This window comes from Onychomys torridus, chromosome 16 (assembly GCF_903995425.1).
Source record: "Onychomys torridus chromosome 16, mOncTor1.1, whole genome shotgun sequence".
Lineage (NCBI taxonomy): Eukaryota > Metazoa > Chordata > Mammalia > Rodentia > Cricetidae > Onychomys > Onychomys torridus.
In genome coordinates, this window is record NC_050458.1 from 53,454,373 (window position 1) to 53,574,855 (window position 120,483).

At 46.3% G+C, this 120,483-nt stretch overlaps 1 protein-coding gene and 1 non-coding gene across 5 annotated transcripts; one reads left to right on the forward strand and one right to left on the reverse strand.

Moving 5' to 3' along the window:
* Positions 1 to 52,721: 52,721 nt before the first annotated feature.
* On the reverse strand, positions 52,722 to 96,886 carry Brd1 (bromodomain containing 1). 4 transcript variants are annotated; one of them, XR_004946771.1, is made up of 13 exons: positions 91,948 to 93,322; positions 82,884 to 83,040; positions 78,051 to 78,182; positions 77,561 to 77,689; positions 76,599 to 76,911; positions 73,473 to 73,733; positions 67,009 to 67,322; positions 66,822 to 66,926; positions 57,292 to 57,427; positions 56,534 to 56,661; positions 55,274 to 55,383; positions 54,918 to 55,072; positions 52,722 to 53,897 (listed from the first exon to the last, which is right to left on the reverse strand). XR_004946771.1 is itself a non-coding variant. In XM_036208148.1 (13 exons), the coding sequence occupies exons 2-13, from the start codon at positions 93,312 to 93,314 to the stop codon at positions 53,714 to 53,716; spliced, it is 3,573 nt and encodes a 1,190-aa protein (XP_036064041.1). In that variant the 5' UTR covers positions 93,315 to 93,328; positions 96,600 to 96,886; the 3' UTR covers positions 52,722 to 53,713. The 4 variants fall into 4 exon arrangements, 3 of the variants coding, with proteins under 3 accessions (XP_036064041.1, XP_036064042.1, XP_036064043.1); XM_036208148.1 differs by adding an exon at positions 96,600 to 96,886 and having other exon boundaries at positions 66,822 to 67,322; positions 91,948 to 93,328; XM_036208149.1 differs by lacking the exon at positions 67,009 to 67,322 and adding an exon at positions 96,600 to 96,641 and having other exon boundaries at positions 91,948 to 93,328.
* An 18,248-nt stretch (positions 96,887 to 115,134) lies between these two features.
* On the forward strand, positions 115,135 to 115,238 carry LOC118597574. Its single transcript, XR_004946866.1, has one exon. It is a non-coding gene; the product is annotated as a U6 spliceosomal RNA (small nuclear RNA).
* The last annotated feature ends 5,245 nt before the right edge of the window (positions 115,239 to 120,483 follow it).

Here is a 120,483-nt window from a genome sequence, read left to right on the forward strand (position 1 = left end):
TGCCTCCCTGTGAGCCGGTGCTATCAGGGTTTTCAATTGCAAAGTCCATGCTGGAGACCAGGAGCCATGCAGACAGTCTGAGCTGTGAGGCATGGTGGTACAGAATGCCCAGTGTTATTAAGAATCATCAATGCCACAGTTGGGGGACTGAGTGTCCACACATGTCTACTCTCATGCTGGGAATCTGTCTTCAAAGAGAAATATTCCATTGTTCAGATGCAGAGTCCTCTGGGATGTGAGATGGGGCTCCCAAATGAATGTTCTGCTAGCCACAGAATGACAAATAAGAGCCCCACACACTCAAAGACACTTGGGGACTAGAGAACATGACTGGCTATATTTTGAAGTTTGGGTTTTGTAGGTTGATTGGTCAGGGGAGAAAAGGGGAAAGGCCTCCTGAATACCATGGAGAGTTCCCTGGAAAAGAGGCTCTGACCCTCCATGGACCCATCCTGTACCCTCCAACCTCAGCATGGTTAGACTCCATGCTCCCTGGGCTTCTACCACACGGTGACTTTTGCCAAAACATTCCCTGATGAGTCCATCCAGGGAAAGACCTCTCTCACACCACCCAGTGGAGGCTGAAAGAAAAATACCATCTCAAAATTCCACCCACAACCAAGACTCCAGGTGGGAGAGCAAGGAAACTGAGTCAGACAGGGTCTCTGGTACCTTGTTCCCACGGGTGCCACCTGGCACTGAAGGAGACAAGGAATATCTCATGACACTCAGGGAGCCAGCTCTCCAGGAGGTCACAACAAACCCAGGCAGCTGTGTTCTTCGCAGTAGAGCTGTATATCCAAACAGACACAGCTATAATTTTGCATTACAGTGTATACATTTCAACATACCTCACGTTAACCGAGTGGATAAGAGACCTAAAAGTCAGTAAATCTAGAGCTGGGGAGATGGTTCAATGAGTAAGAAGATCACTTGTTCTGTAAGCATGAGAACCTGAGTTCTAATTCCCAGCATCCACATAAAAAACTGGGTATGATTGCACATGCCTGTGGTCCTAACATTGGGAGGGTAAAGATAGGCAGATATTGACCAGGTAAAACAAGTTCCTGGTTCAGAGAGAGAGCCTGTATAAAACAAGCAAGGCAGCAGAGAACCACAGAAAGCACTTGACATCCTGTTCTGGTCTCCACATACACATAGGAAAACACACACACACACACACACACACACACACATATATATACAATATAGATAATGTGTACATGTATATTCAGATTTTAAAATGGGTAAAACTATCAAACGTTTGGCCAACTCTGCCAAACAACTTGACCCAAATAAGAGCTTGAGAACACAATGCACATGTACAGAATACAAATTCTCCCTGGTGACTGTATATGTCTCCAAGACAGACAATGTAGAGGCCTAATCGACAGCTGTTGGGGGTGGTGAGAGGCCACCCATGCTCCAGTAGATGGTCCCACACCCATGCACATACAGGCAGCACCAAGTGGACAGACACGGTTTAACAACAGAGCACAGAAGTTGGGAGGGAAAATGATGGAGTAATAAGAGGAGGGGGTTGGGGATTTAGCTCAGTGGTAGAGCGCTTGCCTAGCAAGTGTAAGGTCCTGGGTTCGATCCTCAGCTCAAAAACAAAAAAAAAAAAAAAGGAGGAATTGGAGAGGGGGGTGAAGAGTAGATTCCATCAAAACATACTATAGGCATGCACAGAATTATGTAACAATAAAAGTGTAATTTTAAAATATAAATAGTTGGGCGTAGTGACACACACCTTTAATCCCAGAACTCCGGAGGCAGAGGCAGGCAGATCTCTGTGAGTTCGAGGTCAGTCTGGTCTACAAATCGAGTTCCAGAACAACCAGGACTGTTTAAAAACAAAAACAAAAAACAAAACCAAAAAAAGAGAAAAAAAACTGTCTTCAAAAAACAAGAAAAACAAAACAAAACGTCTTAAGTTGGCTGGGCTGTGGTGGTGCACGCCTTTAGTCCCAGCACTCAGGAAGCAGAGACAGGTGGATTTCTGTGAGTTCCAGGCCAGCCTGGAGAGAGAGTTCCAGGAAAGGCTCCTAAGCTACATAAAAACCTTGTCTTGAAAAAAAAGTCATAAGTTGTAGTAACTTTAAAAATACATTGGTGATTACAACACAGTGGTGGTTCTAACAAGCTGGAGGAGCTTTTCTATAGACCTAAGACCATTATCTGATGACATTTTTAGCTTCTGGGTTGGTAAAAGCTAGTGGTCAGCTAAGTTCATAGATTCCAAAGGTTTGCATCTGTTAGTCACAGGATGTTAGTTCTAACACAGAGGTGAGCAAGGAATGGCTGCTCCAGGAGCTAGAACTAGCCTAAAATAAGGTAATTAACCTCTGGATCTGCAACATTCCAACCTCTACATCACTACAGAGTCAGCCAGTTAGTCTTTGAAGACACAGCTTCTTTCCAGGAATTCTCACTCACAGAACTTGGGTGTCAAAGGTGAGTATTTTTAACTAACAACAACAAAAAAAAATGGAACTACAGCATAGCAAACTCTGTGTGATGCAATTCAGGTAAGAGAGGAATTGTCACAGCACTGAGTGCTGACAGTCAGCATGACATCTGGGTTCCACATCAGCAGATCTGGCAGCTATCCATCAGTTTTCTCTTTTTAATCTTGTCTGTACTAAACACACACACACAGACTTTTTTCTCTCTTCACTGTTTCCTAAACAACAGCTAGTGTTTAACCAGCTATCTGGGTATCGTTTACACTGCATCCCTTGTTACCAACAATTGTGGGAGGATTTAAAGCATGTGAGAGCATGAGGCTCATCCTATGGAGACAAACACTGCCTCTACCAGGAACTGAGTAACGACAATCTGCTGTCTGCAGGGCATCTAGGAAACAAGCCCCCACAGACATATTCATGTAAATGTGTAGCCATGTTAAGACATATAAAAGGCCTCAGATCAGTGACCTCAGCTTTCACCTTAAAAAACAGGAAGGGGTTGTGGAAGCAAGCATACTGAACTAAACATGTGTAGTAGAACAAGAAAGGATGAAGATCAAAAAGAACAGAAGGTGGTCACTCGTGCTCATAATCCAAGCACTCAGGAAGCGTGAGGATCGCTGTGAGAGCAAAGCCAACCTGAGGCTATATAGAGACTTGCAGGCTAGTCTGAGCTACAGAGCAGGCCCTTTCTCACAAAACCAAGGGTGGGGGGTCAAAGAGGCAATCATCAATAAAGCAGAAAAAAATAAAAGCATAAAAAAGGTCAATAAAACCATGATCTGGTTCTCAGGGATGAGTAAAACTCAAAACCTCTAACCAAACTAATGAAGAAATTAAATAAGAAACAACTAATATCAGAAGAGAGGTGAGACTTAAGATCCCACAGGGAATCCTAAGACAATAAAGAAATATAATGAACAATTTTACTCGTATAAGCTTGACCCAAAGATACATGAAATGGCCAATTCCTAAAATGAAAATAAACCAGCTCCCAAAATTCACCCAGGGAAAAAAATCTGAATAGGTGTGTGTGTGTGTGTGTGTGTGTGTATGTGTGTGTGTATGTGTGTGTATGTGTGGTGTGTGTATGTGTGTGTATGTGTGTGTATGTGTGTGTGTATGTGTGTATGTGTGTGTGTATGTGTGTGTATGTGTTTGTATGTATGTGTATATGTGTGTGTGTGTGTGTGTGTGTGTGTGTGTAGTGTTAGATTCAATTTGTATTAGCTATCCCAAGGAAAACTTCTAAGTTGTTTTGAATTTATGAATTTATTAGTGAATTCAGACCAAACAGTGAAGGCAGAAGTAATACTGATTTTTACCCAAATAATTCTGGGAAATTGATGAATAAGTAGTTAATTCACCAACATCCCAAGAGGCCAACACTGCTCTAATGGAAAAATTGGAAAAAGACACGTCAAGAAAACTTCTGACAAATATTCTTGTGAACATAAATTCAACAGTTTTTAACAAAAACGTTAAAAATTATTTCCAACAATATCTGAAGAGGGTAATAATGCATAAGCTAATGGAGCTAGTCCCAACAGGGTAAGGCTTTTAACATTTGAAAATCAGTCACTGCAATTCATTGTGTTAGTAGATTGAAAAAATAAAAATCACCTCAAAGACACGGAAAACTGCCTGACACATGACAACCTCTGTGACCTGTACTAACATCGAGGAGTACTGGTAATTGTTTCTTACTCTGATACCAAGGGCTATAAGCTAAGCTGTGCCCTTATTTCCAAATTAATACTGAATTCTGTGCAGTGGTGGTGGCGCATGTCTTTAATCCCAGAACTCTGGAGTTAGAGGCCAGGCTGGTCCACAGATCGAGTTCCAGGATAGCCAAGGCTATATAGAGAAACCCTGTTTTGAAAAACAAATGCAAAGAGAAAGAAGATCAGAATAAAGAAATGGGAGACAGGAAGGGAAAGGGGGAGTGAGAAAGAGAGAGAAAATGAATGAATGAATGAATGAATGAATGAATGAATGAATGAATATGAACCCTATGAGCACATAAGTAGCAAATAGCACCTGCAAGCTAAGAAGAGATGCCTTGGAAGGAGCCAACCCTACCAATACCTTGATCTTCAGCTTGAAGTCTCTTAACACCCCAGTCCTTCACATTTCTGCATGTGGTATAGCATCCAATCAGGGCAGGTGTACATATAAGTACACATACACACACAGCTTACACATGCATGCATGTACCCATGAAGACATATCAGTATACCCACCTATGCCACACGGATAGACATGCACATGTGTATGAACACAGTCACAGGATTGACATATGCACAAGCATAGCACATACAATGTGTCCACACACCTGGGGACACATAGGCTCCAGCCCTGAGTATTTAGCTGCACCCAGGGATGGAAGCCTCCTGCTGACAGACAGTCTCCATGTGGCCACTGCCCCTCTTATCATCACACGTGACCATGGGAATGGCTTATCGAAGCACTAATAAAGCACCTGCTGCACCTTAGAAGAAACAGCCAAGATACCCTGAGGAGCTGAGGACAGCCATCACCCTGGGGCCACGGCTGCTTCACCATAATTTATAGCTGTATTTACATCTTGATTTCCTTCCTGATCAGAGGCCGCCAGCATTTGCATAGCTCCCTACCCAGTGTAGTGCGGCTGCCCCTCCTCAGCAGGCCCAGCTGGCCAGGACTCGCCAGATTGCCAATTTGATTAGAAGATGGAATAATGCCGCCGTGATAGAGTATGTAATTTATTTAAATGGAACAGAATGTGACATGCTACTGCCGGAGCCGAGACTGTACCTGTAGGAGCTTATTTGACACAAATTGAGATTTCAAGGTTTACAGGTATTGCAAATGAAAACTCCCTGTAGGGTGTCAATACAAGTTCATGGGTTCCTTTTATTTGGTTTGAATTAATCACAAGATAGAGGGGGGGAAATAGGCTCTATATTTTGAGGGCTTTTTAAATAAAATTATTCTAAGAAGCATACATTTCTTCGGCAACTATAATTAAATTTCCAAATTGCCATTTCTGACTCTCTCCTCTTCAGGCAAAAGGTGGAAACAGTAAGGAGGTTCCTTCTCGCCTCTTTCCCTTAGTGGGTGTGCCCACAAGGGCTGGAGTGCCCCCTGGAGAGAGCCACGGGTGGTACAGAGGTGGGAGCCTGTGGGGGACTGGACTCACCCCAGGGCCTTCCCTTCCCTTCAGCTTCTCAGGTTCCCCCTTTCTATCCCTGGTGCACCACAAGCCAGCTCTGGACCTCACTCCTGTCAGTCAGCCATTCCTGCAGGACAAATATCCTAAGCCCAGCAACGGAAAATGATGACCCTGGAATCAGCTCACAAACATGGGGTCCGTTGTGCTCGCTCAGGTGCCTGAGCCAGAAGACTGCTCTAATGACCCCATGGTGAGCTAGAATCGGGCTCGTTTAGGGCAACCTGGACAAGAATGATGGACAGCCCTTTTTTGTCCTTTCCACCATAAGCTGACCTTCGTCAGCCTCCAGCAGCCGGCACGAGGGCAGAATTCCACAAGACCTCAGCCAGCACCTTGCTGTTGCTACCACATCTAGGGACCAAAGTAACTCTCAGACAAAAGGGGAGATGGGACCCGTGCGGCCACAGCAAATAGGGATAGAAACGGTACAGGTCTCAGGAGATTGCACCATCCCCCACAGAGCTCATTCGGAGCTCACAAAATCAGAGTGGCCACCACTGCCCCTCCTACCTGTCCCCTGGCTCCTGCTCCCCAGACCTCATGTACCTGACCTGCAGTCTTGAGGCTGGTGGACGGCTCTCCAACCTGAGGGGAACCACAGAGTAAGATGGTCCAAGACTAGTACAGAAGAACAGCCTAGTGGGGAACGAACACAGTCTCCTCTGCTCTCTTTCTAAATATTGCACTTGCCTGGATCAAGGCCTCCACATTCGTAACTAATTGGTCTGCAGATCACGTCTGCCAAAAAACAGGGATGGCCGCTTTGGGCTCAGATCCATCCACAGTGGTACCTTCAAAGCCTCCCGACAGTGTAAATCGGGACAGTCTCAGTATTACAGGGAACAGGTGAGCCCCTCCTTCTGACAGGTGATCAGAAACCCTGCGCTTCAATTTAATTTCAAGCTCAGATCCAATCAGCAGGTATTAGAACGGCTTTCAGCAGCAGCACTCAGCTAGACAGCAGTAGGAGCCGCGCCTTCCAGCAAACGAACGTTTCCGCCAACACTGAGCCACTGGGAGGACCATGTGCTAAATTAACCCACAAATTCACTTCGGCTGCACAGTTAAGGGCTCTCCTATTAAAAGCCAATAAATATTTTTAATGTGTGTTTAGCATCAGGGGTCTTAAGCACAAGAGCAAAGGGAAGGTGTTTACATGGAAACAGGGAAGCAGTCTTCACATTCCGGTCACGGACTTTGAGAATGTAGAGGCGTAAACCTGCAGGGCTTCTCGTGCTGGAGGGCAGGACGGCCTTGAGGAACGCTGGGACAGTTATGGGGAGGCTTGGTCTGGCTGACAGGATGCTGTGGCATTTTTCTGGAGCTGGTACAGCTTCTGAGAGAATCATGGTGACGGATCACCACTTCAGTGTCAGTCTAGAAGGAACTTCCATCTCCAGATATCCCAGAAACTTTAACCCCCAGGATCATAGGCACCTTGCTAACCCAGGCATCAGCCAAAACTGCCAGGTCACCACAGCCCCAAGTCTGACCCAGCAAATCACAGGCCCTGTGACGGTTGTCACATTTGGTTTTGCTGTAATTTTGATCTGGCTTGTTACAGAGCAAACGCTAACGGCCCTCACTTGCTTTCGGCTGCATGATAAACACCACAGCCAAAAGCAACTTAAAAAGGATTTATTTCACATAGCAGCTTACAAGTTCACAGTGATTGGAATTCAGGGCAGGAAGAAGTCAGGAACCTAGAGGCAGGAACTGAAGCAGAGGCTATGGGGGAAATGCTGCAAAGTAGCTTGCTCAGCCTGCTTTCTTATAGCACCCAGGCCACATGCTGAGGGGTGGCACCATGAACAGTGGCCTGGGCCCACTCACATCAATCAGCATTCAAGAAAATGCCTGACAGATATGTCCACAGGAGACAATTCCTCAAGTAAGATTCTTTCTTCCCAGGTAGGTCTAGCTTTGTGTTAAGTTGACTACACACACACACACACACACACACACACACACACACACACACAACACACACACACATACATCATGGACAAACATGTCAGCAATTCACCAGATCTCAGTGTCTATTAAAGAAAGTGAATTTTCTACTTAAAACTTTCTCCATGAGACTCTCCAGGCCACACGTTTCCATTGTTTCAGAGGTATAAGCTGTAAGCCCAGTGTCGATGTAATGCCAGAATACCATGGGGTCTACACATCACAGGAAGATATCACAAATACATTAGCAAGCAGATCCAATGGTACCTCAAACACACAACACAGTTGTTTATTTCTTACTGATTTTTCAACATTAGAATGCAAATTCCCTTCAGACAACACTAATCCCACTTAACCCAATTACTGAACTATAATTCTAATTACTGTGTTATTTTTAATGTCTCCATTTTGTTCCGCGTCTAGACAAATGCTTCCTAATACACAGTTCTTTTGAAGGTGGTAGTTTTTCTCTCACAGTCATACCCAGACCATAATTGACTGAATGTCTGAGTACTTACTTGCCAATTCAAGAGGACATAAACTGACTATCCCCAATGAAGGCACAGCTCCCAGTGGGAATGGATTCCTTCCCAACCTGAGCTCTGACATGTCTACCAGACAACCTGCCTCTACATCCCAGAGTCAGGTAACTAGGAATCTACCTCACTCTTGCTCTACACCACAGGGGCCTGTCTGCCTCTGCTCTAGCATCCGTTGAGATAAGGGAATGTTGACTCTGGATGGGAAGTGTGAGAGTTCATGCAGCCCCAGGTACCCCAGTCCTATCCATTCCAGTCAGTCTCGTCAGACAGCCACAGCAAGCCACATGGATAACAGACATAATCCTTCTCAGAGGCCAGAAAGATTTTGGTCCCCCATTTCATAGCCACTAACATTTTCCCCAAGAGTAGGAACCCCTTTTCATCTACCACCTCCCCAAGAGATGGTCTTCTTGTGTCCTCCAGTGTCCCTACTGGTCCTCGCTGATTCCTCAACACAGGTTGCCCTGTCATTGGCTGGCACTGAGTTAACCTTCACTCTGATGGTGTGACTATGGAGTCTGACTCTACTCAGGGTGAGGACATCAACTCTACCAGTTGTCACCTGAAGTGTTATAACCGATCTGATTATGCATCCTCATAGGATATATGACAAATGGGGCATGTATGGAGCCCTCTTCCCATGCTAGGGGGTAGCAGCATCCTAAGGAAATATGTGCTTTTCCTCACCACCAGCAGCTGGCCACTTCTCAGGGCATCATCTCTCTGGACAGACATAACCAATTCTACAGCTCAGGTGTCTGGCAGACATTTTCCCAAGGGTGGTCACAATGTTTCCCAAGGAAAACACTGATGGGTTGTCACTAAGGACAAAATTTAAATCTTTAAGAAAAAGTAAACATCTTTGAAGATTTGCATCAAAACTTGTTAGCCTCTGAGAGCTAAAAACCCTTACGATGACCTGTGCAGACACAGAGTGGGTTTCAACACTGTTTAGTGAAGTGTGTTGACATTTGGAAGCTCCACAAGCTTCTTTGGTGAATGTTTTCAAAATAACCAAGGCAGGGTGCTCCAAGGTCTCAGCCAGGCTCAATATCACATGTGTAGAAGGTCCTTCCAGTCCCCAAATGCAACTGTGGGCCTGGGTGTAACCAATGAGCTTCAGAGCCCAGACTATGGTGACCTGCTCACCAAAGCTCAGTCTCAGCTGTGTATCCGTAATCATCTGGAAAGCCAACATAAATGGTCCCATCTTCTTTGACTGAAGATCCTATGTGAGAGCAGGTTATCTTCATGAGCACCTGTCCTCCAACCTGTCATGGTAGAATGTAGATGTATCCGGCTTGTTAAATAAGAAACACAGAACCGATTGCAGAGTTAAACCACGAGGTCAGAGCAAGAGCGGAAAACCTTACCCTTCACTGCTTCTGTGGTTCTTCCTCTCCGCCTGAGACCTACTTCTGTCCGTCCTGTCTATTTAAAGACTTTCTGTTCTGTTTTCTCATTGGTTGTAAACCCAGCCACATGACCTCCTTGTCACTGCCTGTTTGTACAGACCTCCAGGTCGTCTATGGTTGGTATTGAGATTAAAGGCGTGTGTCTGCCCTGCTGGCTGTGTCCTTGAACACACAGAGATCCACCTAGCTCTGCCTCCCAAGTGCTGGGATTAAAGGCGTGCCCCACTACTGCTCGGCTTCTGCTCTGGCTTGCTCTGACCTCAAGGCAACTTTATTGACATACAAATAAAATCACATTTCAATACAAATAGAATATCACTATAGTAGAAGCCAGTGTAGGATGCCAGATGTAGTGAGGACCAAGGCACATGCCACATTGCCCCTGGCAGCCACCTGGGGAGTTCTTTGCAGAGACCTCCACTCAGGCAAAAGCCTGGGGAGTTCTTTGCAGAGACCTCCACTCAGGCAAAACCGTGACTTTTTTTTAAAGAAATTTCAGGATGAGTCAGTGTAAAGCAGAGTTGGAGTTTATTAAAAACAGAAAAAAAGACATTCAAAGAACAACAAACCATGCCTGGGAGTACAGATGTGGGTTTCTCAAAGAAGATTTGCACTTCAACTCTCCTAGTCATGACTATGTAGAGGATTATGGAAGACTTTGGAATTTCATTCAGTGGGTTTCTGGAGACCCTCCTCTCCTCTCACATAATGAATGAACACACACAAAAACAAATCCTCAACAAAATAAATAGCAAACCTAACTCATCAACCTATCTGTGGTGGTTTGAAAGAAAATGGTCCCCAAAGGGAATGACATTATTAGGAGGTGTGGCCTTGTTGGAGGAAGTGCGTCACTGTGGGGGTGGGCTTTGAGGTCTCCTATGCTCAAGCCACGCCTAGTTCAGTTCACTTCCTGTTACATACAGATCAAGATGTAGGACTCTCAGCTCCTTCTCCAGTATCATGTCTGCCTGCATGCTACCATGTCCTGCCATGACGATAACTAACTAAAACTCTGAAACTGTAAGCCAGTCCAATGAATTGTTTTCCTTTATAAGAGTTTTCATAGCCATAGTGTCTCTTCACAGCAATAGAAACCCCACCTAAGACAACATCCAAAAACTCACTCACCATGATCAAATTGGCTTCATTCCAGGAATGCAAGGATGGTTCACCGTATGCAACACATCACACATCACAAATGGACCTTAGGACAGAAATCACGTGACAGAAAAAGGCCTTTAACAAAGTCCTGCTTCCCTTCATGATAAAAAATCTCTGAAGAAACTCAAAATAATCATGGCTATACACAACAAATTTTTATCCAACATTTGTAATAAATGGTAGAAAACTCAAAGCACACCCACTAAATTTAGGAACAAGATAAGGACACCCAGTTTCTCCACTCCTTTTCAGTATAGTATTTGAAGTCTTAATTAGAGCAATAAGACAAAGAAAGAAAGAGAGAGAAAAAAAAGGAAGGAAGGAAGAGAGATAAGGAAGGAAGGAAGGAAGGGAGGGAGGGAGGGAGGGAGGAAGGAAGGAAGGAAGGAAGGAAGGAAGGGAGGGAAGGAGGGAGGGAGGAAGGAGATACAAAAACAAAAAGAAGAAGTTACATAATTACCATTTGAATATGACGTGATCCTATACACAAGAGACCCTGTGGGTGGACAGATGATGACTCAGTAATTAAGAGCACTGGTTACTCTTGCAAAGGATCTGGGTTCAGTTCCTAGCACCCACATGGAGGCCGCAACCATCCATAACTCCCAGTTCCAGAGAATTCAATGCTGTCTTCTGTCCTCCACCGACACTATGCATGCACATGGTGCAAAGACATATATGCAGCAAGACACCCATGAAATATACATGAAATAAAATAAATAAAACTAAAAGAATTTAAGAAAGAGAGAGACCCTGAGATGCCACCCAGGAAGCTCTGAGAGCTGATAAACACCTTCAGCAAAGTGGCAGGACACAAAATCAACACACAAAAATTAGTTCCCTTCCCATATGCCAATAATAAACATGGGGGGGGGGTGAAATATCAGGAAAAAAATCCTTTCAGACTAAAGTAAAAAAAAAAAAAAAAAACTAGTACCTTGGAATAAACCTAACCAGGGAGATGAAAGACCTTACAATAAAAATTTTGAATGATGAAAAATGAAGCTGAAGATGACCTCCCAGGCTTGTAGATAGACAAAATTAAAATTAAATATCCTAAGAATGACTATGTTACCAAAAGCAATCTCCAGATTCAATGTAATCACCATCAAAATTCCAATGACATTCAGCACAGAGGTAGAAAAAAATTCTAAAGCTCATACAGAAGCAGAAAAAACTCAGAATAGAAAGCAATACTGGGGAGCTGGAGAGATGGCTCCAAGGTTAAGAGCACAGGCTGCTCTTCCAGAGGACCTGAGTTCAATTCCCAGCAAAGGTCCTGAATTCAATCCCCAGCAACCACATGGTGGCTCACAACCATCTATAATGAGATCTGGTGCCCTCTTCTGGCATGCAGGGATATATGCAAACAGAACACTGTATACATAATAAATAAATAAATCTTTAAAATAAAAAAGAAAGAAAGCAATACATGACCATGCGAAATCTCAAGTTATCCTATAGAACCAATAAAAATGGCATGGCGCTGGCATGTGGGCCAATGGCACAGAAGACCCAGAAATAAGCCCACACAGCCAATTCAGACCCTTATGCTGTGTAGCAAGACACTGGAGAAAAGCCCACCTCCCTCACAAATGGTGCTGGAGAGACTGGATATCCACATGGAGAAGAACAAAACCAGATCCCTACCCCTCATCTTTGTACAAAAAAGCAATTCAAAATGGATCAAAGTCCTTCATGTAAGACCTGACACTCTAAAAGTGTTAAGTAAAAACATTAAGAAAAAAATACTTCAAGAAATATGTGTAGCAAGGACTGCTTGAAAAGTACAATAACTCAGAGACTAAAAGCAAGGATTGGCAAATGTGACTACATAAATTAAAAAGCTTCTGCAAAGGAAGCAATCAAATAAAGAGACAGTCTGAAGAAAAGGCAAAAAAAAAGTGTCTGTTCACTGTACATCTGACAGAGGATTAATATCCAGAATACATAAAGAATTCACAAGACAATTATGGCTGGAGAGATGGCTCAGCCCTTAAGAGCACTTGCTGCTCTTCCAGAGGATCTGGGGTCCATCCCAGCACCCACCTTGTAGCTCACAACCATCTGTAACTCCAGTTCCAGGGGATCCGATGCCCTCTTCTAGCCCCCCCCCCACACCGTGGATACCAAACACACGTAGTGAACACACACCTATGCAGGCAAAACACTCACACATATAAAATTTAAATTAAAAATTAAAAGGCAAAGCTCACGGTCAACAAACATGTAAAAATGTTCGACATCTTTAACCACCAGAGAAATGCAATTTAAACTACGTTGAAATATTGAGATCCCATTTCGCTCCGATCAGAACTGGTGCCATTAAGGAAACAGCCACTAACACTGGCGGTGGTTTGGGAGCTACACATGGCTCTGGGGATGTAAATGAGTGCAGCCACTGTGGAAATCAGTGTAGAGGTCCCTCCAAAACAACCTAAAAATAGGGCTAAAATGTCCCAGCAAGTTAAAGGTCTTGCTGCCACGCCCAATGACCTGAGTCCCATCATAGGGACCCACATTGTGGAAGGAGAGAACTGACTCCTAAAAGTAGCCCTCTGGTCTTTACATGTGCACTGTGGTACACACACACACACACACGCACACACACACACACACGCACACACGCACACACGCACACACACACACACACACACACGCACGCACGCACGCACACACGCACACACGCACACACGCACGCACACACACACACACACGCACACACGCACACACGCACACACGCACGCACGCACACACGCACACACGCATATAGTGGTGGGCAGGTAAGAGGGAGGGAGGAAGGAAGGAAGGAAGGAAGGAAGGAAGGAAGGAAGGAAGGGAGAGAGGGAGGGAAGCAGGGAGGGAGAGAGGAGGAGGAGGAAGGAGGAAGGAGGAGAATCTAACAGGGACTGGGAGATGGTTCAGTACATAATGTTCAGATGCCTAGCACCCACATAAAAGATGAGTATGGTGGTTAATGTCTATAGCCCTAGTGCTGGAGAGGCAGAGACAGGAAGAACCTGAGATTTTCCGGCCAGCCACTGAAGAGCAATCACTGAGTTTCAGGTTCATAGGAGAGAACTTATCTCAAAAAATAAGGTGGAGAGCAACAGGGGAAGATATTCAAGGTGGTCCTTATATGACATGAAGTAGAAATGGAAATCGGTGAGTAAAGGGGACTGGAGAGGGGAGACGAAGGGGAGAGCAGGTTGGTGAATATAGTCAAGGCGTACGATATTCCTGTGTGAAAATGTCTTTATGAAACTTGTCACCATGAACAATGAATATTTACCAACTTAGGTTTGTTTTGTTTTGTTTTGTTTGTTTTTGTTTTTTTCAGCATTGGAGGCAGAGACAGGTGGATCCCTAGGAGTTTAAGGCCAGTCTGGTATATAAAGCAAGTCCTAGGCCAGCCATGGCAACATAGTGAGACTTTGTCTCAAAAAATAAATAAGTAAATAATTCTTTTAAAAGTAGAGTTACCTCAAAAAAAAAAAAAAAAAGTAGAGTTACTGGGCTGGAGAGATGGTGCAGGGGTTAAGAGCACTGACTGCTCTTCCAGAAGTCCTGAATTCAATTCCCAGCAACCACATGGTGGCTCATAACCATCTGTAATGACATCTGGCGCCCTCTTCTGGCCTGCAGGCATACATGCAGACAGAGCACTGTATACATAATAAATAAATCTTAAAAAAAAAAAAATTTTAGTAGAGGTATAAGAGGAAGTCTAAGCAACCAAAAGCTGCTGCTATTCTAGCAGAGGACCAAGGTTTGGTTCCTGACACCCACACAGGGGGCTCACCACCATCTGTAACTCCAGGGCCAGGGAGGGTATCCGACACCCTCCTCTAGACTCTGTTCACTCCATGCAAGGCAGCAGCAAGACATCTTACAATCCTCATCACTCTTTGCTTTTGTTTGCAACTCTTGGGGAGGCAAAAGGGAGGTAGGATCATGAGAAAGCATGCTAAACAGACCGTCACCATTGTCTTCAGTTATATTCTCCATGGACTAGACTTTTAAAGTGTCAGGGGAAAATAAAACACTTCTGTCCCATTCTGCTGATTTTTCTCTTGAATTTTATTTCATCCGATACTAATATCAGAAAGCTTCCTTTTTTTCGCTGGCAAAAAACAGGTGTGTATAAACACGGCTGCTCTATGATGTGATGATTGTTCACGCTATGGAAGGATTAAGCTAACTCATGTTTCCGTCCCTGTGGCTGTTTTAAAATATTCACTGCAGCAGCGTAAACAACTGCCGCCTTTAGAACTTGTTTCTCCTCCTGTCCCCCGAGGGACTCCCCCTCTGCGAGGACACAGCCACATTGACCCACAGAGAGCAGGAGAGGACAGGAGCATGGGCTGTGTTGTTAATGAAAGCTGTTTCACTCTGTATTTCACATCTCTCCTTGTAAATCCTGACAGAGAAGCTGAAGAAAAAATGGCTTAGCAGTGAAAAGCACTTGCTGCTCTTGCAAAGGATCTGAGTTCAGTTCCTAGTACCATGTCAGATGGCTTTCAACCTCCTATAACTCAATCTCCAGAGGGCATGACGCCCCCTTCTGGCCTCTGCTGGCACTGCACACACATGGGCATACACACAGAGACAGACAGACAGACAGACACAGACACACACACATAAATGAAAACTAAAAATAAATCTTTAAAATAAAAAAGTAAAACACACTGCTAGAGCTACAGCAATGTCAATGATTAGCTTCAAGCCCACTCAGTTCTAACCTGCTTCCATTTATGACAGCAGTAGATACCCTGAGGCTACTTCAGCTCTTCTCCGTTTGCCCTATTTTCTATGCCTGCCTGACTTTTTTCCTGACTTTTTCCTGCCAGTTGTGAGTTGAGCTTTGTTTTTTTTTTTCCATTTTGAAAGTTATAAATCCAATTTCTAGTAGTTACCCTAATTCTTAAAAATAGGTTACCTAAATTTTTAAAATAGTACATTGCTCATTATCAAAATCTTAAGGCAATATGGGAGAAAAGAAATAAATACTAAAGTCTTACTGAGCAAAAACAAAGAAAAAAATAATTCAATATTTGCTCACATCTGTTGAACACTATTCCAGATTCTTCCTAAGAAGAGAAAAGAATAAATAAATGCAACTCTTACATGCTGCATCCTCATGGGCTTTGGGGAAGTTGATTGGACTGCTTACCTAACACAGCAGTGCCCTCCTGTGATTCCAGCACTCAAGAGGTGGAGACAGAAAGACCAGAAGTTCAAAATCATCTTCAACTATACGATGAGTTCAAGGTCGGCAATGGGCACATGTGACTCTGTTTCCAAAAATAAATAAACAAAAAAGTTGCATCACGCATTATGTAAGTTGCCTTTTAGAATTTTAGAGGTGCTGGAGAATTGGCTCAGTTTTTAAGAGCACATCCTATTCCTGGGGAGGACCCAACTCCAGTTCCCAGCATCAGGCGGCTGATGATCACTTATGACTCCAGCTCCAGGGAAATCTGGTATTACTGGTCTACATGAGCACTGGGGCACAGTGCACATATCCATATCACACACACACACACACACACACACACACACACACACACACACACACACACACCAGCCTTGTCTTTCTCTCTCCACACAAACACACAGCAGCTCTTTTAAAGTCCCAGCAGGGCCTCAGGAGATAGCTAAGTTAGTTAAGTGCTTGAGGACCTGAATTTGGTTCCCTCACCCACATTTTTTAAATGCCTGCCATAGAGGCTCCTAATTTGTCATCCCAATGCTAGGGTGGTGGATCCCTGGGGTTAATGCCAGTCAATCGAATCTGCTTCATCAAGTTCCTGGCCACTTAGAGACTCCATCTCAAACTAAAGGTGGGCAGCACCTGAGGGACAACACCAGAGGTTGACCTCTGACCCCACACACATGTGCAAGATATGTGCCTCTCTGTGAGCATTTATACACACCGCCATCACCACCAGTAATTTAGAATAGGGAAGCAGAAACTTAAAAGACTAAAAGATTAAAGCATTTTCAATTGGGCTTTTTACCTCTTAAGTAGCTATTTACTCATGAGCTCTGAACTATGTGATATTTAGTACTACCCCACCACTCCTGGAATTGTGTGGTGGCCACTACTGAGTACCTGGCTTCCAATGTTCATCTCATCCTATAGAAACTGACCTGTAAACACCTCAACATGCTAGGCCACCACCCTCTTCCTCACCCCAGCTCCTGCTGGCCCAGCAACCACTGAGATGCTGCTGCCCTGAGCCCAGTGGTTATTATCATCTTCAAAGCTAAAACTCTGTCCCTGTTGAACCATATACTCTAGCCTGAGAAGTCCCCATCCCACTTTCTATCCTTAAGCTTGATGACACTAGGGACCCTCAGACTTGGAGCTATGTTGTACATCTTCCTTTGTGTCTGCTTATTTCACTTGACACATTGTGGTGATACATTGTGTACCCCAATAAGGCTTGTCAGAGGATCAGAAGACAGAGCCAGCCACTAGATTAGACATAGAGGCCAGACAGCAGTGGCACACATACCCTTAGTCCTATCACTTGGGGGGGGGGGGACAGAAATTCATCTGGATCTCTGTGAGTTCAAGGCCACACTGGGAACAGAGTCAGGCAGTGGTGGCACACACCTTTAATCCCAGTACTGGGAAGCACACATGCCTTTAATCCCAGGAAGTGATGGTAGGGTGGAGAAAAGTACATAAGGCATAAGGAAACAGGAACTCACTCTCTAGAGGCTGAAGATTTAGTAGAGGTAAGATTGTGGCTAACTTGTTCGGTTTCTCTTTCAGCTTTCACCCCAATATCTGACTCAGGTTTGTTTTTTTGTTTGTTTGTTTTGTTTTTTGTTTTTGTTTTTATTAATAGGACCTTTTAAGATTCATGTTACAACACATCTTCAAGGTCCATCCATGTTACAGTGTGTGTCTGACTTCTTTCCCTTCTGAGACTGTATGATGCTCTGTCATACGGTGCCTGTCATTTTCTCCACTCACTCAATGGGCTGTGAATGCTGCTCCTCTGAGTGTGAGTGGGAAGACTGTTTAAGTCTCTGCTTCCGATTATTTCAAGAATAGTGTGAACCCAGAAATGGGCTTGTTAGTGATCCTGATGATGTTAGTGACTGCCATGCAGTTCTTCCACACCAGCTGGGCAATATGTGTTGGTGAAATGCACAGGGCCTACCATCATCTCCTCACCACCACTAGACCCATTCTGGGTTTTATTTCCATTTCCCTAGTGATTAATAATGTTGAGCATCCCCTGTGTTATTGGACACTTGTTTATCCCCTCCAAGGAAATGCTTGGTCAACTCCTTTGCCTGTACTTTAATTGTGTGGGTTTTTCTGTTGCCGAGTCGTAGTTCTTTGGATATTCAGAACATTAATCTCCCATCAGCTCTCTCACAGCACATACATTACCCTTCCCACTCATTTAATAGTGTTCCTTGATACATAGAAGTTTGTTTGTTTCAGTGACATCCAACTTGCCTGTTTTTCCTTCCTCTGCCTTTTGTGCCCTATCTAGGAACTCATTGTCCTAATAAACCACATGGCTTTTCGATTCTGTTTCCTTCCAGAAGTCTTGGTTCTCATGTTTGGTCTTTGATTCATGTTGGTTAATTTTTACATAGGGTTCTATGTGAGGGCTTGGTTTCATTCTTTTATATGTGGATGGCTAGTGTCTCAGTAGACTGTTGAACAGACCATCCTTTCATCACTCAGAGGTCTATACCGCTCTGTCCAGAGCCATTTGATCATGTATGTGAAGCTGTCTTCTGGGGCCATCTCTTCTAGTCCTTTGGCCACTTTGTTTAGCATGTGTTCCGTCAGCTTTTTTAACGTCACAACATACCTGAGATAGGGTTTGTGTTGGGTAACCGTTTGAGGGTTCCGTCCATGCTTCCTGGACATCACTGCTCTTGCGTCTGTGATAAAACAACCCATCAAGGCAGGAACACCGGAGGAAGGAAGCTCCTTGAGGCAGCTGAGAAGCAAAGCAGGAGCAAGAGAGGCCAAGGACGCCTTCAAGGGACCCCGATGGCCTGAAGTCTTCCCAACAGGTGCCACCTCTTCACAGGCTCTACCACCCCATTAGTGCCAATCTGGGAGCCAAGCCTTTCAAGATATTCCAGATACAGCAAAGCTGCACTAGTGTGATTACAGTACAGTGTGACACCCTTGTGGTCAGAAAGTGCAAGTCATCCAACTCTCCTCATCATTGGGTGGTTCAGCTATTCAGAGTCCCTTGAGATTCTAAATTTTCAGAATGGGTTTTTCTTTTTTCTAGTTTGGTTAGATTTGTTTGGTGTTCGGTTTGGTTTGGTTTGGTTTTTTGGTTGGTTGGTTGGTTTGGATTTGGGTTTTGGTTTTTCAGTAAAATAATAATAATAATAATAATAATAATAATAATAATAATAATAACAATAATCCATTGAGATTTTAAGAGGAATGGTACTGAATCTGCAGACTGCCTTGGATAATACAGATGTCTTAACTAACAGAACCCATTATAAGGTGGGATATCTTTCTGCTTATTTTTTTAAAGTGCTTTGTATTTCTCACCGCACAAGTCTTTCATTTCTTGGTATAGTTAAAATCTACGGATTTTATCTTTTATCATGTTACTGCAAAAAGTTTTTTTCTAAACTATTTTCTATTGTCTGCGGCCAGTGTACAGGAAGCAGCTGACTTTGTATTGTGCAATTGTGCTGCGTTCACTTATTAGTTCTAGCAGATTTTTTGTAGAGTTTTAGGGATTTTTCTACATACTATTGGACCTCAAGGGGAAACTTTCCATCCTCCACCACTGAGCATGTTCACTGCAGGCTTTTCATTCATATACGGCTTTGACTGTGCTGAGGTCGTTTCATTCTGATCCTAGTTTGTGGGCTTTTTTGGTTTTTTTTTATCAGGTTTTGTATTGGATCAAAGGCTTCTCCTCTATCATCTGGCTTCTTTCCTTCACTCTGTTAATGGTGCCTCTCCCATTGACCCAAGTTCATTTGTGAAACCATCCTTTCATTCAAGCATAAATTCCCACAGGGTCCTAATCTCTGGCATTCTTTGAACACACTGCTGGATTTTCTGTACAAGCCTCCCACTTGTAATTTTTTTAAACTTTCCTCTATATAATTTATGCATTTTAGCTATTCAGAAACCTGAATAACTGCAAGTGGAATTTCCATTTTGCAGCTTCTGTATATCGGAAAGAGCTATCTCAAGGACCTGGGACTTAAACCCATGTGTGATCCGATGGAGACATTAGGGGTGGGTTCTACATGTGAGAAACATGACAGTGAAGCCATTGTGTGCTAGTCAGGAGGGTTTAGTATGGCAGCAACAGGCCAGCAGGTCCCCAACCCTACTTTCCCTCATACCTGGACACAGATGCACAGCATCCCCTAGAGCATCCTATGGTATAGAGATGCCTAGGGTTCTGATAGAAGGACCTCATGGGTGTTGGGAGGTCCACTTCTACCCTGGTCCTTGAACTCTCTATAGTCTCCTGGACTCTTTTCCTCTCTATCTGGACAGAGGAGATCTCAGCACAAATTTAGAACCCCATAGAAGACGGTGGGGGGGGTGGGATCACAGACAGAAGAACCAGGTTCCCAATTCCTGATGGGCAGAAGAACTATCAGGCCCTGTGCTGTGCTCAGGCAGCTTGCACACCCGGAATTTGGATGGGAAGAGGTCTCTAGTAATGGTCACTGAAGTTACTAAGCAATGCATTCAGAGTCATCTATCTCCAGAACTTGATACACACTAATCCCTCCTTCAGAAGCCATATGTCCTGATCCCTCTGCACATGACAAACTTGGCTCTTACGTTTGAAGCCTCAGTTTAGGATGTGTTCCTCTCAGAGCTGTCAGACTGAGCTGCTGTCCTCCTCCTCCTCCTCCTGGACCCTCATCACACCTCACTCAGCAATGCAGTCCTTGTCTCGCAGGACCGGGATTACACATCTGCTCCCCTATCCTCTCAGCCAGACTGTGAGCCCTGTGTGAGCAGGGAGAAGCCATTTCCTTCCCAGCTGGACTCTTGTTCCCAGGAGGGCTGAAATCTCATGAGTGATGCTGCCTCAGATGCCAACTCTTCTAAATCAAGAGCTCAAGAGGTCAGTGAGTTCTGTTCTCAAAGACCCACTCAGTCTCAGTGTTACCATCACGGCCACACACAAAGGACAGTATTGTAAGACTGTCATCTTTTTTTTCCCCAAAAAGTGAATGTTTTTGCACACTGCCTATGTGCCTGAGTGACAGTCTCAGAGAGAAGAGAGAAGAAAAGTTATCAGCACTGAGAGGTGGGCTGGGAAATGACAGGGCAGAAGTCAGTCCAGATGCCTGGGCAGCAGCTCTGTGGAAAGGACCAGTACAGGCCTTCTGTTCTATTCCTTTGGTGGCTGTTACTTTGTTTAGCATGTGTTCATCAGCTTTGTTATTGCCACAACATACCTGAGACAGGATTTGTGTTGGCTAACAGTTTGAGGGTTCTGCCCATGCTTCCTGGACACCACTGCTCTTGAGCCAGTGATAAAACAACCCATCATGACAGAAACACGGGAGGTGAAACAGAACCCCAGACAGCTCTGAAGCAGGTAGGCTTCCTGATGACCCTGCCACACACACGCTCTCCATCCAAATATGGCCCTGAGCTCTGCTGAACACCTCCAGGAACTCACTAGCCCCTTAGCCAACCAAGTTGCATACCAGTCACCTGAAACTGCTCAGTCAATCTAAGCAAAGCTAGTTGTTGACTTTGAGCCAGGCACAAGAGAGTTTAGATGTTTCTTTTTTTTTTTTTTTCAGAGCTGAGGACCAAACCCAGGGCCTTGCACTGCTAGGCAAGTGCTCTACCACTGAGCTAAATCCCCAGCCCCGAGTTTAGATGTTTCTGAAGCCCCCAGACCTCAAAAGAGAAATCTATCTGGAGCAGAGATCATCAGACAGGGTGAGTGGACACATTTGTCAGGAAAGAATGGACCCTGCAACCTACCCAAGGAGAAGGGCAACAGGGGGAGAGAAATTTGCATCTGAGAAGGAACAAGAGTGATGGGCACTCATTTCCAAATGTGTGGTCCCCACTGCAGGCCTGGCGCCACCCTCCTGCCTACTGCGAATGACTGTGTGGGTGCACACCTGCTGCAGCAGAAAGTCCAGCATCTGCTTCCCCACAGAGACAGCTCTTCACGATGGGCAGCTGTACTGTAGAGGAGGGTCTGTTATGAGAAGGAGCTCGCAGAGCTGGCTAAGGAGAAGCAAGGACTTCCGTCATTGCTCCACCTCAGAAGCAACTCTCACAACTGATATCTTTACTGTCGGAGTGACATAAAGAATCTACGGGTCCCCTCGTACACCTTGCTCTGCCTTACAACACCCACACAGCCTTCCCTCCATGACGATTCCCAAAGTCCCAGCTGCGGGCCTTCAGGTGCACATGCTCATTTGCAGTCCTCAGAAGCTGTGGCCACATTTGAGAAATGCAGCTCATTGCTGAGAAAAGTCTGCCCTCTGCTGGTCCGTGTGCATCTCAGGCAAGAGAAAAACCAAGCTTCTCCCTGTAGAGACCTCAGAGTGATCCCTGAGGCCTGGCAGACACAGCTTCTTGGAGGATGGACATCCACACAACACTCAGGCCTAGGCAAGGAAGAACAGGTGCGTGTGAGTGCAGAGGTGTGTCCTCTGCAGGACCATCACCACCATGATTCCAGAGACACCACTGAGATCTGGTGCTACATCCCTAGCCCTCCTTCGAGGGAGTCCCCTTTCTGCTACCAGTTATGAAAATGTGAATCTTGACCTTTGCCCACCCCCCAACCCAACTCACCCCTGACGACTTCATTGTAAAATACATATAAGTGCAATCAGTGCAATACATGAAGACAGGCTCAGTGCCTGGGACAGAGCAGGCCTCCAGAGAGCAGATCTAGGTGAAGAGTGTTCAAGGAGGGAGAGAAGGCAGGGGACAACACCTGTAAGAATCAAGTGACCAATTCTGGAATCAGAAAGTAAAATCTACGCACTCCAGGGAGGGGCGCTGTCCGTGGTGCTGACCGGCCCTGCTCAGGTGTGACTAGGCACTTGCTCAACACTGTAGTGTAGTATTGGGGCATCTCACACTGGACTTGGATGTGAAGGACATGGCCAGGCTGGAAGCAGAGGGTTCTGAAAAGGCCAAGGTTGGCCTTACAGCACCATCCATCACACAAACTTCAGGTTCCCGACCATTCTGGTGACCAAAGGCCAAAAGGGTCAGAGTGGGTTGAGGGACTCCATCCTGTCTGGGGTCTGATGGTCTCTAGGATATCGCCACTAAGTGATAACACACTTCCTGGCTACTGGGTGCTTTCCTGCTTGGGCCCCATGCTCCAGATAGCAGCAACACAGACTGGAGAGAACCTGAGAAGAGGAGCCTATAGTTCTAAGGGATCGAATCCCGGCTTGTCAGAGGGTGTGGAAGGATGTGAGGTAGACATCTCAGAATGGTGGCAGGGAAGGAGCATGACAGCTGCCTAAGGTCAGAATGCTGCAGGCCTGACTCCCATTAAAGAAAGTATTTCCTGGACCCAAGAATTGCCACTAAGAGCAGGCATCCCTCTGAAGTAGATTCAGACACAGTTATCCATGTCCTCAAACACAATGAAAATGAAGACCGTGTCCCTGGGCCCTGCAGAGCAACCCTGGTCCCTCCTGGGCTGCTACTTCTGCAGCCTCAAGGTCATACATCCTGATCCCAAAGCCAGACCTGGCATCTGGGGGCTGCTGCTGATTCCGCTGGGAATAGTTCACAGCTGTGTATCTATATCAGCAAGCAGCTTCTACCAAGCCTGGTTATTCATATCCTCTTCCCAAACAGAGATATAAGGAAATGTGTTGGCAAATTTGACTTTATTTCATAAAACACAGGATGAGGCCTCATGGGGGGGGGGGTTTCTGAATAGGCTCAGATTACATATCTGAAAAGTTGAGTTCTCTTTCAGCTGCAAATATCACTTAGAGCAAATGCCTTGTTTTGTCAAAAGACACCGTATGTTGATAAATCTTTTCACCTCAAACTCTTGGTGGGTTCCCCACCTGCAGGAAGCACTTGCCTCTCACTGGAACATCCTGTGATCCTGAGGCTTCATGCATGCAGGTGGGTCCCCAGGTCACAATAAGTAGGCACCAGGCATCACTCTGAGAAGCCACCATTGGAGTGTGTGGAGTGAGGTTCATGGTGTGGGGCTCCCACAGCAAGCCTTGTCCTCTCTTGGGCACCTGAAAAACCAGCAGCCTCCAACCCTAAAGAAGTGCACCTTTGCCACACAGCTTATCCACCTCTGTTTAAGCCTCAAGCCATCCTTAAGAGGCTAAGAGAATGGGCTGAGAGATGGCTCAGAGGTTAAGAACACTGACTGCTCTTCCAGAAGTCCTGAGTTCAATTCCCAGCAACTACATGGTGGCTCACAACCATCTGTAATGAGATCTGGTGCCCTCTCCTGGCCTGCTGTATACATAATAAATAAATAAATCTTTAAAAAAAAAAAAAAAAAGCTAAGAGAATACTTCTCTGCTGTCCAGTGACCCAACTGCCTCTACCCTCACCAGGAGATCACAACCTTCCAGGCTCCTTCCTCATTGGGACCCTGGGACCCTGAGATTCACATACATAAACTTCAGCCTTACAAGACATCGCAGGAACCCAGGACCTATGCTTCTGCCAGGAGCACCTTCTTCTCCAACCTTGAGAAGTTGTTTGGTTTTGTGTTAGTGACCTCCATGAAGCCTTCTTTGGTCATCCTGATCACTTCAGTCACCCTACAGGCCCCCCTCACCTGTTTCCACCTGAGGATCCATGTCTTGCTGTCACACTATTCCGAGCTATAGATGCCATGCAAGCTCCATGCCCAACAGTGTCCAGAAAGCCCTGTCGAGGGCAGCAGCCCAAGGAAGACCTCCCAGAGGCAAGGACCCTCAGAACCAGGGGGGTTGCCACACCAAATGTGAACACATGAGTGGCCACTCATCGCCATTGGATAGATAGAATCGATGTTCAAGGTGACCAAGGTTCCTTCCCAGGGCCATGGAGCCATCAGTATCCAGGTCAGGGTCCACACCCTCTAACCAGCTCTGAGAGACTTTGGTCATCCCCACCCAGATCCATTCCAGATTCTAGGTCCCCACCCCTGCTGGTCCATGGCTGAGTTCTGTATGGTGTTCTGACTGTTGTTATCACCCACTTTTTAGTTCTAAAGCATGCAGGGGCTGAGGCCTCTCTCCCTCCCCTCCCAGGTCAGAACAGAGCATTCCTGCCCTTGATTCCTCCTCCTGGGCTTCCCCATCATGTAAGGCTAGTAATGATTGTCAGTGTCAGAATCACCCAGGAGACAAACTTCCAGGCATGTCTATGAGGTAGTGTTTAGACGAGATTAACTGAGGTGGGAAAACCAACCCTAAAATGAGACAGTACCATCCCATTGCTGAAGTCCTGGGCTGAATAAAAAGGATGGGAAAGAAAGGATGGGGAATTATATAAACACAGTACTCATATAGGAAATTTTCAAACACTCACAATTTTTTAAATCATTATATACACACATGAAATTCTCGTAGGAAGAAAAATTAAGCCAAACAAGGCTTTGCATGCTTATAACCCCAGCAATAGGGTGAACAGAGCTCATTGGCTAGCCTCTCTCTAACAGTGAGTTTCTGGTTCAGTAAGAGATCCTTTCTCAAGACAATACAGCAGATAGCAATGAAGAAAGACATCCATCCTCCTCTGGCCTCCAAATGTGCATTCACAAGTACACATGTACTCTCAAGTCCACAGCATGCACACACACACACACACACACACACACACACACACAAAGAGAGAAAGAGAGAAAGAATGATAGATAGGTAGATAGATAGATAGATAGATAGATAGATAGATAGATAGATAGATAGATAGATAGAGATAGATAGATAGAGAGAGAGATAGAAAAATTGGGGCCAGGTGGTGGTGGCGCACGCCTTTAATCCCAGCACTCGGGAGGCAGAGCCAGGCGGATCTCTGTGAGTTCGAGGAGCCTGGTCTACAGAGCAAGATCCAGGAAAGGTGCAAAGCTACACAGAGAAATCTTGTCTCAAAAAAAACAAAAAGAGAAAAGAAAAGAAAAGAAATAAAGATTGGGGCTAGAGAGATGGTTATTCTTACAGAGGACCTGGGTTCAATTCCCAGCACCCACATAATGGCTCACAACTGTCTGTAACTCCATTTCCAAGGGACCAATGACCTCTTCTGGCCTCAGCAGGTACTTTCACACATGTGGTACACAGGCACACATGCAGGCAAAACACCCACACACATAACATTTAAGTACATCTTTAGAAATAAAAAACTAGGGCTGGAGAGATGGCTCAGAGGTTAAGAGCACTGGCTGCTCTTCCAAAGGTCCTGAGTTCAATTTCCAGCAACCACATGGTGGCTCACAACCACCTGTAATGAGATCTGGTGTCCTCTTCTGGCCTGCAGTCATACATGCTGTATACATAACAAATAAATAAATCTTTTTTAAAAATAGAAATAAAAAACTAACCATCACATCTAGTAATCCTGCCTTTGACCGTTCAGGATCTTCTAGAATTTCCTAAAGCTGGTAGCACCATTTGACGTTCTCCACATTCTTAGAGCAGTTGTTCCTGTCTGCCTCCTAGAGTATAGCCATCCTCAGGAGTTGAAAGGGTTACTCTTTGTGGTTTTCATTTGCCCACCTTGGTGGGTAGCCATGTTGACAATATCTTCATGTCCTTATTTGCCATTTACATGCTGTGTTTAGAGAGAACTCTTTTCAGATCCTTTGCTCATTGTTAAATCAATCTTTCTCATTCAATTTATTGAATGAGGAGGACTTTATAAAATGCTCATGTTTTGAAGATTTGCATGCAAATGTATGCACATGTGTGTGTGCACAGATGTATTCAGCCTTGCATGCACACAGAGGCCAGAAGAGGATGTGAAATTTTCTCCTCTATCACTCTCCACATAGTCTTTAGAAGCAAGGACTTTCCCTGAACCTGAAGCTCATATTTTCTTGGTTAGGCTATAAGCCAGCAAACCCCAGAGATCCTCCTGCCTCCACCACCCTCAGAGCTAGAATTACAGACAAGTGCTAGATGCCAAGCTTCCTACATGAGTGCTGAGATCTGAACTCAAATACTCATGGCTATGTAGCAAGCACTCTTAATCCCTGAACCATCTTCTCTCTAGCCCATGGTTTTGTTCTCGTTTTTTTTTTTTTTTACTTTTATTGATTCTTTGAAGATTTCACATCATGTATTCCATTCCCACTTATCTCCCTGTCCCCATGAATCCACCCTCTACCCTTGCAACCTCCCCCCCCAAAAAAAAAACTTAAAAGAAAAACCATAGCCCTTGCTTTTAAATAAACTTGTTATCAGATATATAATGTGCAAACACATTCTCCTGTTATATGGATTGTGTTCACTTCCTTGAAAACATCTTCTTTTCAAGAGGTTTTACTTTTAAATGAGTCCATGTTCTCTTTTCCACTTGTTGCTTGTGATTTAGGTATTGTGTTTAAGAAAACATTACCACCAAGGCAGTGGTGGTCCTTGCCTTTAATCCCAGCACTTGGGAGGCAGAGACAGGCAGATCTCTGTGAGTTCAAGGCCAGCCTGGTCTACAGAGTGAGTTCCAGGACAGCCAAGGCTACACAGAGAAACCCTGTCTCAGAGAGATACACATGAAACCATTACCGAATCCAAGGTTGGGAAAATATATGTTTCCTTCTGTGATTTTTTAGAGTTTTACTTCTTTCAGTCAGATCTTTGATCTGCCTTGATTTAGTTTTTATATGATGTGAGATAAAGATGGAGATTTAATCTTTTGTGTGTGAATATCTAGTTGTCTCAATAGTATTTGGTGAAAAGTAATTCTTTTCCCCCAATAATGGTCTTTGTACCTCTGTCAAAAAGCAACTGAGGATCTAGGCTCATCTCTAGGGAGATGGCTCCACGGGTAAGAACACTTCCTACGGGAGCATGAGAACCTGAGTTTGGATCCCCACACCCATGTAAAAAAGTGTGCTGTGGCCACTTATACCTGTAACCCCAGAGATGAGTGAAGTGGAGACAGGAGGATTGTTAGGACTTGCTGGATGTAAGCCTAGCCAAAAAGAAATCAGTAAGCTCCAGATTCATGAAAGGCTGTCTTAAGGGAATAGATGGAGATAGATAGATAGATAGATAGATAGATAGATAGATAGATAGATCGATACATACATACATACATACATACATACATACATACATACATAGATGGAGATAGACAGATAAATAATAGATAGATAGATAGAAAGAAAGAAAGAAAGAAAGAAAGAAAGAAAGAAAGAAAGAAAGACAGCAGGACACTGAATGTCATCCTTTGGCCTCAAGTGCATGCACGGGCATGTACTTCCACATACTGCATTACAGAATAAGGAAGTGTGAGCCCTTCAACTCTGCTCTTTTTCAAGATCACCTTGGCTCTCAAGTTGAAGTTCTTATTAATCTTTTACTTTTCCTTTGTGTGTGTGGGTGTGTGTGTGTGTGTGTGGGTGTGTATGTGTGTGTGTGGTATAGACATGCGTATGCAAGTTTTCCCATGTGCATGAGTGCACATGTGTCTATGGGGGTGCAAGTGCAGGTCTCTGTGTATGCACTCGGAAGACTGAGGCTGACGTCAGGAATCTTTCTCGGTTGCTCTTCCATCTTCCTCACAGAGGCCGTCTCTCAGCCAAACCCAGAGCTCACTGATATGGCTGGTCTCTTCAGCCAGCTCACTGTGAAAGCCCCTTGTCTCCATTTTCCCCAAGGTGGAATGCAGGTATGCCGCCTGCCATGCCCATCTTGCACTGACGTGGATCCCCAGGGATCAGAATTTCAGTCCTTTGTACTTGGATGGCAAGTGATGTAACCACTGAGCCATCTCTCCAGCCCAGGTATTGATTTTAGAATGGATTTTTTTTTCTATGCCTGCAAAGCAAAGCTTTGGTTTTGATAGGGACTGCGCTGACTGTGCAGGCCAACCAGGAGAGTATTAAACAATATTGACAACATTAAAGTCTGTGATCCATGACCTTAGGGCGTCTTTCCATCTACTTAGAAGGAATTTAATTTCTTTCAATGCTGTTTTGAAGTTTTGGGGGTAATAACTTCCCATTTCTTTTGCTGAACTTATACCTAACGAGACTGTCTTTCATTCCTCATCATGGGAATCTGAGCCCTCTCTTCGGCTAGCTAAAGGCTTGTTGAGTCTCTGAGCCTTGTGAAAAGCTAATATCTGACGGCTGATTTTTTGAATTGCTCCCTGTTTTCTTCCCCTCTCCTCCCTCCCATCCTTACTTTTCCTTCTGTTTGTTTTGGTTCAATCTGGGCTTCCTCTTTCATCCTCTTTAGCTGAAGTACTACTGTGGCTGCATGCTGCACGTCTGGGCATTCTGTCTCCATCCTTCCTCGTCTCAGATGCCCCCCTCTTGATGTCCTCTCCTGAATTCTAGAAGAGAACCATGCCTCAAACCACAAGCTTAGGTCATGCCACCCTCCAACAATCACCACCCCACTCCGACACCTCTCAGTGCAGCATGTACCTGCCCAAAAAAAAAAAAAAAAAAAAAAATCCCAGGAAAGCTGTCAAATTGGAGGGTCAAGTGGAGAGTCCATTCCTGACCAAATGACAAATACAAACAACTGCCAATGTCCCACATCCCACCTAGAAGAGCAGAGTGTGAATCGCTGGGTGTTCCTGGAGAGCAGAGCACCCAAGGGCAGGCCTTGGCTTAGCTGGGACTCGCAAGCCCATAAATTACCCCCATATGCAAGTAGAGACATAAGCCACAGCTCGTTCCCCTCACGCAACCATTAATGAATAAACTAGAGTCACATTTATTAACACGGATGAATCCCCAAATCATCACACGGTACGGAGGGAAAGAAGGTGAGGAGGGAATCCGGCAATGTGATCCCATTTATGCAAATTTTTATAGCACACAAAACAACATTATATATTATTTATGGATCAATCCACACCTCCAAAAGGCATGCAGAGAAGGACACACCACCTCAGAAGGGCAGTCAACATAAGAGGAAATAGATGGAGGATGGGTTGAGGCTTTGCCTCCATTGTTCAGTCCAGGGAAATGAGGGCCCACCACCACATCTGGAGCTCTGAGGTTAGCCTGCTCTGCACTGAGGTTGGCCCACACCTCTCAAGCATAAAACACAGTCCTTGACTCCAGTTATGTGCAGACTGATGGGGCTCTCTCAGTAAGCCCAGAACTGCAGACTGGGGCATTTAACGGAAACATCCACAGCTCCCCAAATGCTCAATTGGCCTTTCTAAACATATGAAAGTCACCACAGTTTGTTCTGAGAGAGTGGAAACTTCCCAGGGACTCCCTCATCAGGAACTCAGAACAAAGGGCTCAGGAGACTCCCTGGAGGCCAGAGGTGAAAGTGGAGAACCAGAGTGAGAACTGGGGAAGCAGTATGGGGATGGTGAACCGGGGTGGAGATGGGGAGTCAGAATAGAGAGAGGAGACCAGGATGAGCATAAAGGCCCAAGGGGGGGTTGGTGGGCCAGGGTTGGGGATGCTAAAATTTCTCCCCATGGGGAGAAGTCTATCCCTTCTTCTAAGGTCCCAACAACAAACTGAGGTGGAATTACATCAAAGTTTACTCTGGGGAACCAGTTAGTTTATTGGGCCTCCTCACAGGGCCTAGGTGGCAGGTGACTGACTAGAGTGTGGGTGCCCCTCCAAAGGCCTCACCAGAATGTAGATGTAACCATCTTGTTAAATAAGAAACACAGAACCGATTGCAGAGTTAAAAACCACGAGGTCAGAGCAAGAGTGGAAAACCTTACCCTTCACTGCTTCTGCGGTTCCTCCTCTCCGCAAGAGACCTACTGCTGTGTGTCCTGTCTATTTATAGACTTTCTCTTCTGTTTTCTCATTGGTTGTAAACCCAGCCACATGACCTCCTCCTCACTGCCTGTCTGTACAGACCTCCAGGTCTTCTATGGTTGGTATTGAGATTAAAGGTGTGTGTCTGCCATGCTGGCTGTATCCTTGAACACACAGAGATCTACCTAGCTCTGCCTCCCAAGTGCTGGGATTAAAGGCGTGCCCCACTACTGCTTAGCTTCTGCTCTGGCTTGCTCTGACCTCAAGGCAACTTTATTGACATACAAATAAAATCACATTTCAATACAAATAAAGTATCACTATACCAGAAAGTCTTTAACCAGAAGGCATGATGGCTTTCCCATAGCCATACAAATGGAGTATCCTCACCTAGTCTTCCTGGCCTGTATGCTCTAGCCCCCTCCCCAGGCCACCTGCTGTTAGGGTAGAGTTGCTGACAATGAAGATGTGAGGGTCTCCCTGCCTTTCTGTGAAAGGATGTAAAAAAGTCAACATGCCCAAATGGGATAATCTTTTACAAAAGGGCATGGTTGATGGTGGCTGTTTAGCTCAGAGGATAATCCTGCCCAATAGGGATGCTGAGTAAAGATGGGGAAGTGGGCATGGGGGACCAGGGTGGGAATGGAGGACCAGTGTGGGGATGGGGGACCGGGTAAAAATAAGGAACCAGGGCCGGGCGGTGGTGGCGCACGCCTTTAAATCCCAGCACTCAGGAGGCAGGCAGAGGCAGGCGGATCTTTGTGAGTTCGAAGGCCAGCCTGGTCTACAGAGTGAGATCCAGGAAAGGCGCAAAGCTACACAGAGAAACCCTGTCTCAAAAAAAAAAATCTGACTTTAAGCTGGATGGTGGTGGTGCATGCCTTTAATCCCAGCACTGGGGAGGCAGACACAGGTGGATCTCTGTGAGTTCAAGACCAGCCTGGTCTACACAGCAAGTTCCAAGATAGCTAGGGATACACAAAGAACACAGGCACCCTGTTATCCATCCATATGACCTGTAAGGTCCCTGTGTTCCCATGCTGACTGTAGGTCAGACAAGCACTAGAGGGTCAGACAGTGCAGAGCCAGGACCGGAAGCAGATCAGTGCCCTTCCCAAGCCTCCATGTGCACACCAGGGTGTTCTGAGGACCTATGCCCACATCCAGTCCCCTCCAGGAGTGGGGTCCCTCAACCCACACCCATACTCAGCCCCTCGTTATAGAAGGATATCCACCCCAGGGGTTTTCCCGTACCCCCAGGAAGTCCCGAAGGCTCGGACATCCTGACAGTCCTGTACAGTAGGGTCCATAGTGTCCCCGTAACCACTTTTAGAGTCATTTCCAGTTCCAGGACTCCTCAGGATTCATCTGAAATTACTGCCGAATATTTTTCTGTTGAGTTTGATGCTTCCCACCTCCGCGCTCGGAGGGCAACAGAGCCCCCTGGCGGCACCGGACTGCGTGGACGTCACCAAAAGAAGTTTTCACAGCTAAAAGGAGCTAGAGGAGGAAGAGTTAGAGGTAGGGCAGAGAGGGGTGAGGTGGGCTAGGAAAGTGAGTCGGGGCAGGGACAGAGGAGAGGGAAGCAGGACTGAGTCGGAGAAGGAGAGGAGAGATGGGGAAGAGAAGGAAGAGCGATGGGGGAGAGGGGGAGTCGGAGCAAAGTCGGGGAGGAGCAAAAGGAAGGAAGGAACGGGGTCGGGGGACAGAGAATGGAGTCCGGGGGAGGGGGAGAGAGGGAGACGGTTGGAGGGGGAGAGCTGGAAATCTGATAACCTGAATGGGATATGCAGAAGCACCACCTGAGCCCTGCAGGTGCCCAGGAAGCCTGCGGGGCATAGTGACTCCCAGAATAGGAAGGGATGGTCATGTGATCAAGGGATGCAAGGGCTGGGGCTGAGGAGCCCCTGGGAGGGGAGTGTGAGGGAGAGGGAAAGAGGTTAGCTGCATACACACACACACACACACACACACACACACACACCGCGCACATGTAAGCTTCAGCTCTTCAGCTCTCTGGTGTGTGGTCCCTGCAAATGCACCGCTTTCCCTAGTCACTTTCAGACCAGCGCTGGAAAAAAAAAAAAAAATTCAAGATTGCGTACCTTTTAATCTTTTAAGCCACACTTTCTTTTAAGCAGAACTATCTTCTACTAATAAAAATCATTGCTTATCTGCTGCAAAGCCATCTAAAAAGATGCTAGGCCTTTTCTGATATCGCTGGGAATCATACAGCTGGATGCTAAACCGCACTGTAACCTAGGACACTGCTTAGGTTCCAGGTCAGAGCAGACAGTGCAAGGAGGCTCCAGCCACATCCACACAAGCGCTCCCAACACGCACAGTAGGCCGTTTAAGTAATGCTGTGGGGGCACTACGTCCCAGAGCTGCCCATCCCATCCTGAAAATCTATAGCCTGTGAGGTGTTAGAAGCCACCGTGGGGAACTCACCAGCTGGTCATGAAGTGCTTTGCACGGAGACCCACACCACACACGGAGCTGTTCAGCTACACACTTTAAGACTTAATGGAAAGCCTGGGCACCCTGCCTCTGCACTGCTGTGTGCTTCCTCCCACAGGACCAGGCTGCATGGGACTCTGGCTCACAGCAGAAAGAGTGGGTTGAGCTGAGGTGAGGCCATGGCTCCAGTGCTGAACAGAGAGAGCTTTACTGCTCGCTCACACTGCCTGGACCAAATGCCTGATGCCACTTCCACCTCTTCCTTACTGGTTGGAATATGAGAGGCTGAAGTGAACAGAAGTTCTGGACACTGCATCTGGGGGGAAAGGGCAAAGAACACCCTACAGAGTGATGATGGAGGTGATGACTAGGGTCCCCTAGGGTGCTGCTCCTGCCAAGGGTGGCCCCTGGACAGAGAAGGGCAGACCAGTGCTCAGCTGGCTTTCTCCTTTTCCCTCTGTTAATTGTCAGTCCAGCCCCTGGGATGCTCCTCTCCCTTAATTAAACCTCTCTTGAAACACCCTCAACAGATATGCCCAAGGTGTGTCTCCTAGGTGACTCCAAACCCAAACACACAATGCTAGACTTCCTGCTTTATTCTTCTCCCATGAGAGCTATTTTTGGTTAGGGATTTTTGGCTTAGAATTAATCTATCAATTTCTGCACACACCAGAAATTGCTAACCTCAGAAAGGGTTGTGTTTATCTACTGGATTCATTCACTACTTGGCTAAACTCACGTTTGTTTTGTTTTGTTTTTCCTAGTGTTTTTTCCTACCATCTGTGTAGATGGCCGAACTATCTGTGCATGAACATGGTGAATCTTCTCATCTTCCCTCTGCTGCCTGTCAATCAAGTCCCTTGCCTGTGTAACCATCCCTGTGTTGAAGTAGTATCTACTCTTGACCTTTTTCTCAAAGGTGCAAGGATGTAAATATCCCTGATGAGTTATTCAAGTACCCTCCTGTCCCCAGTTCTCTATAGGATTTTAGAAATGGAGTTTGTTAAACTGGGTCTTATGGTACATGCCTTTAGGAGGCAGAGGCATATGATCTCTATGAGTTCTAGGCCAGCCTGGTCTACAGAGCAAGTTCCAAGCCACACAGGGCTACATAGTGAAACCATATTTCAAATATGTAAATAAGAAAGTCTGTTGGTGATCTGTTGCAGAATATTTGTCCCCTGTGTGAAGATGTGTTGCTGTGACTGGTGTAATAAAAAGCTGAAGGGCCTCCAGGCACTGTTGGTGCACGCCTTTAATCCCAGCACTTGAGAGGCAGAGGCAGGTGGATCTCTGTGAGTTCGAGGCCAGCCTAGTTTACAAGAGAGTTCCAGGACAGCCAAGACTGTTACACACAGAAACTCTGTCTAGAAAAAAAAAAAAAAAAAAAAAAAAAAAAAAGCTAAAGGGCCAATAGCTAGACAGGAGAGATAGGTGGGACTTCCAGACAGAAAAAGGAAGAGGAGATAATTGAGGCAAGCAGAAGACACCATAAAGACATGGAAAAAGTCAGACACACAGAACAGGACAGAGGTAAAAGCCACATGGTAAAATGTAGATTAATTTTTAAAAATGGGTTAATTTAAGTTATAAGAGTTAGTGGGACAAGCCCAAGCTAATGACCAAGCTTTCACTAATAATAAGCCTCCATGTTATTATTTATGAGCTGACATCCCAAAGGAAAGTTCAACTACAGTGAAGAACACTAGCTGCTCTTCCAGAGGTCCTGAGTTCAATTCCCAGTAATGACATGGTGGCTCACAACCATCTATAGTGGGATCTGATGCCCTCTTCTGGCCTGCAGACAGAGCACTTATACATTAAATAAATAAATAAATAAATAAATAAATAAATAAATAAATAATTTTTTTGATGTGTTTCTTGTAAGAAGTACTTAGTTGGTCTTCCTTTTTTTTTATATAAACTGGTAGCCTCTGGCTTTTGTATTGTTTTGAGATGGGATCTTACTGAATAACCCAGACTAGCCTCAAACTCTCAATTCTCTTGCCTCAGCTTCCCAAGCACTGGGATTACAGGTGTGTGCTACCACACCCTGAAGTCTATGCCTTTTGAATGATAATTGCCATGTCTGAGTTTAAAGTATCCACTTGTTTGTCCCATATGTACTTTTTTCCATTCCTTTGCCTTCATTTATATCAATATAATATATTTTCTTCGTGCCCAGAGAAGTCAGAAGATGGCATCAGATCTCCTGGAACTGGTTGTGAGCTGCCATGTGGATGCTGGGACTCAAATCCAGGACCTCTGGAAGAGTAGCCAGTGGTCTTAACCACTGTGCCATCTCTCCAGCCACCCATTGTTACATTAATGTAGTAGCTACAAGTTTTATTAGCTTAGCGTTGCTTTATCAGAAAATCCAGATAGATGTTCTACATCCAAGTAAAACTGCAGTCTGACTTCCCAAAATGTCATATCAGTCCACATGTTATATAAAATGTTTGGAACAGTCACCCTTCATCAAGTCCACCTGTCTTCTGCTGTCACACACTATATAAGTTACAGTCTCTACTACATTTTAATTACTTTTTTAACAGTTAGAGATGTTGTTAAATAACAAGTGTTTCCAATTTATTCACATTGTTGCCTTGTCTGGTTGGCCAATCCATACCTGGAGCATGTCTTCCCTCTGCTGTGAGACTTGCCTAAGACTCTGTATATGCAACCTCTCCTGAGAAATACCCATGTGGTTTGGATGATTGTTTGAGTGTTCCTAGGCTTCTGAAGTTTAACTCCTCCTGTGAGGTATTAGGAAGGTCGAAATTTAATCTGACTAAGGTGTTTAGAGGTTGATCCCTTAGGAACTGATTAGTAGGCAAAGTCATGAGGGTGGAAGCCCAGGGTTGAATCCAGGTGCTTTAAAAGAAGAGAGGGAGAGAGAACAGAAACCCACCCCCCCTCCATGATGCCTTGAACTCTCTTGGGACTCTGCCAACAGGAAAGCCAATATGACTCTCAGTTCTGAGACAGTAAGAACCATGAGTTAAACATACATCTTTCTATTATAACCCACTCTATAGTAACATGTTATTATCAGTGACAGAAAACAGACTGAGATACATGCCTTTGGCTTTTGTGTGCCTGAAAGCTTGCATTTTGCCTTCAATTTTCAAAGATATTTTCACAGATGGTGCACTAGGTTGGCAATATTTTTTTCTTGCAACATCTGAAGGTGCAAGAAGTCAGCTGTCATTTTTGTCTGTGTTCCTATCTGCTTTTAATTTTTTAGTGCTAGTCTGCTGTAATTTGCTTATAATATGTGGGTGTGATTTTCACCATGTACTGAAACTGAGCTTCTTAGAAATTTGGGTTTATTGTAATCATCAAATCCGATGGAGCAGAAGGGGAGCAATTGTTCCTTAAAAACTGAAAATACTAAATGCTGGCAAATAAGTCTGTGGCATTGCTGTTGGGGGTGCAAAATAAAACACTGAATTCATAAAAGATCAGCAGGTTTCATGAATTCAAATCTACACCTATCATCTCATCTATTAACTCAAGAAAAATGAAATTTTATGTCCCACACAATAACTTACAAATGGATATAAACACTTTATTTATAATAGCTGAACACCAGAAATAGCCAAATACCCGAACTGGTGAGTAGATAAATTATAGTATGGTAACAAATTAGAATACTTCTCAGCAGAAAAAGAGAATGCCAGGTGTGATGGCACAGACTTGAACCCAGTATAGGAGGTAGAGGTATGAGGGTCAGAAGTTCAAGGCCAGCCCAAGTTACATGTGACCATGTCCCAGAAATAAATTAATTGAATTAAATAAAAAGTAAAAACAGGGTCATTGAGCTGGTTTAGTGGATAAAGTGTTCACTATGAATGCATGAGGCAGAGTTCAGCTCCTCAGCATCCAAATAAAAGCCAGGGCTGTAGTGACAGATGAGTTCCTGGTGTTCACTAGCCAGCTAGTCTAGCCAAACAAGTGAAATCTAGATCCACTGAGCAACCCTCAATAAGGTATATAGAAGATAGAAAGTGATATCACTGACATTGACCTCTCACCTATACACGTACTTACACACACACACACACACACACACACACACACACACACACACACACACACACACACACAGCATCCTCTGATTCCACTGTATATGACCTCCTAGAAAAAGGCAAGACCACAAGGGCAGTCACCAGGGCTGTCAGACCCTGGGGCTGAAGAGGTGATAAACTCCCCAGACAGTGTGTGGTATGGTACAAATGTTTGGTTGTGGTGAGTGTCTGCCAAAGCCTGTTGAGCAGTGATAGAAAGGGACGAGTTCTGATCTAAGCTTCGCTCCCATCAGTCTGACTCTAAAAGAGGCTTCAGGGGCTGGAGAGACGGCTCAGAGGTTAAGAGCACCGACTGCTCTTCCGGAGATCCTGAGTTCAATTCCCAGCACCCACAGGATAGCTCACAACCATCTATAATGAGATCTGGTGCCCTCTTCTGGCCTGCAGGTGTACATGCAGGCAAAACACTGTATATATAATAAATAAATAAATAAATCAGAGAGAGAAGAAGAAGGAGGAGGAGGAGGAGGAGGAGGAGGAGGAAGAGTTGGAGCAGCAGCAGCAGCAGCTTCCACTTCAGCATGTGAGAGCCTGGACGTCACCCGCTCCATCCCAGCATAAGTAAAAGGCTAAACACACTGAAACAGCAAAGACTCTTCTAGGTGTGTAAGAGAAATGAGGTGTCAGGAAAAAAAAAATATGACCCCAAAATAAGAGCAACCAGGAGGTGAACCCAGAATAACATGGGCTGAGGCAAGGACTCAGCGGAAACCTGCCCAGGAACCAGGGCCAGGGTGGGGCCAGGGCCAGAACCAAGGACAGGTCCCAAACCGCACATGGCAAATCTTCAGTGTGCGCACATTCAGCCCCTACTTGTCAATCATGCACTCTCTAGGCCTGGCCTGTGCTGAGTGCTAGGGGACACAGACTTCAGGAGCTGACAACCCCATGTTTCAGGGCTCCCTTCCAAAGCCATTCTTACCTTTCAGTGTAAAGCTCTCTCTGGTGACCAAGAAGCATGAGGTGCTGTCCAAATGGCATCCTGGGCTGTCCTTCACCTAGACTAGCACTTTTTTATTTCAGATTTCTAGAACATGATCTCTTGAGAGTTGAAATATTCTCCTGTATCCCAGCTTCCTCATGGAAGGGATGTAGGAAGGGAGGGAGGGAGGGAGGGAGGGAGGGAGGGAGGGAGGGAGGGGCAGGGAGGAAGAGAGGGAGGGAGAGAAGAAGGAAGGATTTAAATAAGTGGGTCCCTATGACAGTATCTTATGTGTAAGAACTACTTCCTATCTAGATTTCAAGCTTTTACATGTAAGGATGGTTCCCCAAACTCAGTTCATAACATCCAGTGAACAGATGAATTTATTGATCCGTGGTGTGTAGGTGAAGGCATGGGCCGATGTATGGAGGGGTGGTAGGTGTGTGGGTGGAAGAACTAGGGATGCATAGATAGACAGAGAGATTAGCGGGTGGTTAGAAGGATGGGTGGGTGGATAGAGGAATGGCTGAATGGATGAAGACATAGGTGAATGGTTGTAGGGATGGATGATGGAAGGACCAGTGGATGAGTAGATGGATGAGCGGTTGGTTAGATATACATGACTAGGATGGGGGAGGTTGTGGATAGAGGGGTAGATAGATTACACAGCTACCATCACTGGAAGATCTGTGCTCAGACGGGTCCTGAAGCTCCTGAAGAACGGATCACTCACCTGAAGACTCAACCACCGGCATCATCAGCTCCCTGAGATACAGTGACCGATGCCCACTCAAAATCACAAGCAGGTGCCAGCAGAGCAGACAGCCACTTGGGTACCTGCCCTTGCACATTCAGTGGCCACCTCTGAGAACCCCCAGGAGTGGTCTGTCCTGACAGTGCTCTTTAATTCCTCCTCCTGATGCCCAGCTTTCCTTCAGCACATGGTTTCTCATGGTATTCTGTCAGTCTGGGAAACAATGACATCTCACCCGACCCCCAGGAGAGCAATAGACACAGATATCATGCTATGGTTTCTCTGTGATGTACAGAAAGGAGTCCTTCACTCAAGGTGGGAAGGAGATGAAACCCCTGAAGCTGCCTGGAGGAGGTGTTCTGAACTGGGTCTTCAGAAAAGAACAAGAAAACATCTAGTTGTTCATCACTGGCTATGATGGTCACTGTAGGTTTTTATAGATACTCAAATTAGGGGAGTTCTGTTTTGTTCCTAGTTTACTCAGAATTTTTAGCAGAATGGGAATTGGATTTTGTCAAATTCTTTTTTTGTTTGTTTTTTGTTTTTTGAGACAGGGTTTCTCTGTGTAGTTTTTGGACCCTGTCCTGGGGCTCACTCTGTAGACCAGGCTGGCCTCAAACTCACAGAGATCTGCCTGCCTCTGCCTCCCGAGTGCTGGGATTAAAGGCGTGCACCACCACTGCCCGGCTTGTCAAATCCTTTTCTTAATTGACATGATCTTTGTCATTTTCTTCTTTTTTTTTTTTTCTTTTTTTCTTTTCTTTCTTTTTTTCCAGAGCCGAGGACCGAACCCAGGGCCTTGCACTTGCTAGGCAAGCACTCTAGCACTGAGCTAAATCCCCAGCCCCAGTCATTTTCTTTTTTAGCCTGGTGATGTACCTGGTGATGTACCTGGTGATGTACCTAGTGATACAAGTTGCTTGCATAGTTGATCTTTGGGTATTGAACCAGGTTTCCATATCTAGGAGAAATCCCACACCGTCATAAGTAAGTTCTTTATACTCATTCTTGGACTCTATTCCTAAGTGTTTTGTGGAAGTTGTTTTTTTTTTTTTTTTAATGAGAGATTATTTTGTTGGTTCCATTTGGTCTTTGACAATTTTATACATGTATATGAGGCATTCTGATTATGTTTATGAGCAATATGGCATCTCCCTCCTCTCTCCCCTCTTCTTGTTTGTTTGAATTGTGAAAGAATAACTTTAATCAATAAAAAATCATATGAAAATAAAATTAATAAATACATTGCAACAAACATTTTACAGAACATAATCTTGGATCTGTATAGAGACAGGAAAATATCTAAAACAGCCTCTCTCAAGTTTGTCCAAAAAAGCTCCCACTACAAAAAATAGACTAATACAGTAATGACTGAGAGAGAGAGAGAGAGTGACAGAGAGAGACAGAGAGAGAGACAGAGAATAATAGCTTAAGAGGCAGAATACCAAGAAAAGTTTTTTATCCCTTTGCTCAGGAGGAAGTTCATAGGTACAAGGAAAAGGCTTGTTGAGTTTCACCACAAAGAAACCAAACGACGTGTCTGAGATAAGGGGTATGATAATTACCCCAATTGATCATTGCAAGAACTTCACAATTATTATATGATAATTAAAATTTTTTAGAAATATATTTATTTATTGAGACAGTGTCTCACTATGTAGCCATGGCTGGCCTGGAATTCTCTTTGTAGACCAGGCTGGCCTCAAATGCATAGAAACTCACCTGTCTCTGTTGGGTTGTTTGAATAAGAATGCCGCCCCCTCCCCCCCCCCCCCACACACACATAGGCTCATATATTTGAATGCTTAGTCACTTGGGAGTGGAACTATTTGAAAGGATTATAAGGATTAGGGAGTACGGCCTTGTTGGAGTAGGTATGGCCTTGGAGGAAGTGTGTTACTGGAGGTGGGCTTTGAGGTTTCAAAAGCCCATGCCAGGGCCAGTTCTCTGTTTTTCTGTTTCTCTCCTCTCTCTGTCTCTCTCTCTCTCTGTGTCTCTATATCTCTCTGTGTCTCTCCCTGTCTGTCTGTCTCTGTCTCTCTCTGTTTCTCTGTCTCTCTCTCCTCTCCCTCCCTCCGTCCCTCTCTCTCCCTAAGCCTGTAAATCAGGATGTATCTTTCAGCTACTGCTCCAATGCCATGCTCCCCACCATGATAATTATGGACCAAGCCTCTGAAAGTGTAAGCAAGCCCCCAGTTAAATGCTTTTTTTTATAAGAATTGTCTTAGTCGGGCTGGAGAGATGGCTCAGAGGTTAAGAGCACTGACTGTTCTTCCAGAGATCCTGAGTTCAACTCCCAGCAACCACATGGTGGCTCACAACCATCTGTAATGAGATCTGGTGCCCTCTTCTGGCCTGCAGGCATACATGCTGTACACATAATAAATAAATAAATCTTTAAAAAGAATTGCCTTAGTCATGATGTCTCTTCATAGCCACTCTGCCTCGAGTGCTGAGATTAAAGACAAACCATGTTCAGCCAAGAAGTTATTTTGTTTCTTTAAATCTTTTCCCTTTCTTTCTTTTCTTTGCTTTTTTGTTGCTGTTTTTATGGTTTATTGGCTTGTTTTGCTTTTGAGGCAGGATCTTATTCTGTAGCCTAGGATGACTTGGAAATCTCTCTGCAGCACAGGCTGGCTTTAAACTCACACTATGTTCCTGTCTCAGCTTCCTACGTATTGTAATTACAGGCATGAGTCACCACACACAGCTCCATGTTTGCTTGCTTGCTCGCTTGCTTGCTTGCCTCTGTCTGGTTTAGGGGTTGGAGTTCTGCTGTCCTCATGATGACTTATGAGGTGTCCCTTGCAGATGTTTGTTTTGGTTTTGTTTGGTCATATAGTTGTTTTTCTGGAGTGAGCTACAGAGGACTGGTATGATCGGTAGCCAGCTGGTAGTTGTTCACCAATGAGGCCATGTAGCCTATGCATCCTGTTTTGAAGGTAAGTGATGCCTGACTTCATCCCTTTCATAAATACAGGCCTATTTGATTGTCTGCTTCTGGTGTGATGTTTTGTCCCGTGCACATAGCTTGTCTAAGGTGGTGAGTGGGCTGTGTCTGTTGTTACCTTGCCAGTGTCTCTAAGACCTGTACTAATGGCCCCTCCTAGATCTAACTTGGGTTTCCCCTTGTTCTTAGTTGGTCTAGCTAGAGGTTTATCAATCTTATTTAACCTTCCCAGCTTTGTTGACTGCAGTTCTGTCTTTTGTTGCTATTTAATAATTTTTGCTTGTTTTAGATATTGTTTTTCTAGAGTCCCCAGGTGAGAGCTTGGGTTATTGCAGAACTTTCTTCTTTCTAGCATGTACATCAAATGCTCTAAGTTTCCATTAAGTGCTACTGTTGCACATCCAACAATTTTAGATAAATTGCATTATATTCATTTAGTTCAAAATATTCTTTTAGTTTCTCCTAATTGGTTTTGTTTATTTGTTTGTTTGACCCATTTATTGCTTATTCTCCAAGTATTTGGGAATGATTGTTCAGGTATCAGATCCTAGTTTTTAACAACTCTGTGGTATAAGATCACTTGTGATTTTTGATGTTCTTAATGTGTAAGGTGTGTTTTCTGGTCCAAGAAGTGGTCTACTGTGGGAAATGTTCCCTGGGAGCTTGAGAAGAATATATTGTCTGCTACTGGGTAAAACAACCCCACAAAGCTATTCTGTATCTAGGCATATACACATGTGGGCCATCCCAGAAGCCAAGGTTGGTAAGGGTAGAAGATGGTATCTTAAACCTTGAGGGACAGGTAATTCAGTCTTTCCCATCCCAAAGACACACATGGAGCCTATGTGGAGGCTCCCACTGAGCAGCAGCACTCGCCTGAAATGAACTCCATCCTGGGGAACTCCTGGTGTACTCCTCCCGAATGTTGTGAGACCTTCTTGACTCCCACTATAAGATGGGATGAAGGTGAAGGTGCACACATTCTTGCTGGGGTGCCTCTTGCTTGTGCTGAGAGAACAAAGCAGCCTTGCCGAAAACACATATCCTAGGAACCTGCAGGTGGACCTTGTGGACCTGAGTGCTGCCTAGGGACTGCAACCAGAGACAAAAACATCCTCAACCCCACCACCGAAAGGAACAACAGGTACAAGCCACATGTTGAGCTAAGCATGGTTTCCCCCACAAAAGAACTTTCATGTGCCAAACCAATGACAGGGTCTCTGTTTTAGTTTTATCTCTGTTACTCTACTGAGGAGAGGAAAAGACTGACCTGCCTTCCACTCTCAGGTCACAGTCCTTCACTGAAGGAAGGAAAGGTAGGAACTCAATCAGCAACTTGAAGTCAAGCTTGTTTTCTGTTCGGCACAGAATCACCTCCAACCAGGAAATTCACTCACAGCCATGGAAACACAGCAGAAACCATGGAAGAATGCCACTTGCTGGCCCACTCAAAGGCCCATACTCAGCCAGCTTCCTTATCCAGTCCAGGACCACCTGCCCAAGGATTAGTGTAGCCCATAATATGCAGGGACCTTCTGTGTCAATTAACAATCAAGACAATCACCCACAGTCATGTCCACCAGCCAGGCGGATCTAGGAAATCCCTCAACTGAGGCTTTTCTCTTAGGTGATTTCTAGGTTGTAGCAAGTTCACAATCAAAGAAAGCTAAGACAGGTCCCCAACCACATTGCATCCAGACCTCTGTCCCCAGAGACTGTGAGGTGACAAGTGTGTGCTTTAAGTGGTGATATCTGTGGCCACTGTTTCCACGCTCCTTCAGGTCCCTGGGACCATTGGAGGCCCTTTGGCTAAGTCCAAAACTAGTGTAACTGAAGGTCATGGGTCATAGGGAGGCAGATCATCAGCCACTCAGCACCCACAGTACCAAAAGCCACAGATTTTCGGGCACTCCTCATAGAAGGAAAAGGGAACAGAAATGGGCAGAACCATCTCTACAAGGAGAAAGGGCAGGGGGCCAGGACCCAGGAGTATCCTTCAACCCAAGCAGATGCCTATGGGCTCCAGCCCCTGGCTCTTACAGTGGCCCGTCAGAGACAGTCACTTTAAATGTGACAGCTGGCACCATCAATAACATGATTTAATTAAGAGATAATGACAGTGAGATTGAGAGCAGTGGTGCTGGGATAATGGCTCTGGTAGCCCAGAGGAGCACATGGTAACTCCAGGCTTGGATACTAATGCATCATCCTGCACACTGTTTTGAGAGAATTACAATATCTTTCAAATGTCTTCAGACTTTTATTCTCCTTGCACGGTCTCTGAGTTTTCTCTGGCCCCGTTGCTGATTAGTTCCAGCTAAATCTGCCTTTTCTCATAAAAGAAAAGATCATGCATTTTATTTTCAATTAACTTGAAGAAATCTATCAGAAGAAAAGTCTAAACGTACCTCATCATTCACAAACCAATTTCTCCCTCCCTTTCCTCCCGCCTCCTTTTCTTCTTCCTCTTCCTCCTTCTCTTTCTCCTCCTCTCAGAGTTGGAGGTCAAAGTGCACTCTGGGGAAGCTCTCTACCTCTGGATTCCACCCCCTAGCTTGTGGTGACGGGTAGGCCAGGGTGGGCATGGCCTCCTGATATCTGGAGAACCCAAAAGACTCTGTCTGGGTTGGGGCTGCCATACCCCAACCCAGGAGAGCTGGTGCATGATGCAGCCTCTTCCATTACTTCCAACGTGTCTGATGTTCAGACCCCTCTCTGTTCATCTCACTGGCCTTGGCTTGAGGTGATGGTGGAGTTCAGCCAACCTCAAGGATCTACCTGGTTAGGGCAGAGTACCAGCCTTGACCCCAAGGCAGCTCCCAAGGCCTGCAAGGACCTCATGCACAAGGTCTAGCCTACATATGCTAGGGCTGGGAGACCTCCAGGACCCTGCAACAGATGGTTGGTCCTCGTGGCCTGGCCTGGTACTGTTGGGACAATCTCCCAATGCCCTGATGCTACTATAGTTGTTCCTCGGGGAAGGGTAGGTTTCTGCTATTGAATGAATAACAACCCTTTCTAACTGCTTTTCCTCATCCTAAATTGGTTTTTCCCCTCAGGCTCAGCTGTGCAACCCTATAGGAGTGAAAGGGGAGAAGCGAAGATCTCTGACAAGTTCCTCAGAGGCCAGAACGCACCTCATGGGAAGGAGGCTGCCTGGGTTCCCGATCAACCTTTGGTTCTGACCCAACACCACCTGCCCACTGAGACTCCCTGCTTTGAGTGCTAGCCCAGATAGGGCAAGCACACCCCAGCACTTCCTTCTGAGGGTGCAATGTTTGATTTAATCCCACACCACTGAACGTGAGAGCAGCCTGCTGTCCAGGGTTCCCCAGCCCTCTGCCACCTGTGCCCTATTAAAGGCCTTACTCTGTGGAGGTCTCTATAGATAGAGCCCTACCAAGCAAGGGTACAAAGCAATTCCCAGTGAGCTAATATTCACAGCCATCTAATTGCATATTGAAAACATAAATTTTTGTCTGATGCCTCAATAACGCTTAGAGGACCCGAAGAGGGAGAGTAGGCTGGGACGGAGGGGCCTGGTGAGGGCTTCCTGATGACCCAGCCAAGCTTCTCTCCCCGGAGCCCTGTGGTGGGCAACCCTAAGCCCTGCCTGAGGCCTGTCCCTCTAAGAACGTACTATAATGAGTAGCTGTTCCAGCTTTGACCTGGAAGTACTACCCCTAGTGAGGCTTCTGGTAACTGCCCTGCCTACCTATGACCTGCCCCTGGGGCAGGGCCAAGAGAGGAGCCCTTAATACCCGAGATCCAGATGTGCTCTCTTTGTTCTTGGTGATCCTGGATGCTGGAAGATAGACCGAGTAAAGAATTCTCCAGAGAACCCTGCTAGACTGCACCTCACTTCTCCTGGATCCTGCAAACAACCCCTTTACTGGCTATAAGTTACCCCAAAATAAACCTCCTTTTTAACTATGTGGAGTTGCCTTAATAAATCCCCACAATAACCTACCATCATCTTTGCCAGAAGAAAGTCCTTCCTTCTCCTTCTACCTGGAGGCTGGATCCCCAGGGCAGCTAGGCATCCTAGAAAATGCTTAGATTTGCCCAAATAAAGGCTCAAACTTCTTGGCACTTCTTCACAGAGGCTACTACCCTGAGAGGGCCATAGCTCAAGAAGGTAGCATCACCTGATTCTTCATTGTTGGAGCCCAGCAAGGGCTCCTCAGAACACCCACTGAGGTCTTTCCCAAAGTCAGCAGTGACCAAGAGCAGAATAGCTCCCCAAGAACCACAAAACAGCCACAAAGGAGAAGCTGGGAAACTACCAAAGAGCTTCAGGAAGATGGAGTCACCTTTTGCAGAATCTGGGGAACAGGTCCACAGATATTGACATATATACTCCAAATCTTCATGAACCCACATGCACATGCCACAGGATTCTCCCAGGCAACATATACTGGCCGGTGGAGCCTGGCCAAGCTTGTAGCCCTACCTAGCTTGATCCTGATGGTCATGGACCCCATAACCAAAAAGCCAGCAGCAGGGGTTCATAATGCTCTCAATGATGTTCTGGCATTTGTTTGTTGATTTGTTTGTTTGTTTGTTTGTTTGTTTGTTGAGACAGGGTTTCTCTGTGTAACAGCCTTGGCTGTCCTGGAACTCACTGTGTAGATCATGCTGGCCTCAAACTCACAGAGATCTGCCTGGCTCTGCCTCCCGAGTGCTGGGATTAAAGGCATGTGCCACCACTGCCTGGCACTGCCCTGGCTTTTGTATCAGCCCAATAGCTGTGGAGCAAGGATGGGCTCAGCCAGGACTTGCCACCACCCTGCACTTGGCCTGACCTCTTAGTGAGACTTTCTACTTGGTGCATTTAACTATCACTCCAAAAGCGTGTTGTGAACCAGGTGTGGTGACACATACCTTTAATCCCAGCATTTGGAAGGCAGGAATGGGTGGATCCAGGCCAGCCAAGGCTGCACAGTGAGATCCTATCTCGAACAAAACAGAACAATGGTGTGGCCAAAATCTCTCCAAGTTGTTAGTAGACTTCTGCTAAACATTTGCCAAATACTTTTATGATGTGTTTTGGGGTTTTGGTTTTTTTTTTTGGGGGGGAGGGGGTTCTGTTATTTTTATGAATTAAACATTGCTCCAGGCAGATCTCTGAGTTTGAGGCCAGCCAAGTCTACAGGGCGAGTTCCAGGATAGCCAGGACTACACAGGGCTACACAGAGAAACCCTGTCTCGAGAAAAAAAAAAACAGCAAAAAATGCATTGCATGAATTATGACACCTCAATATATATGCTGTTCTTGAAACAAAGACAGCAGTGGCCAAGGGCAGAATAGCCTCCCCCCCACAACTATCTTTAACTCCAACTAGGGGATCTGGCATCCTCACACAGACATACATGTAGGCAAAGCACCAATGCATATAAAATAAATATTTTTTTTAAAAAAGAAGAGATATAAGATAACTGGCATCCAGAACTAGCTGAGCAGGTCAGATAGTAAAGATGAGCCCAGGAACCAGGTCCAACAAGCCTCCATAGAAGAGGACCATCCTTGGAGACCACGGCTAAGTGGACAGCACACCCAGGACAGGGTACGTGCTAGTCCCACATTGAGGAAAGGCCAACCCCGCCCTCAGTCGGCACAGGAACCAAAACAGTTGCACCCAGAGGGATACAGAAGGCACTGACCAGGGGCCAAAACCAGAGATGCATCAGTATGAGGGGTTCAGAAACAAGGGTTCCCTCAGAGAGGGGCCAAGTGTAGGAAGGCACCATGGGGCCAACCCTGAGAGTTGCACGTAAGCAGTTAAGGAGCTGCAAGACTGCATCCCCAAAATTTTCTGGCCTAAGCAAGTCCCTAGGGAACAGAAAGATGTAGGTAAGGTAGGCCCTCCCAGAGGTCTAACAGAGGGCTCTTGCTCTTGCTATCCAAGCCCCACCTGGTGTTGCCTAGGGCAGGACCTATCAGAAGGGCCTTTCATGCATCTTGTCCTCTCCTAGCATGACCAAGGGCTCTCCCTCCCTGGTCATGTACCCCTGGTTCTCTATCCTACCCACACTGTCATCTTCTTGAGGATGAACCCCCACACCGAAGAAAAATCAGGCAGGCTACAGAGCCAGACAGGGACAGGGGTTGACATGGAGACCCAGAGACCATGTGGCGAGGGTACAAGGTACAGAGGATCCCTGCCCCTCCCCTGGAGGTCCACAGCAACACTGCAACTAAAGGAACTTGCACCTGCCCCAGTGTCACCAGCCAGCCCAGCCAGTTAGCCATGCGACAAAACATAAGAACTGAGAAATGGGAAGCAAGCCAGTCCCCCACTGTTCTCACCTGAAACTGGGGAGGAAGCACTGATTTCTAGCCCTGTAAGAATGGCTAGACTAAAGATAGCCGCTGTAGCTCAGAAGGTGGCTAGCTGGTGCCACTGATAGGGGAGGGGTCTGGCAAGCTCACCCAGGTACCTGCCTGCACCTGAGCCCTCTATATCAAGCCTTCATCCTGCTTTCTAATTAAACTTTGACCTGGGGGACATCCCCCACAGCAACACCAGAGCTTCATTTGGCAGAGCTGGGGAATCGGAGTCTTTGAGAGTCTCCAGGGTACATGGGCAGATGTGGAGATGAGGCTATGGCACCCTGAGCCCAAGTTCTACTTAAATGATAAGTTTTTAAAGCAAGCCACTGGGCAACACAACAGCTCTCGTGCAGGTCACGCTTGGGTGGTGCACTGGGGTACAGCACCCAGCCACAAAAGGGGCTTAGCACTGCCTCGAGGTCTGGGCTCACCTCACCTCACCTCCTGTCCATCAATACCCATGCTTCCCCCACCAGCTCTGCTTGAGGCTCAGCTGGAGCACTTAGCAGGGCACATAGTCAGGCAAGTGTTCCCCAGGACTCAGCCACACTGGCACAGAACCCAGGCGCCTCTGGGGAGAACCTGGTGCAAGGTTTATGGCATATAGATGTTGCGATGCTGAAGGGTTCTTTCCTGGTAGTCCCACCTGGCAAGAGGTGCTGGGCCTAAGGGCTGACATTCCACTATAATGTTTGCAGACTGAATGACATGGCAGAAGGCGGCTGTCCTTCTGTCCCTGAGATACCACAGATCAAAGGTCTAGTTGCCAGCTCATCCCTGCCCCCAGAATCCTAGATTGAGCGTCCCACCACCTCATACTCCCAAATGCCCATATCATCATCCAGGAACCCCTGGCCAGCAGTCTGCAGGGAGGAGGGTAGTTGGGGTGACTGAGTCTTAAGCTGCCATTCTAGAGCTTCAGAAAATGGCAAAGGACCTGAGAGCTTCTAAAAAGCCTTGGTTGGGTGCCTTGTCAGCTTTCTAGAAGCCCACTGGTCAGCATGGAGGGAGGGAAGTCCCCAGAGCCACAAGAGCCAAAGCCCTGCTTCACCATGAACTGGGTCCTAGGTTACTGACCTCAAAAGTATTTGACCCTGCCCTGGGCCCTGTCTACTGTCCCTCCTGCTACAAGATACCCACAAAGCCACTAGTTTATTGTCGTTTTGTTTGAAACCATTTGAAATTTACCAGCTATAAAGAAAAAATGACTGTGGGTTTAAGGTGTAAATGTTCCTATCACATAACAAAGGTTCAGGCCCACAGGGAAGTTCTGCATTACAATTGCAGCCACAGGCCTCACTGTCTAGTGGCTCTATCATGCTCAGCATGGTCAAAATGGCTGCTCCTGATCATCTACTCTGGACATTTCCTGAAGTCACACCCCCAATCCCTCCACTGGCTGGATCCTGACTTCCTGCCCCAGAGCTGCAAAGGAAAAGGAGAATGGAGAAGCAGCTGTCAGGTGGGGCTTTGAAAGGAGAGTATGTGATTGAGGTGAGGCCAGGTCGGGACAGAAAGCCACATCAACTATTTTGTTTATAGTCACTCTGGAAAAAAAAAAAAATTATACTTTTTTTTCAGTCTGTTGTTTTTACACTTTAAAAAGTTATTTTTACTACTTTGAGTGTTTTGCCTTTAAGTATGTATGTGTACTATATGGGTGCCTGATACCTATGGCGGTCAGAAAAGGGTGAGGGTGTTGGATGCCAGGTTTATTATGAGTTGCCATGTGGAGGCTGGGTATCAAAGCCAGGTCCTCCACCATAACTGTTCTTAACCACTGAGCCACCTCTCCAGCCCCTTCACCATGATTTTTAAAACTAAGTAGAAACCTAGGCTTTTGTTTGTTGTCTTTAATGCATGTGAGCCGAACTGTGTGGGCTTCACGTCTCATGGGTGGTCCAGTTTGCATCTCTCAAAAAAATTCAAGTTAGCACACACAGTGAGTTTCACTATGGAACTGTCACACATCAACAGCATCTTAGTTTGGTGTCTTGGGTCTGCAAATTTTGCTAATTCAGGAGGCAACTAAGTGCTAAAGTGTCATGATTGCATCTTCACAGAATCAAGTGTATGAAGAAGAGGAAGATGACCTGCATCCTTCAAGAGGAGGACCAACCAGCTCCATTTTTCTACATGGCATAAATTAAGAGAAGCTGTGGTGTTTGCAAGAAAATGGCCCCCAAAGGGAGTGTCACTATTAGGAGATGTGGCTTTGTTGGAGGAAGTGTGTCACTGTGGGGGCCAGCTTTGAGGTCTCATATGCTCAGGATGCCACCCAGTGTGTCAACTTCCTATTGCCCGAGTCAAGATGTAGGACTCTCAGCTCCAGCACCACATCTGCCTGCAAGCCGCCAAGCTCCCCATCCTGATGATAATGAATGGAACCTGTAAAACTATAAGGGAGCCACCCTCAATTCAATGTTTTTATTTGTAAGAGTTGCCGTGGCTTTTTCCGCACTCTTTCCTTCCGTCTGTCCTCTCCCTCCGCACGTGTTCTCTCTCTCTCTCTCTCTCTCTCTCTCTCTCTCTCTCTCTCTCTCTCTCTCTCTCCCTCCCTCCCTCCCAATAACGATCTAGAAAGGTTTAAAAAAAAAAAGCTGGGCCGTGGTGGCGCACACCTCTAATCTCAGCACTCGGGCGACAGAGCCAGGTGGATCTCTGTGAGTTCGAAGCCAGCCTGGGCTACAAGAGTGAGTTCCAGGAAAGTTGCAAAACTACAGAGAAACCCTGTGTGTGTGTGGGGGGGGGGGGGGGGGGCGGCTGTGGTCATGGTCATGGTGTCTCTTCATAGTAATAAGAACCTAAACCAAGCCAGAAGCCCAAACACCACAGTAGGGGGGCTGAATCTGACTCAGGACCCGGGCTGTTCAGCCTTAGCCACAGCCACTTCTCTTTGATGTCCATGGAGAAACACAATGAGCTAGTCCAAGTACTGAGAGGAGAGTGAGTCCTCAGCCCGAAACAGGACCACACAACACACCCTCACACCCCAAGGCTCAGGGAACATCGTGGAAGAGATGAGGAAAAGAACGCAAGGAATGTAAGCTACATGAAGCAGCTCAGTGTTGTGAGATGCTGTCTTCTGGACATGACAAATCACACCCATGGACCCATGGCAGCCAGCTGTGGCTGACAACACCCAGCAACATCCCAGTATAGATGAGGCCAGTGATCTCCAGCCCCACTCCTTACCGAGGAGCTGCCGACAGTGAACAGCTGCTGGAGGAGGAACTTTTTTGAGGGTGTTCCCACTGGTGAGGGAGAGAAACATGGACCTGTTTGGGGGATATGGTAAGAGAGAGAGGAGGGAAATGGAGGTGGGTAAAGTCAGTTTGTTGTGTACACACACAGAATTCAAGATTTCTTTTAAAATCATAATTCAAGAACATTTTTGTTTTTTCGAGACAGGGTTTGTTTTTGTATAGCTTTGGAGCCTATCCTGTAACTCATTCTGTAGACTAGGCTGGTCTCGAACTCACAGAGATACGCCTGCCTCTGCCTCGAAAACATTTTTTTTAAAGCAGCTTAAGTCTCAGTCCCAGAACTGAGGCCGGGGGTGTAGCGGGACAGTGAGGTCCTCCTGAGGCACAAAAACGTACTCCCTGGTACTACACAGCCAGGTCCATGATGGCCAACTCAAGAGACACTCTTAAGGGTTCAGTCAGTCAGTACGAGACTTGCTACTCACCAGGGAGGGTGCTCACACTGCTGCCTCCTCCAGGACTGATGATGCCTGTTGGACCCCAGGGTGACCAGTCAGTCACCTGGTCTACCTGATACCTACAAAAGCACTGCTGTCAGGGGACGTTCTGGAGAGACTGGAGTAAGTGGCCAAACACCACAGGGGGTACAGGGTGAGATCTGGAAAAGGGAGCTGGAGAGACAGGAAATGGAAGCTGGGAAATGTCAGGCTAGCTCTGGAAGAGTTCCGACAATCGCTCAGGTGGGGACACTTTGCCCTGGCTTCCTCGGAACCAGGGATGATGAATGGCACCAAGCCATACTCCTGCAGCAGCTCATACCCACAAGTGCACCAGCTCCACGCCACAGGCGACCCCTGGACAAAGGTCAGCCACAGCTCAAACCAGACTCGACAGTAGGAGGCCAGGTTGGAAGCAGCCGACAACAGGCGGAGAGCCAACAGCGTCTGCCCACCGTGAGCACACACACAGTCTGGAGGCCTTGGTCCACTCCAGTCTTCCTCACAGAGGTGGGAAAGGATGCTGGGCACGTGAGCATCTGCCAAACACGGGACAAGAACTACCAAAGGAAGACTTTTTATTTTCAAGTTTCTATGGAGATATTACAAACATGTAGACTTAAAAGAACATTTAAATTTTTTAGTAACTATTTAGCTTTAAAATAAAAATATGATTAGGCAAAATAATAAATAATGCCATCCCAGGTGAATTGTTAAGATCAAGTGTGTCATCTACCTGGTCACACCACCCACGCAAGGCCCCAATGCCCTCATACATCTCAGGCTACAGCTCACCCAGCCTCCTAGGGATGCAGGAATGAGAGGGCCACACTGTCCAAATCTTCACTTTATTTTTAATATAAAAATGCAAATTTGGAAACCCACCCTGCCTTTTCCCCCCTAACATAATGCTTTACCTCTTAAAAATAAAAATAAAGTACTAATTCTATATACATCACATGTACCATACAAAAATGTATCCAAAGGTCTATTGCTACCAAAGTGTTCTAAATTAAAACAAGTTACAGAAAGCCCCTCATTGTAAACAAAAGATTACAAGTTACAAAATCAAAGTACACACAGGCCAGTCATGTATATAACCACACAACACATTCTGCTCCCACACCAAAGTTGAATTTTTATGTGCCTGTATAAAAATGCATATCAATATACCTTTGCAAATTTATTTTTCATTATAAAGCAAATGAGTACACTTTCTACAATAAATAACCCGCTGGGAGGCACGCCTGCAGGAGTCAGGGCGGAGCAGGAGACTCAGGGCAGACAGAAGGATGAGAACGGGCCCTGCCCGGCAGCAGCTGGCGGGACATTTTTTGGTGATTTGCAAGTGATGCACACAGCATAAATTTATTCCCTCTTTGCACAAAGTACCATTCAAAATAATGTCATTTTCTTTCTTAAAATACACATTTGTCATTGTAAATTTACATCCCGTCTTATTAAATAAGCGGTACTCTGTGTAAAGAGCATGATCTACAAAATTATTAAACATTCAAAAGTCTTAAAAAAAAAAAAAAAAAAAAAAACCTACAGATTAAAGTAAGTGAGGCCGCGGCACCACCAGTGGGACACCCACACCGCACTGCTCGGAACACGCCTGCCCCACTTGCAAAGCGCCAAGACAAGATGGTTTCATAGAAAACTTGGAAGTGAAACCTCCCCCTCCCTGGGGAAAAAGAATTAAAGAACTACACCTAGAAAATCAGAATAAGTTAAGTTCTGAACAATATACAAACATGTACAGCTTATTAACACTATGGACAAGGCTCCCAGCTGGCTGTGGCTTTGCTGGAAGCCACCTCAGTCAATGTCACTGAGGTCACTGGCTGGCTCCCCATGGACCCGGCTCAGGTGATTCATGGCTCGATCAAATGCAATCCGCACAGCTTTCCTGATGCTGGAGTTCCTCCCTTCCATCATTTTCAGCTTGTCGATGGTCTCATCAACACCAAGCGGAACCATCTTGGACTTGGGAAGCCACTGCCTTTTAGAGAGAAGACAGAGCATAAGAACCACCAACCCATTCTCAGTATGGTCCACCAACCACCAGCCCCTGTGCATAAGAAGGAATCTGGCAGTACACAACCCAAGATCCCCACGTGCTGGGCCTCAGACAAGATGACTGGGGTACACAGGGTGTCCACCTAGCCCTGGACTCACGCAGGGCAGAAAAAAACATGATACAACCCTCTTTCCCCACCCAACATATCCAAGAGGCTATGGAGGTAAGTTGGGAGCATGTAGCTGTGCATACAGGGAAGCCCAAGAATACACATGTGTGATACACAAGGTGAGCCCAGGCACACACACATGCACACAAGGGATAAAGACGAACAGATGTGTGCACATAACATGGGTGGAGTGAACCCTGGAGCAGAGTAAGGAGGCACCCTAGGAAGACTCTAGAAACAGGACCATCAAGTGAGCAAGGCCAGTGTACGCCTCACTGATGAATGCCAGGGAGGGAAGAAAGAGGACCACAGGGGACCTGGTGAGTCCCCAAGAGTGCCCACTCCACAGAGGGCAGTGAAGCTCCTCCTACTCCTAAGCACTCCCAATCATAAAGGGCCACATAGGAAAGTTCTGGACTCAACTAAATGTGGTCAGATGTCAGCAGGTAACACTCAATCTAGGATCTGACCATGGCATAACAGGGGTCTCAGTAGCTCTGGGTGAAGGCAGGACAGGAGAACTCTGGAAGGGGGTGAAACTTGTGTCCTAGCAGAGCAGTAGGGTCAGAAAGCCCATGCAAGGGAACCTGGAGCAAGAAACAGCGACAGGCTGAGCCATCCAGGGATCTGGTTAAGTGATAGGAGCTGTCGGATGTGAAGGAACCAACATCCACAACCCCTTTGAGGTCACTGGACAGTGCCCTTCTCGACAGACAAGAACCAGGACACAGACTCCTGGAGACACCCTGACTCAGCATGGGTTAAGCCAGGCCCTGGCACTACAAGGACTCAGCTCTGCCTGCTGCAGAGCCCTCCCTAGACACCACACTCACCAGCTTCTCTTATTGTCGAAAAACAAAACAAGGAACAGCTTCTCCTCAGACTTGGTCTGCATGTGCTCACCGATCTTCAGCACATCCAGGGGTGGAGCGGGGATGGTGACACCATTGTGGTGGCCAGGCACTCGTGGCATCTTGGGGTCAATGATCTGCCAAGGACATGCTCTAGTCACTCAAAGTATTCTCAAACTCAGAGCCACATGCCTGTAGCAGCCACTCACACACCTGCCTCGAGAGTCATGACAACATACATACACCCTTGGCAGCACGGAATTGCAAGGTACAGAGCATGCACTGGGGCCCCATCCCAGGTCCCACCAGAAGACCCTACTCATGACCTCCAGACTCACCAGTGCTGGGTAGGAGGGGTAGCCGCTGCACTTGGCCCATACTACTTTCAGGGGCTCCAGGACAGAGGCAGCAGCATCCGTGGAAATCCACATGCTATTCTGTCCCACCTCTAGAAAAAGAGGAACCCCAGAATCAGGACCAGCAGGAGAACCCCCAACATACCCCCAACATACCCAGCATAGCCACAAAGCCTGAGGGCTGATAAAAGCCCCCACCCAGACCCCAGCTTCCCTAGCTACTGGAGCAGGACAGTCTCATAGCACCACCTCAGTCCAGGAAAGGCAGATTACCTCCTGCGAAAGTCAGGCCTAGAAGCCTGTCAAAGGTCTCCCAGCCTCCCACCCTCCCCAGCTCTAAGGCCTATGAATGACTCCAGGTCCCCAATATCTCACCACACTTGAATTCTAAAGATGGGTTCCTTGGCATGTATCAGATGCCTATTACACAACCAAAAACCTAAGCCCAAGTCCTGGCTTGCTCCACCACCACCTTGCTCTTCCAAGCCTCATTGAGTACATCCAGCAGCCCAAAACACACCCCAGGAGTTCACCATGTTCAGGCCCCCATTGAATACTGCAGGTAAGAAGTATCCAACTAGTCCCTGGTCCCCCTCACAAGCAACAAAAGAGCACATTAGCTCTCCATGCTCAGAACCTCCCGCATGCCCACCACACCAATGTAGCCCATATGGCCACACCAGATTCCCTGCAGTCTCAGGCCCTTGCCATCTTCAGGTCTCTGCCCTGACACCCACAGTGCTCAGCTGCCTTCACAGAAATGGCCCCACCAAAGCCCCAGCAATAACAGGTGCTTCTATCCTTGGAGCTGGCTTGGCCCACTCTGACAGAAAAGTATAAACAGCAACAGCCCAGCAGGCCCCCCTCCCTTACACTGTGGCCTGAAGCTAGGAATGACCACCCTGCTGTGGCATTCAGTTATCAAAGCAGACAGCCTGGACAGATTCTGGCCTGGACAAATCTGATGATCAGGAACTATGCAGAACCAAGTGAACGGCAAAGTCATTCCTTCCCCATAGACTCCGTCATACAATGCAGCCCAGGACAGGCCTAAACCCCTGTACAGCAACACTCTGGTGGATAAGCATAACTCCACACCTCTTCTCAAATGTGAGGGCTTGACTCACAGCCCCAAGTCACCAAGACCAGACTCTGTTCTGGGAGACCTCACCTCTCCAGCCATTGTATTCCAAAATGCCCACCCAAAAAAAAAAAAAAAAAAAAAAGGGTATCGCAACTCACCAGCTGCAATCCTGGCCGCCTTAGCATAGTTCCCGTTTTCAATACAGGATATGAGCTCACTGCGGTCTTCTAGTGTATGCCTTCGCACAAGGGCAGGCTTCCCTCGTCCACACTTGGGTGTGCTAAAACTTGGGAAGAAAAAGCAGAGGTGAGTCAAACAGACTACAGTTAAGAGCCCCTTGCCGGGTGGTGGTGGCACACGCCTTTAATCCCAGCACTCGGGAGGCAGAGGCAGGCGGATCTCTGTGAGTTCGAGGCCAGCCTGGGCTACCTAGTGAGTTCCAGGAAAGGTGCAAAGCTACACAGAGAAACCCTGGCTCGAAAAACAAAACAAAACAAAAAAAAAAGAGCCCCCTGCCTATGGCTTCATCCTGCGTCAGGTGCCAGGCTGCCAAGGGTATAGGAGAACCATGAAAAGTGAGCCTGTCCCAATGAGGGTCCTCGGGCTACCCTTACCCAACCCACACAGTGGTCGCCACAGAACAAACAGGCAGGGCTATGCAGACCACAATCTCAGTAAGAGAAAGACTTGGGGAGTGGAAAGTATAAAGTGCAAGTTAATTATACACTAACTTAGAGTAACCTTTTATATAGATTTACTTCTGACTTCCAGTTAAATTCTGGCAAGCAGATGAATTTATCTCCTAAGAAACTTTCCCTGACCGGCAGAGCACACATATCAACTAAACTCTAGGGAAGCCTTTCTCAAGAGGTCTTCAGATGAAAGCCACATCCCTGCCCCAGAGAACAGGACCTACCTTGAGTCGCAGAGTGGGCTGTTGCTGGAACAGATACTGGATTCAGATGCACAGCGCCGTCGGGGAGCAGCTCTCCTCCCCAGGCCACTGCCCGGCTCCTGCTCGCTTCGGGTACCCCCAAAGCCATTGGTGAGACCTGGAAAACAAGAAGCAGACAGATGCATGGTCATCTACCCCCAAACAGCTGCTCAAGCCCAACTTATTCCTACACTTCTGTCTTCTTTAAAATTAGAATATATTTTCCAAATAACTTTGTTTTTGTAAGACAGGGTCTCTTGGAGCCCTGGTTGCTCTTGAATTCCTGATCCTAATGCTTCCAACCTCCTGAATGCTAGGATTAGTCATGAGCTACCACACGTGGTTCATGTGGTGCTGGGGATCAAAGCTAGGGTTTTGTGCATGCCAGCTAAGCACTCCACCACCTGAGTTACATCTCTAGCCCCACAAAGAACATTTTGTACAGAAAAACCAGAATCTTTGTTCTCATTCGCAGACACACTGTTGAGTGGAAAAAGCACAACAGATCATGGTAAGAACAGTCAAGGCAGTTCTACACACTCAACATGTAATTTCAACAAGTTCCATGAATGCAAAGCAAAAGAGTCTGTTACCACTCCCCAAAGTAACACATCACATGCACTTCCGTGAGCTTCCAACAAAGCCTGACTGTCCACTCCACAAGGAATGAGTGGTGTCTAGACAAGGGCCCTCCAGTACCCTAGAGTGGTGGAATTTCTACATTAATACCTGTGAACATTAGAGAATGATCAATAGAAAATTAAGTTTTAAAAGCAAACCCCCCCCCCCCCAAAAAAAAAACCACAAATAACCCAACCAGGACAAGTAGGCCCTGGATTTCACCAGCAACGTGTGTGTGTGTGTGTGTGTGTGTGTGTGTGTGTGTGTGTGTGTGTGTGTGTGTCTCAAAACATAGGTGTTGATAAGACCTTTTTGTTTTTTGAGACAGGGTTTCTCCATGTAGTTTTGGTGTCTGTCCTGGATCTTTTTCTGTAGACCAGGCTGGCCTCGAATTCAAGAGATCCGCCTGGCTCTGCCTCCCAAATTGCTGAGATTAAATAAAGGCATGTGCCACCACCGCCCAACAACAATAACTTTTTTAAAATGCTGAATGAAACACTTTAAAACTAGAAAGCTGGGCTAGAGAGATGGCTCAGAGGTTAAGAGCACTGGCTGTTCCAGAGGTCCTGAGTTCAATTCCCAGCAATCATATGGTGGCTCACAACCATCCGTAATGAGATCTGGTTCCCTTTTCTGGCCTGCAGACAGAACACTGTATATATAATAAATAAATAAGGGAAGAAGGGAGGGAGGGAGGGAGGGAGGGAGGGAGGAAGGGAGGGAGGGAGGTGTAGGCCTGAGGCACCTGAACAATCCTCATGTCCCCAAGCGCCAAAGCTCTTGGAGCTCTGCCCCGACTGAGGCAAACTACTACTACTACACACCTCCCCACAGACACCTGAACCACACTGGTGACCAGATAAATGAATGTCTAGACAAACACAACCACATCATCTTGATATTTGAAAAGTATTTTAATAAAGACAAATCTGTGTCAACGAAACCACCATATTCCTCCCAAGAAGTCTAACCTTCCATTTAAATCAGTAAGTAGAAATAAAAAAAAAAAAAAAGGCACAACTCCTGAATCAGAAGGCTCATGCCCCCAGGGTGTATGCTTGCCTGGCTCCTTCTGGCTGTACCAGCTCGAGACAGGAAGGGGACAGAAATGGGAGACTGGCAATACTTTTTTTCATACATGCCCATCTTCCCATATCCTTAAAAAATGTGAACAACTATTTTCAAAGTAAAATGTAAACTTAACATTTTCTTAGCGGTATTTGAAGTGACTGTCTAGAAACAAGGTTTTCATTGCATTCCCCCCATTACACCTGTGAAAAGGACCTGCCTATGCTGACAAGGCCTCTGAGAAGCTTCGTATTTGATCAATGGCAAAGCAGAAGGCACAGGACAGGGAAGAAGCCACACCCTACTCTTAAAGGGCCTCAAGGCTCAAGAGTTCTTAGATGCGAAGGAATATGCTGCTGCCTTTGGGGGGAGGGGACAACACCCACTGACTTGGGTCAGCAGATTCAACACAGGCCGCCCTCCCAACCCGGATGGACTGACAGAGAGGCAAAGTCCTTGCTCCAGGACCCAGAATTATAGGGAAGACTGCAAGCCCAGAATTATCTGCCATTGAAAGGCTGAGCAGGCAATAGCAGACAGGTCTGAGAAGTCTGAAGGTCTTGGACAAGCAGGTCCCCATCACTGGCATCTCTATCCTAGGAAGAAAGCCCAGTACAGGACCCAGCAGCACATCACATGTACATTTGGTGTTCCCCACGAGGATAGCCACAGCAAGGTGCCTTGCTGGGGCCTAAACAGCCCCCAGAAGAAAAAGAGGAAAAACTAAGGTTTATAATTCTGGGACGGAAAAAATATGATTAAATGTCTCTCTCTAGTTTTCCCAAGAGTTTAATTATCAGGGCACACTGCATCTGGGCTCCCAAGTCCACACAAACTTTTTCACACATTACATAAAAACACACACCACCTTGAAAAGAAGCTGGCACAGCCCCTGTGAAACTTGAGAAGCTTCCAGGAAAGACCCCTGGGACCCCTGGGGCCTGCAGAACAAAGCAGCTCTCCAGGCCTGCTTTCCAGGGGTGCAGCAGCCCAAATAGGACAAAGGTGTTAATGGCCCAACCAGATTCTTAAGGGTTTCCAAGGCCTGAACATGTCCTGAGAAGCAATGTGAGCCAGAGACCCCAAGCTTGAAAAGCTCTTGCAGCCACTGCCTCTACCTCCTTTGTGATCCACTTGCTCTACTGTCTCTCCCATCAGCTGTAGGATGGGGAACAAAGTATCTTCCTGGCTCTGAGGCTTACTGTCTAAGATCATACACATCCCCGCCGCCCTTGACAATCAAACAGAAAGATGAGATGACCCCTAGACAGAGCCAATGACCCCAAGCACATGCTGCAGAGAGTTCTGAAGTCTCCAAAGGCTAAGGCAGAGCCCAAACACCTTGCTCAAGCCCAGAGGACACCACAAATGTGTCACTGCAGCTAAGCCCCAAAGTGTGCCCAGCCCCAGGCTTTTAACTACCAGTTTCTCTGAAAGCTCCCCTTTGGCCCAGGTTTCCTGCAGGACAACTGGGGTACACAGAGTGGCCAGTAAAGGACCCCAGAGGTGCCTGGGTTCCACTCTGAAAAGCTCACACCCGCAGGCCAGGGAGAAGTCTCAGGTGGTCTACATGCAAAGCTGAGGCATGAAAGTGGGAGAGCAGGGATACATCCTTTCTATCCTGGGCTCCCAACCTGCACAAGGCCACGAGCCCACAAGGCTGTGGCCAAATGAGACTATCAGGCCTTCCTGGTAAACTGGATTGACCAGGCTCTTCCACCCTCTACTGACACCACATGGCCTAGGAGATGTGCCTGAGAGTGTGGCCACTGCATGCATCCTTGCTGCTACTCCCACCACCAGCTACTACCTCAGAGTCCATCTGAAACATGACAGCACAGGATCACGCTGCCCAAAGCTCCAACTTGTTCCCACCTACTGCACATCAACAAGCTTGTGTCCCATGCTGAACACTGTGCCCCAGGCTAGGAATGCAACCACTTCAGGGTGGTGGCAGAAGTATCTAATATCCCCATGACACTTTACTTGTTTTCTCCTAAAGAACCACACTGGCATATCTTTTGACCTTTCAATAAAAGCACAGCAAACAATACTACCCCACCCGCCACCCACTTTTCCTGAGTATGGTCTATGAAAAGCCAAGACAGGTCAGAGGCCAGGCCAAAATGCCCACTAAAGGGCAATTCCAGCAGGACTTCTCAGTTGGCTCAGCAGACATTCACACAGCTACCAACAGACTAACAATGCTTAATAATCCAAGAGAAACTGAAAAAAAAAAAAAAAAAAAAAAAAAAAGAAGGGAAATCAGGCAGAAGACAAAGAAATAAAAGACGCTAACAGCCAAGTAAGGAGCTCTAGTTAAGCCTCATTTGAGGCCGTCCCTGCAGACACCTAGCCCAGGCTGCCCTAACCAGAGCCCCCAGTCATCACAGGGCGGTTTTGGACGTGCTCAGGACGTGGCTCAAACTGTTGGATTATGTTGTTCAAGCTACGGCAGGTTCTGCTACAGCATTAGGCATTCCTTCTTATCTATCCACCAGGAAGAACTGAGGCGCCGAAACATCTGCTCAGGCACCAGATGCTCTCACTGCTGGGCTGACTTAGAGAGGGGTGAGCTGGCCAGGGAGAGAGATCTCCTCCAAGGGTAGGTGTCTGAGAGTCTGTTTAAAGGATGGCTCAACAGGCGGTTCCAATGTGATCCTCCACTAGGAGCAAGGCAAGGAGGCAGTGAGGGCTTTGCATTCCAAGAGGCCACTTAGCAGAACTCCAATCCAAGTCGAGGTTAGAAGAAAAGGATTAGGATCCAAAGAGTGAGCTACCCAAGCACATTAGTGGTTAACTGAGAACCTGGAAAATAGAACCATTTAGTCTGACTGCAAGGGCAGGAATCATCTCCTCCCTCAACAGTCTATGGCCATGGGAGACATTTCACTTGCTCACCACCACCCATTTCAATGAGAATCTCCACACCAGGAGTACTTTAAGAGGTGACACAGGTCCTGGCCTGATGGTCCATTGATGGAAATAAACAAACAGGCAGAGTAAAGAATCTACGACACAGAGCCAGCTCCAAAAAATATGACATCATAAAATCAGTCACACCATGCTCTGCACTGCCCACGTGTCCTGCCTGTTCTGCCCATCGTGCAGGCAATGAGCCAGTGAGCCCTGTGGGTAGGCAGTTTTAAAGTAAATGAGTCCGGACTTAATCTAACTTGGAATCTTGCAGTGCACTGAGGAGCACCAGAGAAGTCCCTACACGTTCACAGTGCCAGATGAACTGGGAAAGATCAGAAGGTTCTGAATACTCCAAGTCCTCAAACAGCGAAGAACTGCAACTTGGAACAAGAAATCCAGGTGCGCAGAGAGCACCAGAAGGTTCAGGTGGAGGCGCAGCCAGCACCGATGGTAGGATGGGCCATTCAGCCCGTGCCTGGCCCATGGACGCCTCCTGCTCCTGAGGGTCAGATCTTAGTGCTAATAAGGCTCCCAGCTGCTCAGGAGTGCGTTTAGGAATTCACCATGCATCCACTGAAATCTACTGCCATTCTGGAATAAGAAAGCAGAAATCTCCATTTCAGTCAAGATCAAAGGCACCAGGGTCACATGTCCTAAAGGTCTATAGTTAAGACTGCTTGGGACTCACCGTTATCACTGAGCACCCAAAAAGAACTCCATTCAGATGTACAAACAAGTAACATCTCATGAACTCCACGGTTAACAGCCCACAGGTGACAAATGGTCTAGCAGAGCCCTTATGGCCAACTGGGCTGCCTGGCAGAAGATGCCACATACACAGCAAGGGCTCTGGACAGCCACTACACGGTGAGAGCTTTTCCCACAGTGTCCTGCAGGGTCAACAGACTTTCTGTTGCTGATAGATAGGAACCCTGAGGAGGTATAAAGCCATTTCCACTCCATCCTGTGTACACATGTCAGCTGGTACTGAGACACTCACTGAGCAATCTCCCAGCACCAGAACACAGCATACCGTGACGAGTTTAAGCAACACAGGAAGGGTTTCCAGTGAACTCAAAAAGGCACCAGAGTCCTTCACTAAACGTGGCTAGGAAAAGCTCAATCTATAGTTACAGAAACTCCCAAGAAGTCAAACAACTTCAGCTTCAGTCTTTACTTCCAGTGGCATATTGAAATGCTTCACAGAAACTGGGTTTTAATCAGGGGCTGGAGAGATGGCTCAGCAGTTTAGAGCACTACCTGCTCTTCCAGAGGACCCATGTTTGATTCTCATCACCCACCTGGCAGCTCACAACTGTCTGTAACTCCAGTTCCAGGGCATCAGACACCCTCATACAGACATTCATACAGTCAAAACACCAATGCACATAAAATAAAAATAAATTATTTTTTTAAAAAAAGAAACAGGGTTTTATCAAATTTTAAAATGCTATTGTCAACTCATCAAAATAAGAGGGCATTGGAAGAAAAGTTTCTGTGAAATTACTGAGTACGAAATAAAAATTAAATTAGCTGGGCCTGTTAGCACAGGCCTGTGACCTCAGCTCCTTCAGAAGCTTAGGCAGAATGAATGCTAGAGAGCTGTGGCCTGTAAGTGACAGGAATGGCTCAAGGCCAGTCTGTCTCAAAATGTTGAAAAAGGGGCCAGCAAGGTGGGTCAGTAAAAAGGTACTTGCTACACAAGTCTGATGCATCCTTGGGACTCACATGGTAGAGAGAATTTTCTGACCTACACATATACTGTAGCATGTACGCAAACACACAAGTAAATAAACATAAAAAATAAAAAGGGCTCCATGGTATACAGCTTGCCACAAGAGCCTGCAGTCAATCAATCTGCAGTACCATGCATGTGGAGGGGGGGTACTCCCCAGCATCCTACACACAAAAGAAATAAAATTTGTGAAGAGTTCTTTTGTACCAAAAATCACTCTTCACAAATTTTATACCATGGAGCATCAGACTTGTGTGCCTTGAGCCATTCCTGTCACTTACAGGCCACAGCTCTCTAGCATTCTGCCTAAGCTTCTCCTTCTCTCTGTCTCATGCTTGTGGATCAGATACAAGCTCTCAGCTAATTCTCCAGAACCATGATGGTGATGGACTCTAACCCTCGGGACCACGAGCCATAAATTAAATGCTTTCTTTTACAAGTTACTCTTTACAGCAATAAAAAGTCACTAAGGCAGAGCTGGTATCAGGACTTGGGTATCACTGGGACAGGCCTGACCATGATGCTTGTTGGACTTTTACGGAAGACTCCAGGACTTTGGACTAGAAAAAGAGTTGAACGCTCTAAGTAGGGCTTAATAGCCACCCTAATAGAAGCTCAGAAGACAGTAGCCCCGAGAGCAGTGTAGACAGACTATGGAGGCCCAGTTCAAGAGGTTTCAGAGTGGGAAAACGTTAGCAACTGGGCTAAAGACCATTCTTGTGATATTTTGGCAGACTGTAGCTGCTTCGTCCTTGTCTTAAGAGTCAGCCTGAGACTAAATTAAAGTGTGGGACTGTTTGGGGCAGAGATTTCACCTACTGATGACTCTGTTACATAGTTTCTAGTAATCACTCCTATGTATGTCTAGAATGAAAAGAAGCAAGTGAGAGAAAAAGTACAGTTTGGGGAGAACAAGGACACCACAAAAGTTAACACTGGAGCCAAGGCTCGTGCTGAAGTACACAGGGGAAACGAGATAAAGGAGTGCTGTCCTTAGGATGAGATGCTGCAGCTAATCCTGCAACGTGTGTGTGGGGGGGGGGGGGGGGGGGAGGCGGGGGCTAAGGAATTATCCGTTCCTAAAGAGCCAACAGCAAACCAAAGCTTATGCCTATGTAATTCAAGCAGGGCCAGGTCCCATCCCAAGCTGGCAGCCTAATTTAGTTCTTCAGCCTGGTGGTTCTGACTTTAGTCTTGAAGATACAGGAGTAAGGAACTGTGAACTCTTCCTCCTCTGCTAAGGAAAGCCTCTGAGATCAGGTGTGTGGCCCAGAGGAACCCCTGCCATGGGGAGGTCCAGAAAGGCTAGTGTGAAAGAAAAGCTGTCAAAGTGAAGCCTGGATTGTGTTTGAGATCTCAAGATGCTGAAGTGCCCAAGTCATGGGATGTCTACCAAGGAGAGCTGCATACAGAGTGGAACCAGTCCACGGGAGAGAGGATTTTTGCAAAGCTGGAAGGCAAGGGCCATCTAAGTCCTTTGACACTGCACACAGAGCTGTATGATTTTGGAGTTTACCCTGGTGGGTTTAAGTCTTGCTCTGGTTCACTATTTTCCTCACTATGCTCCCTTTCCTTCCTTATATGTTGGAAGTATGTGATCTGTTTGTTTTGATTTTACAAGGAGTTAAAATTAGGAGAGCGAGATTGTGAGACTATGGAGACTTTGAAGTTGGACCAAAGGTCCCACAAGCCTATGGGACCCAGGGTTTAAATGAGACTGTCCCTCATAAGATCATATACTGGAATGCTTGGTCCCCAGTTGGTATAACTGTTGTTTGGGAAGGATGAGGAGATCTGACCTTGGGGGGGGGGGGGTTCAAAAGTCCAGGCCTTTCCCAGTTAGAGTTCGCTCTTCTGCTTGCTCTCTCCTCTCCCCACCACCCCCCAAGCTTATGAATCAAATGCATGATCTCAGCTAATTCTCTAGCATCATGGCTGCCTGCGGTCACGCTCCCTCCTAAGATGGTGATGGACCCTAACCCTCCACGAGCCACAAACTCAATGCTTTCTTTTCTAAGTTGCCTTCCTCATGGTGTCTCTTCACAGCAACAGAAAAGTAACTGAGACATTTATCTACCTGTGCCAGGATAACAGAGAATAATAAATAACCAAGTTTTAATCCAGGACCCAAACCAAAAGTACAAACCTATTTCTAACAGAAAGCAAATGTTGAAAATCTGATGCTGGTACCAAAAGGCCTAATGACAGTCACTGTTCGAGAACTCTAGTACCACCCCTCCACACTGTGTTCTATCTGAGGGTTAGATGGGACGTTGTAAGAAAGCCAAGCCAGCGTTATTCAAGCATGGCACAGGGAATTTTCATACGGGGCAACATCTTGGGAAATGAAACACATCTTAGCTTAGTGGTGGTGGCTCAGTGGGTGAATTCCCTTGCTGTTAGCCTGATGACCTGAGTTCAATCCCACATAAGTGAAAAGAGATAATCAATTCCCCCAATTTTCTCTATATTTATTCCATCTCCCATATGTGTGCACCCTGTGGAATGCCCCAACCCAACCAAATACAGAAAAAAACTAATTCAGAACTTTTTAAAAGGACTCTATTAAAAGGAAAAAAGCTTAGCAGTAAATGAGAAATTATTTTTGAGTGTGATTTTATCAGGCATTAGCAGTACAATGTACTATACTAAGAAGCTATAAAAAAAATTGGAAAAACATTAAAATATTCCTTAAGCCAATTATGCAAAGTGCTATAAGTAATGAAATGACAGATTGTTTTCAGAGAACCCAAGGGGCAAGCAGTCTTCAGGAAGGAATGGTTCAGGTTCAAATCTAGGGCCCTGAGTTTATAGGAACTGAGTGGAGCTCCTCAGTGCCAGGTATGGCCACTGACAGGTCACAGGCTACCCACATACATGCACACAGTAAAAGGTACTTAACCAAACCACATTCAAAGTTGCACTTGATATGTGGAAAAATGCAGGGAAAGGAGAAAGAAGACAAAGGAAGGGCAGGGCCATAGCCAGCCGCTGTGCTGCCAAGAGGCTGGATCGAGGCCACTGCCTGAAAAAGAGTTCACAGCTTCAGAAAGAAAATCCGTGTTGTCTGTCTTCATCTCTAGAAATGAGACTCCTTCAAAAACAAGAGCTCAGTACCCTGGTTTCATATTAACAGACCCCTGGAGAGGCAGCTGCCCCTGACATTTACCTGTATCCAGGCGCTTTCCCGGGGACTCCTCCTCCACTTCAGAGTCTCCACATGTGCTCCTCGACCTTTTCCTTGGCTGCAGTAGAGTCTCCAACCTCGGAAGGACTACAGACAAAAAGGTTTTGGTCCCTAGCTGAGGAGAAGTTGGCTGGGTTTCAGTGTTCTTGGCAGACTTTGGGGGGCTTACACTTTTCGATTTGCAGAAGAGAACAGAGGTGCGTCTGTTTACATCGCTTGATGGCTCCGCCACTGCGGAGGCCGCCGCCGCCGCTGGCACATCGCCACTACTGGCGAGGGTGGGCTCTGGAGGGTGTCCGCTTACCAGTGCGCTCTGAGTGCAAGTGCTATGTGATTCATTATCAAATGTGACTCTTTTGAATAGTTTACTCTGCTCGGGGTTGAGTTCTACTGGTTTGAGGGTTGGTGGTTCTGAATTAGTCTCCGAGTTTGAAGGAAGAGGTAATGCATCTGATGGTTCAAGTTTAGGGGGAGATTTATCTCCTGAAAAAATTATAAATAAAGTGATTTTGAAAACTGAAGATTATAAAATCTATTATAAAACTTATATAAATGTGAAGTCCACCAAAACACTAATTCAATTAAGGAAACAGCATCACACACAATGGTCTGCTGAGCAGTGAGCAGCCTGGGGCCATCAGGTAACACTGTGTGTGTTTCCCTAACCAAAGACTGTGGGCCTGGTGTCCAAAACCCAGGTGCACAAGTTACTTTCTGGAAAAAACTTGAAAGAGCATCACACACAGCAATATTAAATCTCTTATCTGAGTTCAGGACCATTTCTGCATTGATATTCACTTACCTTGAGGAAGACTAAACAGTCACAGAACTAAGGGAGCCTTAAGAGGTTCTCACAGCACTTTATGCTGCACCACAAAGGTGGCAAAGAAAAGGAAATCAAATATTAAATCATGTGACCAGGGCTTTCTAAGTCAAAGCCCAAAGCCATGAGTGGCTAGGGAGGACTAACGGAGACAGGACCATCTTCTACTACCTTAAAATAGACAGACGTATGGGTACTACTGTTGAGTTCCAACTCTACCTTTATAGCTTTAAAAATTAAAAATAAAAAAGACCCACAAAATTATTTCCACCTCTTTCGGAAGGAGTTTACAGATTGCCAACATGGAGTGAAGAGCTAGCTCAGAGGTTAAGAAGAGCACTTGTTGCTCCTGTAAGAGACTCAAGTTCAGTTCCCAGCATCCACATGGCAGCCAAAAACTTGTCTGTAACTCCAGTTCCAGGGAATCCAACACCTTCTTCTGGCCTCTGTGGCACCAGGTGTGAATTTGGTGCACTTACATGCAGGTAAAACACTTACATACACATAAAATAAAAATAAAACTTTTTACTAGCATGAACTAATATTGACCTGACATCTTAATCTTTAATTCAAACCCCAGAAAGAAGTATCTTCCTATCTTCACACAAAAAAAGCTCAAAGAACAGAATGGCAGTGAAGCCCACGGTGTAAGGTTAGCTTAGGCCCTGCTGGGCTAACTGATTCTGAGATTCTCACTACAGGGCATAGGACAGAAACCAAGAGCATCAACTGAAACAATCCAGAGTAGCATATAATTAGTAGGTACAAACTACAAACTACAAACTTCCCATAAAACATTGTCACAATACTTTAAATTCAAGTCACTTTGGAAATGAAAAGCTACACAATTTACGAGCCCCATTTATGTGTCTGGGTCACTTGATTAACACAGAAGTTCTAAGCCAAAGCAGTTCTAAGGCCCTCCAATCAGCAACACAAAGCCAAGAGTGGCAGCAGGCAGGAAACAGCCGCTCTTGTAGGTGAGGTGGCTTCGGGCTAACTGTGTGCATGTGCAGCCTGTTAAAGGCATTTCCACCACCAAGCAGGGGAAGTAGAGCCTCAACAAAAGCCTGTTGTTTAAGAGGTCATTGTTGAAAAGCTTTATCCAGGAGATAGGAGTGCATAAAATGTCACAGGGGCCAAGAAATCTGTACTCAGAGATTAAGATTCCAATGAAGTGGAAATGCTGAAGTTTGAATCACTGGCATGTTGGACGATGACAAAAACTCTTCCTGTCCACTTTGATTAGGTTCATGAACCACTTTAAGAGCACAGCATTTGCATAGCACACAGAACACTGAAAGATGGGATTAGAAACGGTGCAGAGCCATGCATGGCACTCTTGGTGCACATAAACGTGAAAACAGAAGTCACTGGCACTGGGTGGTATGTTGGCTGGTACAGGAGCATATGGCTAGGGCAGGTGACCACTATTAGGCTTAATTTCAGTGCCTAATTTGCCTCCTGCCTCCTCTTCCTTCATTGGTCTCTGCCTCCTACCTGAGTCCAAGCATCTTACACTGAGATTCCCAATGTCCAATCCAGTCCTATGGCCTCTTCAGGGACAAGAGCAGCCCCAAAGCAGTACAAGACCAGCAGAGATGGCACCAGAGGGCCTCCTGCCCAAGGCTCCAGCCACTGCAGACCTCCCATCCATTCTCTCCACAGCTCTAAGGGATCAAAGACCCATTTTTTGCCCCCAGCTTAACTTTCAGAGTCAGTCACTCCCGCCAAGACAACCGGCGAACATGCCTGCCCTTGAGCACAAGACCTCCAGCACACTCCATCACTCTCAACCAATGTCTACATCAAAAGCTGCCTGCCCATGAGAGACTGCATGGCCAGGCAGGCACACTCATCTGTGGTCCCATCCACACTCAAGCCATGTGTTCTCCCTGATCTGTGGCAACCCGAGGAGGAGCCACATAGTCCACTGGCATACTCCTGAGGTGTTACAGAAGGAATCACACTGGAGACAGGGGTTACACAGAGGCCCAAGTGAAACGCCATTTCCAATAGCCATGGGCCACCTGGACTACTAAAACTCTGTGACCCTCAGTCTTCTCACCATGCTGAGAACTAGCAACACCTGAAGCTGTCAGGTTCCTTGATGAGTAAACCCTCACACTAGCACACTGGACAGTGTCAACACCACAGCTAACACTCAGTCCCTCAAGCAGAACCTTACTGGCAGTTAATACACAAATGCAAAACATTTTCATTTTCATAACCTCACTGCTAACAAATGGACATTGCTTAACTACCCCACGTTCCATTAACTTCCAGAATCAGCGCATCACAACCCAAACAAGAGTATATGATGTCAGTACTCAAAAAATCCCCAACCAGAAATTACAACATACAGCAGCAAGGAAAAGCTGCTCTTTTTTCACATGCTGATCACACAGACATCTACTCAGAACCAGCTAGTGCCTGTTTGACCATGACTCTCTCTATACAAGGCCACCAAGCCAACTGAATGCTTCCACTAAAGCCACAGACAGTTCCAGACACCACAGCAGAGTGTGTGGAGACATTCCAACGAATGGCTAGAAACTCCACCATACCCACCAGCCATCTACCTCCTACTCCTTCCTCTGGCAGCCCTGAAGAAGAGTTTATACTGTATTCAATGCTGAATGCACATGGGGGTGCATAGAGCAGGAAGAGCACACAGCTGATGTATAAACAGTGATGTCCCAGTGGGGTGCTGATCTGGCCCAGTCTTCAACAATAGAGAGCTATACCCCATAACTTAGCCACAGACAAGGTGTAAGCCCCATTCACCAGCACATAGACTCTAGTCAACCCAAAGCCCCTAGTCAATCCACTAAATCTCAATAAATGTAATGGTCTGTGGGCTCAAGCTTGTCCCACAGGCTTATTGTGACCCCATTCTATGTGTCTGTCCCTCAGCATTCAGCTGGCTGGAATTCTCCAACCTTAAGGTCAGCATGGAAGGCCTCCTGACAAACGCCCTGCCCTTGCACTGCCCAAGCCGGCCACAACCTATTTCATTCCTCAGATGTTGGTCTTTTGGGCCTGGCTCCCAACAGCTGTACTGCTGATGTTTCCTCTAATGCAAACAACCTAAATGTCACAAAACACAAAAGTGTTGTTTAATTAAAAATTAAGTGAGACTGTTCATTTTACACTAAGGAATGTCTAAGTGTGAAAAATCTATGTCCATTCTCTAACAGATTTTTTTTTTAATTGGTCACAAGGTCTCAGGGCCCTTGCTGGTCTGGAACTCGATATGTGGACCAGGTTGGCCTCTAAACTCAAGAGTTCTACCTGCCTCTGCCTCTTGAGGACTAGAAACAAAGGCATTTGGGACTGCACCCAACCCAAAACACTCTTAAAGGGGCCCTAGATCCCACTCACACCGCTCTGCCTCAGCATGGACTGTCAGGCTGTGTCCTTCTCCGCTCCTCTTGCTCTCAGCTAACGGGAAAATGCTCTTTTCTTGAGTTTTAAATGCGGGCCAACAGCAACTCTAGCATTTGGTGCGGCCATCATCGACACGCTGCCTGAAGAGTGGCCCAACAATACAAAGCATGGATCTGGTCTTCTATGGGCACTGGCGGCTCTTCCTCCAAGTCCAAGACTCAAGTAAAAAAAGGACACTCCACCCTGTGACGCCAGCACAGGTGAGGGAACTTTTAAGGGAGGAAAAATGAAATGCTGCACACAGCTGTGAGGAAAAGTCAGGTTTCTCTTTCAAGAGCAAGCAAGCCACTGCATCATCAGTGAACAGTCCTGCCACCAAAACACATAATGCACAGGTCACTGGGTGGCTGGACCCAAGGGTCCCCCTCAGCCAGTTCTAGCAGTGGGAAGAGGAGGCTGCACAGGGCTACCATGGGAACCAGGCAATGGCGTTACCTGTAACTCACCACAGAATGCAAAGAATAGCAGTATCTCGGGTGCATCTGTCAAAGGTCCCACGAACAAATGTTCCTTTAAAGAAAAAAGCATAGAAGCCGGGCCATGGTGGCACACACTTTTAATCCCAGCACATGGGAGGCAGAGGCAGGCGGATCTCAGTGACTTCGAGGCCAGCCTGGTCTACAGAGTGGAATCCAGGACAGCCAGGGCAGTTACACAGTGAAACCCTGTCTCTAAAAACAAAAAAAAAAAAAAAAAAAAAAAAAAAAAGCATAGAACCTCCAACAGAAACAGAAAATTGCCATGTGCTGGTGATCAAGCTTTTAGAGAATAGGGGGAAATATGTCACACACTCAAAGATAAAACCCTTACTTTATGGACCCATCCAAGCTGTTACCTAAGTAAGGCAAAGGGCGTGTGTGTGAAATTTACAATGGGACACACTCAAAGTAACTTCTAAGGCCAGGAGAACTCAGTGGCATTAGCCCTAGCTTCTGCTGGTTGCCAAGCACAGCTGCATAAAAGCAGCAACCAGAGAAAGAAGGGGGAAAAGTGGGCTACAAGACTGTTACGATGGCTCAGAGGTTAAGAGCACTGACTGCTCTTCCAGAGGTCCTGAGTTCAATTCCCAGCAACCACATGGTGGCTCACAACCATCTGTAATGAGATCTGCCACCCTCTTCTGGCCTGCAAGGATACGTGCTGTATATGTAATAAATAAATAAATCTTTAAAAAAAAAAAAAAAAAAAAAGATTGTCACCAACTGTTAATCTATAGGACTGAATGAAACGTGGCACAAACCTCCTGAACGATGTCATTACAAGAAGCAGGTCAGCCACATCTAATGATGCAGACAGCTGTACAGATCAAAATGCAAACTACAACAGCATGGGTCTTGTTCTAATGTTTCCTGTTCCTGTTTGGGTGGGGCAGGAACGACAGGGAGATGACAAGCCAAACTGCTAACAACAGTGCAGGGCTGCTCTTATTCTTCTTTCCATCTCATGGAACTAAAATGTGGCAGTGTGAGGAAGGGAACTAAAGGGTGCTAAGACTCTCTAAACTCTCCCCAACACACACACACACACACACACACACACACACACACACACACACACACACACACACGATGACCTTATCATGCAGGTATCCCACTGGGCAGATGAGTCTCTCCTGTATCCCCTCTTGCCCCATCCTAATATCTCGACTGTCTGGCTCTTTCCCCTGATGCCACTCAATGCTACTAGGACAACATGGTGTCCACTGAAGGTAACCCACAAGAAAGGTCTCAGGCTGCTGGGAAAGTGTCTGGGAGTAGGCCTATGCCAAGAAGTACCTCAGTCTCCTTCCCACCCCCACACCCAGAGCTGGGTGTACTCTGGCAACACTACTTTTTAAACGTCTTTCAGAAAGTTGTCACAAAGTCAGCAAGATACCTTAGAAGGGAGAGGTGCTCACAAGGCCTGACCGCCTGAGTTCCATCCCCAGATCCTGTAAGGTGCCAGGAAAGAACCAGCTCACACTAGTGTCCTCTGACCTACACACACAAAGTCAAAACAATTTTAGGCTGTCTAACCATCTAATACTCTGCCTCAATCTACAAAATACAACATAGGTGTTTCTTACTCCTACCACAGAAGCCACCTTCAACACACTATCAGATCTAAACTATCCTTTTAAAAGTCTTTCAGGCTCAAGTTAAAGAAAATCTCATTCCATGCCTTTAAGCTTGTAAACTAAGCACCAAAATACACACAGCCAGCACACACCAGAACATCCTTTCAAAGGACAACAAAAACCTGGAGGAATAGCCAGTGACCAGAGTTCTAGGACCTTCAAAACTTACAAACTCATGGTTACTACAGAGCATCACTCACACCTGAAAAGAGACACCCATGTCCTCCCACCCCCTCATGCTTACCTTCCTCCCCTGTGTCTGGCCCCAGTGGAGCAGCAGCATCTTCAAAGCCTCCTGTACCTGCCCCTATGGATGGGGACTGGCTGTGCTGCTGGCTCAGCTTGTTTCGGAGAAGAGCAATCTCTTTTTTGAGCAGCTTTGCCCGTTTACTCCGTGAGCCGCTGGACTTCATGGAGCAGGTAAGGTCCAACTTGTCTAGTAGCTCTCTCAACTGTTCCTCCAAGCCCATGTGGGCCCTGTTGGCTGGGTCCAGCAACCTGTCCACTGAACCAAAGAACACGCATCATTAGTCACTTGATCCTTGGGCACCTCTAAAAACACACTGTTTCCACTATCCTTTAGCCTGCCCATAGCCAAAGCTCCAGCGTCACCATTTGATGCCATACACAGACTCTTCTACCCTCATTCTGAACCCATGAGAAGGCTGTTGCCACAAGGAGAAAAAAGACACTACTAAAGGAGAATTCCCCTCCAGTTAGCCAGACACACAGGAACAAATAGTACAGCTACAGCAGAGGATATACAGGTAACATGTGTGGCCTCTCCTGCATCAGGACCCAATCAGTCCTACTGTGTAGACAGCCCATTCCAGGTGAGGGGTACAAAAACACCAGCACACCAACAGGATGGACTGCCAACAGAAGTGACAGTGTGCAAATATGCTGATGTGGACTGTTTACACACCACAAATGTCATCCTAGGAGAAGTAGTCGCACATGAGTGACTGTCCATGGACACTAGGCTGCAGAGTCTACAGCTCTTCCCAAATTCTAGGAACACTTGACTACAGAAGTCCTCAAAACTTAAACTACTGAAATGGCCAAAGAAGTTCTTTAAACTTTGTGAAGATAAAACCAAAAGAAGAACAGGAGTAAAAGAAAAACACAGAACAAAGGAGATCTGCCCAGATCTGGGAGATGGACCAGCTGAAGTGCCCTGTCTACAAGAACACTAATCAGCACTAGGACATGGACAAAAATCCCCCAATGGGCTGGCTCAAGGCTTATAGTCACACTATTTCTAACAAAATCTCAAGTTAACACCTCAAATGCATTCAGGTAAACAATATTCTTTTAATTTGAAGCACCAAACATAAATAAAAAACATAACCAACAAAGCATTACCCTAGTTTTTCAAGGCTCATTTCTTTCTGTTCTTTGGTTGGTCAGACAGGGTCTCACTATGTAGCCCAGGCCATTCTCAAACTTGCAATCCTCCTTCCTCAACCTCCTGAGTGCTTGAGTTTTGGTCATGAACTACCATGACCTGCTTGTCTGCTTCTTTTTCAATAGGACCATTATCTTCATTATAGTAGGGCTCAGGACAGTGGCAGAGGTACCCATAGCTGGCCTTGCCACGGATCACCCTTTCTTTCTACTCCAATCACTGAGAAGATATAAATTTGTACTTTTCATTATTACTTTCCTCTTTGACAACAAGCCTAACATAGAAATTTATCAATCAATGGCAGAGTCAGTTTCCTAAAAGTGTCAACTTTGAGACCTCCAAGCCCTGCCCATTTAGAGAACATGAGAATCAGAAGCTGTGGGGTCAAAGTCTCCCAAGTATCATCAGGCTCCTCTGCTTCTAAGGACAGCCAACACCACCCAGAGTCCACAACAAACAGATGAGCTTGGAGCACCACCCTTGCCTCCCACACAGCCTGGAGAACAGAATGTGGATGAACGTGGAGGACTAAGGGTCTCTCTATAATCCTGGTGGCTATCAGACTCAGCTCCAACAGAGACTGCTGGGGAAGCATCTCAGCACAAGGTGGTTCTGATTTAACTGTACTGGACCTATATAGGCTGCAGAGATTGTTACCTCTGTATGTGCATGTGTGCATGTCTACTTTTCAAGACAAAGCCTCATGTAACCCAGGCTGGCCTTAATTTACTATGTAGCTGAGATAACGTTGAAATTCGAATCCTTGCACCATGCCCAGTTTATTCAGTGTTGAAGTCAAACCCAGGGCTTTGTGCATGCTAGAGAAGCACTACTAAACCACACACTCTAGCCTGCTTGTATTTATTTTCTAAATATACTTTCTGGACCAGTTTTGTTTTGCAGACAGGGCTTTGGGATGTAGCCTGTAAATCAGTACAGTCCAGACTGGCCTTGGACTTGTGGAACTTCCTACCTTAGCTTCCTAAGTGCTATGACTACAGATGTGTGCCACTGAATCCTATCTTGAATTCTATCTACCCTGTATGCCCTGTGGATACCTGAGTACTGAACAAAAGGACACAGTGACCAGCTGGTTATAAAGAAGGGAAAGTACAGAGTAAAGATAAAGTCAGTAAAGTCCTATCATTTTTCTGGACAGTAAACAGCAGAAGAAAAGGAGGGTCAAAACAGGAACACGGGACCTCAGGTTTTGGTAACAATTTTGAATACAGGAAACTTCGTGTTCCATGATGGACCACCAACCCATGTGGAAATTTACCTACTGAATAAACAATTAAAGGGCAAGAAGTTTACAAGAACTGACTGGAAGACAGGTATGGTAATGCACATGTTTAATCCCAGCACTCAGGAAACAGAAGCAATAGATTACTGTCCATTCCAAGCCAGCCTGATATACATATTAAGTTCCTAGCCAGCTAAGGCACCAAGTGAGACCTTGTCTTAACAGCGTGTGCCCAGTGGGGCCCAAAGTATAAGCTCACCCTGGATTCCTGGAGGGTTAGGCCAAGTATTGAAGACAGGCTCAGCCAGGCCCTCTATCAACACCCATAAGCATCCAAGGAAGAGGGTCAGAGGCAAAGCCAATGTTAACTCCTCTTTCTATTTCTCAGCTGAAATACAACTACCAATAGCTGCCTTCTCACTGCAAGACCTCCTCAGAAGCAAGGTCAGGCCCTTCGGGTACAAATCCTCAACTCTACTGTCTTCTTGGCCTGCATCATGTAGATCTGGGCTGAACTAGACATTTGTTCCTGGTAGTGGGTATGTGAAATGTGGCAAGGCCCAAGTGAGACATACTGTGTATACAACACACATGGAGGACAGGAAATGAAAGAGCATCCTCAGTAGCATTTACGCTGGCCACATGCTGGAATCTTAACTCTAGACAGTCTGAGGGAAAAAGCATCTGCCATCTTCCTGGCTGCAGTGCTGGGTTCTTACCCTCTTCCCAGGAGAAAGGCCGCCGAGGGGCTGCGACAGGTCGCTCAGGCAGGTGCATTCCTGAGGCCTCTTCCAGGCCGATGCTGTCCACCTCACGCCGGGCCTGCCTCAAAACAACACCTCCCTGATCTCGCAGCCTCACTGCAGCTCTATAAAACACGGTGTCCTTGGCATTGTACTTCATGCAGTTATCTACAATGAGATTAAAATCCTCCTCAAACGCATGGAGGTTTGTATACCCTTGAGCTTCTAGCCTTTTCCTCATTGTGGCAAAGTCCATGGGATGCTTAATGTGATCCAAATAATCTGGTACCTAATTTTAGAGAGGAAAATAAACACTTACAAACCAAAGAAAAATCAAAATATATTTCATGCCATATAACCAATCATACCTGATACATACTCCCCCAACCCCAGACTAATTTCACATAGTAACCCTAAGCCAATCCAAGCTAGGCCCAATCATGGCAGGAACCTTCCCAATCTAGCTCCTTTCACTAAAGTACATCAAGTGGAGTACCAGCAGAGCTAACATCACCAACAGCTAAGTTCGGAGTAGAGCTTCTCACCTGGGCACTTTCAATGCTTTACAATGAAACACATAATCTTTTACAATTAAATATTACTCATTAATTAAATAATAATGCAAATTAAGAATTCAAGTAACAGGGGCTGGAGAGATGGCTCTGAGGTTAAAAGCACTGCCTGTTCTTTCCAGAGGTCCTAAGTTCAATTCCCAACAACCACATGGTGGCTTAGAACCATCTATAATGAGATCTGGTGCCCTCTTCTGGTGTGTAGACATGCATGCAGATAGAACACTGTATACTAATAAATAAAATAAATTAAAAAAAAAAAAAGAATTCAAGTAACTTCTCTCCCAGTTACGTGTTTACTAGTCAAACAGCAGTACAGATCCAGAGGCACACATGAGGCAGAAAGGGAGCCATAGCAGCACTCACCTCCTTTAGACTCACGGGCTGGGCAAAGATTTTTGCAGGGTCCTTCTCCTGAAGCTGCTCCAGGACTGAGCGTAGCAGCACAGTCAGTGGTGTCAATCGGAGCTCCATAGCCATCTGCTCCACCTTCACCTGGCAACAACAGCACACACTGTCTCTAGAGGATTATGGGTACACCTCTCCTGAAGACCATGGCACCTCACACACTGCACAGTCACAGAAGTAACACCCCAACCATCAGCACAGAGCAGCCTACAAGCAGGCCACCACCCTACCACAAAGCAACTTTCTGTGTGCAAGGACATGTACTTCTTCCAAGGCAGAGTTTCCTTTAAGCGCCCTGCAAATGCAGGGATGGCCACCCAAACAATGGCACCACGGGACCAACTCTAGAGTGGGGCCATGCTGTGGGGTAGGGACAGCACTACAAAGTCAGCAAGCACACAGCAGCCACTGCAGAGCGCTGGAGGGTGGTGCAAGCCGAGGGCCTTACCTGCTCCCGCTTGAGTTTCTCCCGCTTGCGCAGCAGCTCAATCAGCAGGCGTGCACGCTCCAGGTCGTGTCGCAGCCGCTGCCAGTACTTCAGCTTCTCTTTGGCAGCTTTCATCTCTTCATCATTTTCTCTCTAAGAAGATGAAATCAAACTCCCCATCAGTCAAACCTAGAGTTCTTCCTGCCAGGGGTCTAAAAAGCTCACACAGGGTTACCTGGGACCTATTCTCTTTCTAGAGGCCCTGTGAGTGTGCTGTAACTAAGGGACAGAAGGGTCCAGTAGGCTCCATGGCACCTGGGGTTCTTGGCTCGATCTCCAGAGGGGGGGGAGTTGGAAGAAGTACAAAGGAGGCATACAAGAATACAAGGCTGAGCTATCCTGACTGGCAAGGAAGTATTACCCAGGCTCAGTTCTGGGCTCAGTAGGTTAGGTGTAGGGATCACTTCTAACCCCTTAGAGACAAGGGTGGACACTGCAGTCACCAGTCATACCTCTGTCTTCTCAGGTGACAGAGCAGCATATGAGACAGCACATGTCTTAACCTTGTCCAACTCTACCCAAGTCATCAAAACCCAAATGCAGCACTGGAAAGCCAGGAAACACAGTAGTGGGAAAGCAATCTGGCTCTGCCTGGACATGTGGAGGTCAATGCTGGAGCTGCTCAGAGCTCTAAGCAGGGTAAAAAGCCAAAACTACCTACAATAGTCCAGAGGCCTAGAGTCCCTGAAGGCCACAGTGTCCAAAGGATACCCTTACTACTCACCAAGGTACAGAAACAAAAGCCACTGCCAGAGACAGCACACGTTCCTCGATAGCAATCAAGGAACCCAAACAAGACCAGAGTCCTATTTACAATGGACCAGGTTTTCCAGCCACTTTCCAGGAAAGTCAACATGCCACATACTCTCAGTACTCCATGCATCTTATTCAACCAAGATCCCTGCTCCCCAACCCAGAATTCACTTTCAGGCCACCCCATACTCTCCTTTCTGCTACCCCAGAGTGACCCTGCCCAAGACCCCTGGTCCTCATGCAACACCACAGGGGTCATTATCCAAAACTAATACCTACTCTTTGCTCTATGGAGAAATGTATGAAACTACCTCCTCACAGTAACCCACATATGCTGTCCCTATGATAAAAGGGTGAAGAATGACCTACATCAGAAGTTTGTCCTTCTGCACTGATACAGGACAGCAACCCATAAGTAACAACATCTGCCAGCCATGAACAAAGTGATGCCATCCAGCTGCAGAGAGTGCAGGCCAGGAGACCCTTCTCTCTCTAGATGTCTTTGCTTCTCATGGCCCATCCTCAGAGGATAACATAGCAGACACTCTGCAACCCAGGCTACCAGCACACTGATCAAGAATGTAGGGTATCTGGGCAAAGTGCCACCACTCAAACTGTATGGGCAGCCACTCTTCATGGCACAAAGAGTGGCAGCACAGGACGGGTTAGGGCGTGATCTGTTTTCATCCACACCTTTCAGCACCCAATAGCAGTGCAGAACTTCAGGTTATACCTGGTACTACTGAAAATTCCTAAGCATTTAGTTGGGGCTGATGACAGTGTCATCCATGTATACATACACAAAGTCAGTAAATACATGGAAAGGTGAATTCAGAAACCAGATGCCACAGTGCATGCCTTTAATTTCAACTCTCAGGAGGCAGAAGTAGGCAAAGGCAGACCTCTCTAAGTTCAAGCCAGCCTGGTCTACATACATAGCAAGTTCCAGGTCAACCCTGTCCCAAATAAAAAAAAAAAAAAAAAAAAGAGAGAGAAAAAAAAGAAAAGAAACCAAATACCCTAACAACATTCAGACAACTTCCTGCCCACTAGTTGGAAACAGACTTTAAGTAACCAAAAGGACATTTGGCCTGGCAACCCCTGTGAAGCAAAGGAAATCTCCAGATTATGAATAGGCCTATGCTTGTGTATTTAGGGACAAGTAAAATGCAATGGTTCTTTTCCAAGGCCTGGTTTTAATCTTTAAAAGGTCATGTGTCAGCTGAGCCACACTACCATACTCTAACATGCTACAGGTTCATGAAGAAAGGACCCTGTATACCCATCACCTCATTTAAAAAATCCCAGTTTGCTTAGTGCTGCTCTGAAGCAGTCTACTTTTCTACATAGAAGTCAATGCGGAAGTCTTCACAGGAGGATAAAAGTAGAGTAGTTTCTGAAAAGGGGAAGTTCAGAAGTGGTCACCCACATGCACTCCAGTACTTCCATTCCCAACACATGTCGAGACCCAGGTGCTGAGATGAGGGAAGATGGCCAGACCCAACCCCATAACAAGGATCAGTTCAGCAGTCAGGCCAACACTCCCTACACTGCAGGGACAGGTCAGCTCGTCTATGAAGCACAGACCAGTTCCACAGCAACGGCTCCCATATGCTACAACCATGACCCCAAGGGCAGCTAAGCTCAGGATGCTATGAGCAGGAGGGTGGAAGTACAGAGGCCCCGAGAAGTTAGTAGGGCAGGAAAAGAGGGAAAAAAAACAAAAACAAAAAACAAAATAAACCAGAATGAATGGGAACTTGCATACACAAAGCCACCCTAACCCACCTACCATAGCGGAGCCTCAGCAGACGGCACAAGACAAAGTACCTGCCTTTTCTATCAGACTAAGACCTGTAGAGACCCAGCACACAGCTAGGGAAGCCTCTCTAACTGCAACACTAATAGACTGCACCCCCAACCTCAGTGATATCCTCTCTCAGAGCAGCTCACTGTTCCACTGTCCCTGAGCCACATGCTCCCCAAGGTCAGCCACAGTGGAGACGCAGTCCAACGGTCTTCTCCCAAAGCCTGCCTTAGCACAGACAACCAAAGCCAGCAGTAAATCAAATTCTAACATCATGTATTTCTCGTTTAAAACTCTGAGGTGGAGCACATGCTTTGCTCCAATGGCAACACTCAGAGCCATCGAGCCGTACTGTCACTAGGACAATGCAGGTATAGCTTATAGCCTTCAGCCTGTCTGGGCCAACACTGCATAGCAGACCCCTCTGCCATGGGCAATGCCTTCCACTTCCCTTTTTGGTGATTCTAGAATGCCCTAGCCCAGGAACACCATGGGACTTGTATCCTCAAATTCTGTCTGCTCCCCTTCTTTGGTGGCCCCAATGTCCTCTGACAGCTGGCAGCAAATACTCTTCCTCACAGACCTGTCTCTAAAAGGATGAGTCTAAATGAGTACAGCACTGGACAGCTTTTCCGGAGGACATGGTATGACCCTCGGGAAGGCTGTCTTTGCCACCTTGTCTTATCCCCCCTTCCTATCTTCTTTCCTATAACCCTGTCTTCCTCCTGGCTCCACCTCTACACAAGCCACCCACAGGCCTTTTGGCAACCATGTCCTTCGTTCTAAACCCCTATGTATGCAAAGGAGAAGAACCCAACAGCTGAATGTCCCACCACTGTACTGATGGCATACCGTTCTTACTGACAATTCACCAAAAGCAGTCCTCCTCTGTGGTCCATACTTAGCTTATCTTATTTCCAACACTGCTATCATCACATAAGCAAAGACCAAAAGCAGTGTTCCTATCAGTGCCCAGTTTTGACAAACACTTCCCCACTTCATGGCTAATAGCCCTAAGACCCTCTTGCCCTAAGACCTTCTCCTCTGGTACCCAGGACAAGCAGGCATGCTGGGAACCCCCAGTGGGGCTGTGCTTTGAGTAGAGAGTGGCAGAAAGAATAGCAGCATCTCACAACAAGTGAGGTAAATAAAGAACATGGTTGATTCACTCAACAACGAAAATAATCTACTGTGCTAGGCACTTCAAAGTCTGGTGATTCCTTGACACTCCTCAGATGGGGCTGCTTCATAAAGCCCAGTAGCCTCCGAGGAGGCATGTATCCTCAATGAACAGACACAGTAGGCCTACAGAATGCAGCAGAGACGACCAGATACTTAGGAAGCCCTGGATTGCCCCTTCCACTCAAACCAAACCATAGTCCAGCAAGTTCTTAGATCCCAGAGGGGCGACACTTGGCCACTTGCAGATATGGGTGTCTAATCCACACAGCAGGCTCCAGTACCACAGCTCATCTGACAGCCAGGGTACAGGATGAGAGCCCTGAGCTCATTCCACAGCCGTGCCTGTGACAGCTTTGGGGAATCAACAGGATTCTACAGACTTACACTTCCATTAAAGCTGGCTGATATTTTACAGATGCAATGATTAGCTCCGTCCACTAAAACTAGTAGAGGCCACCAGACATCTATATTTGGGCAATGTACTCTTCCAGAGGACCCAGGTTCAAAATTCCCAGCACCCCCAGGGCAGCTCACAACTGTCTGTAACTCCAGTTCCAGAGGATCTGGTACCCTCACACAGACATACATGTAGGCAAAACACCAAAGCACTTAAAAAAGAAAATAAATCACTTCCTTTCCTCCTCCTTGCTATAGTTATGCTAAACTAACAATCAGAGCAAAGCTTTTAAATCAGTTACTCCTTGTGCAATACACTCAAGGCCCAGCACAAAGATCCCACCCATCAGATCCAGGCTGTCATCATGCCTCCCTCCCTGTCTTGACTATCCATGTGGCCAAAGTTGTACAGCTTCTTTGGCCATTCCCTTCCTTCCCTGGAACTGGCAGAGTACTGGGCAGAGAAACAGCATCAGTGTACTCGGAGTAGGGATGGTAGCACAACTCAACACTGATGTCACACCAAACGCTGAGATGAGCTACCTGCACACTCTGCAGCTCAGCCGCTCAAAGCCCAGGGGTCAGAGGACAGGGTCTGATCAGTGTGTTAAGAGGCAAGTGACATCAAAAGGCAGATGGGGGCAATGTGCACATACCTGCTGCGTGTTTCTCTGGGACTGCAGGCTGGACTGGAGCCGCCGCAGCAGGGGAGCACCATTCCTAGACAGCCTTTTGAGTAACCAGTAGCTGTGGGCTCGCTCCACAAACTGCTTCTTCCGCTGAATGGCCACCTGATTCGCAATCCTATTTAATCTAAAACATGGAAAAACTCAGAGTTTAGCTTTGAAAGCATATTGAAAAGTGTTTGCATTTAGAAAACTAGACAGGACAACGTTACCTTCCATAACACTGCAGGTCTCTCCCCGAGCCATGACACACATAGTATCTATGGTCCCTGGTACTATGAAAACAGTTCATAACCTTCAGCTATCTGGAGATTTCATCCACCAAAATAGTTATCAGGTTAAATGTATAAAAAGAAACAGAGCTGAACAAACTTGAAAAACTTTAATCGTGTGTGGTGTACTATCTACACACAGACAGACCAGTGTCGATCACTGTCAGCTGAGATGCCGATGGCTGGACTCTGAGGGCACAGCTTGCTCTCACAGGTGGCACTACTGGCCCTGGTCCCACTCAACCCTGAGGCGAGAACAACATGAAGCAGAGCAGCCCATCACCTCAGGTCGACAACACAGTCTGTTCTTAATAAATGACAACCGTCTTCCGAGAGCCACTTCATCCTTTGGGGACTAGAAATAAAAAGCTGTAAAACCTCTGCAGAAGGGCAGCTAACCATCAGGCCTTTAACCATCTGGTCAGAGTGCAGTTCTGCTCCGTTTCCCCATTACCACTGAAGAAGAGCTCGGTGTGCCTCACAAAGACACTGAAACAAACTCCACCAAAACCCACCATTTCAACACTACAAAACTACAAAAGCTGTAAGGTATTCCTTTATTAAAAATCTCTAAGTTCACATTTTTTCTTTTTTAAAAGAATCAAACCTAAGTTTTACAGAACAATCAAGGACCACCACCACTGGGTGGAAACCAGCTCTGCAAGGCTGGCTTGCTCTTGAGAGCACTGCAAATCTTGAGTCTGCCAGCCTCCTAGAAAGCCCTGCTTAACGCACTGCCCTCTGTGGCTCTGCATGTTCAGTATGGGTGGGTCTGGCACCGATGCCATGAAGCGTATCTCTAATAACAAATCCACCCAAAGACACTCAGATGAAGACAGTAAAGGAAGTGAGAGACACCTGAGGATGTACCAAAGTCCCACAAGAAACTATGTCCACGGGTCATGCAGGCCTGGTCACTTCATGAGCTGCTTTTCTGGGTATCACCTATCTTTGTTTTCACCACTTCTGACTACACACCTGGATAGTAAACTATATAAATGCCAACAACATGTAAAGGACAGAGGGCTTTAACATGGAAACAGATGATAAACACTACATGTAGGCTTATTTTAATCATCATATGAGGCAGTACAGATACAAGGTTTTTTTGTTGTTTTGTTTTGTTTTTCAAGACAGGGTTTCTCTGTGTAGCCCTGGCTATCCTGGAACTTACATGCCTGGGCCTCCCAAGTGCTGGGATTAAAGGTGTGCACCACCACCACCCAGCTCACATACCAGATTTTTTTTAACAATTTAAAACCCCAAAGAAATGCTGATTAACAATTTGTTTTAATAAAGAAAGCTTCCAATTACATTTATAAATAAATAGAATGCCAGGCAGTGGTGGCACCAAGCCTTTAATCCCAGCACTTGAGAGGCAGAGGCCAGTGAGCGGATCTCTGAGCTGGAGGCCAGCCTGCCTGGTCTACAGAGTGAGTTCCAGGACAGCCAGGACTGTTTCGAAAAGAAACTTTGAGAGGAAGGCGCACCCTTTCTTTAGTGCAAGAACTTGGAAAAATGTGAACAGCTTGCAAGTTGTAAACAAGACTGTTTACAAATACATAAAAATACATTTAAAATGTGCCCTACAGGTATGTATCCAAACACCATATGCAGAGTCTGACCCTCTAGTAAGCAACCATGTGCCTTGGAGAAAGAGAACACCAGGCACAATACTGTAAGCCCCCAGAAGCAGACAAGCCCCAAGCAAGAATGTCTACTGCTTCATCCCACACTCATTAAACTCCCAGGCCAACTACTAATTCAGAGAAAGCACAAGGAAGAAGAACAGGTCAAGTCACACCACTGACAGGCCACCAACACAAGCCAGGCATGAGACCCACAGCACCCAGGAATCTGCAAGTACAAGTGACCAAAGGAGCCCCCGAAGGAAAGAGAGCTGCTACTGCAATCTGGACCTAATTTGTCCCACACCTCTGGTGATACTGGTACCCAGTACGAAGACCAAAGGCTGACTGCTCTGGCTTCCCATTCTACCACGCCATTTCTACTTCGCACACATGCTCCTGTCACTAATGTCATTGTTCTGATGTGATTCAGCCAGAAAATAAACTGACGTGATGATACCCAATCTTGTACTTTCAGCTCCTCAAGCTGTGACTTCAACAACTTTTCTTTATAAAACACCCAGTCTTGCCTGTTTAGTTTTTGTAACTAAAAACTGACACAGGTATTATGTCAAAGGCACAAGCAGAGCAGGATTATCTAGAGGAAAAGCTCCTGAAGCCAGCCCTTCAAGGCAGAGAGCACTCAGTCCCCAGCGATGGAAGGGGCTGTGCAGGGGTTCAATAAGAAAGCCCCATGTGACACAAGCCAGTTACAAGGGTGTTTACTCCAGAGTAACTTATTAACCACACATCTGTTTTGTGAGCTTTTTTGTATTCTAGTTAAAAATTTTAAATGTTGGCAAGAGTACACTCAAGAGTTTCTCCAGCCTTCCTGAATACAGCTAATAAACAAAAAGCAAAAACAAAATGCAAGAGAAAAGCTAAATGAACCATTTTTGCTGAAAAGTCTGAAGAGATGCTTGCAAAGAGAAGGTGGCGAGTGACTCACATACTCTAACCTTTGGAGAACTAGGTTTTGCCCACTTTTAGCTAGAAAAATCCTTTAAAAAAAGTCAGCTGGGCAATGGTGGAGCACACCTTTAATCCCAGCACTGAGGCCAGCCTGATCTACAGAGCAAGATCCAGGACAGGCACCAAAACTACACAGAGAAACCCTGTCTCAAAAAAAAAAAAAAAAAATGAGAACAGGACCAGGAACTAGACTACAGAGCCCCAAAGTTGACCCTGTGGTACTCAGCTACACTTGATAATTCAAATTATGTTAATCTCTGTCTTTTTCCTTATTTAGAATTTCCTAGGCAAAAATCATGAAAGTGGGAAAATGACATTACTTCTACCTGTACACGTGCACAGATCTAGAATCTCTGAAAATGCTTCACACAAGTCATTTCTGGAGAGTGCAATTTGTGAAACCAGCCTCCATTCTTACCAACACTTCCCACACATCCTAAGTCTTTAAAAGGAACTTCACTCATGTTCAGGACAGCTCCACAGTCAGGCTGGCAAAAGTCCCTCACCTTACAGTATCAGTAAGTAGAATTAGTAAATCATGGGGAAAAAAGTATTTTAAAGCCTTAGTTTTTTTCCTCCAAGGACTCAAAAGCCTAGAATTGCTGGGTGGTGGTGGCTCACGCCTTTAATCCCAGGACTCGGGAGGCAGAGGCAGGTGGATCTCTGTGAGTTTGAGACCAGCCTGGTCTACAGAGTGAGTTCCAGGAAAGGTGCAAAGCTACACAGAGAAACCCTGTCTTGAAAGAACAAAAAAAAAAACAAACAAACAAAAAGCCTAGAATTTATCTTTAGGCATAGAGCACACACACACCCTCTGGTCAACAGATGGCCACATAAAGCCTGGAACTGCCAAGACCACAACAGTTACAGTCACCAAGAGAGAGCTGGCAAGTTAGGCATCCTCACTGGCTGCCTATAACAAGATACCACAGGGAAATGACCAGGAGCCAAGATCTTAAAGGTGGCAGCTCAACTGTGGCAGAGGCCAATTGTATTATAAATGTTATCACATAGTCAACCACTCACATCCATGAGATAGTGAGACCCTCCAGGCCCCTCCCTCCCAATGCCCATGTCCTACATGTTGGGTAACTTGCCAGCCTGGTCAGGTAACTGACAGCCAGCACAAAGGTGGGAGAACGGAAACGCCATGGAGCAGGAAAGCACCAGATGACCTGAGGATGAACACTTATTCTAACCATCAGAGCAAAGACTGGCCAAGCAGAAACAACCCTCAGTCTGGAGCTGTTTTCAAGTCTTGCCACAGATATCAGATAGACACCAGGAAACAACACCCTCACAAACAGCACAGTATAAAGACCAACAACAGCTGAGCATGGTGGCACATGCCTTTAATCCCAACAATTGGGGGAGGCAGAGGCAGGTAGATCTCCAAGTTCTAGCCAGCCTGGTCAACTGTGAGTCTCTGTCTCAAACAAAAAACTCAGCAATACCATCATCACACATAGAGAACAGGTAACCTCTAAATCTAAAGGCTCTCAACCTATGGGCAGCAACCCCTTTGGCAAACCTCTATTTCTAAAAATATATGCATTACGATTCATAACAGTAGCAAAATTACAGTTATGAAGTAGCAACAAAAATAATGTGGGGGGGTGTCACTACAACATGAGAAAACTGTATTAAAGGATGGCAGCCCTAAGAAGGTTAAGAAACTCTAGACAACTACAGGAGGAAGACTTATTCCACATTCACACACAACTTGAGTGAGCCAGAAGGAAACACCAGACAAACTCATTCTTCTGGGTATCACAAAAGACAAAGACTGAAAACACCCAAACCCAGGAAGGCTGAAGAGACAGTCACAGCAGCAGCTGGAACGGATTTCAGTACAGATAAACCCCAGCCCTGTGTCCACAGGGCACCCCCCAGTGCCTGGCCTGTGTACCCCCAGGCTCTCTGGCCCCTTACCCTCCTTTTGGCCCAATGACCTGACACCTCAGAACAAAACAGCTATCAGAATAGCACAACTTTACAAGGGCAAGCTAATGTAACACATTAGAAGGCATGCTGCTGCTGATCCCCCAGACCAATCTGGCTCTTTCCACTTGCCATGTATCAGGGTGGACTCCCTGCCTTCCACATCACAGTATGTTATTTTGTACTTTTTAGTTGGTTGTTTTAATGCTTCTTCCCCAGTATCACTATTGTAGCTGCATCTGCCTGCTTTCCAAGGCCCTCCCACAGAAGCAAACATCCCTACGTTGCTCTCAGTTGATGCAGGGTAGGGCTTCCACCTGGGAGGGATGGAGCCAACCTGTGGCAGATGGAAATGTTTATCAAATACAGATGCTCTTAGATATGATGGGGCTACATGCTGATAACCTCATACAAGTCAAAAGTTCATTTCTTGCATCTATCCTACCAAACAGCCTAGTTAAACAACCCAGCTCCCCACCAAGTGTTCTCAGTCATCCTTTGTGCAGCTCCCTGGAAGCTGTGGCACACATCAGTGCACTGCCAGCATCTTCAGAGTATATGATCCACACTGCTGGCGCAGAAAGGGCAAAATTCAAAGTGTAGTTTATACTGAATACATAGCATTTTCGTATGCACTCATTTTCAAAACTGGTAACTCAGCCAGGCGTACTGCTAGATACCTTTAGTTGCAGTGCTCAGAAAGTAGAGGCTGGTGGATCTCAGTGAGTTTAAGGCTAGTCTAATATACAGTGAGCTCCAGGACAGCCAAGGCTACACAGTAAGGCCATCTCCAAAAAAAAAAAAAAAAGGACCAGGTGTAGTGGCACACCTTTAATCCCAAGCACTCAGTAAGCAGAGGCAGGTGGCTCTCTCCTGGAAATAAAAAGTATGGCCCTACACAGCCAGGACTCCACGAAGACTACGGCACCACCCTCACCTGCCCTTCTCATCCCTCCTCAGTGAAACAGACTGGAGGGCGATGAGCAGGTAACAACGAATTCCATCAGAAGAGTATAGAGAGCTGGGCAGTAGTGGCGCATGCTTTTAATCCCAGCATTTGGGAGGCAGAGGCAGGCGGATCTCTGTGAGTTCGAGGCCATCCTGGTCTCCAAAGCGAATTCCAGGAAAGGCGCAAAGCTACACAGAGAAACCCTGTCTCAAAAAAACAACAAAGAAGAGCATAGAGAAGGACTAAACACACACGGAAATGCTTTTCTTAGAAAAACAAAGTCTCAGACTTCCCTCTGCAACCTTCCCCACTTAAATACATATGTTCTTCTTCATAACTTTTTCTCTGCTGGAGACAGGGTCTCTTGCGCAATCCTGGCTGTCCCAGAGCTCACTATGTAGAGCAGGCTAGCCCATAATAAAAACATTAATAAATACTCAAGATACACTTTTTTTTTTAACGTTCTCCTCAAATAACTGCTTGGATGGGCCCTCCCTCTTCCAGTGAGACCTGCCTCCTGCTGAACTAGCCTGGAATGTCATATGACAAGAGACTCTAGTTGACAAGACTAAACTTTGAGAAGCAGCAGCCTCTGCCTCCAACTAGAGCCCAGGCTGTGCACAGGCTCTGCCCTTCATATCCCCTCACCCCAAAGGTAGGTCCAGTCCCATGTAACCAGCAGACTGAAGGCAGCCAAAGATAGCAGAATACCCTGGAGACTGGGGCAGTACAGACTCTCTCTCTCTCTCTCTTTTTTTGTTTTTGTTTTTGTTTTTGTTTTTGTTTTTGTTTTCCAAGACAGGGTCTCTGTGTAGCTTTGCGCCTTTCCTGGAACTCGCTTTGGAGACCAGGCTGGCCTCGAACCCACAGAGATCCACCTGCCTCTGCCTCCCTAATGCTGGGATTAAAGGCGTGCGCCACCACTGCCTGGCTTCAGTACAGACTCTTAAGTTCAACAGTACAAACATCTGGTTCAGGTACACTCTTCATCTCTATTCAAAGCTGACTTAAGTTTGTTCCTAAATTAAGTAAAGAAAAAAAGGGGGGAATGGAGAAATTGTGGTTAAAGGCACTTGTTTCTCTTGCAAAGGTTGTGGGTTCAATTCCCAGCACCCCACATAGTGACTCACAAAAACTACCCATAACTCCAGTTTCAGAGGATCTGAAGCCCTCTTCCAACTTTGACAGGAACCAATCATACACATGGTGCACATACATACATACATGCAGTCAAAACATTCATACACTAGATGGATAAATCTTAAAGCAGCAGCAGCAGTCAGGCATGCTACCTTATGCCTGTAATTACACTATTTAAGAGGCTGTGGGTTTGAGACCTGCCTAAGCTACACAGTGAGATCCATCTCAAAACAAAATAGAACAGGACAAAACAAAGTAAGACAGGACAGGACATGATCAGTACTTAACAGAGTGAAGCAAGAGACTCACAAGTATGAGGCCAACGCGGTCTGCTCACTAAGTCCCACAGATAAGACCTTGTCTGGAGAGAGGTACATGAGCCAGGCTGCACCTCTTTCCTGCTGAACTCTACAACAGACCCTGGAGTATTTAAACATCCAGTTCTCTCCTCAATGGTTCTGAAGGCCAGAGAGCCTTTGTTCTCACCTGCAGATCCTCCTTCCAACAGTCCCACCCATCTGGCAGCTCTGCTGTTCTGAAACCTGAACATCAGGAACCGCAGGACAGGGTACAGGACTGCACCCATCACCTGGAACAGGTATATCTGGCGCTGGCCAGAGAAGTACTGATAGACTGCTCTTTCATTTACTTCAGTTTTGGTAAAACTAGACTTCATGATTCTTAAGCAGAAGCTCTTACTATAACCCTATCCTTTCTACCTTGGAGGTAGAATCGCAGTGAGGCTACCTTTTAAGTCGGCATGCTGGTTCACACAGGGTCCTGTCTGAGCAAGGAGTTATGCATGCTCTCTTCATTTTTGATTCACTGGCTGTAAGGAGGTATAGCTCTACGGTAGATAACACAGCATTTACAAAACCATGCTAAACTCTGAATATGGAGACAGTGCTAGCTCCTTTTAGGTTAAAACTGTTCTCCAACTCAGCCAGAAAGCTCACTGTGACGCAGCAGTGCCCAACTCCACTGTATATGCACAAGCTAGTAAGAATGGGCAACTTCTTCAAACCAGACATTAAAAAAAAAAAAAAAAAAAAACTAATGTTCACTGTGTTCAAGGCAGCCTCAGCCCTTTAGCAATAAAGACATCCAGAAAGTCCACTTGTTTGCCAACTGTTTTTACAGAGCGGTCTGTCACTAATACCCACCTAAGCAGCTGTCTGCTTCACCTGAGTACCATCATCTCAGGCCTTTACATACCTGACCAGATTATGCCCACACCCTTCACAGAAAATTACCTCCTTAAAGCTCAAGGAAAGGGTTCAAATGGGTGCTATGATGTGGAAAAAAAAATAGTTGTTGGGTTTTTTTGTTTTTTTAAATAATGGAACAAAAAAAAAAAAAGGCAAGCCAAGCCAAGGAGTAAGTTCAAAAGACACAAGAATTGAGGACAGATCAAGGCAGATTGAGGGGGATTTGAAACAGTCCCTAAGTAGCACAGAAGAGCACAGCAGGACCCAACCCCTACCACCAGGAAGACAGAAGCCCTCACACAGCAGCCCTTTTGTAGATAGGCAACATCTATCTGCACTACTGAAGACATCATCAGCAAAAGAAAGAAGTCAGGTGTGGTGCTGAGCACCCTTGATCTGAACTTGGGAGCTGGAGGCAGAGGATCTCTGTGAGTCCAAGACTAACAGGAAGCCCACCATCTCCCTGCTAATAGCAGCTCTCTCTCTAACCTCACCTCAGAGGGCACCTTACAGAGGATGGTGGCTCACTTTTCCAGCCACATGTTTTTCTTTAACTTTTCTACAAAGTCCCCAAATCTGTTAGCAAGAGAGTTTAACTGCATTAGAGATGGGAACAAAACCTAGGATGCTATGAAATCCAGAAACCCAAGGTTGAGTGAATACTAATGTGGTCTGTAGCTCCTCTAACCATGCCTATCTTATACTCAAGGCCAACTAGTCACAAAGAACTTTAAGCTATGCCAATCTGTAACTTCTCTTACATTTTTGTCGCACTGGACAGTAGCAAATGGAGACATGGCTTAGGAAACAGACTATCAGGAGGTACAATAGACAAATGGCAGGACTTCCTGCAGGCCTTAGTCTGTGTTCTCCATTAAGTCCTTCAATCCAGGCTCACCTGAGCCAAAGCTCAGATGCACTTACCTCTGAGGGGGAATATACGGAGCACACACGGTCGGCAGAACCGCACAGGGCTCAGCCAGTGTTTTCTTAGCCTTTTTTGCTTTTTTCCTGACCTTGGACGTAGACCTGACCGTTTTGACCGAGCTTTCTTTTCGACAGACACCATTTTTCATTTCAACATCTCCATAAATGTTCAGAGGCCTCCTGGTACAGCCTGGAGGTGTGTGGACATCACAGTAAGCAGTCTTTCTGACAGAGAACGTGGTGGTGCCTCCAGTCAGCTCCTTCACAGGCTCCATCTTCATGTACAAGCCAGCCTTCTGGGCACATGTCACATGGAATGCTGTGTAGCAATTTGCTTTGTGGCACTGAATGCAGGCACCCACGCCTTTCTGCTTACAGAGGTAGCATGTCAGTTTCCACCGAGCAGGAGGTATGTTCCTCACACCATCGATGGGCTCAATGAATACCGTGTTGGCAAAGCCAACCTCTGGGATCCACAGGGCACATACCACATGGCCCCAGCGGTCATCATCTGTCTTTTTGAAGGCACCACCCTTATTCGGGCACAGCACGCAATCCGCAGGGCGGGCCCGAGACTGCAGGCAGTGGCGGCACAGCCACTGGCCCTCAGGGATATAGGGCACCCCGTAGCACTCCTGGTGCACAGCCAGGTTACACATGTCACAAAAGAGTATAACATTGCTGTTCTGACATTCCCCATCCATGCAGATGCAGCAAACTGCATCCTCATCAATCAAGGACTGCTGCTCACCCTGCTTCTGGTTCTCACAATAGGACTCCTTCTCAAAGCGATCCATCAGGAACTCAAACATATTCTGTGACACAGCAGAGACACAGTCGCCCTTCCGCTTCTCATTGATGATCTCTAGCCAGGCATAATCTTCCTCATCCATGTCATACTCCACCTCATTGTCCAGCTCCTCAGCTGACTTCTCAATGAACTTGTAGTACACAGGGGGCCTCCTGGGTGCAGATGGAGGACTATACTCCACAATCCGCACCTTAGGCTCAGGAAGAGCACTGGCTGAAGCTGGGGTGCCATGGGTGCTGGGGAGGGCTTCATTTTTCTTTTTGACTCGGTTGTTTTTGTGACGCTTAGTTCTTAAGCAAACAGGTGGCCTCTCACTGTTTTCTTTATTACTGTTGCATTCACTCATTTCTTGAGCAGTGAGGTCATCTTCTAATATGATCTCCAAGGGATCAAAAATACTGATCCGATGCAAACGCCCTTCAATTTCTATCTCCACCATCCTTTGAGCTTGTGCGTATGTTAATGTTTCTCGAGTGGGGGAGTGTTTAATACTGCACGGGGAAGAAGGATGCCTCGCTGCAGAGCCTCGATGACATCGTCCTTTCCTCCTCATTTGGCAATGATTACCTAAAATAAAGTCAAAGAAAAGTTAATTCCAGGATGACAAAAGACTTCAGACAACCACAAAACAGGCTTGGTAACACTAACAAATCAACTCAACACCCCACAAATGAAGCTCAGAGCTTGAATACTTCTGAGACTTCTAAACGACTCCTCCTAGGACATTTCAATAAATAGTACCCCCTCACCACACCCAGGTAAAGGTACTGACAGGCAGAGGAAGGAGGAGGCAGAAGCCCTCGGGGTTCTTGATGAATAGCTAGGGCACAGGTGCATACCACCCACAAGTCACCTTTTTAGATCAAGCCAAGTCACCTACAAAACAGCAACATACCCTCCAGAGTTGAAACCATGGCCTCTTGCTCACAAGTATGGGATTGTTTTTCAGATAGACTTCATAACACACAGAGACCATGACCTGTGGCCACAAAGCAGGCATGCTCATTGGCTACCTTGCCTTAACAACCCTTTAGGTCTCCTTTCTCTTTCCCGCTACTGCCCAGCTGAGTGTTCCTGGAACCTTGCTGCTGGGGGCCAGAAGCTTCCATAACTCAGCAAGCATAGAGTAGTCCATTGTCTCCATTCACAGCCCCATCAGGACTTAGAAGGGAACCCTGAGCATAGCCTCCACAGAGCCTACACAGTGACCACCCTGGAAACGCTCACGGCCAGCAGCACCAGCCTTTCCCTTTCAGTCAGGCTACGATTTGGCTATGTGCTGGACACACACTTCAAGTCAACCTAGCGGTGGACAAGATGTGAAAGGGCATCTCTGCTCTCTTCCTGACACACTTGACAATGCTCAGCTCTTGCTCCAAAGAAAGGATGGGCTCCCTCAAACCACAAATAGCCTACAGAGTTCCCCCACCCCAACAAGTCAGAGTCCTTATCACTGCTTCACATGCCTGAAAACTTCAATGCAGAGATTTGTTCATTTCCAGTGCGGACAAAATCAAGGTGCTAACCGCCTACACTCCCACCTCACTGTAGTGGACCCCTCTCCTTTTAGTTTTCCTGAGGTGACTTGGTGTCTGAGGACCTTATGAGCAGACATGCCCATTCTGAACCACCAGTCAAGCAGGACAAGCATACGGAGCAACAAGGGCCGAGACCACCCAAACTCCTCCCTCTGAATAAACCCACTCCTCTGACAAGAAGCAAAGTTAGGCTGATTCACAAACATTCCAAGCTGACATGTCAGAATAGCCCAGAATCCGAGCTCTTGAGGAAGCCTGGATTCACAACCTCACAGTTATCTTACCAGTCTTGAGGAAAGCCCTCAAAGAGCAGACTTCACATTTTAAGTCCCCAGAAGAAATCTCTGCAAATCCTATATGCAGTTTTTAAGAAAGATCTTACAGGTTGCAGAAACCCACACTTTGTGTGAAAATTAGATACTATCTCCCTAGGAACAGGAACAAGAAGACACTGTGGTCAGCCAGACCCCAATGCACCTGCATCTGTGAGGCCTCCAGGTGCCTACTCAACTCTGGATTCTCAGGGAGCTACCAGCAAATCTGCCCTAGCCAGCCCTAGGCCTCTAGCAGCATCCCTTAGTGAGATAGATGCACATCCAGCTGTGAACATCATATCCTGCACAGAAAGAACCATAGCGCACAGGGAGAACAAACACATGGACACTTCACAAATCACTACCAAGACAGGGTAGAAGCCATAGCTCCCAGATTAAAGACAAACGTGTAATTTTTCTCTTCTACAGTAAAGTACTGTAACCAGCCCTTCAAATCCCACATTCTTCTACTGAGCACTGAAGGTCTTTAAACCACTTTTCTACAAGAACTGAACCTAATGCTTAATGGCCACAGCCACTCTGTAATTTGAAAACGTAATTGTGACCCGGGTAAAGAGGGCATTTAGCAGCACTGCTCAGCGCTGTGACCAACGATCTCATCTGCTTCCTCGTTTTTTGTTTTTTTTTTTTTTTTTCCTATACCCAGCACTTTGACCCTCCAGCTCTGTGCAGAAACAAGCATTTCCATGGAGGGATCAGCAAAGGCAATAAGCATGCTTCTCCAGAAATAACCGCGCTAAACACATGCTAAAAAGCTTTGCTGGCAAAAAGAGGGAAAGACTGCATGCTCAAAATCAGCTCAGTTCATTTCCTGCCCGGTGTTTGTAGGCAAACCACTTAACTCTTCCAGCTTCTACCCCTCGCTATAAAAGCGCACACAGGAAAGAGACACACCTCTGAGGCTGGTGAGACCACTCAAGGAATGAACACACTCAGACCGTGCTAGACCCAGCAGGTGTTGAGACAGTAAATAAATCCCTCAACTCTGTAACTATATGTTACCAGATGATTGAAACTCTAAAAACAGTCGCAGCTGAGTGAAGGGAACGTCCTCCATTAAGGGGGCGGTTTCCTGGGTGTGTTTAAGTGTGTCACAACTGGCATGCACGAAGAAGAGCTGTGTTTTCTGCAAATTATGCCCAAGAAAGTTGCTTCTCTCCTAAAGGCCCAAGAAAGCCGCGCAAGCGCGTTTGTTTCTCAGCGTTTCCTGCACACATCCACGGAGTTTGGCGGAGCTGCACACTTGCTCCGGAGATACCAGGACGCTCTCGACTTAGGAAATCTTCCGAGCCCGTCCCTCTTCAAGGGAGTTTCCTGTCTTGGCAAAATAGATCGGACCTATCTGTTACATAATGCGACCCGCTCCGCACCGCCAAGGCTACGGGGCGAGGACGTGGGCAGACGCCGAAAGACCCCAGGCCTTCCGCCTCCTCCGCGGTCCGACGCCCGGCCTCGATGTTGCTCCGGCCGCTCCGTCAGCCGGGACGCCCAGAGCCCGCCCGGCCCGACTGCTTCCCCGCCTCCTGAGCCCTGCCGCCGGCTCCATTCTCTTGGCCGCGCCTCCCGCGCCGCGGCGGCCTCCTTCTACGCCTCTGTCTCCCCGACCCCGCCGCGGCCTCCGTGTCCCTTTCCGCCCCCACCCGGCTGCGGCCTCCGCCTCCGCGATCCCGCCGCGGCCTCGCCTCCCCGACCCGGCGGCCTCTTCGGCAAGGCGCCGGGGCACCGATCGCGGCGGCCCCGGCCGCGCCGGCTCACGCCGGCCCACGCCCGCCCGGCCTTCTCAGTTCCTCCGGGGGCCCCCGCGCCCGCCAGGCCTCACGGCCTCTCGGGCCTCGCCGCCTCGACTCTCCGGCCTGCCTCCCCGCCCGCGGACAATGCGGAGCCGCCGCCGCCGCCAAACATGGCGCCGGCACCTCCGCCCCGGCCGGCGAAGCGGGCGGCGAGCAGCGGCCGCCAGACACTCACCTTCGGGGCGCCGCGGCCGCGGGAGCCCGGCGGGCGGGCAGGCGCGGGGGCCGGCGCGGCCGAGGCGGCGCTAATGGCGCCGCGGCTCCTCCGCCAACGGCCGCGCAGCCGAGCCCCGCCGGGCTCCGGGGCGCGCTCGGTCGGCGGCTCCGGGCCCGCAGGGCGCCGCGGCTCGGGCGGGGTCGGCGGCGCCGGCACGGCCGGCTAAGGCCGGCTCGGGGCCCGGCCGGGCGGAGGACGCGGACGCGGAGCTGCTCGGACGCCTGCCGAGGCGCTGCTCGCTCCCCAGCGAAGCAAACAATGCGGCGAGCGCTCCGCCCGGCGCGCTGCGTGCGAGACGCGCCCCGCCCGCCGCCGCCATGACGCGCGCCGCGCCGAGCCGGGATGAGGGGGCGGGGCGGGACGCGATGGCTAGAGTGGGGTGACCAGGAAGGGTGGCTCTCGGGGAGTTAGGGTGCGGGGGGGGGGGGGGGGATCCTGAGGCGTGAGGACGGGCAGGAGGAGTGCTGCAAGAGTGGGGTGACCAGGAAGGGGTGGTTCTGCGGGAGAAAGGGTGGGGCTCCTGAAGGGTGAAGAACTGCTACAGGAGTGGGGGGTACCCCGATGATGTTTACTGGGGGGGGGGCAAGTGGCCCCCGAGTAGAGCGAGAATGCTGACCCTAAGGGCAGGCAGGGTTGTCTGAGAGTGTCTGTTTTCCAAAGGGGTGATTCTTGAGGGAGGCAACCGTAGACGTCCTAAGGGGGATAAGTGAGATTCGGATAGTGTCAGGTCACCAGGGTGGTTCATGAAGGGTGAGTTAGGAGAGCATGGAAATAAGGGCCGCCCCATCCCCCCAGACAAGGGTGGGTCCCTCTGAGGGATAAATGACTAGGATTGGAGGACCCTAGAGTGGCGCTAAAAAGGGGCACAAGGAGGGGGTCGGTGGTTGGTTAGGACAGGGTATGGAAAGGAATTGAGGACGACTCTGTGACCTTGACAAATATGGAGGTCTCAAAAAGTACGGAGCAGCATGTGGGGCATGAATATTGGTCAGCAAAAAGCTCATGGGGCTCCAATCCCAACCTGGGATGTTTAAGTGAGCAAGACCGCACTGTCCCAGGAACTGTATCCTGAGTGATGATCCTGCCCTGCCTGGGGGGCATTCCCCAACACAGGCCTTCCTTCCCTGTTTGTGTTTTGAGACAGGGTCTCACCATTGTAGTTCTGGCTGTCCTGGAACTCACTATGTAGACCAGGCTGGCCTCAAACTCACAGAGATCTACCTCCCAAGTACTGGAATTAAAGGCGTGGGCCACCACAACTGGCTCAGGCCTTCCTCTTTTAAGCATTATACTAGTAGAGGTAATTAAGCATGGATCTGTCTGCCTAGGACCTGATGACACTCTAGAGCAGCGGTTCTCAACCTTCCTAACGCTGCAACCCTCTAATGTAGTCCCTCATACTGTGGTGACCCCCCCCAACCATAAAACTATTTCTTGCTGCTTCATAACTGTAATTTTGCTACTGCTGTGAATCGTAATGTAAATATGGGACCCCTGTGAAATAAACAGGTTGAGAAACCTGGGCTGTTTGAAGGTTTTGAGATCAGGGCCCTGGAGGTAGGAGTTCAGAGACACCTGTCTTATTCTCCAGTTGGTTGTTTCTACTTTAGCCTTTAATTTAAATCTAAAAGTTAGTGGTTCCTGAGCGTTTTCATTGTGAGATTAATCTCTAAATGTCTTGAAATGAGGGTGAAGACAAGGGGGTTCTTTGGTTGCCTTTAAAGGCTTATGGTGGGGGTCATGTTAATAAAGGAGTAGTGTGCCTATGACATTGGGGTGGACCCCTCAGGTAAACAGACAAGCTTTGCACTCAAGAGCAGAGCCCCCATCTTCCTGAGCTGGTGAGTCTTCCACCATATAATAGGCAGGGCAGGATCATCACTCAGGATACAGTTCCTGGGACAGTGCGGCCTTGCTCACTTAAACATCCCAGGTTGGGATTGGAGCCCCATGAGCTTTTTGCTGACCAATATTCATGCCCCACAGCAGCGGCAGCCAAGCTATGGGTTGGAAATAAAGTCTTTTGTTGTTGTTTGTTTTTGTTTTGTTTTTCAATACAGGGTCTCTCAGTGTAGCCCTAGGTGTCCTGGAACTTCCTCTGTAGACCAGGATGACATTGAGCTCAGAGATTTTTATCTGTCTCTGCCTCCTGAATCCTGAGACTAAAGGTGATTGCCCTGCCGGAAAATAAAGTTTTTAAGGGTGGGTTAATCCTGGAGCCAAGACCATCCTGTGGCCACTCAGAAGCAAGGTCCCACATTTAGCTAGTACTCCCTTCTAGGACACCATTGAGCCCTGGGAGGCCTGAGCACACCTGCCACAAAGCCAGGGACTGCAAATGTCGCCTCCTCTATCAATGTCCACTGACCTGAATTCAAGCATGCCAGGACAGCCAGCCATAAAGAACAAGCAAGCTTAGCCCTCAACCTTCTCTCTACCCTGGGAAAACTATATGCAAACCAGCCAGTGAAGGATCTCCCACAACACAGAGTAGAAGTAAGACACAATCTCATAAAACCAAAGATGAAAAGACAGAACCCTTCACAGAGCAGGAAGTGCTGAGGGAGAATGTGGCTCCTCAGAGAAGGAAAGCAGTGCTTAGGAGGCTGGGGGAGTCCCACAAGCAGGCATGAAACCGAGACATCCTGCAATTTCAAGAACGAAGAAAGCAGCTGAAAGGAAGGCCCTTCTTCTATATGGTGACTCAAATATGTATGTAGGAGGAGTTACCAAAATTCTAAAATAATTGAATCTAGAACTCATATACAGTAGAAACTAAGTGTTCAAATGAGACAGCAAAATGAAGATGGATTCACAGCCCATCTACAGTCAACTTTACTGAAACAAATCTCTAAAATTACTGAAAGATGGCCTGTTGTGGTGGCGAAGGCCTTTAATCCCAGCACCCTGGGAGGTAGAGGCAGATCTCTGAGTCCGAGGCCAGCCTGGTCTACAAAGCAAGTTCCAGGACAGCCAGAGCTGTTACACAGAGAAACCCTGTATTAAAAAACAACAAAAATATTACTAAAAAATATATATTAGCAAGATTAAAAATGAAATCAGTAGCAAGACATCAATTTCAGCTATGAAACCAGTTTGTATTGTTAATGTCAGATAGTAACCCAAAATCTCAGACAAACTCAACTGCACCTATGAAGAAAGGAGGCAACAAGAAAGTTCAAGCTGGGCATGATGGCGCACGCCTTTAGTCCCAGCACTGGAGAAGCAGAGGCAGGCGGATCTTTGTGAGTTCAAAGCCAGCCTGGTCTACAAAGTAAATTCCAAGACAGCCAGAGGTTTTGCACAGAGAATATCTATTTGGAAAAAAAAGAATGAAAAAAGAAACGCAAATGCAATGATATTCTTACATTGTATGGATAGAGAACTTTAGAATCCAAAGAAAATGGAAAATAGAGCCGGGCAGTGGTGGTGTATGCACGCCTTTAATCCCAGCACTGGGAGGCAGAGGCAGGCAGATCTTTGGGAGTACGAGGCCAGCCTGGTCTACAGAGTGAGTTCCAGGAAAGGCGCAAAGCTACACAGAGAAACCCTGTCTTGAAAAACTTAAAAAAAAAAAAAAAAAAAAGGATAATAATGTTAAAATATCAAAATTTCTACCTGAAAAGTGGAAATATGATTGAGATTGCAGATTATTTGCTGCTGTTTCTGGCTTATATCCTTTCCTCTTAATGAAAATCGGATGATTTACATAGTTGTGATAGAAAATGGTTGTCCTTTTTACTGGGAAATCAAATTATTTGTGTAACCAAGGCCTTACATTAAGACGTTATAATGTCTTAAATTTATCATGATCCACATGGCATGCCTACCATAAAGGAACAAAGCACATGAGCTGCGCCACACCACCCTCAGACCCATGCTGGCCAGGCCACCTGTACTGGTACAAAGGCCCACCCCCTACACAAACACAGTCTGAAAAACCTGGAACCATGGTAGCCACTGAGGCTGGTGAGAAAATGAGAACTCACCCACACACAGGAGGACTGTAAGCAAACTTGAAGACTAGTTTGGCTCAGCTTCCTACCCAAGGAATAGAAAGGCAAATCATAATATACCTTCGGCGTAATTGAGGCTCAGTCCCACATTCCTCATGATGACATCATCAGACAGCTGATTTTCCGGCCTCGGTCTTGTGTAATGCATGGCTTAGATGTACCACCTAACAAGGAGGTTCATCCATGTTAATTACCACTTCCCACAGTGCCTGTGTGCATGAATCAGGTCAGCACACAAGGAGACTGACTTTTCCTGGGGCAACAAGAACCCTTGAAGATTTCCATCACAAGCGGGAACTAATAAAGCTTCTCCAAAATTTAGGATTAAGCAAAAGAGTGGCATGTGTCTTCACCATCAGCTTGAATGTGGTCCGGCAGACTCACCAAAGGAATTTTCTGACTTCTGGGGTATACATCTTGCTAGACCATTATGGTCTTTTATAAGTCATTAAAGGTAGATTCTGAACTTGTAGAAAACAGATGGCTATGTTAAATGATTCTTCTCTGATGACAGTATAAGTAAATTCAAGAGTGAATAATAGAAAATTATTTCTGCCTAGGGGAAAAGATGATAGAAAAAGTGGCCATTTGATGGCCCTAAAGAGCATTAACAATTTTATTTTGTGCCGGGCGGTGGTGGCACACACCTTTAATCCCAGCACTCGGAAGGCAGAGGCAGGTGGATCTCTGTGAGTTCAAGGACAGCCTGGTCTACAGAGGGAGATCCAGGTCAGGCGGCAAAAACAGAGAAACCCTGTCTGAAAACAAACAGACAAACAAACAACCCACAGTTTTATTTTGTAATCCAGGCTAGCAAGCTGAACTCAAACAAGCTCTGTGTCAGTCACTGCAAATCCCTCTCTTCTGTCTCATGAGTGGTCTCAGCATCATGCTCGCTTTGCTCATGGATGATTAAATAAATCATCGTTGACACATCTTCGCTTTGGAGTTGTATGAGTCACGTTGGTAAGTTTTTTAAAACCATTCTTCAGCAGCCTCCTCAGCTTCTTCCAGGAGGCCTACTGGGCCTCTCAGACATAAGGCCTCTGAGGCTTGGCCTCAGCCTCCATCCCCAAATTGCTTTGTTGTCTCCCTTCACCGCGGGAAGAGGTGTGTCTCCTGTAGAGCTGTTTTGAAGTCCTCGGTCACAGTACTGAACCGTGACCTGGTTTGGAAACAGTCCTCACGTGTGTACTCAAGGTCACGTCATTAAGCCAGGTCTACTCCTGTGCCTGATATCCTTGTGGGAAACAGGAAATTTGGACACAGTAGGACAAAGACTACAGAGAGGTTACCACAAAGCCAAGGATGATGATGGCCTGACAGCTTCGTAATCAGGAGCTAGAAGAGACAGGAAGGCTCTTTCACATAGGTTTCAGAAGGAGGTGGCCCTGCAGACAGTCATTTGGGACTTTTGGCCTCCTGACTGTGGGACAACAGATTTAATTTGATGAAGATACTCACTGTGTTTCTGAAGCTGTATGACCTCAGATTACTGGGACCCTCATGCTTCTGAATGACAAGCAGCCTCAACTGCTCACACAAGATCCATCAGCAGCCAGACATGGTGGTGCATACCTTTAATCCCAGCACTCAGGAGGCAGAGACAGGCAGGTCTCTATGAGTTTATTGAAGACAATCAGGCTACATAGTGAGACATTGTCAAAAAAAAAAAAAAAATTAGGGGTTGGGGATTTAGTTCAGTGGTAGAGCATTTGCCTAGCAATCACAAGGCCCTGGGTTTGGCCCTCAGCTCTGGCAAAAAAAAAAAAAAAAAAAATTCCATCAGCAACTTCTGTGAGTTTCTCTTACAACGTACCAGGACCAGACCTGCAACACCAACTCCTCTGTTCTCCCAAGGCCAGTCAACATCTTCCCTCACCTGGATGACCCCTGTGTCTGACTCATCACTCAGATCTTCTTTCCCTCCCTATTTCTCTATGCATGTCCCCATGCAGCCCCTCAAGTGATTCCATCATTCCCAAATGTCTGAGACCATCATGGATGCCATCTCCCTCAGAATGAAAGACAAGATCCTCAACTCAAAACAAAAACATTTTAAAAAATGGGCCAAGGACTGGAACAAACTTCTGCAAAGAGGACATCCCAGTGAGCACAGGGAAACACCCCACATCATCAACCACCATGGAACTGTAAATGCAAGATGTGACTGCACAACCTCGGGGATAAATAGAGCCCAAAAGGTCTAGGGTGAGTGCTGGCAGGGATGTAGAAACACTGAGACTCTGATGCGTGGTACTTTGGAAAACAGCGGGCTGCTCCTCAAATGCTAAGCATAGAGTTAGCCTGCCACTGCGACTCCACTCTACATTCATGCTCAAAAGAAATGAAAATACAGCTGGGCGGTGGTGGCGCACACCTTTAATCCCAGCACTCGGGAGGCAGAGGCAGGCGGATCTCTGTGAGTTCGAGACCAGCCTGGTCTACAGGGCTAGTTCCAGGACAGCCATAACTACACAGAGAAACCCTGTCTTGAAGGAGGGGGGCGTGGGGGGGAGAAAGAAATGTAAATACATGTCTTGTATGGAACATTAAAAGCAGTATTATTCACAACAGGCAAAAAGGGGGAAGATGACAGATGAATAGATAAATAAAATGTATATCCATAAACAGATTATTTGAGATTTAAAAAAAGATGAACTACTGACATGAAGTAATGTAGATGAACCCAGAAAACCAGTGCGGCCAAAGGACCCAGGCACAAACGACACACGCTAAACGTCTCCACTTGGAGAAAATGTCCTGACTAGGCAAATCTACAAAGATGGATTTAGTTGCCAAGGACTCTGGGAGAAGGAAATTGAGAGTGACTGCTGATGGCTCTGAAACTGCTCTCCAAGTGACCATGGAACCTGGCCTGGGGTACCCGTCCGCCACAGCAGCACCTGACAGACTGAAATGGGGCACTACAAGGCAAGAGCCCGTCTCAAACCAGTAGGTAAGCAGAGGCTTCTAGTCAAGCCTGATGATACTGACTAATCTCTTCCTGCTCCTTCCAACCGAGCACAGCTTTTTTTGTTTTGTTTTGTTTTGTTTTGTTTTCGAGACAGGGTTTCTCTGTGTAGCTTTGTGCCTTTCCTGCAACTTGCTTTGTAGACCAGTCTGGCCTCGAACTCACAGAGATCCACCTGGCTCTGCCTCCCGAGTGCTGGGATTAAAGGCGTGCACCACTACCACCTGGCTCAAGTACAGCTTTTAAGTGACGTAGCAGATAATTGTCGAAGTCTCCATGACAGGAGGAAAGCAGGCTGGCCAGTGGCCTCGGAAACACACAAGTTGCAGTCTCCCACACCCCATTCAATCAGGAGTCTAGGCCCAGTATCTTCTGAACCTCCAGTCAGTGGCAAAGGTGCCCAGGTACATCTGTGTCTCCCTAGAACCCCATCCAGCATTGAGGGAAGCTTGAGTACCTTCCCTGGCTGGATGGTGGTGGCACATGCCTTTAATCTCAGCAGAGGCAGAGCCAGGTGGATCTCTTTGAGTTCAAGGCCAGCCTGGTCTACAGATCGAGATCCAGATTTAAAATTAATTAATTAATTAATTAATTAATTAATTAATTTTTAAAAATGAGTACCTTTCGTGGATTCAGCAGAGACAAGGCAGGAGCCTGAGACTAGCGTCTCAGTTGGTCTCTTCCCAGCCACTCTGGGCTGCCTGAGAAGCACCTCTATCCCTACAGGCAACCCTACCCCAAAGAATTAAGTAGATATCTCCATGGCACCTGATGAATAAAATAGACCAGGATGGAATGGCAAGGACTCTTAAAACTGTACCGTCATGAGAACACCAACCCCAACCCATAGGCACAGCCCAGGAAGCCCTCACCTGCACAAAACAACTGTCCAACTGAAGGACAGGGAAGAGTTAAGCAGGATTCAGTCTCATAACCCTAATCCGAACTGTCCGGTCATGGTTGGGGGCTGATTTCAATCAAAACCCACAGCTTGAATGGGAAGAGATCATCAGCCAGGGCCCGAACAAAGGAATCAGACATGGAATTGTCTGACAGGGAGTGTCAAGCATCCATCCCCAAAAATGCTTCAACAGTCATTACAAATTATCTCGAAATAGATGAACAAAGAGAAAAGCTCAAGAAAAATTCTTTGTCAAAAAAAAAAAAAAAAAAGATTTTAAAAAACTTACTGGAGGGCTGGAGATTAAGAGCACTGGCCGTTCTTCCCAAGGTCCTGAGTTCAATTCACAACCAACTATAATTTGATCTAGTGCCCTCTTCTGATGTGTAGACAGAATACTGTATACATAATAAATAAATCTTTTTTAAAAAACTTGCTGGATAGATTCAATAGCAAATTAAATAGGACATAGGAATGAATCTGGACTCTGAAGTGGAAGATAAGGTCATAAAAGTTTCCCAACTGCACTAGAGAGAAACTAGGTTGAAAGAACTTGAGCATAGCCTTGGAGATGATCTATAAAACTATTAAAATAAATCTAGTTTGTGCTAGGCTTTGTGTCAGTGAAGTCCAAGAAGAAGCATGGGGCTGAGAACATTTTTTTTAAGGTCTAATAGCAGAAACTTTGCAAATACAGCAAAAGATATAAACCAGCATATTCAAGGTTAGTGGGATTCAAATAAGACAACCCCCAAGAAGCCTGCTCTATGCATCGTTGTTAAACTTCTGAACTGGGGACAAAACATCTACAAAGTGGACTCAGAAAGATGACACACTGCCTGTAGGGAAGGGAAGTCTCAGCAGAAGCCACTGAAGCCAGGAAGATGTGGACACCACTCTCCTAGAAAAGAACTGTCCACCAGGAATTCTCTATTTAATAAAACTCCTTCAGACTGAATGAGAACAAATAAAGAGAGCCTCTAATGTTAGAGGAACAACAGGAAAGTGAGAACAATACACTGTGAACAGAACTACCCAGGAGAGAGACACTAGCAGGAGCTACAACCCAGCAGTCAGGGCGCCCGCTGCACAATCACGAGAACCAGAGTTCAGATCTCAGCACACCTAACAAGCTAGCGCCCTATGAATGCCTGTAAAACCCCAGCTCCGAGGGGCAGACTCAGGAAGATTGCTGAGGCTTTCTGGCTTCCAGCCTAGCCCAGAAAATGAAAAAACAACAACAAAAAACTCCAGGTTCTCAAAAAAACCCTGTCTCAAAGGAATAGGCAGAGATAAGTGGAGGCCCCCAACACCGTCTTTTGGCCTCGGTGCATATGCACAGATATGCATGTGCATGTGTGTTCATGTCCGCATGAGTGTGTGTATGTTTGTGTATGTGTGTGTGTATGCAGGCCCATGCGTGTACATGTGTGTGTCACACAGAGGAAGATCAGCTGAAGGAAGCTCTCAAGGAGGAAAATCACGGTAACAGAAGCCAACTTCAGCAATGGAAAAAGAAATGCAATGAACACAAGACAGGTAAGTTCGACTGGACATCGTCAATGTGTTTCCTCTTTCTTTTCGTAATTTACTTTTTATTTTACCTGCTTTGGTGTTTTGCCATGGGTGTTGGGTCCCCTAGAACTAGAGTTATAGACAGTTGTGAGCTGCCATGTGGGTGCTGGGAATTGAAACTGGGTCCTCTGGAAGAAGAGCCAGTGCTTTTAACTGCTGAGCCCTCTCTGCAGCCCATTAATGTATTTCTTAAACTATACTGACACCTTCATACAGACATACATGCAGACAAAACACCAATGTACTTAAAATAAAGATAAGTAAATTAAACCGTGCTGAATTGTTGAAGCGGGCGGGGAATAGCACTGTCTACTGTTGTGAAATATTATTTTAACTAGGAAAAGATGTTACATTTGTTTATGTTGCAGAATATTACTTTAACTTTGTAAAAGTGTGTTACATTTGTTTCTGCTGCCTTTGTTAACAATGTAAAGATGTGTTACATTTATTTGTGCTACATTTGTTTAATTTTGTGAAAATGTGTTGCATTTGGCCGGGTGTGGTGGTGGCGGTGGCACATGCCTTTAATCCCAGCACTTGGGAGGCAGAGCCAGGCAGATCTCTGTGAGTTCGAGGTCAGCCTGGGCTAGAGAATGAGTTCCAGGACAGGCACAAAGCTACACAGAGAAACCCTGTCTCGAAAAACCAAAAAAAGAAAAAAAAGAAAGAAAAGAAAAGAAAATGTGATGCATTTGTTTCACCTCCCATGCCTAAGGCACCTGATTGGTCCAATAAAAATCTGAATGGCCAATAGCCAGGCAGGACAGGGATTGGTGGGGCTGGAGGGCAGAGAGAATACGTAGGAGGAGAAATCTAGGCTTGAAAAAAGAGAGAACAAGGGAAAAAGAGAATGACACACCCAGAGCCAGAAGCCAGCCAGCCAGACCTGAAGAGCAGTGAAAAAGTAGGACATACCGGAAAAAAAAAAGGTAAACAGCCAAGGCGAAATGTAGATAAAGAGAAACAGATTCAAAGAAGAGCTAAGATAAGGACGAGCATTCATTACTAATAGTAAGTTGCCATGTCATGATTTGGGAGCTGGTTGGTGACCTAAAAGAAAGCCTGCTACCGTCTCATGTTATATGTGTAAATATAGGATATGTTATATGAATGTACATATAGGAAATTTGGTTTTGTCCTTGTTTTTCCGAGACAGGGTTGCTCTGTGTAGTTTTGGTGCCTGTCCTGGATCTCCCTCTGTAGACCAACCTGGCCTTGAACTCACAAACTCACAGAGATCTGTTCACCACCACCACCCAGTGGACATTTTTTTTGTTTTGTTTTTTTTTTTGGTTTTCCAAGACAGGGTTTCCCTGTGTAGCTTTGCGCCTGTCCTGGAACTCACTTGGTAGCCCAGGCTGGCCTCAAACTCACAGAGATCCACCTGCCTCTGCCTCCCGAGTGCTGGGATTAAAGGCGTGTGCCGCCGCCACCGCCACCACCCGGCTGGATATTTTTTTTAAATTATAGGCTTTGCTCAGTGATAATGGTGCACACCTTTAACCCTAGCACTCAGGAGGCGGGGGCAGATTGAGCTCTAACTTTGAGGCCAGTCTGCTCTACAGAGTGAGTTCCAGAACAGCCAGGGCTACACAGAGAAACCCTGTCTCAAACAAACAAAAAGAAAAAACAAACAAACAAACCACTAAACAAAAGTACTTATAGGTTTTAGTGGATAAGGTAAGGAGACAGATGTAATGAAGTTTCTGTACTTTACTCATAACACTAATGTCAATATGAATAGACTATGATAATACATTCATGTTTGTTGTAATGCCCAGAAAATCACTGAGAAAATTACACAAATGTTATGCTAATAACACTATAAAAAATCAAAATGGAATTCTAAACAATTTTCATGTATCCCACGGAAAGCAAGAAAAGAGAAGTGAAATGAGGAAGAAAATAAACAACTTTAAATGTCAAAAGATTTCGATTTCTTTTTTCGTTTTATTTATTTATTTAGGTTTTTCAAGACAGGGTTTCTCTGTGTAGTTTTGTGCCTTTCCTGGAACTTGCTTTGTAGACCAGACTGGCCTCAAACTCACAGAGATCCGCCTGGCTCTGCCTCCCGAGTGCTGAGATTAAAGGCATGTGCCACCACTGCCGGCTCTTTTTCCTTTTATTAAAAAATATAACTCGGGAGTAAATATTAAGGAATAAACATGAGAGATCCATGGAGCAAGAGACACAAACATCTGTCTCTCCCTACTTCCTGAATCAAAGACACTACCAGCAACGTCTCAGCTCCTCCTTTTTCTCCTCCATGTGTCCTATCTCTGAGTTGACCAGGAAACTCTATGGTACACTCCAGCCAGCTGAATGTGGACTCTGCCCTCTGAACCAATGTTGGACTCTACTGGTGGTCTCAGAACAATCAACACAAACAAATCTCCCCCAACAAAAACTATAAGTCCAATGTACCAATAATTACTTTAGCCAGGCGGTGGTGCACATCTTTAATCCCAGCACTCAGGAGGCAGTGGCAGGAGGATCTCTGAGTTTGAGGCCAGCCTGGCCTACAGAGGGAGTTCCAGGACAGCCAGGACTACATAGAGAAACGCTGTCTCGAAAAAACAACAAACAAACAAACAAACAAATCTGGACATGGGCAGTGCACACCTTTAAATAATAATGAAACACATGCCACAGAAACATGACAAAAGCCTGGTGTGGTGGCACATGCCTGTAATCCCAGAATTTGGGAGTCAGAAATCAGGAGGCTTGAGGGTGCAAGGATAGCCTGGTATTTTTTGGTGAGATCCTGTTTCATAATAAGGGCTGGAGAGATGGCTCAGTGCTTAAGAGTATGTACTACTCTTGTTTTGTTTTGTTTTGTTTTTTGAGACAGGGTTTCTCTGTGTAGCTTTGCACCTTTCCTGGATCTCACTCAGGTAGACCAGGCAGGCCTTGAACTCACAGAGATCCACCTGCCTCTGCCTGTCGAGTGCTGGGATTAAAGGCCTGCGCCACCACCGCCCAGCTTGAGTATGGACTACTTTTGCAGAGGTCCTGAGTTTGGTTTCCAGCATCCATGTCAGATGCCTGTAATTCCAGCCCCAGGAAATCCTCTTTTGGTCTCCTTGGACAGCGGAACTCACATGCACACCCACACATATACACTAATATTAATTTATATTTTAAGTATATGAGTGTTCTGTATGTATTTATGTATGCCATGTGTGGTGCCTATGGTGTCAGAAGTGGGGGCAGGAGGCGGGTGAGAGATCCCTTAGAACTGGATATAAGCTAGAACTGGGTGCTGGAAGTGTACCCAAGTCCTCTGTAAGAGCAACAAGTGTTTTTAACCACTGAGCCATCTCTCTACCACCTAAAATTAAAAACCAAAATAAAACAAAAAAGAGGTGGGTTGGGGGGGAAGACTGGGGGGTGGGAGGAGGGAGGAGAGGGGAATCTGTGGTTGGTATGTAAAATGAATAGAAAAATCTCTTAATAATAAAAAAATAAATAAAAATAAGGTTGGGGATTTAGCTCAGTGGTAGAGCACTTGCCTAGCAAGTACAAGGCCCTGGGTTTCATCCTCAGCTCCTAAATAAACAAACAAACAAACAAACAAACAAAAAAGAGGCATTAGGAAATCGAAATACATTAAATCTAGTGAAAAAGATACAACATACCAAAAACTGTGGACACAGGGAAATCTAAACACAAATACATATCTTAGAAAAAAAAAACATTTCTGGGGTTGGGGATTTAGCTCAGTGGTGGAGTGCTTGCCTAGCAAGCACAAGGCCCTGGGTTTGGTCCTCAGCTCCAGCAAAAATATATATATATATATATTTCCTTTTTTCTCAGGAGACAGATGCAAGAGGACTGCTCTAAGTTCGATACCAGCATGGTCTACTTAGTGAGTTCCAGGCTAGCTAGGGTTACATAGCAAGAACTTTTTTTTTTTTTTTTTTTTGGTTTTTGGTTTTTGGAGACAGGGTTTCTCTGTAGCTTTGGAGCCTGTCCTGGACTAGCTCTGTAGACCAGGCTAACCTCAAACTCACAGAGATCCACCTGCCTCTGCCTCCCGAGTGCTGGGATTACAGGTGTGCGCCACCACCACTCAGCTAAGAACTTATACTTAAAAGAAAAGAAACAGTATCTCAAAGCAATGGTGCAAGATCCCAGCTCCCATCTGCAGCTGGAGATTTCTCCAGTCCTCACAGGCCCCACAGCCCACTCAGACCCAAGTAATAAGACTTATATTATCATATCATTCCTTACTGGAAGTAGAACATGCCATTCCTGGGAAATTTCCTTTTCTTTTTCTTTTTACTGGAGCTGAGGACCGAACCCAGGGCCTTGTACTTGGTAGGCAAGCGCTCTACCACTGAGCTAAATCCCCAACCCCTTGTATCTTATATTAATAGAAATTAACCCATTTCTATTCATCTATAAGTTGCCACATGGCTTGTGGCTTACCAGTACTTTACATCTTACTTCTCATGGCAGTGGTGGCTGGCAGCATCTCCTGATTCAGCCTTCCACTTCCCAGCATTCTCCTCTCTACTTATCCCACCTATACTATACCTCCTGCCTGGCTACTGGCCAATCAGTGTTTTATTTATCAATCAATCAGAGCAACACATTTACAGCATATAGAAAGATATCCCCAGCACTTCTCCTTTTTTTCCTCAAAAAAATTTTTTTTAATGTTCATTGGTGTTTTGCCTACATGTATGTCTGTGTGAGGGTGTCAGATCCCCTGGAATTGGAGTTACACACAGGTGTGAGCTGCCATGTTGGTGCTAGGAATTGAATCTTGGTCCTCTGGAAGAGCAGTCAGTGCTCTTAACCACTGAACCATGATCCCTCCAGCCTGCCCCCATCCCCAGCTCCCATTTTGAGAACCTAGATAAAGATGAGCAAAATCAACCCAAAACTAATGGAAGGAAATAATATAAAAATCAGTGGAATTGAAAATGAGAAAAATAAATAAAACAAAAAGTTGGTTCTTCCAAGTGACCAATAAAATTGATAAAATTCAGTCAAGGTAAGAAAACCAAGTATAGTATTGATATTGAGGAGACATAGGAGGTCAAATTCTGGAGCACCCAGATGTTGTGAATCAGAGGGAAATTATGATGGCTAATAGGTATCAATGTCCCTGGGTGTATTGGTTTCAATGACAATGCCTCTCAAAGGCTCATGTATTTGCATGCTTAGTTGCCAGTAGATGAAATGTTTGGAAAGGATTAGGAGTCATAGCCTCATTGGAGGAGGTGTCAACAGGAATGGGGTTTGAGGTTTCAAAAGCCCAGGCCAGGCCCAATCTGTCAGTCATTCTCTCTCTCTCTCTCTCTCTCTCTCTCTCTCTCTCTCTGCCTATGGATCAGGATTTAAAGCTCTCAGCTACTTCTCCAGCACCACGCTCACCATGGTGATCATGGACTAATTGTCTGAAACTGTAAGCATGCCCCTAATTAGATGTTTTCTTTTGTAAGAGCTACCTTGGTCATGGTGTCTCTTCACAGCAATAGAACAGTGGCTAAGACACTGGGTCAGCGTACCCAGATATTTAGTCAAACATCCTGTTTGTTTCGAATGAGATTTACCCTTCCACCAGTGAGCTTTGAGTAAAGCAGATTGATCTCCATAATGTGGGAAGGCCTCTGCCAATCCACTGTCTGCCTGAATACAAGTAAATATAGTATCTCCAGAGCAAGAGGGAATTCTCCAATAGGCTCCCTTTGAATATATTCTGCAACATCAGATCCTTCTGGTTGTATAGCAGATGGCCTTTGGATTAGAGCTTTATTCAACTCCTTTGTCTCCAGCCTCCTGGCCTCCCTCACTGGATTTTGGACTCACTAAGTCTCTATAACAGCACAGGTCAATTCTTTAAAATATCTCTCTGGCTGACAGTATACCTCCAAGGTGTAGTGTATGCTTGTTTAATGTGCAAGGCCCTAACCCAGTTCCCAGCATTAGAACAAACAAAAACATTCTCTATATAGGGATCCAAATTAGGAGACACATGAGCAGGTATGGCAGTACACACCTTTAGTTTCAACACTTAGGAGGCAGAGGCAGGCAGATCTCTGAGTTCAAGACCAGTCTACAAAGAGTTCCAGGACAGCCAGGGCTACAGAGAGCAAACCTGTCTTGAAAACAAATTAAAAAAAAAAAAAAAAAAAAACCAAAAAACCAAAAAAGAAAGAAAGAAAGAAAGAAAGAAAAAGAAAGAAAGAAAGAAAGAAAGAAAAAAATAAATAAACCACCACCACCAACAACAAAAACCCTCCTAGAACTAGGGGCTGGAGAGATGGCTCAGTGTCAGGTCTCAAAAAATTCCTTTTCCCAAAGTCTGGCATTTAGACAAAAGCCAGCATTTCCTCAAGGACTTTAGATAGTTCCTACTTGCATTATCCATTATCTGGCTAAGGGGAAATATCTCTCCAATAGCCTATGCCTGTGGTGCCTATTAGCATATCAAGGTCTATGCTAATCTCTAGACTCCTTCAGTCTCTACTGACAAATCATCCTGTCTGATGCCCCCCCCCCACTCTAAACCTCTCCAGCTCCTAAGCTTCCTTCCCTTCCCTTCCCCCAGCTTCTCTGCTTTCCTTTATATAACCCAGTCATTCTGGCTGCTTGTTCTTTGGGTCCTCAATTGGTTCTCACGAGCTCTCCTGGCCTCTTGGTTCCTCTATCTCCTGTCTCTCTCCTCTCACGGCCTGGTTTAGTCTGTAACCTTCCAGATGCCTCTGGCTCTATTCTCCCTCATGTCTACAATAAAACCTTCTCCTCAACCACAACTAGGATTTACCCTGTCATTTTCTTTTTCTTTTTTTTTTTTTTTTTTTTTCTTTTTTTTTTTTTTTTTTTTTTTCAGGACAAGGTTTCTCTGTGTAGCTTTGGAGCCTGTCCTGGAAGAACTCACTCTGTAGCCCAGGCTGGCCTCGAACTCACAGAGATTCACCTGGCTCTGCCTCTTGAGTGCTGGGATTAAAGGCATGCGCCACCCCCGCAGGGCCCCATGTCTTCATTTTCATTCCCTCAGCAGTTAAAGGGCACTTGGTGTTCTTCCAGAGGAACAGGGTTCAATTCTCAACAAGCATGTTAGGCAGCTTACAGTGCTTGTAACCAGCTCTAAGGAACCTGATACCCTTTTCTTTCTTCCATAGAAACCACACACATGTGCAAACACACAGACACACAGACATAAAGAAAAACAAACAAGTCTTTTTAAAAAACCTCCTAGAACTAATAAAGTGAACTCAGCAAGTTCTCAAGACAGAAAAGACTTGTGTGTGTGTGTCTGTGTGTGTGTCTGTGTGTGTGTGTGTGTGTGTGTAAGTGCAGATGCTGGCACATGTGTGGAGGTCACAGGGCAATTTCTGTAGTCACTTCTTGCCTTACAACTTGTTAAGACAAGGGCTCTCTTGTCTCTGCTGCTCCACTGCTTGCTCCAGGTTACCTGGCCCAGGAGTTTCTGGGTAATTCTCTTCTCTCCACCTCTCACCTTGCTGTAGGAATGCAAATGACCACATGCAGCACTTACCAAGTGCTGGGGATAAAACCTGGGTCGGGAGACCTGCACAGCTAGTACCTTTACATGAAGCGCTATCTCCCTGTCCCACAAATTACATTTAAAAAAGTCAATTATATCTTCCTACTAGCAGTAAACATAGGGACACTGATATTTAAAACACAACACATTTGCAATGGTTTAAAATGGAATATTAAACATAAATTTAACAAAATACATACAATTAGTACACTGAAAACTATAAAACACTGAATAAGAAAACAGTTTGCTGGATAGTGGTGGTGCATACCTGTAATCCCAGCACTCAGGAGGCAAAGCCAGGCAGATCTCTGTGAGTTTGAGGCTAGCCTTGTCTACAAAGCAAGTTCCAGGACAGGCAGAGTTGTTACACAGACAAAGAAACTGTGTCTCAAAAAACCAACACCCTTCCACGCCCCCACCCACACCACCTAGCAACAAAAAAAGAAAAAAAGAAAAGAAAAAAAAACAATGTATGTTTGGCAGTTCCCCTATAAGCTGCCACAAAGTTGCAGTGAGATTCACAAAATTGCAACGAGGTACACTTTCTGGGTCCCAACTGAGAAGGGTGTAACTATTCATTTTTCTTTCTTCTCTTTCTTGCAATTGCTGGCTAGAACTGTTTTTTCCTTGCTCTTTCTCTGAAGCCTCCTTTTCCTCCATGTGGCTGCCCACAAACAAGTGACTGACCTGCATGCCAGTTTAACTCAATCAGCATGGCTTTTTCCTTCTCTCCTCCACTCCCCTCCTTTGGGCAGTTACTGAGATTTACAGCTTGCCTGCTTTCAGGTGTTTTTCTTTTAAATACTAATAAAACTCCCCCTGAGGTAAGAAAGAAAGAGAAAGAAAAAGAGAGAGAGAGAGAGAGAGAGAGAGAGAGAGAGAGAGAAAGTTCCAAACAAATGAACGAGACATAGGTTCCCACACTAGTATACTCAAAACAATAAAAATATCAATTTCCTCCAAATTTAGCTCTAAGTTTAACCTAATTCCCACCAAAATCTGAGCAATATTTTTGGATAGATACAACATTATTCTAAAAATTTACATGGGGTGGTGGTGGCACACGCCTTTAATCCCAGCACTCGGGAGGCAGAAGCTGGCAGATCTCTGTGAGTTCAAGGCCAGCCTGGGCTACCAAGTGAGTTCCAGGAAAAGGCGCAAAGCTACACAGAGAAACCCTGTCTCAAAAAGCCCAAAAAACAAAACAAAAACAAAAACAAAACATAAAAATTTACATGACAGCTAAAACAATTTTGGAAAAGATGAATTATGTAGGAAAAAAAGTCAGTCCACCTAACTTCCTAAGCAGTGATGGGATTGGGGATTTAGCTCAGTGGTAGAGCACTTGCCTAGCAAGCGCAAGGCCCTGGGTTTGGTCCTCATCTCCAAAAAAAAAAAAAAAAAAAAGGAAGTGAAGCTGGGGGAGAGGAAGGCGAAGGAGGCAGATTAACCTAAATATATCATACTTTATCAAAAAGATGGACATACAGAACTTAACCTTTCAAGAGCTCAACTCAGTAGTACATATACTGAAAATAAAAGGATACAGACATTAGCATGGCCCCTGTGCAATGATGCTATGCAAATTCATGAAATGTTTTATTATTAAAAAAAGTAATAGCTGGGCGGTGGTGGTGCATGCCTTTACTCCCAGCACTTGGAAGGCAGGCCAGAAGGATCTCTGAGTTCCGAGGCCAGCCTGATCTACAAATTGAGTTCCAGGACAGCCAAAGCTACAAAGCATCAAAACCAAAACCAGTGCTGGAGAAGTGGCTCAGAGGTTAAGAGCACTGACTGCTCTTCCAGAGGTCCTGAGTTCAGTTCCCAGCAACCACATGGTGGCTCACAACCATCTGTAATGGGATCCAATTCCCTCTTCTGGTGTGCATGAAGACAGGTCACTCACTCATATAAAATAAACAAATATTAAAACAAAAACAAAACCAACCAAACAAACAAACAAAAAAAACCCCAAACCACTCAGCTGGGTGTGGTGGCTCACACCTTTAATCTCAGCACAAGGAGGTGGAGGCAGATGAATTTCTGTGAACTCAAAGTCAAAGATACATGGTAAGACACTATCTCAAAAAACAAAGTAAAACACAAAACACAACAGTAATTGCTGTGATACCATATACCTATAATCTCAGTACAAGGAAGGATGAAGCAGGATCACTCCAAGTTTAAGTCAACCTGGAATGCAGAGTGAGACCCATTCCCAAAACCAAAAGCAGGCATGGTGGTACAAACCTTTAGTCCAGCAACCAGGAGTCAGCTTTCTCTACAGTGAGTTCTAGGCCAGCCAAGGCTGTAGAGTGAAACCCTGTCTCAAAATGAATGAACAACAAAATGTCAACAATATTTTTTGAAAATTTTATTTTCATCTTGGAAAGTAAGTCAGAACCAAGGCCACTAGAAGCTGTTATCTTTCATAACCTTCTGGCAAATAGCCCATAGGGGCCCATCTGAACCCTCAGCTTCCACAGTTAATCCAACTTTCCCCTGGGCCCCATTATCCTTCCCTGACCAGGACCCTGCAGCAAACCCTTAACCCCCTCCTTCCTTTGCTCCTCCCTACTGTCCTCACCACGATCCACCCTTCTTGTCCCTGCATATTGACCTTTCTCTGTCCATAAGATCCTTGTATCTCGACACTTCTGAGAGTTCCCTCCAGAGTACATGAAACCCTTCCCAGCCACATAGCCTTCTTTCCTTGGCTGCTTTAGTTTTCTTGGTACTACTCACCGCTATTAAAAACCTTTGCCTGTTCCTAACTCCCACAAGTTCCATCTCATCTGAGCTTAGCAGTCCCCCTAGGTACCCATCTCCAACACCAAGCAGTGCCCATTTTATAACCTACTTTCAGTGGTCTCTGTGGATGGTCTCAAACTGCCTCCATATCACCTCAGTGCTTGTCTAAACATTTCCCATCACCTGCATACCTGCCACCTTGCAGCACTCCAGTGAGGCAGACAACCATAAGAAATAGTTTGGCCAGAGGCATTGGATCTCTGAGTTCGAGGCCAGCCTGGGCTACAGAGTGAGTTCCAGGACAGGCTCCAAAGCTACACAGAGAAACCCTGTCTCAAAAAAAAAAAAGAATAGTTTGGCAACCTGGGACTCTACTTGGTTTAGACTATGCACTATGCACACAAACCTTTTATAATGCATTTAACATCTTAGGATTCTCTCTTGTATGTACTATGCGCAAACACACACACACACACACACACACACACACACACACACACACACACACACCCCTACTTCTCTGAGCACTGTACCTAGCAACTTAGGACTCTCCTTTGTATTTAGCTACAAACACACTCCACTCTGAACAATGGAAGAAGTTTCTTCTTCCCCTTAAGGCCCACCAAACTTGGCAAACAGATTCTCAATACGTGAATACACGGGTACCGAGGAAGTGGATTAATCTAACCTGGACTGGTTTAGGGTATATGTACAAAAAAGCAAACTGTCTTCTCTAAGTGAGCTTTTAAGGAGAAATCTATTTACTATTTGATGTCTGTGCATAATTGGGCATGTATAGGATTAAAATCAGATATACTATGAGAAAGAATGTGCACAGCATTAAAGTTTACGACTCAAGCTGTCAAGATAAAGAGCCATGGTACAGATGCCCCTAGTAACCAAACCCCTTCTCTTGAGCTCCATAAAGGAAACCTTACGGCTGGAGAGATGGTTTGGATTTAAGAGCACTTGTTCGACTTGCAAAGAACTTCATTTTGATTCCCAGTATCCACATGGTGGCTCACAACCATCTGTAATTCCAGTTCAAAGGGATCTGAGGTCTTCTGGCCTCTATGAGCACTGCATGCAGGTAGTGCACAGACATACATGCAGGCAAAACACTCATACACATTTTTCAAAAAGGAAATTGTGCCCTTGAGTATGGACCACTATTTTCCTGAGATGTGTTCTGAATTGTTCTGAATAAAATTTCCTTGCTATTTTACAACAATCTGCATGGGCTTTTATTTCACTTAAAGATTTCTGTATTGTATGTATATGAGTACTCTAGCTGCATTCACACCTGCACTCCAGAAGCAGGCTTCAGATCCCACTATAGACAGTTGTGAGCCACCATGTGGTTGCTGGGAATCAGACTCAGGACCTCTGGAAGAGGTCTCCAACCCTTTTTAACTTCACTCTTAAACAAGGGTCCAAGTACCTAGACACACCCAGCCCAACATCCTCTCCAGTGGATACTTGCACACCTTCCTGTTATCTGGGCTTCTCATCCCTTCACTTAGAAAAACTGGCCATTTAGGTGGTTTGACCATTGGAGCGGCTCTTCCCTGGTTGCCCATCCAGACAGGGATGGTGTACAATCAGAGCAGGGAGCTGTAGTGGATACAGCTCTTCCCAACCTGCTCCATTTTTCAGATGGGAAAGAGAGGCCTCACTGAATCTCAGTAGCAGGACTGGGATGGACAGTGAGTGAACTAGAACCCAGAGCCCAGCATAGATCAGTATCTTGGCCACAGTTCAATACACACCTTTTGGTGGGTGCCTGCCCTTTCCTGGATCTTGCTCTGTAGCCCAGGCTGGCCTCGAACTCACAAAGATCCACCTGCCTCTGCCTCCCAAGTGCTGGGATTACAGGCATGCGCCACCTGCGCACCTTCCTCTTAAAACCTGTGATATGATTAGTGCAGTCAACTTGATGAGTCTAGAATTGCCTAGGACACAAGCCTCCAGGCACACAGAGGAATAATTTGGGATAGCCTGTGGGTATGCCTGTGAGGGATTATCTTGATTAGGATAATTGAGTAGGAAGAGCCACCCTAAAGGTGGGTGGCAGCATTTAAGGAAGCTAGCTAAACACCCACATTCATTGGTCTCTTCTCCCTGCCAGGATGGATCGAACCCTGGTCCTGTCAGCCAGAACTAATTCTTCCTGCCTTGTTTTTGTTCGGAGTCGGCGATGACAGCAACGATAAGAACACACACACCTGTGTCACTTCTCTAAGTCATCAGTGTGCTCAGAAGTGGCCACTGGTGTAGCTCCGCAATCCCAGGGATCAGGGCAGCTGTTCTGGAGCAGACCATGATGGAAACAGGGGCCTGGACTTCTGTCCTTGAGCATGGAGGAGGCAAACACCTCCTCATACAGGAAGCCTGGCAGGCACTCCCTTTCTGGACCTTGGAGCAACAGACAATCTTCTGTGGGGTGGTCCTTTCCTGGACCCAAGGGGGTTCCCGTGCTGAGGTTTCGATCTTCCTCGAAATCATGTATGAATGCAGCCAGATGTCTTAACAAGCCAGTTTCTGGCTAACCAGACATGCTCTTCCCCTTCCTAGGGACGGTCGCTCTCAAAGGGTGGCTGCTTTGCCTGAAGCATCCACCTCCCATTTGCTAGGCCCACTGCCTCACTCTAACATAGTAAAAAAGAGGCAAATAGGATTTCAAATGTTGTCGTCAATTTTTGCCATGTTTTGCTCGCCTTTTACACGGTCCTTAGGGACATGCAAATGAGCCCTAGCCCTCCAAAACCCCTGGGCATCTTGACACTACCCAAGTCACGGAAGGGGAAGCCTGTTCTTTGCACACTGGGCAAGCAGCCTCGCTGCCCTTCCATTTCCCTTTTCCTTCTTCCCCTGCTCAGCTTGGGCAGGGCTAGGAGCATGGGGGGCACTTGGCCTGGCCTTGAGGGGCCACCTCCAGGTGAAGGGTTTGGGCAGGTACTTCAGTATGAAGGGGGACAAACAAGCCAATTGAGACCTCATGCTGGGCTGAGACACTCTGTGGAAATGCTCACACTCTCTCCTAGATAGTTTACTTGTTCCAGACCCGACTCTCAGCTCTACACCCCAAGAACCCATGTCTGGAACAGTTCTCCTGGGGCTTCTGAAATCCTTTGTGAAGCTGGATCTGTCCCTGGGGTTGACAGCAGGTGAATCCCTGCTATCTCTTGCATGAGGTGTGGGGTGATGTGCAACCGAGAGAACATGGAGAGGTAGATTACTGGAGAGAAACTTCTGTACCCTACAGGAACCTGCAATTTGGGGATCTCCACCCAGGCCTGTCAGCGTTGTTCCCTATCTAGCCTGATATGGAACCACCACCTCCAAGTACATACATCAGCTGCCCTGAATGGAAGGCAGAGAAGACAGAAGACAAGACGCAGGGTTCCAGACCATTGATGGCCATTAAGTTCCATCCGCAGAGCAAACCACCTTTCCTTCAGGCTTTGTCCTTGAACCTTGGCAAAAGCATCTCCACTGACTAGAGACTGTGAATCAGGGCAAGCAAGCCGCTTCAACCTGTGACATCAACCACCAACCCAGAGCTGGGTTTATAATCCTAAATCGCAGAAGAACCTCTCCCCAAATCGCAAGGCAGGAGACAAGCGTAGAATAGAACTTCCGCATAAAATAACAAGCCGTGGTCTCAAGTGTCAACAGAGATTTCTGGGTCAAAATTCACCTGTAGCAATTATTTGGTCCGCACAGGAATTTGCATCGGGGCGTTCTACGACAAACACTGCATTTCTTTTACCCAAACAGGGCCTCAGGCCCCATGCAGCTAGCACCTGCTGCATCTAGCCTCCACCCATGGGCTACTGGAAGAAGCTGCGCACACGCCCCCATGAGTGCACCGGTCTCGACCACAAGCCCGGAAGCCCCGCGGCCAGCCGTTGGGAGCGCGCTGGACCACCACTAACGGCCCAGCCGGGAGAAGAAACCGCGGAGGACGAACGTTCGCAAACGTGCAAGTCTAACCAACCGCCGCGGCGACTGCGCCTGCGTAGTCTGCGGACGAAGCCCTAACAGAGCAGGTGCGCCGGACCGCGCTTGCGTAGTTTGACTGGGGAGGCCAGCAACAAGGC

Coding starts and splice junctions, on each gene's coding strand:
- Brd1 (XM_036208148.1), bottom strand. CDS start 93,314: ATGAGGAGGAAAGGACGATGTCATCGAGGCTCTGCAGCGAGGCATCCT. Junction 57,428..66,821: donor GGGAAAGCGCCTGGATACAG/GTAAATGTCAGG, acceptor CTTGTTTTCCAG/GTCTCACCAATGGCTTTGGG. Junction 56,662..57,291: donor AGCCCACTCTGCGACTCAAG/GTAGGTCCTGTT, acceptor TTTCTTCCCAAG/TTTTAGCACACCCAAGTGTG.